At 40.0% G+C, this 137,219-nt stretch overlaps 9 protein-coding genes across 17 annotated transcripts; 4 read left to right on the top strand and 5 right to left on the bottom strand.

Annotated features, from left to right (window-relative positions):
• Nucleotides 1–16,541: 16,541 nt before the first annotated feature.
• sod1 (superoxide dismutase 1, soluble) lies at nucleotides 16,542–21,312 on the bottom strand. The gene is made up of 5 exons (XM_042499701.1): nucleotides 21,176–21,312; nucleotides 18,133–18,229; nucleotides 17,902–17,971; nucleotides 17,007–17,124; nucleotides 16,542–16,917 (listed from the first exon to the last, which is right to left on the bottom strand). Exons 1-5 carry the CDS (start codon nucleotides 21,245–21,247, stop codon nucleotides 16,810–16,812), a joined length of 465 nt encoding a protein of 154 aa, XP_042355635.1. The 5' UTR covers nucleotides 21,248–21,312; the 3' UTR covers nucleotides 16,542–16,809.
• Nucleotides 21,313–22,262: 950 nt separating this feature from the next.
• LOC121952641 (SR-related and CTD-associated factor 4-like) lies at nucleotides 22,263–35,319 on the bottom strand. Its single transcript, XM_042499438.1, has 19 exons — nucleotides 35,165–35,319; nucleotides 33,389–33,472; nucleotides 33,221–33,265; nucleotides 32,949–33,110; nucleotides 32,636–32,768; nucleotides 32,096–32,232; nucleotides 31,778–31,954; nucleotides 31,579–31,664; nucleotides 31,367–31,451; nucleotides 30,667–30,843; nucleotides 30,124–30,197; nucleotides 29,419–29,609; nucleotides 29,137–29,237; nucleotides 28,541–28,654; nucleotides 28,285–28,441; nucleotides 27,400–27,527; nucleotides 26,925–27,078; nucleotides 26,423–26,578; nucleotides 22,263–25,841 (listed from the first exon to the last, which is right to left on the bottom strand). Exons 1-19 carry the CDS (start codon nucleotides 35,192–35,194, stop codon nucleotides 24,706–24,708), a joined length of 3,327 nt encoding a protein of 1,108 aa, XP_042355372.1. The 5' UTR covers nucleotides 35,195–35,319; the 3' UTR covers nucleotides 22,263–24,705.
• A 2,650-nt stretch (nucleotides 35,320–37,969) lies between these two features.
• Nucleotides 37,970–48,943, top strand: hunk (hormonally up-regulated Neu-associated kinase). Its single transcript, XM_042499988.1, has 9 exons — nucleotides 37,970–38,595; nucleotides 41,742–42,034; nucleotides 42,773–42,828; nucleotides 43,272–43,407; nucleotides 43,523–43,650; nucleotides 45,112–45,238; nucleotides 45,350–45,518; nucleotides 45,737–45,899; nucleotides 46,702–48,943. The coding sequence occupies exons 1-9, from the start codon at nucleotides 38,359–38,361 to the stop codon at nucleotides 47,448–47,450; spliced, it is 2,058 nt and encodes a 685-aa protein (XP_042355922.1). The 5' UTR covers nucleotides 37,970–38,358; the 3' UTR covers nucleotides 47,451–48,943.
• An 8,012-nt stretch (nucleotides 48,944–56,955) lies between these two features.
• Nucleotides 56,956–64,676, bottom strand: mis18a (MIS18 kinetochore protein A). Of its 2 annotated transcripts, none has more exons than XM_042499724.1 (5): nucleotides 64,333–64,676; nucleotides 63,961–64,027; nucleotides 62,082–62,204; nucleotides 61,024–61,126; nucleotides 56,956–57,199 (listed from the first exon to the last, which is right to left on the bottom strand). In XM_042499724.1, exons 1-5 carry the CDS (start codon nucleotides 64,568–64,570, stop codon nucleotides 57,119–57,121), a joined length of 612 nt encoding a protein of 203 aa, XP_042355658.1. In that variant the 5' UTR covers nucleotides 64,571–64,676; the 3' UTR covers nucleotides 56,956–57,118. The 2 variants fall into 2 exon arrangements, with proteins under 2 accessions (XP_042355658.1, XP_042355657.1); XM_042499723.1 differs by lacking the exon at nucleotides 56,956–57,199 and adding an exon at nucleotides 57,239–57,568.
• A 514-nt stretch (nucleotides 64,677–65,190) lies between these two features.
• On the top strand, nucleotides 65,191–68,825 carry haus1 (HAUS augmin-like complex, subunit 1). The gene is made up of 9 exons (XM_042499846.1): nucleotides 65,191–65,311; nucleotides 65,403–65,577; nucleotides 66,178–66,313; nucleotides 66,626–66,760; nucleotides 66,931–67,054; nucleotides 67,854–67,919; nucleotides 68,221–68,292; nucleotides 68,498–68,545; nucleotides 68,642–68,825. Exons 1-9 carry the CDS (start codon nucleotides 65,291–65,293, stop codon nucleotides 68,684–68,686), a joined length of 822 nt encoding a protein of 273 aa, XP_042355780.1. The 5' UTR covers nucleotides 65,191–65,290; the 3' UTR covers nucleotides 68,687–68,825.
• Nucleotides 68,826–71,024: 2,199 nt separating this feature from the next.
• On the top strand, nucleotides 71,025–81,759 carry eva1c (eva-1 homolog C (C. elegans)). Of its 2 annotated transcripts, none has more exons than XM_042499810.1 (8): nucleotides 71,025–71,513; nucleotides 73,436–73,635; nucleotides 74,411–74,534; nucleotides 74,766–74,918; nucleotides 77,415–77,558; nucleotides 78,222–78,299; nucleotides 78,383–78,487; nucleotides 78,992–81,759. In XM_042499810.1, the coding sequence occupies exons 1-8, from the start codon at nucleotides 71,399–71,401 to the stop codon at nucleotides 79,363–79,365; spliced, it is 1,293 nt and encodes a 430-aa protein (XP_042355744.1). In that variant the 5' UTR covers nucleotides 71,025–71,398; the 3' UTR covers nucleotides 79,366–81,759. The 2 variants fall into 2 exon arrangements, with proteins under 2 accessions (XP_042355744.1, XP_042355743.1); XM_042499809.1 differs by having other exon boundaries at nucleotides 78,219–78,299.
• cfap298 (cilia and flagella associated protein 298) lies at nucleotides 80,167–84,660 on the bottom strand. The gene is made up of 8 exons (XM_042499812.1): nucleotides 84,546–84,660; nucleotides 84,125–84,295; nucleotides 83,344–83,511; nucleotides 82,931–82,998; nucleotides 82,688–82,846; nucleotides 82,430–82,561; nucleotides 82,231–82,326; nucleotides 80,167–82,132 (listed from the first exon to the last, which is right to left on the bottom strand). Exons 2-8 carry the CDS (start codon nucleotides 84,261–84,263, stop codon nucleotides 82,022–82,024), a joined length of 873 nt encoding a protein of 290 aa, XP_042355746.1. The 5' UTR covers nucleotides 84,264–84,295; nucleotides 84,546–84,660; the 3' UTR covers nucleotides 80,167–82,021.
• Nucleotides 84,661–85,130: 470 nt separating this feature from the next.
• synj1 (synaptojanin 1) lies at nucleotides 85,131–114,633 on the bottom strand. 7 transcript variants are annotated; one of them, XM_042499748.1, is made up of 31 exons: nucleotides 114,549–114,633; nucleotides 113,405–113,562; nucleotides 113,127–113,213; nucleotides 112,408–112,675; nucleotides 111,928–112,153; nucleotides 110,775–110,858; nucleotides 110,347–110,424; nucleotides 107,646–107,707; nucleotides 105,315–105,411; nucleotides 104,655–104,830; nucleotides 104,500–104,581; nucleotides 104,225–104,377; nucleotides 102,754–102,919; nucleotides 102,335–102,358; nucleotides 101,676–101,867; nucleotides 100,898–100,982; nucleotides 100,139–100,279; nucleotides 99,848–100,040; nucleotides 99,606–99,764; nucleotides 99,331–99,487; nucleotides 99,087–99,213; nucleotides 98,615–98,827; nucleotides 98,454–98,532; nucleotides 98,061–98,226; nucleotides 97,708–97,890; nucleotides 97,007–97,129; nucleotides 92,032–92,084; nucleotides 91,728–91,917; nucleotides 90,714–91,036; nucleotides 90,385–90,408; nucleotides 88,711–88,788 (listed from the first exon to the last, which is right to left on the bottom strand). In XM_042499748.1, exons 2-30 carry the CDS (start codon nucleotides 113,526–113,528, stop codon nucleotides 90,388–90,390), a joined length of 4,032 nt encoding a protein of 1,343 aa, XP_042355682.1. In that variant the 5' UTR covers nucleotides 113,529–113,562; nucleotides 114,549–114,633; the 3' UTR covers nucleotides 88,711–88,788; nucleotides 90,385–90,387. The 7 variants fall into 7 exon arrangements, with proteins under 7 accessions (XP_042355675.1, XP_042355676.1, XP_042355678.1 ...); XM_042499741.1 differs by lacking the exon at nucleotides 90,385–90,408 and having other exon boundaries at nucleotides 85,131–88,788; XM_042499742.1 differs by lacking the exon at nucleotides 90,385–90,408 and having other exon boundaries at nucleotides 85,131–88,788; nucleotides 102,754–102,910.
• Nucleotides 114,634–114,976: 343 nt separating this feature from the next.
• slc46a3 (solute carrier family 46 member 3) lies at nucleotides 114,977–124,996 on the top strand. Its single transcript, XM_042499762.1, has 6 exons — nucleotides 114,977–115,070; nucleotides 115,966–116,189; nucleotides 118,568–119,447; nucleotides 120,551–120,634; nucleotides 120,872–121,028; nucleotides 122,574–124,996. The coding sequence occupies exons 2-6, from the start codon at nucleotides 115,998–116,000 to the stop codon at nucleotides 122,689–122,691; spliced, it is 1,431 nt and encodes a 476-aa protein (XP_042355696.1). The 5' UTR covers nucleotides 114,977–115,070; nucleotides 115,966–115,997; the 3' UTR covers nucleotides 122,692–124,996.
• The last annotated feature ends 12,223 nt before the right edge of the window (nucleotides 124,997–137,219 follow it).

Raw genomic sequence — 137,219 nt, 5'->3', positions numbered from 1 at the left:
ACAGGCTGTACACTCCCACCCAGATGTTTTCAGTTATAGCGGCTGATTTGACCTCTGCTCCGGTTGAAGGCCAATTCACATCACTTGACTGTAGTGATAAGAATCATTGTTTCAATCATTGTTATCATTGTTCACAGATATTTCAAGAATGAACCTAGTTATTTTGGACTATTCTACATTCTGAAAACACTTACACTCATTATAAATTCAAGACAAACATACAAATACAAACACACAGCATCAATGTTAGAATCAGTATGTAAATCCCCTTTTCCCTTAGTAAATGAATGAGCTGCATTATAGTCAGCTACACTTATCCCTAAACCTGATGTATTGATGCGAACACAGCACCGTCAGTCCATACTAATAAGGCATCCACTGAGACACATAACAATGCAAACACATTAGCAACAATGATCAGCCAATAAATAATCAGAAAACACACCAAAGTTGCAGCTGGTCCCTTACACGCAACACAAACACTAGAAATTCTTTCCTTGGAAACACCCTGAACTCACAAACGGTATCTTTTTCTAGCTTATGCTGAGATCACCAGGAAGATGAATAAGCCAATAAGCAATGCCACAGTCAGCACTACTTTATTTCAGGATCAGCTGGGTTTAACATAGAGTCCAACGTGGGTTGAGATTGAGACAAAAATAAACAATAAACAATGCCCGTGTATTTCCAAAGGCAGGAAATAACACTTAAAAAATCACGCAAGAGTCAGCAGAGATGTGGATCTATCCTGTAGGGGCTTTGTGCTAAACCCTGCAGCAAGAAACAAGCCAAGGATTTTGACTAATTACTGCAAAGAAGTCGACTGTATCCACATGATAATCTCTTAAAATGTCTGTAGTTCTAGGAAGAAAATAATTACATCTTGCAAAGGTGAAGTCAAAATATGTCTTTAAAATTGCATAGGCAGGATAAACTTCGGTCAACACCCAATAATGGCAAATCAGACATGTCAGAGTAATGTATACACACAATTTTTCCAAGAGAATGGAGCATATGGGCTGAAAAAGAGTCATCAATTGGCACTAGGCATGTTTGGCAAGCGTAACCAGCATCACAGAAAATCTGATATAATCAGCAAGACAAAGTATCAGATAGAAAGACTCCATACATGTTGGTAATCTCCAGATCAGTGGAGTAAAAGTACTGCAGCATGCTCACCAATCATAATCCCCATCAATGTAAACAGGGAGCAGCATTAATTAGGGTGCTGCATTCAGAGATGATTATCTGGGATACAAGCACATGGGAGGGGTGGGAACAGCATATGTCTCTTTTGTTTTCATGCCGGTTTACCTCGGCTCTCTCACTCTTTTGACTCACAATTGTAAAGAAATTCACAAGGAATGGCAGTAAAGAGAGTGTGTGTGTGTGTGTGTGTGTGTGTGTGTGTGTGTGTGTGTGTGTGTGTGTGTGTGTGTGTGTGTGTGTTTGTGAATGGTGGACGGAATAGGATGTGAGAGAGGAAGAGCGAGAGACGGGTAAAACTCTAGCAGTGCTCAGACGGCTGCAAACACACACACACAACATCCTAAGCTCGTCGCAAACTCATGAGCGCAAACTGCACAGCCCATTTCATTACTCACACAGCCCAGTAACCCGGCCTCTCTGGAGATGCAACAGCACACGCACACACACACTCTATTCAGCTCTTTTGTTATTAAAGCATGCTCAAACCATTGCAAGGCTGCCGTCGCACACATCAGAAGATTTCCCTGCTCATCAGAGACTCTTGGACATGGGTGAAAATGGTTTCTGACACGGCATCCTGGAAAAACCGCTGGCCTTAAGCTCTGATATAATGTGTAAGAACACAAAGATACCAGGTCTTGGCTCTGCAGCAATAATGGATATTTGGTTTTTGGGGATACACAAATAAAATAGACTAGCACACACTGTGGGAGTTTCACTATTATCCCCATATTTCCAAACTAGACTTACACAATTGTGAACCTCATGGAGGCACTAGAGGAAGTCAGTGGTCATCATAGTCAGTCAAACTGCTACCATGGCTGTAGGCTCTACACTGTATTAAAAATGTTTTTGTTTTTTCTCACCATCTTAGTTCCTCTACTCCACACTCACAAACACACAGGTATTGACATGCATTTCCTGCTCATTTAAATCTTTGTATGTAGGCTGCTTCCAGGTCAAGCAGCAGAGACAGAATTAGAGCTTTTCTTATCCGCCAGTTGTGCTTGTCTCATTACATCAGTCACTGTCTGTAACACAAAGCCATCTCAAATTTATGTCATCTTACCCCATTCAGTTGCTCTCGGGTCACTACGTAAAGAATTACACACAATAACACAATAACAGATAGGATTAAGAACATACATGAATAGAAAGACTGAATTAAAAAAAAATGAGTCTTATTGGCTCATCTTATAAAGGACGTCAACTGGTTTATCTCACTTTTTAAAATATTTTTTTAATATTTAAATGTAGGATAATATTAAAAATATAAATCCTATTTCTTACTGTGTGACACCTGCTGTAATAAACAGTGGATGCTATGAAAAAAAATCTTCCTTGATCTTTTTTCATCAGTTTAACATTACCTGTGTAACACAAAGCTGACAGACTCTTCCCATAAGAATATATGACAGCAACGGTGCTGTAACATCACAGCCTTTAACACAACCGCTGCTGAATCTACTGAGTTTCAGCCACTTCAGCTGAAAGTTGACAGCGCCAGCAAAAATGGAGGGAGGGAGGGAGGGAGGGAGGGAAGGAGGAGAGAACGGGAGATGAGGTTAAGAGGTTGAGTGTGGGAAAAGGAGGGGAGGAGAGGGAAGAAGGGATTAAAGCATCAGAAGGTATAGTGTTCCTCTGAAAGATGACGGGCTGATGGCTGCTCCCACAGGACTGACTGGAGGAGTAATCCTCCCAAATGGAAGAGTTTAACAGTTGCCACCCACTGAGAGAGACGCACAGTAACAGAGACGTGATGCACATACACACGAACACACCCTCATACATACTGTACACAAACATGTTCATTTACACAAACATCCACATAAACAAAATATGAAATTTTGTCACGTATTGTTCACACCCACAAACCTTTTGCTTGGGAACTATGCTAAAATATTACCACAGATGAAAACACCTAACAGAAAATGCATGAGCTCAAAATTTTGTGCAGTAAAATTATTTACTTTCACTGAAGACTTAACCATAAAAGGCTGTTGACTGCATTGGAATACATAAAAAAAAAGTCTAAATTTACAAACAGCATGTTGTAAAATCCTTTACAATGCAGAAGTGGAAGATATTGTGCAGTAGAGTATCAGGTGAGGACACCTGACACCCCAATGAACCCTCCATTTCTGAAGCTTTCTGTGTACATCAGCAAAAACCAAGGGCCATAGTTCTCCGCTATAAAAATAAACAGGACAGAGTTGTGCTGTTCTTGCCTGTCTGTGGCAGACCTGGACTGGTGCGACTCTGCTAACACATCAGTGCTTTGATGGGTTTATGCTGAGTTAGCTGGCAAGCTCGAATAATTAGAAGCACAAACAGCCAGGAAGAGGCAGACAACAGGAGGCAGGGAAGGATTTTGGTGAGGCTGTGAGATGCTGCCAAGCTAGAGAAGGGTTTTAGTTCAGTGAACCCCATAAAGGACAACCCATACTTCAGCCATTTGACAAAAACAGAATTAATAGTGCCATATTTCGTCTTAAAGACAGCAAAAATGTCCAACACTAGCCCCTTTTACACTGCCTGTTCAAAGCAGGAATATTGTGTCATTATGCCGCCTCGCTATCTGTACAAAAAGGTACAATTGCATTTGGGTGGACCAGGTGTGATGTTTTGGTGGCGTGCTATGCATGCGAGCCACCATAGGAGATTTAAAAAAAAAAAAAAGAAATTAAAAGGAAAAAACAGCTAGCGGAGACTCAAAAAAAAGAAGAACAACATCCAAAAATCTACGCAAATTGGGAAAGCAATGAGGTCCAGGAGTTCCATGTTCTGTAATTTTATTGTTTGAAAGGGCCTGTCGACACATACTGTATGTTGTATGTCACACTAGAAGAGGATGCTGTTGTGTTAATCATCACGCCTGTCACAGCTCATTTGCTTCCATGCTGCCAGAATGCTGTCTAAAATCACATTTTGCATGGTGCCACCGTTGTTTGTGTAAAAAATGTAAAGGCAGACTAAAGAAGAGAATCTGAAGTAACTCTATGGCGTGATCTCTGTGTAAAAAGGGTTACTATCTATTTTATTAGTGGAAAAACCCTCATGCCAAATGTTACAGTGACTTCTGTAAGATTACTCACCTTGAAATAAAACACTCACCACTTAATCATTGTGTAAATCTTTACACAAAAACGGTATTAGTGTACTCATACTGTTATATGTTAATCAATTTGTTGATTTCTTTGTTAATGACATGTTTAAAGAATTGTCTCATCATGTGCTGCCATCATCATTATGGACCTACATTGTAGGTTTTCCTGAGATTAATGATTAGTATTGTTTGCATTTGTCAAATTAGCTTTTCCGCTAATTACTCTGGCATGTAAACAGTCTATCCAGTATTGAATTAGTGGATTAGCGAATTGATTTTCAATTAGTAGATTAAAAGGGAGAACACACTGGTCATATGTCTGGACTATGCACCATCATAAAAGAGGACACACGAGCACGCACACACGCACACACACACACACACACATATCCACATCTGTGGGTCATATAAGAAGAATAGACATGACCTTTAGGTGGTTGAGGGGAAGCAGAATCAAGACTTTCCCCATATCGTTAAACAAAAACTGTGTGTTCCTCTTTAGACAATGGTACTGAGTGACAAAGTGCCCTCCTGACGACCTTTTCTCTTATTCCTGTTTTCTTAGCAAATATTTCGAACACAAGTGAAGCGTGAAACTTCAGCTTGAAGCTTCATGGTCATGGTTAATGAGCGGCTATTGATCATCATAAATTAATAAATGTATCGTAGGTTTATTTAAAAACACACAGGAAACACAAAGATCTCTCAATGCAAAGGTTTTAGTTAAACCTCTACCCTAATATTTCAATCTCATCCCAAATCCTGTTAATGAAATAACTGTTTCAACTGAGGACTGAAAAAATGTCCTAGTGGCTAGCTTGGTTAGCAGTAAGCTGATTATAGCAAAAGAAAAATCTAAATTGCATATTAACACTCACATAACAGCTGCAATAAAGAAGACTAAAGAAAGATAATGCTTCAACAATATTGGAGAGTAGATACCAGATAACCACAACCTTAAAACCAGTGACAGGTGAGGTGAAAAACATTGATCATTTGTTTTTACAATTTAATGCTCTGCTGGGACACCTTAGGCCTGACATTCATGTGGCTGCCACTCATCACGCAACACCCACCCAATCACCGTTGCAGACCAAATACACCTTCTCGTGTCATCCACTGATGCCAGCACCCACCCTGTACCTATGCCTCGACAGGTCAACGCCAAGTCCGATTCATGATGCGGTCTCTGACCTGTCGAGGTATTGACACAGAGGCTATTGGAGTGTCTTGTGTTGCCTGGCGGCGGATCCATGAGTCCTGAGGGTTGGATACCGTCACGTCCTACTGATTCTCAGATTGGCCAAGTGGATGCCTTAGTCTCGTTCCTACGGCCTTCCTGAGCAGTTATTGCAGTGTGGCATGGTACATTGTCCGGCTGAGGGGGTCACTGCCATCAGGGATTGACGTTGCCATGAGGGGGTGTACTTTGTCTACATCAGTGTTTGGGTGGTGACAGTCAAGTGGCATCCACATAAATGCCAGGATCCAAGGTTTTCCAGTGGAACACCAGATGACCAATGTTATTCATCATTCATCCTGTCGGTGGTTTTCATGTTGTGTGTGATCAGCGTATATATTTGTAAGTCACAGATCTTACATGTAACACAATCAGTAAACTGTAACTGCTGCAAAGATCAGCCAGTAGGCGTTACAACCAGCAGCAACTGCAACCACCTGCTCATGGTCGATTAATCACTCTCACTTCAACCTATTCTCTGTAATTGCAGGTGTTGATGTCTCATCTCCTCCAGCAGCAGCACTAATTAAAACAGGTTAATTGCTGTCCAGGACTGACAAGACTGAGGGCACCTTGAGTAATTAATATGATAGCTTTAAACACCAGTAAGAGCACACTTTCACCCACACACACAACCAACTGTAATTAATGGTCACCAAAAATTAAAATATCAAACACAGGCTGCAACACAGAAATCTGCCAGTTTCTTGAATTAAAAGTAGCTCTTAATTGGTTGTTGTCTGAAATGTTACTCGGAAAGATCTTGTGTTCTAGGACATCATGACAGGCTTTTTAAAGAGTATTTTATAAGATTTTATAAACCAAATGATTCATTGAAAAAACAGTCTGCCAGTGCTGCCCTAGTCACTCTTCGTACAGTTCAGATTACTTCCCAAAATCTTTTCACAAGTAGATGAATAATTAAGCAAAATGTGGGGTGAAGTGTATAATTTTAGGATGGGATATTCAAAGGAATGCAAAATATGCGCATATTAGCACATTAATTTCCTCCTTCATCTCAGAGAGCATGGGGGTCAGAGCCCAGACTCTCTCCATTATCTGTAATGGACAGAAAGGAGAATAAAAGAAGAGCAGAAGAAAAAGGGGGGAAAACATCAGAAAAGTGGAGTAAAGAGTGATATAGAGAGGACAGTCTTTGAGGAAAGATTCCTGTGCGTATGGTCGAGGACAATGTAGGATTTCTATTCTCTGTGAGATGAATAAGAGTGTCTATGACCCTCTCTTCCTCTTTCATTCCCTCCCTCTCTCTGTTCTACTGTTTTCCACCCTTCCCCCCGGTCTCCCCTCTCTCTCACTGACATTCATTCTGCTGGGAACCGCAGAACACTTCACACCTGAGCTGCACATCTCACACATACATATGAAAGTCTTAAATTGAAAACTCGCAAACATACACGCATGGACATAAGTGCACTGGATCAGCTCTCAAGGAAGAAAATAATCACAAAGGCATGAAAGCCGCAGGGTGTGTCCGTACAGAGGTCACCTTGCAGACAAAAATATGTACAAACATACTTGCTGTAGTTTAGTGTGAGCAAAGACTGATGTGTCCTTCTGGTTCAAAGATTCGACCCCTGAACAGAATGTACAGTATCTATAGACCAGGACACACCCTTTCCTTCTCGCTGTCCTCCCTTACAATCAAAGCTGACAACGCTTGGCAAACAGTTTGCCTCTTTTTATCTTGTTCACGACTTCCTCTTTCTGTAACTCCCTAAATATTTGCTTTGATAACATTTGGATGGGGAACGAATTTACATAACGGAATCCAGAGTCTTTCTGCAGGGGAAAATCTGCATGAACGGACTCTGGGGAACAAAGAGGTGGAGGAGAGGAGAGAGCGGGGAATTCAAAGCACAGATCATTTCTGATCTGATCATATCTGTCAAACATCTAAAAAACATGTACATTGTAAAATGTGCAATTTATATATGAAAAATTAACACTAATATAAGCATATTTGTTTCACACATATTTCTGGACTATCAATGTCTTAAACACCACTGTATATTTTTATTTTTTTTAAGTGCATTTAGATTGTATTTTTTTAGTACTGCAACAATTATTTTCAATATCCATGTATGTGTAGATTATTTAGCATTAGGTTTCTTGGGACGACATGTTGGTCCACCACTCTGAAATATCCTAACAACTACTGTATGGATTGCTGACATTCATGGTCCCCAGAAGACAAATGCTGATGGTTTTATAGATATTCTACTAGATGGATTAGCACAGAAAAATGGCCCAAAATTGTGACCACAAAATTGCTTAACATCAGCCTGTAAGGAGAGTCATTAGGATGTTAACATGCTGAATTTAGCATTTAGCTCAAGTACAGCCACAGAGCCACTAGCTGTGGACATTTAAAGCTCAGACATACTTTCCGCACTGAAAGTCCACAGACAACATAGTCACATGGACGGGGTTCTATTCATAGTACAATGGCGGGTCTGCGTCAGCCCCCAGCAGCAAAAGGGATGGCCAGGAGGTCAGCTTACTGTCCTTCTGTCTACATCGGGTGAAAGTGAAACTGAGAGGACACTGCTGAGTCTTGAATGAGTGTCTGTTGAATATCCGACTTAAAACTAACTTCAACTCAGTGAGGCGGCTGTGACTGGCTTGACCAGTGTTTTGGACTAGACTGTGGAACAAGACACCGGAGCATGTGCAGTCGACATACTTGCCTTATCTACAGTCCCCATGGTCCCAAAAAATGAGCTGCATGCAGGTATTTACGGAGCCAACATAGGTGGATGATGACATTAAGATAGCGCTGACCCTCGCAGACCCTTGCAGACAAACAGACACAGAAACTATGAATTGGCCTTCAGTCCTGTTTTAATTAACTGATTGATCATTTCATGGATTACTATTTCTCAAAGTCCAAGGTGACAACATTTCTTGTACAACCAGCTGCCATGACTCCCTAAAACATTGTTTCTATACTTAAACAGAGAAAAGTAACAAAAATCATAAAATTTTAGGTGCTGAAAACTGCAAATATTTGGCAATTTTGCTTGATAAAAGATTCTAACGTTGTCAAATTGCTTATTTGACTAATTGTTTCAAGTGCTTGTATGACAAACTGTGTTACATGCAAAAGATACCGTAAAAGTCTGAGTCTTAGTCTTATCACAGAAATAATATTGTGTGTGTGTGTGTAAAATCTGTATAAAAATGGCCATAAAAAGACAAAATAAACAGAATACAGGCACATACCATGCAAAGCATCGTATGTACTAATATGTCACTTGTTTGTGATCAACATACTGTATGGTATTCCTGCCATTGACCATTCAGGAGCTGGACACAAAGACATTTCTGGAATGTCACACAAGGTCAGCGTCTGGCAAGCTACTCAGTTGCCAAATGTCCAATCACGTCCGTCTTCCTACCTTCCCTCTTGCAGCAATCTACTAAACAGTGTTGAAAATTCTACAGCCATTCCTCCTAGAATAATAAGCACCTTCTTGAGTAAAAGTGAGAGTTATGGACATGCTGAGTTAGCAGGTCACTGAGTTCAAAGGTCAGACCCCTAGACTGCTGTTTGACCATGGATGAGGGGGGTGTTGTGAGGTGTTAAATTGGCCTTTGGATCTCTCTGGAGTTTTCTTTGCACAGCCTGCACACAGCCTGCTGAGGCTACTGGACCATTTTTATACACATACTACAGAATCCAAACACTTTTTCTTTCCACTTTCTTGCCAAAAACATCCATATTAAAGAGGCAGTTCAACCCCAAACCAAAGATACACATCTTTTCTCTTACCTGTAGTGTTATTTATTAATCTAGATTGTTTTGGTGTGAGTCGCTGAGTGCTGAAGAAATGTGCCGTTAAAATGTCTGCCTTCTCCTGAATATAATGGAACTAGTTGGCACTGAAAAAATTAAAAACAAAAACAATACAATTGAAAAACTGAACAGCAATGTCCCTTTCCAGAAACCATGACCCCGGTTACTCAAGATAATCTACAGATCTTGCTGTGAGCAGTTTCATGTTGGAGTTGTTTTCTTTTTCTGAACAACAACCACCAACTGTATCACCATGCAGAAGGAAGGGTGAATCTACTGCTAGCTCACCTAGCACCACAAGGAGAACGCCACTAATGTTTACAAGCAATCGCTGTCAGGAGCACAAGCTTCTTGTCCATAAGTAGATGTAGCTTCCCTCTGTGTGGTGATACGGTTGGTCGATGTAGTTCGGTAGAAAGAAATACAGTTCCTATATTAAACTGCTCACAACAAAGTCTGTAAATTATCTTGAGTTATGATTTCTAGAGAGAGCAGTTGTTGAATTTTTCAGATGTTCTTTTTTTTGGGTACTCTGAGTACCATAAGCCCGAGTGCCATCTAGTTTCATTACATTGGAGAGAAGGCAGACTTCTCTATGGCCGGCATCTCCAGCACTCAGCAAGTAAAACCTAGACTGAGAAATAGCACTTAAGATCAGAGGAAAACTTTTTTTTTTTTTTATTTTGGGGTGAACTGTCTCTCTACAAGATGCAGCGCATTAAAGAATGATACTAATATAAGTGTAAACAGTGGATAAAATGAACAGTAGGAGAAAGAAATGATCTGTCTGATTTATGAGGAACAGGGTGATCAGGGCCCCCACTCTCATGATCACATGACACAGAGCTCGGGGGTCAGAGGTTAGGTCACGGGAGCCTTGTAATTAGCCTTGTCTACCAACCAACCATGTCTCACAGGACGGGCACCATTTATGGTATCTCACCCCTGACCTATGGCTCCAAGTCTCTAAAGCATCCCCACAATGTCAGCGGTAGATGATGTACCGGAAGGTGAACTCTCACCCCAGAGAACAGAGGAAGGTCACAAGGGAGTGAGCACCAAAACCTCAATAGGATCATTCAGGTTAGACTGTAGAACTGGTTCCTGTGTTGGTCTCAAAACAGCTATGTATCTCTGCACATGCAATCACCAAAATATAAAGTGTCTCTCAAGAGAGTAACAACAGTTTCCTAAATCACACAAACCTGCGCTGAGACAATGAAAGCTGGATTAGTTGATAAATCAATTATTCAATTACCAAAAATGTAATCAGCCAGCACATATTTTGATGATTGATAAATTGTTTTTAAGAGATACTCAAGCAATTTTGTATTTTATTTTCATTAAGTTGGAGGATACAATAGAAATATTTGAAAAAATAATAGGATGGTTAAAACGTATGCAACACCACCCTACATTTTCATACTGCATCGTGATAATATCTTTCACTAGACCCCCAACCAAGTTTAAACCCCATGTCTTACAACTCACACATCCCCAGTTAACGCAAGCTTTCTGTTATAAATGTGTAAAACAAGACTCCGTTGAAATAATTAATCGTTTTTCTGATGCTTTAGGGTGCTTCCTGCAGAGCCTCAGAAGAAGTATTCCTAATGATAGATAAATTAAATGTGTGGAATTGGCACAGTACCCCTTCAAGTTGTTTTAAAATCTTTGATGAAAGTAAACAGAAGAGTTTTGACTTTTCAACTGTTGGTTACATTAAAAAAATGCCTAGAGCAGGTCATTTGGGGCTTTGGAAATGATTACACTGGGATTTTTTCACATTCCAACACTATAGTCCATACGCTTAAGTGATTAATTAAGAAGATAATCTGCAGATGATTCAGTGATTAAAAAAAAAAAACCTATAAATTGCTGCAGCCCTATTTACAATCTTCCTGGCTGACACCAAGCGGCAACCTCTGTAGCTGAAAAAATGAAGCTAATGTGAAAGTGCCAACATTGCAGTTCCTTTAACGGCCATTTAAGTCCGGCTCTAAAAAGGGAGCCAATATCCATGGACCCCAATGTTAAAATGTCCAACTTTACAGCAAAAAAAACCAACTGTTTACAGCCTGGAACAAAAAGCAGACTCGATAGCTCATTTAATTTCAACACGACAACTGTATGGTGTGGTGGGAAGACTATAATAAATCAACATTATAGTCTGAAGGTGGGTGTGAGCATCATATGTATAGTGTGCGGCTGTAAAACAAGTAACAGCCTGTCCAGTGTTAGGTTGGAGTGCTGGTCCATACAGCTACTGTTGAAGCCTTCAGGGGAAGCACCTCCAGAAATGTGAACACACTGGTTCTTGTCAGCAGTGCTTCAGGGCGCAACGTTGGCTGCGTATGGAAAAAAAAGAACAGGACCATGGAAATGCTCATAGACAAGCTACAACTACTAACTGAGGCACACAGATGCAGAAATGCACACACACATTCCAGTAAAGCACACTTCTCTCCACTTATGTAACTTTGTTGAGAAGAAGAGCCTTCGCCTCTGAGTCATCTTTCAGGGAACACCAGAGGGATCACCACCACCTCCAAGTGTGATCGTGTACATGTGAGTGTTAGATATCCGTTAATAGCAGAATGCTTTCTTTTTTAATAGATAACACTCAGACACGCACTCACTGAGACTAGGTAAGCAATGAAAAGACTGGACCCTGCAAGACTGGTTCACTGCTTCTTTTGGGAGGAACAGGCACGGCCACTGTACCGTGTAAAACCCTGAAGCAATGGCTATTAAAGGGAGAATACACCTTAAGCATTACCTTCACCTTTCACCTGAAAGCTTGTTGTTGAGATGCAGTGACAGTTATGCTCCAAGCCTTACATAAGTATGGCTCGTCTGTTTTGTGTTGGCTCATTGTAGGGTTTAACTGAATCTGAAGGCTTGCTGTGAATGTAAAGGCTTTTTTTCAACATGCTCGGCAAGAAACACCACTAATAAAAAAGGTGCTAATACCAGAGCTAGCACTTCATACTGTTATTCTGTGTAATGTAAATCAAGTATAAATTTAAAATGTAATCCAACAAAGTCCAACATAAATATCCCATCTAAGACGGAAAATAAGGATATGCTGATTATTCATAAAAGTCCAATAATACACAGAATATGATCTGTCACGTGATCTTCTGTCAACAGCAGCTGGATAGATAATACTTGTTGTCTTTTTCATTCTATTCTTTTTTTCTCCATGCTTTTATACTAAGCTTTGTTGGGCTCTCCTGCTGACACGGCCTCTCTCCCTCACTGTCAGCAGCATTGGTAAGTCTCTATTATTCATCACCTCCACTCCCAGGCTATTTATACCAGCTTTTACAGTCAGTCTGTCTTTCCGCTCTGCTGGCTGCATCTGTCTACACTAATATAGCTATTTCACCTTGTACGTGCAGTTTTGGGCTGGCTATGAGTTCTTGGCCTGAAAAAGCACTACAGGTACCCAAGCACAGTGGAAAGACTTATGCATGCACTGGCTTTCTGCTACATCAAAACAAAGAAAGGCTTCACTTTTCTACGTAAAAAATGAGCCTAAATTATATTGCAACCACAGGAGAACAATAGCAGATGTTCATTTTTCTAGTGAAATAACAAGTCCCTAAAGATCCAGTATGTAGGTTTTCGTGGGATATATTGGCCAAAATGTAATAAATTATAATAAGTGTTTTCTTCAGTGTATAATAACCACAAAGATCGCCATGTTCAGTGCAATGTTTGTACAGTAGCCCAGTAAACAGCAGACGTCGAGAGATAGCTAAAAATATGTAGACGCAGAAGTCCACTGCAAATCAGTAACTTGGCGACTTGGGATGAGAATATGTCAGAGAAACACTGATTTATAATGTTGCACTGCCTTATTCAGTGTATTTGTCGGTTTAAATTACCATGTCTGCTTGTTTTGAAGAGGAAGAGACCTCTGCGGATAATGGGACTCTCAGTAAAAAAACCCTGAACAATGAACACTGAAGGAATTCTAGCCAGGAGAAGTTCATGTTGGTTGCAATCTTAAATCCTCCCTGCTAGATGCTACTAAATCCCCCTAAATCTTACACACTTTACCTTTAAGGCTCCCTGTTTTTTTTATATGGCACTGCCACTTCTGTTGCTTGCCGGCTTTCAAACTGAAACTTAACAGCAGTAGATTATCTACCCCGAGTAGAAAGCTGAGGAAGAGACACATCCCATATGCTAATAGTTTTCCCCACATCGTGCTACGTATATGATTATTCCACTGCACATTTTCAGAGCTAAACATTTCATGTATAAATTTAAACTACACACACTCTGCAGCTTGCCTCTGGATTGCTCCCTGAAGTATGAACTCCATTGAAGGCCTTCCAATATCTCATTTCCCCGGGGAGAAGAGCCCAGAGTGCCAAGTCACTTCACATGGAAGCATCCACCATTCCTGTGAAAAAGAAAGGCTTTAAGAGCATGCAATTTCTGCATGCCATGTCCTTGCTATATATAAGGGATGAGTATACTGTATGAGAGTGTGTCCATGTGTGTTACTATGTGTGTGTGTGTGTTGGCCAACGCAGGGCACAGCTGTTCAGTTTAATATCATGGATGACGACCAAGATTCCAATTTCAACCCAAAATGCCTGATGACAAACTGTTATTTATATTTTAGTAGGGTGGCTCCCAATGGGCTGTCTGACATGTTCATGAAATGTAATGTTTTATTTTTCAACTGTAATTAATATTTTAAAGGAAATATTTGTTTCCAGTGCAGAATAATAAGGCATGTGTGTGCTGTGATCATCTAAAAAAACAAAAAACAATGCTTACTGACATGGCTACCACCCCACAATGTACAAAAGATACAAAATAACATTTTTTAACTGTAACAAGGATGACAAAATGTGATCCGATACATCTGAGATGAAGTGTCATACCTGTAAGTGTAACACTTTTAGTTATGAGGAGTAGCAATGCCCTCTAGAGGATGATACGGCTTAATACACAGTCCTAATAAAAGCTGATTTTTTTTTTTTCTGTCAGGACCTCCCAAAACTCCCCTGCCTAAGAAACTAGATTCAGTGACATCTTAAAAATCACCTCTTAAACTTATTTGTTTTAAATGCTAGATTTATTATAATTATTATTATAATACATAAGGCATTTTATTATTTATTGTATTTTCTGGTAATGTCAACATCAGGTTAAACTGTCCTATAGGCCAGGGTATTCATCAGGACAGATTGTCCTGTAGATCTTGATAGGAAAGAGGTCTCCTTGAACATTTCCTGAATATAAGTTTTTCTTACCTGTAGCCTGGCATGTGGTGCAGGTGAACTGTGCAACATGACGACAGAGAGACCACCGGTGACCACACATGATATCTGCCATCGGGGGTCTGTCTGTAAAATTGTACATTTTTAACACATAATCTTTAAATGATTTGTGTACACACCACCTGTCTTTTATCCTCCACACACTCATCTGGAACATGTATGCAGTTACTAACTTGAGTTGGTTCATTAACTTGAAAATGTAAACCCCACTCACATAATTTTAAAAGCAATTTAGGTACTGGATACTAGAAGTAACTTTAAATAGGCTAAATATTTACATCACTTTGCCTTACTCAAATGCGCCCCACAAAGGTATTTGAATTAAGCAAAACAAATACGTAAAGTTATCTTAGCTTTATGAACGTTAGCATTAGAGACTAGCATGTTTAACAAGCAGTCAGCCCGCAAATGTTAGGTATTTGCGACTGTCAACGACGCCAGTGGAAGAAAAATAAACAAGATATCCGGATATAAAAGTGACAAATAAGCAGCTAAGAAAGAATAACATAAATAAACCTAGCCATGACTCACTTTAAACTCCAGCGGATGCTAGCCTCGCCTCGGGCTAACATGTCAGGTACCGGTGTTACAGCGAAATTTGTGACCTGTTCGATTTTGTGACACCTGGTGCAAATTTGCTCCACTACAGCCAGAAGAACCAGTGCGGGAGCCCCTGTAGCCTCAAACGTGCCTCCAGGTACAGGTGCACACAGCTCAGTAAGGATACACTCTGCGGCCCCTCACAAGAATGGGCCACAAGACTTAAGGTCAGGGGCGTTTCCTGAGTTTGAGGCCATTGGGGGCTTAGCCCAGACCACTGTAGGTGGATCTAGGGGGGGTCCTCCCACATTTTCCTGCACTCTGGAACCTTCATTTAAAGTGCATGTCTTAATCATTAAAATATTGAAATGTGCACCTAAATGATGCTAACTTTACAGGTTATGGATTGAGATGTTAAAAAATATTAGTAGTTAGTCATTGTATTAGTAAGCTATTGAGTAAAAACAAAGTACTTCTCAACCACTATCATTAAACATTTAATGTGAAAATGTATTTATTCAGATGACATTCGTTTTTTGGTATATTACAGTTTCTCTGACTCACTAACTTCAAGGTCCAGTCAACAGGTTTAAGTATCCTTGTGCAAGATACTGAACTTCAAATTGCTCCCAATGCTGCGTCATTGGTTTGTGTATGTTTGTGTGACATCATTTATATTTTATTATTTAAGCTAAGTAGCACCACCATGAGAAGCACCATGTATGGTAGCCTCGGTGTGTGAATGGGTGAATGTGACACGTAGCATCAAAGTGCTTTGAGTGGTTGGTAGATTAGAGAAGTGCCATACAACGGCAGTCCATTTACCACACCATTCAAACACAATCTGGTTGATGTTCATTGTGCAGTCAATTATGCAATTTCGAGTGTGCATACATTGACGTAAATAAAGTGTGTTGGGTTTTTTGAGTATCCCCTTTATGTGTTCGAGCATGTAAACACCATATTCCATTTTAGAGAAATCCAAGTATGCTCACTGTAGTACTTTAAAAGAAAGTAGGATGTATACATGGCATTTAAATAACCCAATTTCTCTTTACTGATGTAAACAATATATCCTGAAAATGATTATTACCAGGATAAACCTCATAAACACATTACTCATGTACACATAACCGCACTCAATGTTTGGTTTGTCTCAAATACTTCACTTATTAAGCTTAAATTTTATGTTTATTTCAGGAGGGTTTTCTTTGGTTTTGACTGTTGACCATCTATGTACACATACACACACACACACACATACACACACACACACACACACAAACACAAACACAAACATCACAAACTGGCAGAGTTCCCACATGTGATTCAGATGAACAATTTATTAGCTTTGTAAATTATGTACATCTGTTTAGTGCTTGTGCGTTACCAATCTTTGGGACCAAAACTAATCAGCAGACATATAAACCCAAACAAACAAATGTCATGAGGAACTGACAGGGTAAAGCATGGCTCATCTACTCTGTAAATAAAGAGTACTCAAAAAGGACAAATTGTCACATTAAGTGGCTACGTTGGTCTTATTAAGTGCTTTGGGGAAAAGTTGTTTCCAGTGCTTCGTGTTGAATGTTTACTGGGCGATGCCAATGACACCACAAGCCAGACGTCCACCAGCATTTCCAGTCTTTAGACTCTCATCATTGCCTCCTTTTCCCAGGTCGTCAGCTTTCTCATGGATCTACACACAGGAAAGACAGCGCCGTTAGAGGGGTTTTTATAATCAGCCTAGATGCTCAACTCCAGGTGCAGTAAGACTTTTCTTCTTACCACCATGGTTCTGCCAATGATGGAGTACGGGCCAGTGAGGGTGATTATCTTGTCCGTGATGTCTATCTTTGCAACATTATCTTTTCCTGCAGTCACATTCCCCAGGTCTCCAACATGCCTAAGAACATGAATTGCATTAAACCATCAAAGTTTCTGTAAAAGTGCTTTTGTTTGCAGTTGTTCCGTGATAACCAAACCTAAACATCCTGTCATGACCTGATCATTTCTAATCCCATAAATAGTGGCAATAATTATTTAAGTTCAGTGTTTCAACAGCTTCTGAAAGCTGCTTTAATATTTTGGGCTGGAACCTTTGTTCCATGTTGTACCCATTTTATCTCTCCACATGATTCCTGTCTGTCCTTAAAGAGTTGCTACCTGATAAAAAAGGGGGGGGAATAAAAAAAAAGGCCTTATTTTTATATTAATTAATACAATACCTTTTTAGGATTAAGGATCTACAGAAAACTCTGAAAGCTACTTTTTTTCCTCTTCCAACAAATATAAACGGCGTATGTGCACTAACAGGAAGTAAATTAGTGCTATTTCTGCCTCCAGTCAAATTATCTGTGAAGTTAAATTGTTTTGTTTTTTTTTAATCGGGCACATCATCAAACTGCACAAAGATTGTGCAAAACTATGCAAACATCAAACCAGAGTGAATATGACTCATCTATTCAAACAAAGAGTGATTGTAACTTCCCGTTGAAATATTTTCAGTCATAATTTATTCTCTCATTTCTAAGGTGAGGGAGCTTTGAATCTATTACTGAATCAATGGATTTTGATAAGTGTTTATCATCTGCATTAACTTTAATAATGGGCAATATAAGGCAAAAAAAGATTTTCTGAACATTGCAATGGCTCACAACTACTATCATCCGACTGGACCCACCTCTCCGCATCATTAGGACCGGCATGATTCTTGTTGTGGGGATTGAAGTGAGGGCCTGCACTGATGCACCCTGGGAAAAACAGAAAAATAGAAATTGTTTTATTATGAAACACTTCAGATTCCGTCTGAGTGTAAGTATTCTAAAACCAGAAAATGCACTAATATTTATTGGCAAGTCCAACAGTTTCATAAACCTGATGGATCAACACAAATCTATTGTCAGATGCTCACCGTTTGTATTGTCTCCAAAAGCATGGACATGGAAGCCATGCTCACCGGGGGTGAGGCCTTTGATTTCTCCAGTCAGCTTCACGGAGGTTGAACCATCCTACAGATCAGGACAACACGATTTATGAGAACACAGAGACAGAAAGAGCTGTCAGAGCCAGCCGGCTGGAAGGACATGACACTCAAATAAACAAGACAAGGATTGTTTCAATGTCATTCACATTCTCCAGGTAGTAAAACAACATAAAAATGAAAATGTAATAGGAAGTTGCACAACAAAAATCTGTCATATCTAATACAAAAGGCCACCAAAATCCTCAAATTAATATTTTGTAAGAACAATAGCTCTAAAAGATATGATTAATATTTTGACTGGATCTTCGATGGATTTCACTCATTCATCAGATGACAAAACTTAGGATAATTTAAACTTTAAAAGGCTGATTTAGTGGCAGTTTCAGCACGTATGGGAAATCCTAGGGGCTTTGGGTTACTCTATGAGCAAAACCTACTTGGTTTAACTGTCTATGCTCCTTCAACAAGGTGCAAGACAAGGGTCGGCTCATGTTTTTAGTTAGAGGAGATTTCCGCCGGAAGAAGGATAATATGGGTTGTTGTTCAGAGTCTGTGGCTCTTATATTGCATAGCAGGCTGCTGTCTGGCTCAGAGTGACAGTCTGCTTATGACATTATGCTGCTTTGCGCAAGATTTGATTAGCTGTATCCACATAAGGTATCCATAATGTAGGCAGACTTTATCAGCTACAATGTGACTGTCTGCTTTTATGGGTAATATGGGTAGTTTCATGATATTCAATCCAAAACTACATCACCATCCTTGCTAAGGGAGTGTACTTAAATTATCAGAGTAGGGAGGCAGCTGGGTGTGACTATGATGTTGTTGTTGTTTTTTTAAATACATAATAACTCTCTGTGGGGCTATCTTTATTTTTTCCTTGAGCCTCCCTGAGTGACTCAGGGAAAATGCATGACCCTCCCTCCACCATAAATAACTTTATTTCACAGTCTCTGGCTATAGTAAATGTCAATGGCTCTGAACTTTCGTTTTTACTCTGACCTTCCCTCAGATCAAAAACCTTATCAGACCGGTTTATCCCCTTTCGCCACTGTTCTTTTCAGTTGTGACATGTATTGATTCATTGCTCATTTATTGATCGCTTGTCTCTGATATTAGATCTTTTGATACTGTAGTGTTTTGTACGTTGTGTATTACATTCTTATAATTTGTATACTTTATTGCTTTTCTCTTCTTTAGGCCTTTATGCATCTCTTTTTATCTCTCTGTGAAGCAGAGCTGCATTCCATGTATGAAAGGTACTATTTAAATAAATATTATACATAAAACAAAATACAACCATTTAATGTTGAATGTCTCTCCCTAAGTCAAATGAAAATAACTCTCTCCACAGTGCTTTAAAAAAATGAAATGAAATGAAGTGCCTTCCCCATTTTGCACACCCCCCTCCCTACATAAATAATGTATTGTCCCAAAAACTGAAATATGATTGCATGCACATGCATTTCCCATCAAAATAGGATCATCACCAGGTCTAAAGCAGAGTTGAATTGACAGTAACAGGTTTTATTGTAACGCTCTGGTTTACTTTGTATAACTGAAAGAGGCCACATAGTTTGCAGAGTGGTTTAAACTTGTGACAGATACTGATGCCACTGAATAAAGCACCAGGCAAGACTAGCAACATATGGCATTTTTTAACTGGCTCACATTAGAGATGGTGGAGGATACCAGGGGATGAGAGGTTTATGTATGCATGTGTATAGTGTATGTGTACGTATGTGTATGCATGTCTTCATTTGATATATTTTTGATTGTATATCGTGGAGCTATCCAATGGAATGCAAATGTTCATTTTCTGGATTCTTGTCATTGTCAGATGTCATTGTCTGTGTCCAAAAAGAGTCTTCAAAATGATTGTTTATACTTTTCTTTTAACCTTGTACTCACACTGAGATTCGGAATTTCTAGCAACTAAATGTATTGATGTTTTGATAATTTGTACTTTTGTATAAAGTGTTAAGAGTCAGTTTAATTTAATGAATAAAAACAAAAGGACAATCAGTAACAAATTTAATTGGACATAATCTATCCCAGCGGTCAGATCATCATGAATGTTATGAGACCATCAATTACTCCGTTGTCTTCGGTTAGTCAAACTCAACTCTCATCCTCGATCACACAAAGTCTGAAACCATGAACTTATATCGGCATTAGCACGTTGCCCAGGCCCACTCTGACGTTACTCTTATCAACATAGATGTGAAGTCAGGGTAAAGACAACAAGGGCAGTGACTCAGCGGAAATTAGTGGCCTCGTGTTTGCTCTTTTTTTTTTAAATTAAATTAGCCATTTATAGTTCAGCTTTTGATTGCAACAATAATTGCAGCCAAGAGACAGCTAAAAACAGAAGTGCTTCCTGAGTGGTGCAGATAAACACATCAAACTGGCAATGGTGTTGCAAACATTGCAAATATTAGACTTATGCAACAGGCGTTTTTAATGCACGCGCTGTTGATAATTAACAAAACACAGGCCATAAATGTTCAAAGGTTATACACTTAAATGAAAGACACTGGTTTGTCCGTTATATTAAACTCAGTTTAACAAGTATAGTGTTCATATGAGCAGCCCGCATTAAATACAAAGTGTCATGTAACGTTACTGGTGAGTCTCTGCACGCGCATTTAGCATTAATTCGTGTTTTGAAACGTGCAGGCTAACATTAATTTGCATTGAATAAGCACGCACAGTTACGATGTTGTGCAAAATCGGCGGCGTTTTGTTTAATCAAACGAGGTTGGACGCCTTGTCATTCATATATAACATGTAGCTAGCAAGCCTGGTGTCTCCTGAAAACCGACCTAACCGGCTTGAAGATGGAGAAGTTAGCTAGCTTAGCATTCGCGCGCTAACGCTCCCAGGAGGATGCATGTCAAATCTCCGGGTAGTTACGTGAAAATGGCCACCCAGATATTTTTTTTCCTCTCAATATAAAAGCACGCCTTACCTCCTGCTCAAAATAAACGGTCCCGGTGGTCTCTCCAGCTCCTTTCAACACGCATACAGCTTTCAAAACCATCTTCGCAGTACTTTGAGTGGACGCCCAAGTTTTTAGTGCGTGTGCTAGAGACAACCAAGTAAGATGAAGCACTTGGTGGGCGGGCGTTTCAAATCAACTAGCCAATCGGAGTACAACACAATCATGAAGCTACATCTTGATTGGTCACTTGAAGAGCTGCCCATTAAGCAGGTGATCAAATCCCCAACCAACAAACTTTGCTCACATTGTATAAAACAGTCATCAGGCCACATGACAGCGTTTTTATCCAGTAATGTCAGAAACATTAATTTGTACTGAGGCATTATATTTTTTGTTTTTTACTAAATGTATTGCTGTCATCTCAATTTATCTCAAATGGAAATATTACATCTTTGTTTATAGGTGCCTTTCAAAGCACTGAAGGACACCTTTCAAGACAGTTAAAACAAGCAATGATGCTTCCATAGATCATAAAATCAATCATTAATATAATAATAATAACAATCATAGTAGTTAATGACCTAATATTTGCATCATCTTTTCTGTACTTTTGGGCTATGTTGTTAAAGTCATGCCATAAACTTAATTAAGAAAAAAAATCCTTCATGGCAATGTTGGATGTTCTTACACAGCCCATAATTTAGCCCACAGTCATCCATGTTGCGTTTAAAGTAACTAAGCTGCTGGACAAGGCTTTGGCTTACTGAAGTGAGGCAGTGTCACATTATCCGTCACAAAAGCATGACTAAACCATATGCTGCGAGCACAGCAGTAGCACAAAGATTAACATCTGATGGAGAGCGTGGGAGACAAAGACTGCTGTCACATCAGCTTTTTGTCATTGAAATCTAGACTTGCATAATGATAAATCTCACCTGCTTTACTCTTCATTGTCAATAGTAAAGGGTAACCTGGAAATATTAACAGCACTACTGCAAAATCACACTAAATATAAGGCCTGTAGCACTAAAAGAGACCATTATGTGTGCCAGCAGTGAGCGTGGGTTAAGCACTGAATATAATTTGAACAAGCAAAGTGATTTGGTACAAAAATAGTTTTATTAAAAACAATATCCCCTGGCTGAAATATTGAAGATTTAATGTCCATGTCTTTTGTGTTTTTAACAAATCATAGAAACATCTGTCAACTTTCAAACCATTAGGAGTTTAAAAAAAGTTAAAGCAAGAGGCCTCTGTCGTTCCTTCCAAAATCAGTTTGCTTCTCTCAGATAAACAAATCACAGATCATTAACAACAATTACCATTACACCTCTGAATCATCAGTGATACAAGCATATTTACAGCAGTGTCTCCCAAGCAACATTTCATTTTGTCACTTTAGTTTTGTCCTTGGTGCCTCTGTGTTAAATTTATTCATGAACAAGAGTTGGGCTTGCAGAATCTGGGCTTTAAATGTTAACTTAATATCAGATGCAGTTTGTCTGCAGTGAATCAGATACTGAGTTTAAAAGCTGTGTCAAAGACTAAACAGAATTCAGCTACAGGGTTACATATTGTATTTTTGTGGCCAAAATCAGCTTCTATCTGAATTTGACTGACGTACAGTACATGTGACAAATAAAAAAAAAAAAGTCTCGTCTGATCCAAGAGATTTCTGCTTTTTTCCCCACACACCGGGAAAAGGAAAGACCACAAACATAAAACTTATAGAATCTGCCCTCTAACGTGTGAATACACAATGCTCAAAAATCCACTCTGGCACCTGAATTTGTGCAGTTTTTTGTGGATTACACAACATGTGTTCAATCTACAAAAAGTTCTACTTTATCCCTTGACTGAAAAATAAAGTTACACATTTAGTCAAATTCAGACAACAGAAAAAAAAATTACTAAATATACACATCCTAGAATGGTAGTTTACTTCCACTTGGATGTAAATGTTAGTTTTGAAAAATTGACTGTCAAAAGAATTAATAGAAAACATGATGAAAATCCACTTAAGAGAAAAATCTGTTCTTTTTTTAATGAGTTCTGAGCAGCTAATCTGGGTTTAAGTTCATTTCTTTGCAAATGGATATCCCAATATCTCTGTGTAGACAACTCATACGTCTGAAACAAAGCCCACTTATATAACATCACCTTATATCTTTACCTCCTAAATATCCCAGGGGAGATATAACACAAGATTTACCTTTTCTTTTGTTCTTATTTTTTCTGCATGTTATATTGAAATGTCTTATGTGAAATGCCTCCTGGTCCATCAGTCACACTGTTAGTTAAGCAAAATGAATTTAATTATGCCACTGTTTAAGTCCTTGGTTTTGAGCTTTTTTCAATGGTTTGTTTTTCTCCAATATTTTTGTATCCAGCTACAATGATTATATGCACATATGAAAGACTTACACTATTAATGTGAAGCGTTCTTGGTTCCCTAAACATTATTATGAATTATATGAGTGTTAGTTATACTGCAAGGAATTGGGTGTGATTCCTGTTATCAGCAAAACATGAGGACCACATTTGGTTCACAGACCTTGTGAGAATTAGATCAGCTTCTATGTTTGTTAGACTAGTGCAATACATAAAAAATGAAATAAAATCATGTATTTAGAGTGGATATTTCTAAATAATGAAGACAGCGCTCCTCTTTGTTCTGTCTCAAATAAATTGTAGTTCAAAGGGTGAAAAGTGGGAACTTATCCAACAATAGACCTCAACAATACATGAGAGCAATGTATCAGGCCTAATTCTCAGTGTAATTTATCTTGACTTGTTTTCCCCAATTTGTAATTTTTTTTCTCAATTTTAAACACCTACAAGTAACTTGGATTTTAAGGCTACCACAGTCTATGGTGATCTTGCAGTGAGGAGCCAACATGACACACAAAATGAGATGAAAACAAAGAAAAATAAATGGTGCCTATATTGTGACCAGTATTTGAAATTTTGTATTTGAAATTACATTTTGGCAGATTTAAAAAAAAAAAAAATAAAAAAAAAAAAAAAGAACATATTCATCTTAATGAGGAGTGCCTGCTGACACACAGATAAGGCAATGAGGTAAAAAGAAATTTGTCATACAAGTCAGCTGATCCTCCGTTTGCACACCAATCTGAGTAAAAACATAAAAGCTAAAATCAAATTAACCTCAAATGGACATTATGTTAACATGCAAGCAGTCTGTTAATTCATATAACTTAGGGGAAAAACAGTTAACAGCCAATATTTAACTATAGCAATTTTACCAAACCGATTCTTGTGTTGTCATGTGTTTCAAAAAACGAAAGCTAAATTTGACCATAAGCTGTAATGTCAGAAAACATCCGTTTTACATGTTTGACAGCACGTGGGAGATGTTTGTTTTCAAGACGCGTGTTACTGCCCAGAAACTGTCAATTACCAACTGATAAACTGTGACGAGTTAGAATTCATATGCCAGGAGTTGAGGCTGACTCAGAGTGAAAAAACACCTTTTTTTTTTTTTTAAATCTTCAGTGGTTCACAGCAGTCTCTGACTGAAGGAGCAGTGAGCCAGTCTATGATGCTGCTTCCTGTTTTGCTTCTGTGGGCTCACTTTGAGCTGAAGGTGAGGGCTCGGAGGGCTTCGGCTCTCCTGCAGCAGCAGTTACCCCTGGGGACGGAGATAAAAGTTCAGATTCTGCCTTCTTTTCAGAAGCTTCCGCACTTGGTTCTTTACTGGTTTCCGTGGTAACCGCAGGGGTCACCCGGGGTTGCTCTGTGGTGTTAGAGGTCCGAAATATGTCCATTTTTTCCAGTTCGGCCAATCGATCGTCCCTGTCCCACCGCGTGGTCCTCTCTCGGCGTTCTCTCCTTGGCTTGTCCCCTTCTTTTCCTTCAGCTCCTCTGCCTCTGTTTTGACTCCCACCTTCTACCCTCCCTCTCCCTCCTCCCTCTCCCCTCCCTCGATCCCTCTCCCCATCATCTCCCCTCCCTCGCTCCCTGTCGCTATCCAGGCTGTTTCGCCTCTCCCTCCAGTCCCGTCTGTCTCTGTCTCGATCGCGGTCTCTATCCCGATCTCTGTCTCTCTCCCATCCTCCTCCCCGGTGATCTCCTCCTTCTTCCTGCCAGCCTCCGAGCCGGTCCCTTCCATCCATTCTATCACCACTTCCTCCCCTCCCTCCATCACCAAATGGACGCCTTCCACCTCCAAAGCCTCTGTCCCTCTCTCTGTCCCTGTCCCTGTCTCGATCCCAGTCCCTGTCCCTCTCTGGCTCTCGGTCCCTAAACCCAGGCCTGTCTCCCCTGAATGGTCTGCTGTCCATTTCTTCTGGCCCATCCAGGGCGCGTGGTCCCCCTGGTCTGATAAAAGGAGGAGGAGGACCTTGAGGAGGTGGGCCATGTGGAGGGAAAGGAGCCCTTATATTGTGGGGAGGGAGCATCCCAAAGCCCCCTTTAGGTGGAGGAGTGTCATGATGCATTATTTGAGGGTGTGGCCCTCTGGGTATCATCTGTGGGGGCATAGGAGGCAAGCTGGAGTGAGGAGGTCTTGGCCCGTGGGGTGGAGGGAAACGTATGTGTGGTGGTGGGGGACCCGGAGGACGCTGGAGCGGGATTATACCGGGCCGCGCGCCAAGCAAACCAGCAGACGGGGGTGGGATGTTTCCTGGAGGACCACTTGGGAGAGAACCTGGAGGTCCACCTACTGGGTTACCTGTTGAGGAAACAAATACAAGATACAGCATTACAGGGCTCCCACACATTGTCACTGTCAAAACTTTTCAAGGATTCAAAATATTTTTTTCTTGCCCCACTTAGCTGGCAATTTCAAACATATAAGATTAAACTCTACTGAAAAATAATTTCAGCATCCCACATGATGTATTCAAAGATGTCACAAATTTAAAAATCCAATATTTCAATTGGACAAACAAACAAACAAGCAAACAAACATTATCAAAAACCTGTAACACATCAACGTATATTAAAGCGATGTTACATCATTAGTGACAGAAAATAAATTTACTGTTATGTTACATTAATGTAACTGAATTTATTACACACAATGCATTTCCATGACTTTTCCAACACGTTCAATAACTTTTTACTAGTTCCATGACTTTTCCCTGCCTTGGAAATGTGTTTGTAAAATTAAATAAATTTTCCAGTTTTTCCATGACTGTGGGAACTCTGGCTTTAATTTTTACTTAACTTCCCAACTATCCAAAAGCAACAGAGCAGAAGGAGAAACAACAAATCACTTTGGTTAAAGTTCAGAGAGAAAGACAGACTGACCCAAAGGTCCTATCTGGTTGTTGAAAATGTTGGGACCTTCCGGGACCTCGTCATGTTTCCTGTTGCCAAGACCCACTGGATCCAGAGGCGGGTCTTCAACTCCACCTTTGGAGGGAGGTGGGGGACCCAGGGGCATCGCACCTGGGGGAGGAAAACCTGGGAGAGGAGGGGTGACAGGAGTTTGTTTGGGTCGGAGTCAAAACTGTCAACGGGTGTGGAATCCTGGTCTGGTTTGTTTGTGAAAAAGCAAAGCAGGTCGACTATATGACTCCATGATGAGATTGAAAAAGATTTAGAAACAGCAGTGTGTTGTATTTGTACAGTAGAGTTTCCTTTTAAAAAGTAACAGAAATTTAGCGACCACACACTCACTATTCCCCTTAAATATTACAACCTTTTCGTTATTACTCTTGACAATAATCTCTTGATGAGCTCTTTGTGACACCAGAGAAGAAAGATAAACACAAGAGGCGCAATGAAATGAAGCTGAAAGAGGTGCTACCTGGAGGAAGCTGCATAGGGTTGAAGCCAGGTCTGATAAAAGGAGGAGGGGGGACGCCTGGAGGGAAGGAAGGTGGAGGCAGGCCTATGGGACCAGGAAAAACAGGAGGCTGGAGAGAACCCACACCAACCATTGGCTGCTGCATTGGAGGAACCTGAGAACATTTACAAGGATTTACTGTAGATGTAAAATGAGAAAGGCATTTGTTATACTTTCCTGTGACAATCTGGAGAAACACAGATTAGTAACTACAAACTGCTACAACTGATTTTTTTTTATCTAAGCTACCTCAACTTATTTCATGCAGGTATAGACCGGGTGTTACACCAGCTAAGCCTTCTGCTTTAAAAGTTCATTACATGCATACAATTTATATAGATTGCAGAAAGAACAGCAGGCACATAATCTTAATTACAGCAAGTTTTATCTCTAATGTATCAAGTTTATGCAGGTGACACGACTGGCTGCTGGTTACCTGTGCAGGAGGAGCAGCTGCGGCAGCCACAGGTATTACTTGTGGTTCCTCAGGCTGCTGGGGCTCAGAACGGCCGTTGTGGGTGAGTTCCTCCAGGAGGCCAAGAGTCTTCCTCGCTCCACTCCACTCTGGAAATATTTTTTAAAAATTCAGACTTATAAAAAGCAGACTGGTCAGAACACTTTGATACACAATAACATCAACAATACAACTTGTTTCTAATGATATTTTAATAAAAGCATTTTTTGAGCAAAACGACTTAATTCAGTGTGTGACTAACCGATGGGACTGACATCTGCTGGTCAGTTGGTTGATTAATTGATCAATATGCTCTTAATCAACCAATTTTTTATTGGTCTGACAATCTCTCGTGTTACTCTCATAATAAAGTTGAGTGTTCACCAAGGCGTTTTTTTCTCCAGATGAAGACTCCAGGTGCTCTTCTGAAAACACCTAGCTGGGATTGCTCTGATAGCAAAGTGTTTTTTGTTTGTTTGTTTTTTGTTATTTTTAGCTAAGACACATTGGATGCATCTGGCTTCTATGAAATGGAACATCCACGAAATGTTGCAAAGCAGAGAACTTGCTAAAGCCAGTAAGGGAAGAAGACAAACCAGCCAGTCTATGTGGCCACTGACTAGCAGTATTTTTCTTTCACCGAACACTTTTCAATTCTCGTCAACTAGAGGAAAAAAAAAAAAAAGAAAAAAGCGCTGGCGCTTTATTTTCCCCCACTGATCAATCAATTGGTTGAATAGACAATTTCAGCTGACAAAAATGTTCTTAATGACTGCTCTAACTGGACTTCTAACATGAACTATGTGCGTATGCATTTCATGTCTTAATGTATTTGTATGCTATCCTAATGTGTTCATCAGTTTTTACCTGGTGATAAGGTGTCTGGATCCAATATTCCTCCTTCTTTTAGCTCCTCCAACTGGGTCTCTCTGATTTTAGACCATGGTATAAAGGTGACACCCATCTCCACATCCCAGTACTGTTTAAACTCAGACTTTATGCCTTTGTTCAAAGCCCAAGCAATCTGGAAAGAAATGAAAAAAATAAATGTTGATTAAATAAGAAAATTCTCAGTTTCCCACGGATTTGCTTTACGAAGCAGCAGTCTGTGTTGCTCGCTCACCTTGATAGTTTTCTGGTTCACTTTGTGAGATCCTCTACTAAGCTTCTGCAGAGCCCTGAAAGCATCTTGCCTATGTATCATGACGATATAGGCACAGCCCCGCGGAGGAATCATCTGAACAAGAGAAGGAGGACAAGCAGACAGGTTAGGAGAAAAAAAGAGGATGGAGAGGAGGAGGAATTTTTTTCTTATTTTTATTAGCACTATGGATTCTGGCTACAGAAAGCTCCATATTTATTACCTTAAGGTTAAGTATTAATCCACTGTAACATTATGAGGACATGTGGTGGTTGCCAGTGCAGAGCCAGCATCTATTTTGCAGAGGTTGGGTCAGCTAACATTATGCATCTATGTGATTAAGTTCGTGCTAGAATTGAGAAGTAAGATAGCAGGAGCACAATGCGCATCGACACTTAAAATTTTTGATACAGCAAGACAAAGTTGTCTCCAACAGAAGACTGCATCTCTGCATTTACGTTTCTGATTTTCTTGTTAAAAATGTAAATTGTAAAAAAGAAAACGCAAATGTCGTTGTTACAAACACAGAATGTAGCCACAGTCTGATCAATGTAACTGATTAATTCAGGTCCACTTACATTGATGGACTCTATCTGCCCAAACTCCTCCAGTAAACAGGCAACATCTTGCTGTTGTGTTCTCTTGTCCAGCTGGCCCACCCACAGAGTTGTACTGCAAACTGAAGAGACAGGAAAGGTACCACAAACAAGAACTTACTTATGCTAAAATACATACACTCCTTGGAATCAAAGGAAGAATAAAAAAATAAAAAAACTGTGTCAATCATATTATAAGACAACCTCAAAAACATGCTGTGCAGGTTTATGCCTATCTACGACCATAAATAGATTATGACTCACTGCTTAGTGTCTCGCTCTTGGGTGGTGGGAGGCCTTTCTGCCGTCGCTCTCTCTCCTTCTCTCTCTCCCTGCGCTCCTGCGAGCGCGAGCGTGGGGAATGGTGACGACGGTCTCTGGAGCGAGAGCGCGACCGCCTGTGCCTGGATCGTCGTGTACGGGAATTAGACCGTGACCTCCTCCGCTTTGGAGACCTGGAGAAAAATAAAAGATATCAAAACTCATGATTTGTTCACAATAAAAAGGCTCTGTGCTCTTTAACTACATAAACCTTAAGAAATACTCAAAGGTATACAATGCAGGATTTTCCTTAAAAAAAGGTATAGACTTGTACAAAAGTGATTCCTCTCAATCATTAATAACCCACGATAGAAGTGTGTGGTGGTGTTTTTATCTGCAGACACTATGCCAGTATTTTCTTCTAATTTTGCTATGTTCAGGATGTTGCTAGGCACAGCGCAGAGGTGAAGTCGACACTGCTCAAAAAGGGAGCAACTAAGTGCCAGATGGTAGCAGCATGCATCCAGGAGGAAGCTACAGACATCTTGACTACAGCACCAAAAAAACTCAGAAATCCGGGTTGGCTTTCACTTTTGCTGACAATACTGTTTACAAACAGTACTCGGCTATTTCTGCATGGTATACCTTTACAGACTTAAGCACAACTCTGACATGGAGCCTTCGACACGTCACATCCCTGACACTCACCTGGAGCCTGAGTTCGACCGTCGACCGTGTCTGCCATCTCTCATAGACGATCGGTCCACATCCACAGACAAATCCTATATGGCATGGAAAAAGACCTGATTATGATTTTGTGCAAACTGTTAAGCATTTAAACGATCGTAAAATTGAGCATACTTCTTAATATTCCACCTAAGTTAAGCATAATACTTTTCGCTACATTAAGCTGTTTTTTTCTGCCATCAGATTTCAATTACAATATAAATTTCAAAAATTAAGGAAAATCTACATAGCCAATTTAATTTACCCTAAAAACAGCTTGTTAGGATTTACATATACTATGTACTACTTTCTTTTTTTTAAGATGATTTTCTGGGGCTTTTTTGCCTGTATTTGATGGGACAGCTTCAGCGTGACAGGGGAAGAGAGAGGGGATGACATGCAGCACAGGGCTGAGGGTGGAATCAAACTTGCGGCCGCCGCGACAAGGACATAGCCTTTGAACTGGGAGCGCCTGCTGTACCGGGTGAGCTACCGTTGAGCACCATGTGCTGCTTTTAAGTCTACCTGTTGTTGCTGGGCGGTATTTTGGGGAGGAAATACTCCTGGGAAGCTTGGTGGGCCAGTAGAACCAGGGAGCGTCTGGCCTGGCAAAGCATGCCCCATATGAGGCATCATAACTGGGAAGCTTTGTCCTGGAGGTAAACCATAAGCCTGAGGCTGTCCATTCGGAGGCAGAGGAGCCTGAGAAAGACAACTGCATTAATACTGTGCATGTACAGTGTTTTGGTTTTTTGGGTTTTTTTTTTTTTTTTAAATAAAACTAATTTGGCAGAAAAGTTTGGTTGGTACCTAGATTATAATTTTAACATTTTAAGATGTAATCGTGGTCAGAAGTGTTACCTTCCAAACTACAGCTCATATAATGTATAGTGTACTACGTAACCACAGTTGGAAATGAACTTTTTTGTCTACCTGCCACTGTGGCTGCTGGACTCCAAAATCTACCAGCCACTCAACAGATAACTATTGGTATTTTGGCTGGTGAGTGAAGCAAATCTAGCAGCCACATGCATATTTTACCAGCGTTTGGCTGTTGGCTGTGCGTAACCCTAGTGTTACAACGCTAGCTACAATAGTTATTGAGATCGGACACTGAATTTCGATAGCATTTTAAAGTTTAAAGTAAAAATTAAGAAAAAAAATCACAGAATTTGGACTTGTCAGTAGGGATGAGTTCACTGAAACTAAAGCTTGTAGTTATTACCTGTTGTGAGAGGTCTTGAAACATGTTAAGCATCGATGGTTTAAAGTGCTCCATGTGCTGTGGGAAGGCTGGAGGCTGCTGCATACTGTGGTGATAAAAATAACCCCATTAGCTTCACAGCTTTCAGTTCATTTTTTAAAAAATCCATCAGATCTTCCCACTACTTGGCAGTCCAGAGTTACTGTATTATATGTAATAAATCAGGGGCTTACAAAGAGGCTTGTGATGACATTTCATCCTTTTTTGTTTCTTCTCCAACCTCTGGTTCATCATCATAGTCGAACCGGTCCAGCAACTTCTAAGAAAGAGAGAGACAGGTAATGAATGTAAAAAGTGCACAAATTATAATGTTTTTAACGTCATTTAACATAGCTGTTAATGGCATATGCAAGTACAAAAACACACTGCCACCTTGTCAAATGCTGTCTTCTGCTGAGCAGCTTGGGTGGGCAGAGGTGGCTGCGGGGTGACCATGCCCTGGCCAGTGGTGACATTCGGGGCCTGTGTTTGAACGGTAGGGACAGGAGGCGGAGTGTTGGTGTCAGGCTTCACTGGCTGCTGCTGAAAGTTCTGGAGCATCTGCTGAAGCTAAAAAAGGCCAGAGAGTGAAAGAAGACTTAATGATGAGGTTTTAAGAGATGTGCAAGCAAAGATAATGCAAGCAAAATAACCATGGTCAAAGCAAATGCCAGTCTGCACTGTTACACACACACACACACACACACACACCTGCTGACCCTGCGTGGACTGGAAGAGCTGCGCCACAGCAGCAAAGGCATCAGAGTTTTGCAGCTGAGCAGCCGGTGTCATGGTGGAGTTTGCCGTTACTGCAGTAACCGGCTCTTTGGCTGGAGGTGGGGAAGAACCTTAAGGAAGAGACAAGACGTGAACATGTGTGTCAGCAACACACAGAGTCAAACCCCAGAACATTTGTTGATACGTCAGCATACCAACATTAAATTGTTTTATGGAACTTTTTGGGAAGGAATCTAAAATATGCTGTGTTCAGTGGTAAAAGTGGCTGTTGGCGTTGTGTTTTGTGTGGTGTGTATTTTTTTTGTATTGTATTGTCTTAAATTATTTAGATTTCATAAAATGTAAACTAAAAAAAGCAAACTAAGCAAACAGATTATTTTTACAGGTGAACGCAACATTATTAACTTGTGCTGATGATGTTGGTATAAAGCTAATAAAAGAACCAATTTTAAAAACAATATCACTGATTTACAACAATCCCTGCTGCCTCATGGTTACAAACTCAAAAATTACCTGGGTCATCTGATCCTGTGTAGGGTGCAGCAGCACTGCTCGAGCCAGCTGCCATGTCCAGGAGCGGCTGAATAACCTCAATCTTGAACACCCCATTCTTCTGCCACAGGTTCAACACCCGCACGATCTTACTCTGTAAAGGACAATAAGAAAGCAGGGAAACAGGTGAAGAAGAAGGAAAAACAGGAAGGTGATTTGTGTGAGGATTTGTCATTAGAGTGGGAAAAAAACCTTCAACCCTTTACATGACTTTAACAATACAATTCATATTATTCATCACAGTGAATTTTTCACCAACTCATTCTCTTCTTACCCTGTCCTCTACTGGGCAAAGGCAAAGGTTCTCAAAGGTTCCTGTAATGTTTTTGGTGAACCTTGGGCCAAACACGTCCTTGTCTGATCCGAACTGGTGTCTAGACTGCCTAACAATGGAATCCACCACATACAAGCCCGCTACCTTGTACTCAGGCTTACACTGGAGACAGCAGAAAGAGAAGTCAGGTTTGGTTTTTAATCATGTTTGGTTTTATTCATGTTTGAAAGGTGAAAACGGGTGATAAGTGAATTTAGACAGGCTTGTCTCACCTTTTTGATAAATTTTTCCACAATCTGGACCACGTGTTTGTAGAGCTGAGAAAGAGAGAAGCAAGTGAGACTCAAAAAAGAGGCATATTTTGTCAAAAACACAGCGAATATTGCTCAATTAGATATATAAGTGTCTCTTAAAACAAAGGAATGAAGACATAGTCTTACTTTCATAGCTTTGATGGCTGACTTGGTGATGGAGATCATCTTAGCCCTTGAGATTGGGGGCTTGGAGTCCATCAACGAGAATAACTAGAGATAGAGTAGATAACAGGAGTGAGATATTGAGCATCGTGAGATGCGAGAAGAAAAATTAATAATACAAAGAAATACAGTACAGTTTCATTTTCCATCTGTAACAGAGCCTTTGACACACGCAGACACTAAAAACTCTTATGTGGTTTATATATATAGATAATTTTTTTTATATTTTTTAAATTTTTTTAATTTATTCTTTTTTTTATCAAATACCTCAATTACGATATTGTAGGGCTGGCTTGGGGCTTTCACAAAATATTTACTCAGTGAGATTTTTGAAAATTAATCATCACTAACATAATGGCTGAGTGGGTAAAGACTTTAATCTGTTGATTATTTTCTAGATTGATCAGTTAGCTCAAGATGACATCACCAGTTGTCTTGTTTTGTCCTCACAGAGGAGCAGCGAAACCAGAAAATATTCAAGGTGAGAAGCTGGAATCAGAGATTCTACTCAAACAAATTAATCAGTTATCAGTGTCCATTAATTAAATAATTGACAACTAATTGATTATTTGTTGCAACCCTAGTAAAGGCAAATGACAGAACAGCTAAAACAATCTTGGAATTTAAAAAAAGGGCATCGCTTTCCTGAAACGCAGCCTCTAAAACCAGGAAAAGACAACACTAACAATATTATGATATCCAGAATCTACAACAATACCTAGTCTCATATAACAATATTGATATACTATTGATATTTTGCCCTGCCCTAATTCACGACACACATTTGATGGGTGTCTACTTTTGAGGATGCCAAGACATTTTAATGTCTGAGGGTTGCATGAGGCTGTTGCTTTGCTTATTCTGAGCTGAAGAAAATGGTCTGAGAGAAACTAATTCATTCATCACTCACGTCTGTTATTTACCAGTTGTGTGAAGTATGTACATTGACATGTGTGTCATGTATACAAAGCGTACTTTCTCTGTCTCTATTGCCAGACAGAAACTGTTATTAAAAGGACAAGCCCTTTTCAAGAATTATCATAAACAATGTGGGATTATATTAATGTGGTGCAACAAACAAGTATGAGGGTTAGCTAGTTATGATAGGATTGGAGGTTTGAGTTTGCCATTCAGTCACTGTGGGCCCAGCCACGGTAACTATAACATTCAAGGGATAAAAAAGGCTACTCACGATTAAACAAAACCACCAAAGGATAACTTGACCTGTCTTTTGATTTGGCATTAACCATCAGGTCTCAGGCCTTACAGTAACTTAGCCTGAAATCCTCCACACAAACCCAGACTGTGCGTACCGCTGAAACACTTTTGTTTGTTAGCTTGCAGCGTGACAATAACAGTAGGATAGTGTGTTTGCCAGTAGCATTGTTAACCACACCAATGTTAGTAATCATGCTCCCACAAGTTAACATAAACGTAACTTTGTGCAAGGTTACTAGAGCCAGAGTGGACTGGCTATGGTTGCGTTAGCTCGCTACTTTAGTTAGCAGACAACCTTATAATTTGTTTTAACACCAGCATTACTTGCGTCGCAGGTGTAGCGACAACATACACGCTAACTCAGTTAGCCCTGAGACAGGTAAGATGTGTAAGTCCAGCTAGCTCGCCGATAAGGCCCACTGGTCAGTCCTGCTCTGCTAGCTCCAGAGCAACACAGCAACATAACCAGCGCCGCCAGACTCGGTGACTTCAGGGTCTCAGCGAGCCCTGAAGGCGGCTTACCTCGTGGTTAAAGGCGTTGACGGCGTCCATGATTGCCCAAAGCTCCGAGCGAAACCCTAAACTCCTGAATGCCCGCTTACAGCGATGTTTATTCACGGAAGGGTCGGTACAACATGTCCGCTCCCGGTAGCTAACGATAGTTAGCCTAGCATCGGTAGCGCTCAGGTCGGCGGGTAAGGCAAAGCATGATGGGAGTCAGTTTTGTTGTTCTATGTTTTGTCCACAGGGTGGTGGAGTGCTGCAGGGACTGAAACACGTGGACAGGGCATAAGACACGGTTGTCCATGGAGTGTCCGTTTATGTGTGTACTTTATTTATTAGAGGAGCCTATTATTATTAATTATTATCATCATCATCATCATCATCATCATCATCATCATCATTATTATTATTATTATATTAAATGTAGGTAATATTGGAGCCAATGCTACTAGCAAACAATGCAGGTGTTAGTTATCACCAAAACTAATAAATATCCAATTTCTTATGCAAAATGCCAACCTTCCTAAAAAATGATATGTGAAAGGATTGTCTGCAACTTTGTTTTTTCTTTTTATACCACTTTCTGGCTATGATAAATGGTGTGATTTTGCAGATTTTTAAAGAAAACATGCCTTTCAAACCCACTGGTGGGATTAGGGGTACATAAATACAAAATACTACCATTCAAAGTTGCCAATAAAGCCAATAAAAAACACAAGTCCCTCCCCAGTGCATTTTTCTTTTTAATGCCTTCCTCATATTGCAGCATCCCTTTTGACACATCACCAGCCATGGTGCCTACACAAGTTGTCTTCAGGGGCCCATCAGGTAGGCTACAGTGCACACACAGCAGACTACACATGCAACATTAGCAGATTTTACATATTCCACCTCTCAGATACCAATCTATTTTGTTAAACTGGAGTCCTACATGACTCCAGATTAAACCATAGAGCTAAATTGAGGATTGAAAGAATAAACCACCATACTCTTGTCATCACCTAATGTTGGAAAAACATGAGCTAAATATGACATCTACCTTTAACCTCTTTGAAACCTGAGCAAATTGGCTGATTTCTTTCAAAGCATGGAAAGGCACTGAGCAACTTAACAGGTAATTACCTAATAAGCAAGAAATTTCTTTAAAATGTTAGCCAAAAAATGACCTAAAAAATAGCAAATAAAGAAAGAAAGAAAGAAAGAAAAAAGGTAAAAATAAATAAATAATAATAATATTTGAAAAACATCAATTAAAGTTTTGATTTTATTTTCTGAAGCTGTCTGTGTAAGAGAATTTATGTTTGAATGAATGAATTTATTACGGGTCCTTGAAAAGTCATGAGGCCAAATTTTGTAATTTTATCCATGAAAATGTACAGAAACCCTGTAGTGGTGTGATGTTTCTCATGTTTATTAATGAATGACATGTGCAACATTTTCAAATAATATCTCAGAATCATTATGCTATCTCTGTCACAAGATCTCTGTTTCCCTCTAAATCCTTGACTACCTTCACAGATTGTAGTATTTTTATTAGTATTTTTATTAAGTATTTTTATTTTGTACCCTACTGTTAAACTCCAAGGACCAATCCACAGATGACCTGCTCATAATTTTAACTAAAGAATAAATAAAAGCAGGTACATGTCTCATGTCTTTTAGGAAGTCGACCTGAATGTATGTTCTTGTAGTACAGAGTGACTCCAGTAGATGGTGTTATACTTACATTTTTGGTTTAATGTCTGGGTGTCTGGTTTAGCGTCTAGAAAGCATGGTCCACCAGGCAAGTCTGTATGTGCAGATGTATTCTCTCTCCAGGAATCCATACAAGAGGTGAGCAGCATAGAACACACCTGTATAGGTCTATGTAAGGAAATCTAACGCAGTAATGCCACAAACTACAGCGAGTGGTAAATCAACACCTCCCTGAAAGAGCATAAAGAAATAAACATAACATAAGCATAAAATCGCGAGCTATTGGATTCAATTATATTGCCAGGTGTGTATGTTATTTGCTCACCCTTTGCAGGTTCACAGTATAAGTAAAAACACTAAAATAATCATATTAGCTCATATCAACCTGTGCAGCCACATACAGTAAGAAAAATGTGTCTAAAACTGTTGCCCCTCCCTGCAGGTGTTCTCCTCTGAGTGAAAACACCATGTTAATTAGGACAGTAAACACCTCAACGAGCGCGGAGGAAGACGCGTCTTTGTTTGCCGCACAACTTATAATTGGCAGAACTCCAAGTTCAGCAACAAACAACAACGCAATGAACACAATGGATAGCGCATCTCACATGAAACTGACTCATTTTTACATATTCGTTTATGATCATTTATACACAGCTCTATGTGTGCCGATGCTGTTGTAGGGCTGCGTGGCGCACAGCGCATGGCGTAAACATTTGGATCTTTTACGCACAAATCTACCCAAATAAACATGGCAATACAATTACAACGCTGACAGCCAGCAATCATGTTGCAAGAATTACAAAACACATCTAAATATTAACGGTGACAGTGTTGCTCTCGCTCTCTCTCTCTCTTCCGGCTACAAATGTACTCTTTGTTCATAGCTGTGTACAGTCAGAGCGCACCATGCGAAACGGTGGGGCAGCGGTACCGGGTGGAGTTGTACCCCTTGTTCTCACATGTGCTCCGCCCGCCTGCGCTGATTGGATTGAAAATTACCCCGGCTACCACCACCACAACAGTGTGAGGGTCTGTGTGTTTTTTTTTCCACCCTCACACTAAGAAACGCCCACCCATATGACCGGTAAAGTCAGTTCAAACTGAAAACACGCTGCATGCGCGCAGACTATCCAGGAGAGTGTGGAGCAGGGACGCGCTGATTAAGAGCCTACCTCTGACTGAGCTACAGATTTTTTTTTTAATTCTTCACAAGTATTAAGCCAAGTTGCGTCAGTTAATAACTTTCCATGATTGAGTGTGACATATTTTTGTGTGTCATTTAAATCTACTTGTCTCGGAACCTGCTGAGTGCGCTCACTGGATACTTTGGGCGAACAGGTGGCGCGAGCTCCGGTTCCCTTAATTTGTTATTAGGGGCAAGACGCAGGCAGAGCGGAGTTAACGCACTTCACCGGACGTTAAGCATTTAATACCCGCCTTTAAGGTGGGTGAGAGGACGAGCTGCGCATTTTTCTCCCCCTTGTTAAAAGAAGGGGACATTTGACAAGGGAGCTGTGATGCCAGTTGCAGACAGCGACATGGTAGTAGACAACAGTCACGGGTTATATGAGGGTAAAACCCCAAATAGTGCCGGCAATGACAGCATCCTCCCGGCTTCGTGCAGTCCTGCGGCTGACATCCTGAAGAACTTTTACCACACCAAGCGGGTCGGGAACTATCTGATTGGGAGGAAGCTGGGAGAAGGATCGTTTGCCAAAGTTAGAGAAGGTCTCCATGCGTTGACTGGGGAGAAGGTAAGACTGAAGGGGCAATGCAACAGGGTTTTGGTAAAATTCTGTGCAACACATTTTGTTTTTCTTTGTTTTATTTAAATGCATCTTGTGGTCCAATCTCATGAAGCCAGCATTAAAGTTAATGTAGTCGTGTATCATTTAAAATGATTTTGATTTTTTTTTTTCTTTTGACTTTTTGCAATTTTTAAATAAATTTTTTTAGGAAAACCAACTTTTTTTTCTTTTAGTAAACTTGTTCTGGCTGTAATAGCCTATCTTTTAATATTGTCCCCTTAGAAACATGGAGTTACACCATTTGTTTGTGCTGCTTTGCTTGAGATGCCTTTCAGAAGTATCTGTACCTTTGAACCCATGCAGGGCAAATTAGCAACTTGGTATGAAGTGTTCCGTCAATTGCAAGAAATTAGTAGATTTAGAAAGTAATACCAAAAAAACTAGGGATAAATGTCTAGGGAAAAAAGAAAAAGGCAAAGGAGAAACTAAAAATGATCATAATTACATATTTATTAGTAAAAAGTTAAAGAATAATTCTAAGTTTTTAACCACATTTCCAGTTCATTTTCTTGTTTTGTCTTGTACCTTTATTGTTTTTATTAATTTCGAATTAAATTTTATTAATTTTTCTTGTTATTAATTAATAAAAACAATAAAGGTTCATGACAAAACTAGTAAATGTTTTTTTTTTTTTTTTTACAAATTTCTGCCAATTTTTGAGTCATTTCTTTTATTGTTCATTGCCTTCTTCCCATGTTTTTTTTTTAAAGAAATGAAGAGAATTTGCTCAGGTTTCAAAGGGTCGAGATCATGAGTGGCATGCAGCAAAGTGATCTGGTTGAAGATTTCATTTCAGTGGACAGTGTCAGCTGTCACTTGGCTCATGCCTGCGTGTCTACTGAGAAAAAAACTCCTCACCTGTTTATAATGGCAGTTTAGCCATACATGAGGGTTTTAGTTCTGAGCTTCCTGAGAGAAAGTGATCAGCCCTGTATTTGCAATGAGAGGCTTTGTTAATGAGCTCATGCGGTACCACCAGCTGTTGGACTCAGCAGGGCTTGTTTTCTAGCCAAGCTCCACTGACAATATTTACTTTTTGTGTGTGTGGAAGAGAGAGACAGACAGAGAAAGAGCTGCTTGTTCTTAGCATGTTGTTGGAGAACTATTTGTGCGCTCTGTGAGCTTTTTCTGAACCTCTTCTTTGTCTGCTGCTGCTGGTGATCTCACCGCTATGGGCGCGCAAGCCTGTGATAGGGACAGAGAGGAAAATTGTCCGGCCTATGAGAGAGCAGAGCTGCTACTTGCATATGAAATCAAGTCGTTGATAAATGGGCTTCAGCCTCATTATGATTCTGCTAGCACAAGGGCTTTGATATGGGCCACCATTGGCCACTGGTTGCCTTTGTCTCTCCAGGCTGTTTTGAGGGGCAGCCAGTAGATTTGCATACTGGAAAACAAGAATCCCCCTTTTCCTTATGTGTCCTTACATGCTTGTTTGTGTATGGGTGCAACGGCATATGTGAAATCCATATTTAGCATATTAAGGCATATTAAATATTAGCTCATCCCCCCTCCCATTCTGTTGCTGTGAGGAGAGAAGAAAGCGCTCCTCTTCCCCTCACTCTCTTTGTTGAGGATGATGCAAACGCTGGCAATCACACAACCAAGCATGCTCTCCCTCTCTTTACACTCTCTCTCATTCAGAGTCCAACAGGCACAGGGAGGGTGCGGAGGGCAGGGAGTTTATTCAAGCAAAAGGGTAGTCAGGGGGAAAGGAAACAGAGTACAGGAGGACTCCCAGATCCTTTTTTTAGCATCACGAGAGAGTCAGTGGATGCAGGGGATGAGGGTGTGTGTGTGTGGACAGGCAGGGGGTCTGAAAGTGAGGAGAGGTGAGAGATGGTGCTGTCATGGTCAGGGGGGGCTGGGGAGGTCATATGCATGTGTTTTTGATGTCTGTAACCCACTTTCCCTCCATACCCCCATCTCCCCCCTTTTTCTGTCTGAGGGGCGCCTGATAAACAACTGAATCCCCCAGAAGCCCCCTGGCTGGGCACACCCCTCCCCCTCTATATCCCCACCCACCCCCCTCTCCACATATAGACTACTGTAAATACAGTGTCCCATCCCCCTCCCATACATACCCTGCACCCCCTCTCTTATCCACTGGCATAAACATGGGCCATCTATTACTGTATTGTGACAGCTCAACACACACACACTCACACAGCCAGGTTTAATTAGCAGTTGTAAAAAGGTTTTCAGAGGTGGATCAATTATCAGAGATGAAAGGCCGAAAGTGAAAAAAAATGAAAGACAAGCTGAAGGACAGAATAAAGAGACACACACAACCACTTCGGCCCTCACCATTTCATTAAATGGATATGGTGATTAGTTTCGCCGGTCATGCCTTTCCATGTCTGTGGGCTCTCCTTGAGATGATTTGCTGTGTATGGTAACCATGCTCTTGAACCCAGTCTAGACGGGATACAAGGAGACGCGGGCAGAGGATGAAATAAAGTAGACGGGTGCGTTATTGAATGTAATTAGCTACAGAGGGAAGTGTATGTCGTAAAGGACATGTTCTGTGGCTTTTATGAGGAGACTGCAGGTTATTTCTCCACAAGGGCAGGGGAACATAGAAAGAAGATGTTGGGATGAGTAATGGAAGGAAAAAAAACTCCTCAGTCAGAAAATGAGCACTACTTTATGCTTCCTGTCTCTTTTTTGTTGGCGCTCCTCATGTGAGCTGCAACTAAACTCTGTGGCAAATGGGGGAATATCAGCTGTCCATTTGGCCTCGGCGCCTTCTTAACAGATAGGGTAACATTTGCTTTTCCCCCAGTTTATGATGGTTCAGTAACCCCTCCAACACACACACACACACACACACGCCTCCCCCTCCAGCAGCCTCAGGGCCCTCAAGCGCCTGGGTTGCCCCACATTGGGAGCAGCTGTGAGGGAGAGGCCAGTGTCGAGTTATACCCTGCAATGGAGACCGAGAAGCTTGTCACCTGTTACACTACAACTCTCCAGAATCCTTTCTCCAAGACACGGCAGTGCACCAGTACTCTGCGTTCTATCTGTATTATTCACAACATCGTCTGGAGGCAAAACTTATCTTTTTCTCCCTCCTTTCTCAATTTCTCCAGGTGGCAGTGAAGGTGATCGACAAACGCAAGGCCAAGAAAGACTCATATGTGACCAAAAACCTGCGGAGGGAGGGCCACATCCAGCAGATGATCCGCCACCCAAACATCACACAGCTGCTGGACATCCTGGAGACAGAAAACAGCTACTACCTGGTGATGGAGCTATGTCCGGGGGGAAACCTCATGAACCGCATCTACGACAAAAAACGCCTGGACGAGCGGGAGACTCAGAAATACATCCGGCAGTTGGTGCTGGCTGTTGAGCACCTGCACAGAGCGGGTGTGGTGCACAGGTAAAAGAAAAATATCACGCTTCAAGAAATGCAGACAAATGCAGAGAGAGAAAGAAAAAACACAAAGCCACACACACACACACACACACATTGCTCACCCATTTGTATGAATGCCTCTGTAAATATTGACAGTTTGCCATCCAGGGAGCTTTGTGGCGTTTATGGGTTAAAGCTAACTCTAAGATCTCTGAGTCAGACATGATCCTCTTTCTCCGAGTGTGGGTTAAGACCGTATTGTGCACATTACGGTTAATCCACAAATAACCATATTTGCCATGCCTTAAGAGGTTTCCAAGAGAGCTGCTAAGAATTTCTTAAAAGAAAAAAAAGGATGTGTATAACTGCTGGATTTCCATGCATCCTATAAATACTGTTAAATCTAGTGATAAAATGTTTGATTAGATTTAGGGATAAAAAAAACATAAACACATAAACTGCATCTAAATCAAATTTCAGACATACATTTCTAGCTCTTCCTGGGAAAATTCAATTCTTTGTCGCCCAGAGCCTGGGAACTAAATTTCTGTCATGATGAGATGGCCTATGAAGATAACTGTATAACAGGATTTCTAAGACTGAGGAGGGATCTGGTGGCACACAATAGACAAAATCAGCCAGCGTGACCCATATTGGGGGGGTGGAGGTGGGGTGGGGGTGACCTCTCCTGCTTGTGCATTGTATGATGATTTGTGGCTCAGATAAGTAATCTAATGTCAACAATTACTCTTTGTCTTCCAGGGATCTCAAGATAGAAAACCTCTTGCTGGATGAGCAGGACAACATAAAGCTCATAGGTAACTCAAGAGTTCTTACATTTACAGCATCTGACTCAAGTTTCTTTTCCTTGTTCAGTCTGGTTTCTTTCAATGTCTTGTGAATAAAACAGAAAGAAATTCCACAAAGTCATTTATAAATACAAACATTCCCACAGCAAAGAACAAGAGTAATATTCAGAGGAAGAAGAAGGCTATTGATGGCAGCTACATTACAGTAATAAAAAGATTTTCTCAGTAGGAGTGGGACACGCAAAGCGTCACTTTGCCCCACATGTGGTGACATGCTAAGAGCAATTAAATATCCTGTTAAAACCTTTACAAGCTCTCACCAAAGTGCTAATCTGCCTCTGTTTGTGTGCGTAACACTGTGATGGGGGTGAGTTGTTTAACGAGTGAGCTGAAAAGACAGTAAAAAAAACAAAAAAAAAACAACACTCAGCCCGCCTCTTCTGTTGCTTCAGATTTTGGCCTCAGTAACTGCGCCGGCATCTTGGGATACTCAGACCCGTTCAGCACCCAGTGTGGAAGTCCCGCATACGCTGCACCAGAGCTGCTCTCCAGGAAGAAGTACGGGCCAAAGGTGGATGTCTGGTCCATGTGAGTGTATTCTCCTATTATAAAATGTAACCAGGTGTTTCAAAATGTCAGCTTATCTAAATATAGTTGTTAATTTTAAAACCCTGAGCTGAAGTGCGTATTTTTCATATCCCAGTGGTGTGAACATGTATGCAATGTTGACCGGGACTCTGCCGTTCACCGTGGAGCCCTTCAGTCTCCGAGCCCTGCACCAGAAGATGGTGGACAAGGAGATGAACCCTCTACCTCCCTCACTCTCCACAGGTAAGACCTGAATGCACCGAGACACACCTATGAGATAAATCACACATGACAAGGCCCTTGTCCTTGGAGAAGAAAAAATAAATCCATAAACCTGTCTACACTACCATGTCCATTCAGATATTACTGTATTCACCCCTCAGGATAAAATTGACAGAAGTGTTGAGTCTAAATATATATTGCATGCAAACAAGATAATTTGAGGTTATGATTTCACGTGAGAGAAAGAATGTTGAAATTCAGGTGCAAACAGACGCAAGAAAGGGCAGTGGAAATTTATACATAATAAGCTGCTCAGAATGTCAGTAGCTTTGTTTGTTTAGTTTTTTGTATTGTTATTTAGCAGGCTTTAATAAACAAGCTGAGAGTCTGAATCAGAAGCTTTTACCAAATGTCATCCACCTAAAAAAAAAAAAAACTAAATGAGACGCAAGTGGCTGAAGAATGCGGCAAAATATGACAAAAAGAAAAGCGGCAAAAATAATACTATCCAAACAAGAAATTAGAGGCTTCTTAGTGACTTAGACTCCTTGATTAACCCCTATTACTGATCGTTTAATTCTTCTTTAGAGAAGTGCAGCCTTCAGACACCGTGCTGACCTAAAAGTAAGCAAACACATTGCTTAATTTACTGAGAAATGTAACAGTTGGTCTGCCCAGTGATGCATGTCTACACATACAACAAACCGAAAGTGCTGATAGTCGATAATGACGCATTTCTCAAAAATAAACACAGCATCTTCGGAAATACAGAAATACAGTCCTATCAGTCACTGCCCTACATACGTTTGAGATGTCACGCATATGCCAAAATACAACAAAGGAAACATTGGCAGAGTGCCAGCGTACATGTGCTCTTACAAAACCTTTTTTGTGTTTGTTCAAAATTACCAACATGATTCATCTAACCTTTCCTGTTATGTCGCTAGCACTGCGTAACAAGGTCAATGCAACAGCAAGAATTATGGTATTTGCCTCAAGGTACATGTCCGGGACATAGGTGTGTAAATGTTTGGTTGGAAGTACCGTTGCTTATAAAACAGTTGCGTCGCCTTTCACATCATACCAGTAAGAGATGGCCTGACTTAGTTATGTAAGTAACCATTAATCGAGTTAATCATATACATGTGTCATCGCCTCTGTCTTATATAATAACAAAAGTGGAACGGGATGAGGAGGATAAAGGCTAAGTTTGTTGTCGGGTGCTAACTGCACTGGGACAGGACGAAGGGATTGTGAAACATGTACCTGTGTTCCAACTTAGTCATCGGAAACCGTTAAGCGATGTACTGTGTGGCAAAGAAATTAGGCAATATTGATGTTTACTCCAACAGTTAGCTACCAAAGAACAGTCACATTTCTCAAGAAAAACATGTTACAGTTTTGGAAAACTTGCATAGGCATGCGGTGAGTTGAGTGCCAGTAGCAGCTTATGAATATTTATTCTCTCTCTCTGTGTCTCAGCTGCCATCTGTCTTCTGAAGAAGCTTCTTGAGCCAGATCCCAACAAGCGTCCTAATATCCATCAGGTGATGGCTGATTCCTGGCTACAGCTGGCAAACAAGAATACCGGGGCACCATACCTGAACAGGTAGACTGACACGCATATTTTGCAGCAGTATGTTGTCTAGAAATACTCAATTTAAAGCGATCAATCACAAAGCTTTAACTTTCATCCTCTGTGCTCCTTTTTCGTGTTTAGGATCCACATTGAGGAAATAAACCACACAGTGTTGCTACACATGACGGAAAAGATGAGCTACAAGCACAGCGAGGTGCTGAGTGCCGTCCTCACCAACCGCGCCTGCCACACTCTGGCTGTCTACTTCCTCCTCAACAAGAAAATGAAGAGACTCTCTAAAGAGTACCGGGTAAGAGGAACCTTGCTGTCACACCGGTCTCATGTCATTCTCAATAATGATGTGTAAAGAATGCAAACAATGCAAACACACTTAACCTAAAACTTCAAAGTGTTCACCAGTGGCATAGACAGGGTTACAGGAGAGTAATAATTATAGGGTAATAAATCTGGTTACGCAACAACAGGTATGTCAAATTGTAAAATGTGCGATTTGCCCTGCCTCTTTAGGAGATGCAGTTTCAAGAAAAAAAGAAAGGCGAAAAGCAGAAGAGCGAATACTTCCAGACACAGTGGAGGAAGCACGTTGACAAGCTCACCATCCCACCCAAGCAGACGCCCGTCTACCTGGCTGTGGCCAAGGGGCCCAGCAAGGAGAAGAAACACAGAACAGGTGAGAGATCATATGATGTAGTGCAAAAACACATTAAAAACAGATAAGTATATTTGTTTTAAAAAGTACCATTTTATTTATTCTATTTTATTTACCTTTATTCATACAGGGTAGGTTGACTGAGCATGCATGTTCTTCGCTCATACGTAGTTACTGTCCATCCATCCACTCCTCCTTCCATCCATCCATCCATCCATCCATTGTTTGTCTGTCCATCCGTCCAACCACCCACCCATCCATCCATCTGAGAGGAAACATCCTGGACAAGTTGTCAGTCAATCGTAGGGCGATCACACCAACACTTTTTGCAATCTAGTAAAAGAGCAACATTATCTAATTCAATTCTTTCAAACTAGGATTTTTAACAGAGATATGTGGTCTGTGTCTGTCATTTCATACTCCTTTAAGAAAGCTTACAAATGACAGACAAGGACACGAGGGCAAAGCTGGGCCCTAAGCTCGGTCCCCTCTCCTCATATGCTCATAAGTATTTTGTAAAGAAAACTTATAGGCTGTCGCAGATCCAGCATGTCAGAACGGGCTGGTCCTCACAAGATCTGGAACAGTAGATTACACAATGTTCTTGTACTTTTACACCAAGTTGTCAGATAATTGTCAGTGAGAGGCACAGTATGTTCTCACTGACTTGACATATAGAATCTAGACAGGCAGGGTTCCCAGCCAAGAGTACTTAGTACTGCAGTTCTTTCACTCAGTTGCACCTGCAGCAAGTTGAGCAAAGACTAATATGTTTTTTTGGAAGTATTTCAAGACTTTAACAATGCTTTTCATTTCTCCTTAGGTCTATTGCGTGCCATTACTGGTGGCCATCGTAATTCACCTCTGGCACCACCAGGCACCGTTGCGTCCTCCTCCATGGAATACCTGGAGATCCAGCCTCTTTTTTCCAACACCCCGCAGCAACGGAGGCGCTTGGCCACCCTCCCGCAAGTCAACACGAGCCCAGAACACAACATACCCGCCCCACCGGCACCGTCACCCATCGGCATGCATTCCTTTGGCTCCCTTTCCAAAGCTGAGCAAATCGAAGACACCCCTGCCTCACCATGGTACAAGCTGACCAATGGGACTCTGTCCCCGCCCCGCCACGTCTCTGCCTTCCAACCTGATTCCTCTTACTTGAAGAAAGCCACGATCCCCAGTCCTCCCGTCCTAATCGTCAACCCGCAGCCCAAGAAGAGCATCTCGTCAGACTGGGGCGGTTCCTCTGACACTAGCGGCAGCCCCCCCAGCACTATAGGAAGCCCCCCGGGTAGCTCGGCTTTCAGCCCTCCAAAGTCCGCCTTTAGTCCCCTCAACCCCACCTCGGCGTTCAGTCCTCCCTCCAACAGTGGCAGCAATGACCCTGACAGCCCGACGCACCGCAGCAAATTCCCCTCTATGGGAATCGGTCAGATCTTAAAGAAGAAGGTCCAGCTGCAGCCGTTCTCTTTCCGACCAGAGCAGGTCGTCGAGGAAGTGGTGTCCCCACCTCCCTATCCCATGCAGACTCTCCTCTGCGCTTCAGGTGCACTCAAGACCCTCTGCTGAGGGATACACGACAAATAAAACGAAAGAGAGACAGAAAGACTGAACTCAAGGCCCCTCTCAACATTTTGTTTAAGTTGGAGAGGTCTTCCAGAGCGGCCTTTTGAACTGTGAACTGTCCCTTTATTGCGACTGAGCCACTTTTCACGACATGACATTTAAAAGAGAAAAAAAAACAAGTTTTGCAAAAGCAGGTTTGAGTGATATTGTATCTTACTGCTCTAATTATGTAATAAGAGGTGGTGACGCTTATAAGATGAGATTTGAAACGAATCCCTGAGCAATGACTAAACCTTGCCGTGGCCTAGATACAGAGTGGACATGGGACATCATGTAATACACACACACACACACACATACACACGCTAAACACTGTATTATAGACTGAGTCAAGAGATACTCTCTTATGTAATATCGCTGTAACTGGTTACTAATTGAGCCGCAGACTGATTCACACCAGCTAACAGACCCCAACTCTTACCCTTACCCTGAATACATGTATAAATGTTTTGTCTCTGTGAAAACACTCTTGAAGATACCCACTGACTTCCAGCCAGCTGGCACTGAATCCTCACTGCTGGCTGGATGAAGAAGCTCACTGCACTATTCTTAAAAACCAAAACCTGTAGTAACAACGGCGTTTACCATCTCTTACCTCACTGCATTATTCATACATTAATGTTTAGAACAGCAGTCGATTGTGACATGCTTGTGTGGATTTTGCCACGGCATTGCAGTGTCTGAGCGTTAGTGCCATTAGAATCAACGCACCGAAATAGAAGTAGGTACCAAGAGAAGAGTCACTTTTTATAGTGTCCTCATAAACTATCACTCAACGTTCATAATAATTCACAGCTATAACTTTTTATATACAAGTGTTACATCACCTCTACAACCCACAGGGAAACTGTCAAAGTCTTAGTTACGACTTTCTCACTGCCTGTTCATAGTCGGTTTTGAAGAAAAAAAAGAAAAAAAGTTAAAAAATAGAGCATCAAAAGCCTTATGAAACTTATGAACCTCGCCGAAAGTCGAGGGAATGAAGGTGGGAGGATCACGTAACATCCACGAAAATAATTCACTTCCTTTTGTCTTAATGCTGTAGTTTGTGCAATAGTCTTAAGTGTTAAACCGCAATGACGAGTATTTGCCAAGAGCTCCTTTGAGAGTGCTGTGAAAATTGTGCTTGTAAATAACAGTACGACTCCTGTGTTCCTGAGATTGTAAAATGTTTGACATTTTCACGTCTTAGTAGCTTCATGAAACTATGACAAAAAAGGCTTCCACGGGCACATGAGGCTCCCCACTGTTAAGATACTGTAGAATCTCTTCCTGTCCAAAATGAAAAAGTTGCATGCAATGTTACACGAGTCGAACTGTACTGTCACCATTTTGAAATTAATGTCTTTGTACCTTTTTTTCTGGTTGATACTGAGATTGATACAGACTCAAGGGAGAGAAAGGGGGGGGGGGGGCTTTTGTAAGATTTTGTAATGGATGGTTTTGTTTGAGTGTCAAGAGATTTCTATGCTGTATAAAGTATTTTAAATATTTATACTAAATCCATTATGTGTCTGTCTGCTCTTTCAAATGCACCTGCGTACAGTCTGGCTTTATGTGCATACATGCCAATATGTAACTTTTTAGTAAGTGAAAGATTTAATATACTTAAATTACTATAATTAAGCAAGTAATGCTGCAATAATCCACAGAATTCTACATTCTTGTTCATTTTTCTCTAATTTACACAAAGCCCGAGGCGTATATTTTATTCCTAAAGCTCTCAGCTCCGGGAGCACTACAGAACGGTCTACGCTGCTTTACAACCTCAATGTGCCACTTGTCTCACACACCATATACATTTCCCACGAGACACCTGTGGTGGGTAAAAAAAGAAAAACACCCTTAAACAGCTGAAAGATCCTTAGGACTGTGACACACACACACACACACACACACATATTACAACCCCTCCCTCTTCACACACACATACTGCAGACACTAATCTACTCAGCTGTGGCCCCCATCATAAACCTCTTTGGGTGACACTGGCCTGACGAGACAAAGAAGGGGGATCACCAGAGCTCTGAGACAAACACACACATGCCCCCGACGACACAAACAGGGCCTGTCCGATTTAAGCGGCGTGGCTAAGCTGATAAAAGCCAAGGGGCAAGAGTGGCTCAAAAATGCATTAGAGCCGGAGCCTTTTGTTTATCAAAAACAAGCGGAGTCAAAACCCCTGGGCGGTCCAGAGAGACAAACCATGTCATACTATGGCTTAACCACAGAGCTGAGGGAAAGGATAGTGTTCACCACAGGGCATTTACAGGAAATACCTGCAGTGTTCAGCACGCCTCTAATGACACCTGTAGTAGGTGTGTACAAAAACACACAAAATATTATCGACTGACAGAGCGCTCAGAAAAATATCTGTTATGATTAGTACCTGACAGGGATAGTTATGGGTAATAGATTATTTCACTATACTGTCACAGAGCAACGTTATTAAAGTTAACTAAATCAAATCAAAAGCTGGATATGAAAAAAAATAGTTGACAAAAAAAGGGACTAAAAAACGAAAACTATTGAAATTATATTGTTTACTTTGTCATTTGGTCAAATTTCTTAACACAAAAAGGTATGAGGAGGCATTAGTGCATATGTTTATTGAGCCTGAAACATCGACATTTGAGTCAATTGCCTTCAAAAAGTGTTGTGTTGATACTATAACACCTGTTCCGAACTTAAATCTTGCCCCTGACAGACACCTACCATATTAAACTAAAAATAATACTAAAACTAATAAAAACTAAACATTAATTAAACAAAAAAAACTAAACTTAAACAAGCAAAAATGACTGTGGAAACTAACAGAAACTAAACAAAATTTAAATTGAAAACAGAATAAAAGTAAAAACTAATAAAAAAATAAATAAAAGTATCAGAACTCTGCCATTTGGCAGAAAATCATCCACTAAAAATGTATTTTTTAAGCAATTTATCAGGCAAAAATGAAAAAAAAAAGAAACAAAAAAATCCAAAAACTTAAATATAAATACGAGAATTTGCCACTTATCTCTGTAAGATATAAATGTATATCTCTATATCTATATTTGGATTTTGAGGAAAACAAAGTAAAAATAATATTTGGAAAAGAGAGTCTGTAAAACTGTGATGGACATTTTCACTTTTTTTGCACATTATGTAGATTTAATTATTAATGGTAAATGCAACAGGCAGATTAACAAATAATTAAAATGAAGCTAAAGTAGGCTGCAGTAGTAGACTGCCTTTATCAGGACTCAGACCAGCTATTGTAACTAACTATATAGGTTATAATCTCAGGAAGCATTCATGGAAGAAATCCATACTGATGAGATGAAGACAAAAATATAATTGTATTTGGCAGACAGATTATTTCGACTTTAATCTGTGTATAAACAGGTCAAGTTACAATGACGAGTCTGTGATAAACAAACACCCCTCCCTCTGCCGTCCCAGCAGGGGTGGACTATAAGTTGATATTTTTCACCATGATCATATTGGGGGAATTTTAATATTGTGAATCATAATCATAAAGTTGTTTATTAAAACAATACAAAGCAGTTAGTACATCAGATTTCTCCAGGAATGATTTCAGAAATATTTGAGATGCAGGATGAAAATGTATGATGGATATTCTCCCTTTCTAAAAAAAAATATTTTGACGCAATATAAATATTAGAAGTCTTATGGTTATTATGATGTATTTTGTCCATAACCCCAAAGCCATTAATCTTGACAAATTTTAAATTAAGACTGAAACAGCAAGAGAGCAGATACATGCATGTCTGACTGTGATTAAAAAACAAACAAACAAAATGAAAAAAACAAAAAACAATAAGTTAATCGTAGTGAATTTCCATTTACTGGGATGATCGTGAATATCATGCTCAGCAGAGACGGCACGGCAACTAACACTAAAAGAGCCTCTGATAGGCGGCATACGCACCTTCCTTAAAAAATGCACTGGAACATTTAATATCAAAAGATATGATGCCATTCAAGTAGTTGAAAAGCCCATTTTTTTTAAATTGTCACTAAAAAGGATGCTTCGCAAAAACATGTTTGTCATATCTGTGATGAAATAAAAATATTAGTTTCTTCACCAACTGTATGGTAAAGTGATTCCAGTATGTTTTGTGGTATTTCATGAGTTTTACACACTTTTTTTTTAGGTTTTATCAGGTTTTTGTAGCAATACAAATAGAACAGCACATCATCAACACACAAAAAAATAAATAAAATACACAAACCAGATTAAAAAAATTAAAGTCACAATTAATTGGTTGTCTGGAAGTGTTTTAGTATTTATACTTGTTAGGAATTAATTGAGTTGGTGTCATGTCGTATAGAAATGTTTTTCCCAGTTATTCTCTCTTTGAAAAAAGTCAACTTTGACAATGCTGGACAAAGATCACTTTAAGATTTAAACATGGCACAATTAAATTTTTTGGCAGCTTTTATTACTGTGTGTGCATCTCCTGTCTTCTTCTTGCGGTAGTTTGATTTTTTTTATTCAGCACCTGTAAAGATATGCACAGTGTGCTTACATCCCACCAACTTCTCCAAAACTACAATGTCTTGGACAATTTCCGGCCGGTGTTTTTTTGTTTTTTTTTACGCATTTACATGAAGACAGTGTCTGTTAACCACTTTCTTATTTGCTGCAAATAAGACTTTAAACAAATTGATATCCTCTCTCATCACAAGACCTTTAATGCTCTGAAACCTGGAACTTTTGAACCCAGAGCAAACTGGTTCAATTTAAAACAAACAAACAAAAAAAAAACAGGAAAAAAAGCAATGAGCAACTTGGTAAGAAACGTTCACAAATTGTCAGATATATAGTAGATTGAGAAAAACAAAATAAAGAAAAATGTCAAGGGAAAAAGGGAAAATACTAGGGCAAATCATTTTAACTATAACTATTCTTAAAATGATCAGAATGACATTTTAAATAATGTTACAGAAAATTATAATTTTGAATCACTGTCATGTCCTTTTTTTGATAACAATTTTCAGGTCATTTTCTTGTACTGATTTCTTGATAATTTTGGGTCATTTCCTCTTAAATTGTTTTTCCCATGTTTTTGAAACAAATAAAGCCAATTTGCTTAGGTCACAAAGGGCTAATTTTCTTGAGCTACATAACAGGGCAGGTATTTGGGATTTCATTTTCCACAATATTTAAAAAAACTGTATGAACCTTTTCCCAGTTTAGCCTGATCTTTGCAGTTTCAGAAAATATGAAGTGGTCAGCTGTAGCCCCTACACAGCCTCAAACAGCTGCCTGCTTTTATTGTTGGTGTTGTGAAGAAGCAGGTCGGAGTCTCCCAGCAGAATTCCCTCCATACAGGTGAGTTTGTGGATGTATTCTGTCTCACGCATTTGATACCAGTCTATTATTTAAGTCTTTTAATGTTTCCAGTTTTGCCTTTAACATTAAATCCCCCCTTCTTTAAACAAAAGCTGGTTCCAACTTTTTGTCCCTAATAAAGTAATCCCTTAACTGCATGCATCTACAAACATCTTTCTTTTCAATACTTTAACTCTCAGAAGCTCATAAATTTGCCATTTTCTGTAACCGTACACATTGCTGTTTTGCCTTTTTGTCCATACCCCTGGCTTCAACTTTGAATCATATGCAAACCACTTCACTGTGCGAGTTTTAAGCATACTTCAATGATTATCTGCATAATATTGTAAATCACTTTTTGGCCAGGATAACTGTGGAAACAAACATGAAATTTCCCTATTGTCTTACATCTAGACATGCCCCAACTCGAAGAAATACAGGCTTTAATTACAAATTTAAAAAAAAACCCAAACAGCTAATCTCTTTGATTTATTCAAGAACTAATATATTAACCTGAGTGGCGGCATTCATATCTGTCTTTGGCCACACAAAAACTCAGGTTTTATTTTTAAATCATGTTTAATGAGAGGCCAAACTGACCACTTAATGTACAGCAGGACTTTGTTTCTGTCAATCTGTTCAGGCTTAGATCCTGATGACACTAATCCTGTTTTCAGGCCCCTTCTCATCTCATATAAACACACACACACTCACACCAGGGTGTCGCTGGCAACGGGACGAGCTTTTGTGTCTGAGAAAAACAGACGATTAACCTGGCTGTTGAGCAGTGACGAACACCGGGGATGTGCTGCCCAGTCCACACACACAGACAACCTGAGCATCCTGTTCTAACCTCACAGACCAGTACTGCCTCCCTCAGCACCTCGCACACACGCAGAGGACGAGGAGGAGAGAGTGAGAGACTTCCTGGCAGACAGCAGCGTACACAAAATGTGCGGGGAAATAAACAAGCAGATGTTTCTAATGAAGTAGGAGGCTCTGAGCACTTAGAGGGGATTTGGGTTACTCCGTCGGACGAGTCTCTGACTGGCTGTCCTGTTTCGATCACAGACACAGATGAAGGTGATTAATGAGACAAGAAGGCTGTGGCTTATCAGAGATTTTACGCTTTCGCCCTAGAGGTGCTGTTAGTAAAACAAGACTGGGCTATGTTCCCCAAATGCTCTCGATACTGAGATCATCTTGCATCCACAGATTCCTGAGATTAATTTGGGAAATGTAACCTCTCAGGTGAAGGATTTTACTAATTGACCTGTTGTCTACTCTGTGCAACACAAAGACAACAATGAGACCGGACTGTGCTAACGACTTTAGATCTAGAGAGATAAAGTATGTATATAAAAGTAGAGAGGATCAACCAAGCCAGGAGTTCACTTGCTCTACCACATAAAGGTTACTAAAAAACAAATAAAGTTGACAGAAAATAAACATTTTACTTGATACAATAAATAGATTTGGTTAATGTTTAGATAAAGGCACCATGTAAATGCATATATGTTAACACAAAATATGTTTTAATTAGCTGATGCTGAAATTTAACATGCACAGCAGTATATAAGACTGTGACGGACCTGAGGTTTGGGCTGCGCTGTGGAGAATCAAGAGTTAAACCAGGAAATGGACATAAACCAGTGATGAGCAACTGGTGGGGTGTGGTTCTTTTGTCAGGGGAAAAACCCAAATACTATGATGGGAAGGCAGAAAATTGCAATTAAATGACAGGAACAAGTAATGATTCAAACTGTCATTATGGAAATGAGGTTGTTTTTCAGACACATGCTCCTCAGAATAGAGGGAACAAAAAACACTTTCCTCATTGCTCACTTCATTACAGCACCAAAAACGGCACTGAATTTGGGTCTCTTCAACCCCTAAAACAGAAACATTTTCCCTCTCACAAAGTAATCCTTTTCATTTTGTGGGAAAAAACAAACATATTTTGTAAGTTGGCACACAGGTGGCACTCCTTGAGATATTTTTTCTCTGAAAAACAAGATCAGAAATTCAATCAAAGAGCAGAGCTCAGCCAATCAGATCTCAGTGTCTGTGGCAACAGCAGCATCAGATCCAGCAGCCATTGGTCTCATGTTTCACACAGGGAAGGCTGTAATTGGCTGATGGCGCGCTGAGGCTTCATTGCCTCCATGGCAACATTGCTTCCTTATTGCTTGGGGAAGGTGAAAAGGAGGGAAAGAGGGGAGGCGACTCTCACTCAGACACTACCTCTGCATTATTCATCCTTTGTCCCCGAGTGCTTGTAGAATGTGTGTAGATGTACTGGCTGATGCATGTGTGTGTTTGTGTGTGTTGGTCGTGGTTTGGGGGGTAATGATTGGTTGAGACTTAAGGGGTGAATGGGGTGAAACCGGTGCAATAATTGCACTCACTAGTGCAACGCATCCAGCAACACCATGTCTATATATAAAACAGCCAAATGAGTTCAGAGGACATTCTGTGAGCCGTTCACGGTGTCGCTGACTTCAAACACAGCCACAAGCCTGTAAGCTGTATTACTCTGAATGGAACAACAAACAAACGGGGAGATATTCTCCAAAACGCTGTTACAGGGCGTACCAGCACACATCTGGACAGTCGATTGGCAGTCCGGCTTGCATCAGCCGCTCTCTGCGCAGAATGCATGAGGCACCTCATCCTCAAGCAAGGACCGGATACAGACTACAACAACAAGCTACACCATCAGAAACAACAAAAACCACGCCGGCTTGTTTGTTGTTGTTTTGACTTTTTTCCCAGCAGTTGAGGGAGGGGAGAATTAGAGGGAGGGGAGGGAGATAGATGGGCAAAGGGTGGGGTTAGCCGAGAGAAAAACATCACACAGAGATTAGGGTGTGGGGGGGGGGGTTCATTCAGGGCTCCTCCCCCGTGTATGTGTCTGAGCATGAGCGGGGGATAACGTCTGTTGACAGGCGTGCCGGCCAGCGAGCTGGCTGGCTGTTTCTCCGGCAGTGAACAAGATGACGAGATGGCAACAGGCACTCAGCATAGCACGTGCTCTCAGTTGCCATCGCAACCTGCCCTTGGATACAGCGTGCTGGTTGGCCATTTCTAACTGTTGTTGTTCTGTGAGGCTGATGAAACCTCGTGGGTGAGGGAGGGCAAGCAGTGCAGCGTGTTGCTGCTTTCCCGCCTTAGTAAAAGTGTTGCTAGGCACATTAGAGGTCAGTTGGTAAACAAACACTCAGCCTTCAATATATAATCACAGCCCTGAACAACCCCATAAGACCTTAAACTTGCTGTTTAACTCTTAAATCCAAGAAATACTTCTAATTAGAGACAAAGCAGGATGAGCCACTGATCTCCAACAATCTCACTGCACAAAGTGAGGGGAAAAGAAACATTTGAAAAGATTATCCTGGTAGTTTAAAGTTGTCTTATTTGGTTTAATCCTTTAGGTGAAACTGACAATGTTGAAACGCATTTTTAAAATCATTTTTTGAAAGCGGTTGAATACTTTATTATACAAAAATGCTTAAAACAAAACAGGCTTATACAAACAAACAAAAATAAAACAGGCCAACAATGAATCGATGTAATAACAATAATGGATGCAAACTGCCATTCATTTCAGAACATTTTTGTTTTAACTGAAAAAGGACAGATTAGTCTTAAAATAATTCCTCCATGAAAAAATAGTCCATAATGTCCCTAACTGAGATGCAGCCAATATCAAAGTGTGTGTCTTTTTTTTTTTTTAATATAAATTCATGAAATGTTGCTCACTTCTGGTAACAACAAACTGATGAAATGCATATATACAGCTTCCCTTTAAGGCTCTGTGCTTGAGGAACAGAACAAAGAAAAAGTGTGTGTGGGCCTCGTGCGGGCCAGATCAATACGGTGTTGTGCTGAGTGTGCAGACTGCCTGATGAAATCCTGCACAAATAAAAATTCTGCTCACAGCATATATTCACTCTGCACCGAGACACGCGGAGGAGATGGTGCCATGAGCCACAGGAGCCGAGCTGACAACATGATTGATTACGTGTGGATGCAGTCTTTGTTTCACCATCGGTAATCAGGACAAAACGGAGGCTCTGTGTGTGTGTTTGTGTGTGTGTGTGTGTGTGTGTGTGTGCGCCCCAGGTGAGGCTAGTACATAAGTGATACTGAGGGAATGTGGTTAAAATGAAACTTAGAAGAGGAACCATTACTGTAAAGCTAGGGGCGAGGAATCACATTCAACACCTGGACAAGGCACCCACCCCAGACAAGCTGACGTTCATCGCTGTCATGCCACATCGCATTCATCCTGAAGGCCGGCGTCGATCTCCTCCAGCCTCTGTGCCATAGACATGACCAGCATTTTCATCTGTGAAGGATGAGTGATGGGCCGGGGAGATGGGGAAGGTTATGAGAGGTGCAGGGTTTGGGATGTGAAGGGCAAAACGCCAGAAAAATTAGTAAAAGATAGACGGGGCGGATACGAAAAAAGTAAGGCCGGGGAAGAAATGAAGGAGAAAATGGACAGGTGGGAAATGAAGGGAGCAGCAGGAAGCAGTGAGGAAGAAAGAGGGGTGGAGTAAAGATAATTGGAAAAGGGGGACAGCGACGGAGAATGACGAAACCCAGAGGGGGAAGTGGTCAGGGATGGATGGGTAAGAAGGGGAGGGGAGAGAGTGGGAGGGGTGGGGGAGAGACAGGTCAGTGAGTGTATAAGATGAAAAACCCAAACAAGTGTCTACGAGTCAGACAGAACAGACAGACAGACAGAATACATTAACCGTGGCGGCTGGGGTGATGAGCACATCAGATACAGTATAGCAAAGGACAAAGAGTGCAACGTTTGAAATTTTAATACTGGTGACGACAATACCTTGAAACAACAAAAAAGAAGACTTTTTCTCCGAATACCTTAATTTGAGAATTAGAAAGTTTTTTCTACCAAAAAAAAACAAAAACATTTTATATTTAAAATAAGTAAGGCTGATTTTTTTTTTAATCTCATCTTCTCATAACCTTAATCAATTATTTTTTTTTGATTAATTGATTTGTCTATAAAATGTTGGCAAAAAGTGAAAAGGGCCCATCATACCCAAAGGTATTCAAAGAACAATGCTTTAAATAGTTAATCTTCACACCTGAAAAGCTGGAATCAGTGACTGTTGAGCATTTTTGCCACATAAATGACTTGAACAATTACCAAACTGACATTAATCAATTAAAACTAGCTGACATTCTCAAATGTTGAATATATGTTTGTAAAACTGTGTGAACACGAGACCTAATGCAAGAACTTTGTCTAAATAAAAGAAGGTCTAAAATTGGCAAAACACTTCTGTTAACCAGAAACTGTCTGATCAACAGTATGATACTTGTTGCTATGGAAAAATTTCAGGGCGGGACCAAAAAGTTATGGGTGCGTTCATAAAAATAAAACAATTTAAAAAAATAAATAATGACACTCTACAATAAAAAAGTGATCACTGTTGCTTTAAGAAACGGAGTCTTCTATTTCGACATAAATTAACAAACGGTTAAGTTTACGATGCTTATCCAGCACGATAATATTCATGTAATATAATATTAACGTTAGGCTATAAACAAACTATACTATGGTTGCCTGACTTCTACGTCACCACAATGAGGCTGTAGAGCTGTGTTCAGCCTGATGACATTCGGTGGTCTAATTTAGACACTTTTTAGCAAACAACAGCTTTGTTAAAGACACTTAGTCTTGTGTGTAAGATTTAGGGGAATGTAGTGCCATCTAGCTGTGAGCACTGCAGATTGCAAGCAGCTGAAACTTCTCCAGGATTCCTTCAGTGTTCATTGTTCAGGGGGATTTTACCACGAGCCAAATTATCCGCAAAGGTCTCCTCCTCTTCAAAACAAATGGACCAGGTGATTTAAACCAGTAAAAACACTGAATAAAGCACTTTGAAGTTATAAATTAGTGTTTACCTGAAGCTGTTTGGCATGTTGAAGACAGCCCGCTATGCTAGCACCTGCTAAACTATGCTCACCTGTTTTCTCTGATGACTTAAGATCTGAAAAAATGTGAATGGCCTTATCTAGAGCCAAAGTTTGGTTTGTTCATTCTGGGCGACTGCAAGAACAAGAACTGCAACATGACGGAGTTTGTCGACAAGAGTCTCTCCCTATGTAAATATAAATGGCTCCTTCTAAGGAAACAAAACCACATTCTTATTTTCAGGTGATTATACCCTAAATGATAACATATTCATTATATTTTAAACCATTTCTGTCAATATATCCCCTTAAATCCTAAACACTGGACCTGGCTTTGTTTACGGACATACACAACAAATTGTCAAAATCTCTTAAGCTTGTGTTAAGCACAGACCTTATTTTAGGCATCTAACTAAAAAACTATTTGAAAGCTACAACAAACAAACAAAAAGACATTTACTTCAAGAGGCGGGAGTCAGAAGTGTAAAAAAAGGCGAACTTATTTTCGCAATCTAACATTCATGTGGCAGAGCTTGATTGCAGTTTCAATACCAACATGAGCTGTGGACGGTCAAGCTCGTACATACCACTCAGTAACATTTCTAATATATGTCTAACAGTGGAAATGTTAAATTCTGTCAAGATAATCGACTGTGTACACTGGAAAACTCAAACGCAATGCTGATTAAAAGAAATAAAAGTAGAACTCGTCAGTGAAAATTAAGCCATAACGATTTGTGCCGACAGACACGTGCTCAAAGAGAGCTCTGATTTTAATTTAAGTCAAAGGCCTTTATAATCTCGTTACAATGCGCCAATGGCTAACAACAAACGATGGCTATAAAACCACCTAACATTAATACAATCAGCTTGTAATCATAGTCAGATTAAACTTCAGCCTCCTAACACAGCAACTAAACACAGTCAATGACAAGGTGGATTTAGGTGGAAACCTACATATCACCCAAAGAGAATATGAGGTAAGCCTGTTCATTTCATTATACAGCACAGGCGCGCCCCTTTGTTTGATTGACAGATGGTGTTATTACATCAGTGACATTCGTTTGTGAGATGAGTTGATTCATTTTAAAGTGCATTTGTTTTGGAGGTTCACAGAAGGGCAACAGAAGAGAACATTTAATTATATGTGCAAAGTGTCAGTCAAGGATAAATTAATCAAATGTTAGTACTTACTTTTTTTATACGCAAACATGCTAATACATGTTTCTATAAGGAATTATGTCTTGTATTTCTGTTGCTCAGTTTTTTATTCTCGTCAAAAACCGGTACTGTCACACAGATAACATCTCATAACACTACTGATCAATCATCACCTGCAGCCAAAGTTCAGAAATCACTGCCAAGTAAAACAAAATACCATGCATACATCCCGCTTTAGTGACAAAGACACTTCATGATCAAAACATGTTTTTCCTCCAACAAAGATTCCTCAACATGCTCCCCATCACATCTATTGTCCTTGGTGCAAGCGTGTGGGAGGGCTGGCAGGTACTCCTGCACACTATCACCACCTACTGGCCAATTTGAGTACATGTGGATGTTTTCAAACAAAGGGTGATTAAGAATAACTTTGGGAACCTACACTGCTCCAGTTTATAATGCAAGTACCCTTGTCATTTTCATAATAATAGTGCAAGAAACAGAAGAGAAATTCAAAGTATAAAAATACAGATTTTTTTTAAAGGGATCAGATGTTAAGACTTAAAACTTACTGAAAATATACTTCTTTATTTTAATGCAATCTAAAATGGAATGAAGAAAAAAGAAAATCACTTTTAAATCTTTAAACCAGGAGCCAATATGGGGAGATGAGGTAATGTCTGATATAAACGTCTGCCGGTCACAGGAGAAAGGGCTTCCCAGAACTAAGCTGATGTCATCATTAGTATAACCTGTGCATTGGTAATCAATGAGAGAGAGCTGCTCTAAAGCAATGTGAGAGCACGGTCAGCAAGACAATAAAACACAGAGGACAGTGACTCATAACCAGCAATGAGCAGGTCAAACCTCTAGTTTTTCATCTTTTTACAAAACAATGTCATTTTAGAGGACTAAACTTCACTTGTGCTGGGAGAAAAAGTCGTGGTTACACACTGCAATGAGTTTTAGAGCAAACATTCTGCACAGAGGATGAAACATTTCTTTTTACAGCGATACAATATAATAGAAAACAGACAAAGAAAAGCAGCAACAGTAATTTACCTCTGTCAGCTGTTGTTCAACAATGCCTCTATACTCCAGTGTGACGGGCTGCTCTTTGGGGCCCTCTGCTGCCAACATCTGGCTTGCAGAGCCAAGCACATAGCTGAAAAACATTCACAGTATCATATAAAATTAGGGTGCTAAATAAAAGCACAGGGGGGGAAATGTTCCAGTAACACCTATACAACTAATAAAATCCCATACAACATCTCAACTATTAACACTGCCTGTGGAAAGCATACGACATTCAGCTTTTGAGGAAGCCCTATTTTAGGCTGTGGTATTGGACACCTTGTTTTAAAAATAATCTTTTTCAATTTTTAAATGCAATTCCCCAAAAAAATACTATTATTTTTACCTTGTTATTTAAACACATAGAGTTTGGCTTTTAATTCCTTGTAACTTAAGCAGTTAATGTGCATTGCAACATATACCACCAGCAGTAAATTCACTCATACCAAAACTAGTGTGAAAATCATATTTTCTACATCAAACTAGGGTTTTTATTTCTACTCATTCTATTATTCGACGTAATTGTTAGAATATGCTGAAGCTTTTAAGTTTAAATTTGTTGATACCAGTTTTTATATAAGGGTCCATGTTTTCAATTTTCAAGACAAAATAAATACTCATATAATATTGTAGTAACTCTTCCCTAGCGTATAATACCAAACTCTTTCTACTGCATCATGAGTCAAATAAACAGGGGGAAAGGGGAGCATTTTTTCCTCCCTAACTAGGAAATTTGAGATGTGCTGCCTTTTCACTTTTATTTCGGTACACGCTCACTGGATTTTGGGTCTGGCACTCCATTGTTGATGTGTAACCTTCTTTTCCAATACATACTCACACTTACATTTCAACATACAGTTAATAAGGTGTTAATTTCATCAGAGACTCTTCTCAGAAAATGTACATCTTGTGAAACAACGTCACAGGTGAACGTTTTTCACTGCACAGTCATGTTTTGATCATCACGCCTTCTTCAACAATGTATCATAAATCACATAAAACAATTTAAAGTTATGTGTCTTTTATAATCCAAGCCCTAAACTTACCTGTCGATGTCTGCTACATTGAAGCAGAATGCAAATCTCTTGTGGTCCAGGTTCTTAGGAGTGGATGTATAAACCATGCCGAGCACAGAGTGGCAGCCTCGACAGAACAGATCCACAATCAGACTGAAAGAAAGATTGGGACAGATTTAAACTAACAAGTAAAAATACATAAATTACAAAAGACATGTAGGTTGTTTGTTAATCTATTCAAACACAACATTTATGCCAATTTTCAAATCCATCTACGACCCCATAATAAAAGGTATAGGAATGTTTAGATAACTAAAACTATTTGGTTAAGAAGTATTGTGGATGGGAAAGGTAACAGTGATGGGTACTTGCCCTCCAATAAACTTTGGCAAGGGGTATACCTATAGAACATTTTAATGAAACATCCCCAGTTTTATTTAAAATTAAACTGGGGGTGACAAAATGTAGTATTTTGTTTTGGTTACCTGAAGCCCATGTGTGTGGGATGGGCCCAGTAGTAGTATATGACTATGTACGCTTATTCCAGTGCTGTACATAAATACAGTTTAGATATACTTTGTACAGCTATAGTTACTTTGCAGATTATCACTTCACATAAAAAAAAAATCATATAGGGCTGAGCAATATGGAGAAAATACATTTTGATTTCAAACAATCATCACTAATGCGGATATAATGACTAAGTGGGAAAAGGGAATAAAAAATAACTACAATCTATCAGAAAATTATAACAAAAAGAAAAAACAACAGTACAGTAATGATATTTTGAAACTCAAAACCTAAGACAATACCTTATGTCTTATCAGGACAATGATATAATATCAACATGTTGCCTAGTCCTATGTTGACAAAATATGATGCTTGAACAATGAATAAAGCATTTAAAATCAGACCTCTCTATTAGGGATGATAACAATGAATCAACAATCGGTTATTCGACTATTAAGAATTTAATAAAGCTAGAAATTGAATCGGTCAATCAAGAGGTTGTGAAATACTATCACAGTATATGCAATATGTTGCTGTGAGCTTTGATTGAGATAAAAACACATTTGATATTGTTTGAAATATGCAACGTTTTAATGTTTCTTTAAAAAGAATGATTATTCAATTGTTAATTTTACCAATAATCAATTAAAGATATAAAAGGTTGCTTACAAGACTAAGCATGAGTTAAAATAATCCAATGATATAAAAGTATAGCTTGATTCTGAAAGGGGCAATCCTGCTGCATAATTTGCACTTTAAAGGTTGATACTATTAGTACATTTAGCTGATGCTGCTATTGACCTTTTAATCAGGTAAAATGTGAATGCAAATATTTTAAATGTATTAATATAATATTTTTAATGTATGAGTATTTTAAGTTACTGTATTGGTACTTTTATTTTAATAAAAGGATCTGAATACTTCATACACAGTACTGTGCAGGATCTTCTTATTAGGGTTGACTGATATAGGTTTTTCAGGGCTGATACCAATACCAATTATTAGTAGTTAATGAGATCAGTAACCGATATTATCAACAGATATGCATTTACAATAAAAATGAAAATCTTTCTGTCAATATTTAGAATTTAGAATATGACAGACTCCAACACAAAACTTTGTTTAAATGCCTTTAGCAAATGTTTAATCAAAACTGAAACTTTCAACATTATATAAAGAAGGTTCCCTGCAACTTTTTTTATAAAGTCAAGTAAAAACTAAATGAATAAAAACAGCTCCAAAATAAAAATCCCTCCCTTGCTGACACTTTCTTTGCACTTTTTAAACAATTAATTGTATCGGCAATCATAAGAATAAAGTACTGATACAGATAATGGGCAAAATGCCAAAATCGGTCCCAATAATCGGTCAGGCCGATCAGGCCGATAATCTGTCTTACCAGGGGGATCGTTTGCTGGCTTCATGTAGGCGAGTGTCCTCTCCAACCACGACGTTGTCAGTGACCCCTGAGACCAAAACATCAAAACATGTCAGCAGCGTATTGCAGCATTGTGTTATAGTTTGTATTTATAAGGCCACGTTGATATCTGTAAATACCCAACCTTTACTGCTGCATCTGAACGCACCACTCATTTTTAAACTGCACTAGCTAGCGAGCTAACTGTCCGGTGATAAATAAAACAACAGCAGAAAGACAGAATTAAATTTTGGTGGGGACAGTTTGATATGTCGCCCAGCTGACTTCTCTACATTCGTTATATGCAAAAGCAGTCAGTTTGGGCGTGAAAATAAAAAAGTAAGCGAAACTCACGTTTCAGTCTTATTTGGTTTTGTCCATCTTCACTTCCATCCCAGGACAGTGAGTCCCCGGCAGGCAGCTTGCACTTCCCGCAGATGAAGACCACAGGTCCGTCGTCACCGTCCTCCTCCTCGTCCTCCTCTGCGTGGCCAAACAACTTTTCTTCGACGGCGGTGGAGTCTACACTGGACTCAAACGTGGTGTTTATGAGTTTCTGTCGGTGTTTTGATGCCTTTTCTCTCGACGCCATTTCTACGAAATTCTACTCAACAAGCTGTTTTGAACTTACGCGGGTGGTTGACAGAGAAGTGCAGATCCCTGAAGACATATCACGACGCAAGACAATTCATTGTGTGTACTTCCGCTTTCGTCTGTTAGAGAAAAGCCTCAAAAGATACAACCTCAATGCTTTATGTACAGCCAATGTTCAAAACGGATGGCCAAATAAAATAAGACCCATTTTTTTTTTTTACAAAAAACACTTACTATTCATCCCGTTATTATTCCATAAGCCTCTCGTTAGTCTATTTTAAGCGTTTACAGATGCGAGAGTGCCTTCTCTGAACTTTTCCGGTTTACTTGAAAAAGGTATAAAGGTATGTCTGAGGGGAAACGACGTGAACTCTCTTGATCTGTTGTTCATCTTTGTGAGCCTAAGAACGTAGACCGGAAACAGTTTGTTAATACCTTACATTTATGTTATTTATGACCTGCTTTGTTTTTATTAATTTATTAATTTAACTACAACTAGTCCTTTTTTAAATTAAATTTAAAAACATGAAGTTAATTTTACAAAAACAAATTTGCTCCGTCTTCTCGTTTGCTTGCAACCCGGAAGTTATTAGAATGATTTTAGGGGCGCGAAACCAGAGAGGAAAAAAACTTTACTGTTGTCGCCTTTTGGGACTGCTGGATCACCTAAATGTTTTAAGAAGTTAGCCGTTGTGGTGTCTGATGCTTTTTGTTCGTCATGTGTGAAAAAATCAAGAAGGTAAAGTCTTTATAACACGACCATAAGTTAATTAAGTCATAAGTTAATGCCGTTGGTTCTTGTTTACATCTTGCTTGATGTCGCTCCTCAGGTGAACAGCTGGCTCAGCTCAGTGTTTGGAGATCAGCCGGTCCCACACTTTGAGGTCAACACAAGGACAGTGGACATCCTGTACCAGCTGGCTCAGTCCAGTGAAGACCGCTGCAGTGACACAGCTGTCCTCACAGAGGACCTCAAACAGAAAGCCTCCGAGTATCAGGCTGAAGGTGGGACACTGACAGACAGGAGAGGAGCGAAGTGAACTTAACACTGTCAATTTTTATGCAAAGTGCCTGTTATTTAACCCTTTGAAACCTGGAGCAACATCACTTCTTTCTGCTGCTTTCAGCAAGTATTTAGACCTTTGAACCCTGAACAAAAAAGGGGGAAAAAAGCTATGAGCACCTTGGTTAGAAATGTTACACAAATTGCAAGAAATTAATAGGTTCAAAAATAATAAATTAAAAAAAAGTTCAGGTAAAATGCCAAAGGAAACATAAAAAGCTCGGAAAAAACTATATTTATAATTATCCTCTTACATATTTAAAATTGTGTTACAGAGTTATAATATGTTTTAAGCACTTTGCCTTTTCCCCATGTTTTTGCAAGAAATTAAACCAATTTGCTCCAGTTTCAAAGGGTTAATGAGTACGACTAAGTGATAGGCAAAAGATCCAACTTGTTACAGATCTTTAATGGTCTGATTCTGTTTTTACATGATCCACTTCACTGTACCCAGCTGTGTCAAATGTAAGACAGTCCATCAGTTCATACCACAAAGTCTTCACAGAACTTTAGCACAACGTGACTGTGTTTCCTCCGTCTAGGTGCTCACCTCCGTGATGTTCTCCTGCAAGCTGTTGGTCTGTCCTGTGCAAGCTTGTCAAAGCCTGCCTCTGACTACTTGTCTGCTTTGGTGGACACTGCCATGGTGCTTGGAGTCAGAGACACGTCACTGGGCAGGTACACCGTCGCTGCACTCTTGTGGTCTATTCTAAGATAAGATAATCCTTTTTTAGTTTGGAAATTTGCATTGCTGCAGCAGAGATGTGTGTACAATATAAGCAAGCAACAAGAGCAATATAAATAGTGAAAGAACAAGGTGAAAACTCAACAGTTAAAAAATATTTTCATCAATGGCACATGGAAGATAGTTACACTTGTGAGAAATTGCACTTTAAGTTTGTTGTTTTTCTATTGTTTCTCATCAGTATTGTTCTTGATGGAAAGTTAGCATTAAAGGATTTCACATTAACAGCTTTATGTCTCGCCTAGCTTCATGCCAGCGGTGAACAACCTCACCAACGAACTCCTGGAGGCAGAAAAGTCAAACAGGAGACTTGAGAGGGAACTGCGGGCCGTCAGAAAGAGACTCGGTGCCACTCTGGTGCTGCGGAGCAACTTACAAGAGTAAGAACATGGATGTCGAGGATGACTTTAGCATGTTGACCGTGGCCTTGCTTTGTAGCAAGTAAAAACTAAAAACTACTTCTTCATGTAGGCACATGCTAAAATCCAGTCACAGCAGACATACAGCATTTGTTGCCACATACTTTACTATATCTGTAACTTGTCTTTAGGGATATCAACAAAACAGTCAAAACTCAAGCAGTGGAGAGCGCTAAAGCAGAAGAGCGACTGCTCAACATGGATTTTGTGACTGCAAAGGCTAAAGAGCTCAGCAGCAGACGGGAGAGGGCAGAGGTACGTCACGGCATTAGACCTGTTTATGTGTAATAACTGTATAATGCAAGTTATGTTGTGCATTGCAACATTAAATTTATGCCGCTGTTAAAAATGATAATGCCCAGATATTTAGAGTGCTTCTTCTACACTTCAGCCTGTTTTGTTTCACGTAATCATATCCGAGTGGGAGGTTTTGCTCTGGATGAGAAAATTAAGAAAAATTGTACTAATGACAACTTGTTATGCAGCCCAAAGAGGCATTGATTATTGGTGTCTTCAGCCACCAGGATGAGAAAATTGCAATCAACACATGCCAAAAAAAAAAAAAAAAAAATCAAATAGCCAACGGCATAAAAATACTCAATTAGAAGGGTGAACGATGGAGAGGGTAGTCTTAAGAGAGTCTACTAGAAAACACTCTAGCAATAGGAAAGAAGACAAACTTAAGGGTTTGATGATGAACATGCTATGCAGATTTATCGTTCATTGCTCAATGATGTTGCCACAGAAAAAAATGCCAAAGGTGCAGAAATTGCTCTCTGAAAAACAGCAAATAATCTCCTGGTGAGCCGTGGTTCTTTCCTCTGTGGGGTTACACATTTTATTTTGTTAAAAAAGACAGAGTGTAGTTTGACCCGGATATAATTTGGGCATCAAGTTACTAGAGCAACAAGATGATGCTGCAGACAGTCCAACAGTTATTGCCACTGGTATCATTGTCAGGAGAGAGCAGATACACTAATATCACCGTCAGCAGCCGCGACACAGCTTCATGGGACTCGGCTGAATGTTTAATTCTCTTCTGTCAATCCTGCAGGCTCAACTTGTATCCAGGAACATGGACAAGTCCATCACACACCAAGCTGTTGTGCAGCTTTCTGAGGTAATTTTAGCTGTTACAGGTACAAGTTAAGCAGCATGAAAATGCAAACTTCATTTAATATCCCTGTAAATAATCTTTTTTAATAATTTAGTAACAAATTTGACCTTTTATATTCTACTCTAATTGTACACCGGCATCCTTGATTATGTTTTTGTATTGTATTGCTCTGTAAAGCACTTTGAATTGCCCTGTTGTATGAAATGTGCTGTACAGTTAAAGCTGCCCTGCCTGCCGAATGAAAATACAACGCTTTGGTTCACTTTTAGGGTTAAAATGTGTCGTCTTATCTTTCTCTCTGTAGGAAACCACAGCGCTGAAACAAGAAATAATCCCCCTGAAAAAGAAACTGGAGCCTTACATGGATTTAAGCCCAGTGAGTTTGTTTTCAGTTTAACCACTAACAGTCCAACATCCAACAGCACTTTCACATCATGCTATATATTTTTATCATGGCATTTTTGGGGGAGAAAATCTATATTTAGACCTAATTATACCAACTTGACAGATATTTCAAAACAGCTTTATGTTTGTGTATTCGACTTCATGAAATGTTTTTTTTTCCTTCTAAACCACAACAGAGCCCTTCTCTCGCTCAAGTGAAAATAGAAGAAGCAAAAAGAGAATTGGTGAGTATCGTAATACTTGGTTAGGTGATGGTTGATATGTGGTTGCTTACTTGTTTTTCTTTTATTTTTAATGTCATTGTGTTTCCTCAATTCCAGGCTGCACTTGATTCACAGTTTGAGATGAATATGGATTTCAAGTGAAGATGTTTATAAAGTTAAAATCTGTCCCATTTTGAGCTGTAAATTCTTTGTGTTTGGAAAAATAAACTAATTGTTTCTCTGTCTTTGGGAATCTTTGTATTGTGTTGCGACAGCCAACTCCTTATTTCAAAATAACTGTCTCCCTCTGTTGAATGTTGTAAAGTAAATAAAGCAACCTCCTGAGACTAGAATTGTGTGTTCCTCCGCAGCTGATTTCTTTGAAAGATTTGTGCTTTCAAAGAAAACTGAAAATATTTTGATATGCGAGTGATCCAAGCCATCCTTGAGGAAAAAATGTAAATCTTTCCTTTGGATGGACCTGTTTGGTTTATCTCCCCGTCTTCCTGTTTGTTACAAAACATCATTAACACTAATCAAATGTTTTGTCTTGATTTTGGAGTCACTCCTATCTAATCGAGTAGTTGTGTTCCCAATTTGAACAAGTTTCAACAGCATGTCGTGAGAAATTTTCTTTGATCAAAGTCTCTCTGATAATGGCATATTGATTATCCATTATCTGTCTGCCCAAACACAACGAGGTTTAGGGTTTTTTTGTTTTTTCGAGTGGCCTTAGTTGTCAGCAGTAATTATTTATTTAGTTAACACAATATGTTTTTGCTTGTCTTTATGGCAACTCTTTTTTTTTTTTTCAAAAAGCAACAAAATAAACACTAATAGTTGTATTGTGTTACATATTTTATCCTTATGTAATCTCTACCATATTGTAAAGAAGTTTATGTCATCAACAAGAATTGCTGACATGAGTCAGCATCATGATGGGACAAAAATTATGTTTTTCTATTTCTCCTTTCTATAGGTTTACATATTTCATTTTTTTTTCACCATAGCTTAAGGCATTAATGGAATCATGTTATGGGCGCTGCATTTACTGTATATTTGTTATCCCCTTGTCTTAAAAAACTTAAAGTGCAAGAAACTTCTTAGGCTTTAGAAGGATAACAGCACATGAAAGGGGGCTTGCAGCCACTCCCTTGGTGCCTAAAGCTAATGTACAGAGAATGGAACCACTCCTATGCAACTTTGTATGCAAAATATCACCTCTCAGTTCCTCCCCCTGCCAGTCTTCCCCCCGTGGAGCCGAGCGTGGAGACCCCAACGTCTCTGTCAGTCTGACTGTTGTAGTTCTACGCTGCAGTCTGACATGTAGATTGACTGGTTACCATGGAGTGGGTCATGGATGTGGGCTGGGGAGCCATTTACCCAGTAGGCCCCCTGCTTTATTCAAAGGCACCACGGTTAGGGCATCGACAGTTTATGAAAAGAAACAGAATCAAAATATCATTCACTGAAGTCAGCTTGGGACACACAGACCCACAGAGAGCATCATTAATGCTGTAATGTCTATTTTTGTTCACTACCACTATCTTGGCCTCTATTTCTGGAGTTGCTTTCTTGAATAAAAGATTTGCCAAAAATGCTGTGCCAGTGCTTTCTTTGTCTTCTGAGTATATGTTGAGTATCTCTTCCACTCTACACTAATACAAATGTGTGGCAGATACTATGCAGTGTGACAGACAGATATAGACAGATGTAGATACGTAGAAAGATATAGCAGAAATAGATGCATATAAAGAGATACACAGATAGATAAAGAGAGAGACATGGATACATTAAGATATATAGATACATATACACATACATAGAGATAAACAAGTATATTAATAGCTGTAGATATTTATAATTATATATATAGAGAGAGAGACCGATATAGACAGATTGCTATGATATTAATAAATTCCATTATGTTAGAGATATATATATATACACACACACACATATATAATATATATATATATATATATATATATATATATATATATATATATATAAAGAGAGACAGATAAACACAGATTGCTATAGATATTTATATGTTATAGAAAGATATAGATATTTATAATCATATAGATAGATAGATAGATAGATGGATAGCACATATTAAAAACAAACCCATAACATAAAAATAATAATGAAAATAGATGTCCACAGAGGGGAAAACGCACCTAAGGACTTATTGATGACATCTAACTAAATAATAGAAAGAAATCCAAATCGTTAAAAGTGTGTAGAGGTTAAGACATAAAAACTACATAACATACAAAGTTGTAGTTTCTAGTGGAGAAGACACGCACAGGAGAAACCTCACAGAATGGAAGCGTTTTGCCATAATCCAAAAAGTAAACATGTGCCTCATGGCGGAGAAAAAAATAAAAGGTGGTGCCAGTGCGTCATACCATTGAGTGTGTCGCCCCTCTTCCCTTTTAAAATAGTTTTATCTGCCACGCCCACTCCATAATTCCCACTCAGCTGTTACTGTAAGTCGATTTCAGTTTCCACATGCATCTATTCACAAATCTGCGGCGTTGAACGGCAGCAAAGTCACCACGCGGCGGATTGATCACCTCGTCTGTCAGTTTGGAGCAACTTGTTGCGCAGCTGCTATTTCTAAGCTCCTCTGTGGTCCAGTGCTGCGGGGGGACAGGAGCTGCTCTTACTCAGCAGCACACAGGCGCACAGGCGCTGCTCTGTTTTGAGCTTCATCGGTGATTTTTCCTGTGAGGAAAGAGGAATGGATAAAGCGGTGGCTTTAAGAACAAGGCTATAAGAAGATGAAGCTTTGGTGTGGATTTTCATAAAGTCCTGTAGCCTGCAGTGAATTTTCCAGTCTCTTTAATATGATCTCAGAGACAGGTGATGCGAGTCATGAGCTGGACGCGTCCTTGCCACGGACTAGACTGGAGCCACAGCTTCCTCTACCTGACTTTACTCCTGTGGAGCAGGCGTGTGAGTGGACTGGCTGACTTCTCAAGTAAGATGGTGATGATGATGATGATGATGATGATGTGGTGGTGCATTGGGAGAAGGAGAGGGGTAAATCATTATGGTTGAATATCAGAGAAAGTGTTGCTACTTATATATATTTCATATGGGGTCTTTTCTAAATGGTGTGATAATCATGGGCGGATAATGAGACAAGGGGCCCCTGGGCTCAGATATGCAAAAGGCCCCACCACCTCTCATACATAGGAGGAAGACACACAGACTTTGTGGTGCCTCTTTTACTTTATTGTATTTTGTTTTATTTTAATTTTTTTTGCATTAGTAGTGTTTATTCCATCTTACATGACCCTCAATCAAAAAATATAAAATGCAAGTCTCCTTCAAAAGTGATGCAAGACACACTGTAAGGTTTGTGCAAGAATTGAAATGCCTTTGTTGTACATGGCGTTAAAGATTAAAATGACCAGCGCGTTGTGACTCACAGGTCTCCATCAGGGTCAGTTTCTGCAGCAGACATGCAATGAGCCCCTCACAAGATGGAATAAAATACATGTCCTATTTTGTGTTTTGTCTCTGTAGTTATAGTCCAAACTGTCCATCTAATTTATTTCAATCACTTCTTAGTCTTGCAAGGAAGAATAGATTACTGAACTGGCCTACCTGGCATAGTCCCAAGGGCCCAAAGTGTCAGGGGGGCCCCTGGCCCTCTCATGCAAAATGTGACTTAAATTAACACACACTGACTACATAATGACTACAAGGAAAAGTAAAAAGACCACAAAGATGTTTAAAGGAGCTGCAAAGACATGCAACACAACCACAGAATCGGCGAAACAACGACAAATTGGCACAAAAACAACCAAAAAAACACAAAATAACCTCAAAGAGATATAAGTGGCCTCTGCGAAGACACACAAAACCACAAAAAAGAAAGCTAATGATGACAAAGACAATCAAAAAAAAAAAAACAAAACAAAAGAAGTCTGTGTGTCTTGCTAATGTGGGAGGTGGGACTTTTGCGCATCTCTTACCTGGGGCAAATGCTTGTACGGCTCCCTATAAATAAGACAAATAATGTAAACACCCCAAGACTGAATCAGAAGTAACTTAATCGCATCTACTTGACACCACGCAACAAAGGTGGGTCGTATTGGGTTGAAAGCCAGTTGGCGGAGTTTGGCACCAAGGAAAGAGATCTGGCAGTCAGTAGTTTGAGGGGTGAGTTTTCAAAGCAACATGAGACAACCAAGGGAGCTCCAAAGAGGCCAAAAAAAAAAAAGAAAGATCCGAAACCACAGATTAAAAAAAAATATTAACAAACAAAACAGTTTTTCAGTGGTATTAAGTTGCCTCAAAGTTAAAATCCATTTTCAATCAAGTTTATTAGTTGTTGTGTCTATCTCCACCACTGTAACGAATAGTGGATTTAGTGGTGCCCCTGGGGGCACTCCCTCCCTTTATAAGGTTCTTGTGGTTGTCTGTCCTTAAAATGATTAAGTGGATTTAAAGGAATACTCCAGCGATTTTGAATTGCACTTCTGAAAAATTTCGGGGCTCACAAGAGACAGAGTAAACACTAAGAATGGTGAAAATGGACAAACTTTACGCTCTGTGGGCCAAGCTCCAAACATATAACATCCTACATTTCCTATAACTCAATACCATATTTTAAACCCCAAATCTCCAGTCTGTCATGCAGGCTTTCCATTAAAATTTTAAATTCTAACACTCAATCTAAGTTAACCCTGATGGCATCATAGAGTTATTTTCCCCTAATTTTTAAAATGCTCCCTCCAGAGCCACAGAGTGCATTAAACCATTATGTCTACAGGTTAAGCATACTCCCCATGACCAGTAAACTGAGCTTCATGTGTAAACATTTGTGTCCCTTTAATGCATCTTGATGTTTCCATGTGTAGTGCAGCCTAACCACTTCCTTCTGTGTGACAGACTACCTGTCCAGGATCATCACCAGCCACTCTGCTCAGGCATGTGACGGACAGCCTCTGCGTCTCCACTGTCCACGTCACTCCACCATCTCCATCCAGTCTGCCTTCTACGGGAGTGGTGATGCACGTCTGTGCAGCGCAGACCTAGACCCTTCGCTCAGAGCCGGCAACCACAGCTGTTCAGCTTTTACTGCTCTACAGGTGCATTTTATGTGTGAGATATGCAGCACTTTTCAGTCTTATTGGGCCACTTGTGTAAAGGAGAGTTTTAGGTGATTTATTGGAGATGCTTTCTCTCCATGTGTTTTTTTTTTTTTTTTTTTTTTGCTGATGACTGCTGTTTTTATTTATTTTATTTTATTTTTATTGTTAGCCAGAAGATTTACAAAAACACAAAAACTTTACTTGTTTACTTCTATTATTAGTACTATTGTCTCTGTTTACTGCTAATATTCTTTGAATTGTATTTACTCTTATTGAAAGGGTTGTTTTTGTTTGTAATTGGTTCTCTCTTGATTATTTCTACTTATTTTGTCTGGCCTTAGTTTGCATTATTGTTAGGCTCTTATAACTATGTTGCCTCTGCAAGAAACCCTTCTTGCTTCTGCTTTGTCTTGTTTGTCTGCACTTTCTAAACTCTGTTTTTAAAGGTGCTATATAAATAAAGTTATTATTATTATTATTATTATTATTATAAATCATTTTAATAAATCACAAAATGCTTAAAAGGTAATACATAAATCAAATCTACCTATGGGTACAAATAAAGTCACCTGACCTAACCTAAATAAACAAGCCAAGAAACTAGTTTGCAGGTAAATAAGTGAAAGCATACTAGAATAAATAAATTAAAATATGAAGTGACTGCTGTTTAATTGTTATATTTATAAAGGTTTAACCTCTGTGCTCCATTTGTCAGCCAGTTAGTGCGTCACTCTGCTGTAAATGCTGACTGTCGGTGATGTTTGCTGTGCAGAAGCTGCTGTCAGAGTGTCAGAGCCACAGAGACTGCCAGCTGCCTGTCAACCACCTGCTGTTTGGGAAGGACCCCTGCCCTGGCACTACCAAATACCTCCACGTGGACTACAAGTGTAAACCAAGTGAGTCCAGCAGCTCTATTCCCATTTGTCTCTACCTTTTTTTTATTTTCCCACTCAATTCATCGTCCTGGTTTCAGCATCGGTTTCTCACACACATTTACAGGTGGAATACCCTGAAAAAGCTTCACAGCTACACACAAAAATCTCCTCCCCTTTTCCCCAGTCCTAACCCCTCAGTTTCCCATTGCAATCACCTCTTCATCCTTATTGTTTTTTTTTCGCCTCGCTCAGCTGAACACAAAAGACATGTGGTGTGTGAGGGGGAGATGATGACCCTGCGCTGTAAGCCCCCCAAGCTTCTGAACATCTATGCAGCTGTCTATGGGAGAAGTCTGGGCCAGACCGACATCTGCCCCTCACACCTGACGAGACCACCCCCATTTGGTAAGTCAACTGGATATTCAGTCTCAGTCTTAGTCTAATATTCCTCTGATAAGGCAAGGAGTAAAACCAAAAATATAATGTCTTGCAAAATGCCCAACAGGTTATCAACTGTAAGTCACAGGTTTCACTAGTCTGACAGACAATATATAGCATTTTAATTGACTTTAATATTTTTTTTTATTATTTTTGAAACCTTAGAATTATTACTGTAAACAAACAACACCATGGCTTTTTAATTAGCAGCACTATTTGGTGACTTTTTTTGCAGTGCTGATGATGTTTCATTAAATCAGATTATGCAGGAAATGTGTTTACGTGGTTATAAACAAAGTGGCTTTTTTCACTGTAACACCGTATTTACTTATATTTACTTATAAAATGCACTATAATAATGTTATTAGAGTGTTGGAATTTTCTGAGTGTGTTAATGTATCCACTAAGTAGTGTCTACTAAAATAAGTATTGTATACGGCTCATTTAGACCTCATAGAACGAAAAATCACAGGTGTTAACAATGACTCTGTAATATCCAAGTTTCCCAGTTAAAGATAAGTTGTGTAAAAGATAAGATGGTTCTAGTCTTTTTCCCACATTGCCAGTGGTCCTAAAAGTGTACAAAGTGTCAGGGCCCCCCTGGCCTCCTCATGCAAAATGTCACTTAAATTAACATGCACTGGCAACATAATGACCACAAAGAGGCACCACAAAGATTTTTAAAGGAACTGCGAAGAGACACAACACAACCACAAAATGGGCAAAACAAGCACAAAGAGACACAAAACGGCCAAAAAAGACAGAGATAATGACGACAAAAACATGCAAAACAACATTAAACCATTGTTGACATATTATGCAGAAACTTGGCAGACAAAAGTAAATGTTTGGATGATGGTAAACATATTATTAGTATATTTTAATACGTATTTAGGTTATCACCATTGCTGTCCACATAAAGGTGACCCAGATGAGTTAAAAAAGCTATTTATTAGTATAAGTCAGGTAAAGCAATGCTTTATTATATTTAAGGGATGTACTGGTGCAGCAAGAAGGCTGGACAAAATCACTTTGTAATATAAAGCTTCAACAATAAAATGCAATATATTTTCTTTGTAACGTCCATGTTATTTCCACATTACAAATTAAAGCTCAAAAACTCACCAAAGTCGAAGGAACAGCCTCTAAACTCAGGATGGGACCATCTAAGAGGCATGTGAATGCAGCGTTAGACTTCATGGCAGGAAAATCCCAGGTGTTACCAATCACATTAACGACGGCTCTGTCAAGTGTCCCAGTGTGACTGTGAGCCAGCATGCACCAGGACTCTGAAACCAAAGCAGAGAAATGGAATTTAGTCATCATTACTTTTATTAACTGCATCTGTACTTTTCCTACCTTGACATGCCAAGTTGTCTTCTGTGAAAGAGGCAGATGGTGACACGAATAACTGTCCTATGGAACAGTTGTTAACAAAACTCAGAAATTAGCTTTACAAAACAAAGAAAAGGTTATTTATGTGAAATGTGGCCTACATTAAGAGGAAACACAGGCAAAAATATACAGTGGGCTACTTTCCACAGCATATTTTGATATCATATAGTAGGAAATCTCACAGATCTCACTAATAACATCAGTAATGGTTGCATTTCATTTGGGTTTTCCCCCAACCATTGTTAACATTATTGTGTACACCTGTGCTTTTTCTGATAAATCAATGTCAGTTTTTAAAAAGGTCTTTAGGAAGGGTATCAGATACAGACTGGATTCTACTGTCATTTGTTAATTCTACCAAATTACACAAATTTGACAATAACTTGACATACAGTAATGCTTTCAAGTGCCTTCTTTATCATCGAATGCTTTAGAATATGCAAAAATGAGTTAAGCATTTGCTTACATGGCTGCCAAAATAAGTGCTTTCATTGTAGTTAACCCTTTGAAACCTGAGCAAATTGACTTGATTTCTTTTTAAAAAATGGGGGAAAAAAAGTGTGACAAGCAACTAAACAAGAATTGGCCCAAAAATTAGTATGAAATTTGTAAAAAGTCACAAGAAAATTACTTAAAAATAAGCAAAAAGAAAGAAAGAAAGAAAGAAAGAAAGAAAGAAAGAAAGAAAGAAAAAGGAATTTTCCTTTAAAAATATTTTCTCTTTTTTAAATTCTAATTAATTACAATTGGAAATATAGTTTTCTGGACATTTCTTGCCAAGTTGTCTTACTTTTTTTTCTGTGTCTCTGACAGAAATCAAACCAATTTTCCCAGGCAGAGGTTTAAATGCTAGTTTAAGTCGTCTGATACAGCACAAGAAAACTCTTGTCAGGTTAAACTACATCCAAACGCCTGTAAAACATTAAATCAGTGGTTATTGCAACTGAAGTACATGTCAGTGAGCTTTTTCCTGAAGTTCAGTGAGCATTACACACACACAAACTTCTTATCATCTTCAGTCTTATTCAAAGCCTTGCTCTCTGGGTTTCTCTTTGCTGTTCCGTACAGATTGTCTGAACCACGAGGCCGTACACTTGGTGTCCAAATCCTGCTACAGCAAACAGAAGTGTGCTGTTGCTGTCAGCAACCAGACCTTTAGGGACCCCTGCTTTCCAGGAACCAGGAAGTACCTCAGTGTGGTCTATTCTTGTGGTAAGACTCTCTCTGCTTCCTCGTTCACAAGATACAATTACTAGCCTGTTGATAAATGAGAGGTTTTAAAATAGAAACAAGCTCACGTGATAATATTCTATACATAGCTCGCGTCATGTCTGGCTTTGTTTTTGCCTTATTCATTATGTGAATTTGTGAGTGAACATGTAGTTTCTTATTGCGGATTCTTATCTGCTTATCAGCTGTTCTCGTGATATCACACCCAACAACACGGTAGCAGGAAATAATAGACTGTAAACTGTAGATTTGTGGGTTGAGGCAGGCATCCTGGTAAACTTCCTGCGATTGGCACAAATGCCAGTGAGGTCATGCAGCAACATTGTTCATGCATCAAAGTTTGGAAGTTTGACTTCAGCCTGATGTTGAAAGATTTCTTCTGACTGACTCTGTTGGCTTCAGAAAGCACAAAACAATGTGTGTTAACCTTGCAGACCAGTTATCAGCACAGTTGGACAGAATAATGTATTATATTCATAATTTGAGAGTCTCACTCTATTGTGGGCCCAGTTTATGCAGACGTTTGGGTGTTGGAAAGTGTTGTGATGAGGAATGGTCTGCTTCAGAATCACCAATACACAGTCACCAATTCTGTATTAATTTGTCAACAGCAATATAAAGACTCCTCTGTGTTTCTTCTAGTAGTACCGAAAACTTTATTAAGAGAGGCAGACCCTTCCATGTTCACCTCCACCTCATCTCCTGCTGTGGATACAGAAAAAGGTAACTGCATCATGCCATCTGTTACACATCCAGGTTTTCTTTGCCATTTAAGCTGACATCATAATTATGATTATTTACAACAGCTCCTCCTGCAGATCTGGAGCAGCCTTTCCCCAAAGGGTCAAGAAGACCAGACAACTCAGGAGCGATGATGAGCAACTCTCTCCTGACTTACGCCTACATTAAAGGTACTTATTATTTTGCCGCTGTCAGGCTCGGATTGTTATTATAAGTGTCTGAAAACATTATGGAAAGGATCTCCACAGAAACATTATGGTTAAAGAGTAAGATCCTTTTGTTTAACCAGAAAAAAGCTAAAAAATCTCACCAGACTCCATTCCTCAGGACTGTCCCCATCCCTTAAATAGTGCATTTCAGCTTCTTCATTCTGGCTGGAGTGGGTGTGTGTATGTGAAGGCACTTTGTCATGACATTTATAGGAGTGCCTCTTATGCTGTTGTTATATTTTGATACTTAATTGCTAGATGATACTTGTTTTTATATATTTTGTTTTAATGTCTTTTGAATTTGTATTGTTGTCTTGTTTTTGATTACTAAATTTCCTGTCTAACTTTATTTAGTAAAGGGTTAATGAAGGGTGTATTTCAACCAAACTGGAGTTGATTAATGTCAGCAGTGGAAAGAATCTAATCCATGTTTTAGAAATTCTTTTTCCTTTATTTCCCTCACAGAGCATCCAGAAATGGCAGCGCTGCTGTTCACCTCCAGCGTGTGTATTGGCCTGCTGCTCACACTGCTGGCTGTGTCAGTCCGGGTGACCTGCAGAGGGCACGGGCTCAAAGATCACAGACTCACACCCAAGTCTCGAAGCCAGGCTGTTAACCTGGAGGAGGATGATGACGACGATGATGAGGAAGAAGAAGATGATGAGGAACAGGGAACATACAGCTCTCTAATCTCAGCCGCAGACAGGAAGGCGATACATGACTGGGAGGAAGTGACTTATGTGAGCGAGGCAGCTGAGCGGGCGGAGAGGATCGAGCGCAGGGATATGATCATACAGGAGATACGGATGAATGCCTATCTGAACGGCAGCTCATGTTAACTACACTCTGACTTAATGGATGCTTTTCACACCTTTTTTCAGGATCCTCTGCAGCAGCTCCCAGCCTTTGATTATTAACAAGAGACTTTTTTTTACATTGTAAAGCAGTTTGTTGTGTGTTTTGCCATTTTCTGCAGGTCAGTTTGTGAAGAATGTAATGTCTGGGTGAAACTCCAACAGCAGTTAAAGGGTTAACAGGGTTTAATGATTTAAAATGGGTGGTCACATAAATTCTGTATTTGTTTAAATGTTGTATTTTTTCACATCCACCACCGAATGAAGCTCGGACTTTGGGTTGAAATACAGTACCACAAAAAGGGTAAAATCACTGGTCTTGAAGGAAGTCACACAGCTGCCGTTTTAAATTTAAGTTAACTCAGTTTTATTTCTATATCACAAATCTGCCTTTACAATGTGTACAGTATATGGGAAAACTCCCCAAAATACCTCTTCAATGGGGAGAAAAAAACAAAAGAAGTTGTTATTTAGAGAACTTGTATCAAGATGTGGTTCATTATGTAAAGGTTCAACCACAGTATCCAGGCGAAAAACAGGGGCTAATGCAGTTTTTAACAGTGCCTGCTGCTACAGTGAGTTGCTGTTAAAGTTGACCAACCAATGCAGTCAGTGGTGTATATATTTGCCCCAACATCACAAGGACAGGCTGGTGTTGCTTTAAATTTAGTAAGAAAGTGATCTGACATTGCATAATAGAGACAGTAAGAGGATAAAGGTGGTCTGTGGAGTACCACAAGATGGAATAATAGGAGTGTGTTGATCTGGAACCAGCAATTCATAGATGATGGAAAAGGTTTTAATGTAAAATTAACTGAATTCAGTATCAAGCTTTAAGGTCAAATTGACAATAGACTAACAGATTAAGGCAACAGCCCTACCTTAGTTAGTAATTTGAGCAACACATCCATTGGTGTAGTCATATGGGGAAGCTTTGTGCAATGGTTTAAACCACCTTGTAAGACTTTTTAATTCATGGGCCACATACAGCTGTTACACCCCAAAGTGGCCCTATGGGGCGAACAACACTCCATCTCTGACCCAAAATAACCACACAAGACACCTTATAAAAGATTAAATCCATGCAAACAAGACAATAATAATTCCAGGCAGAGAGGCATCAACATCTCCTCTGCTGCAGGAACAGGAGCTTTTAAGCAGCTTCTTCCCAGGCCAGGTGCACCTCACTGAGCAATGCACTTCGTTTGGTGATGCAGCACACCTGGGCAGAGCTGCAGGAGAAAAAAAAGGGACAACACCACACAACACACATACAGCAGTGACAACAGCGCAAATTGATCTCAGGTGATCCGGACCAGTAAAATCATTGCATAACAACCTATAAATAACAGCACCTTCAATCTTTTCCCTTTCTGTTGAGCAGCAATTAGATTACACTGATTAGAAGAAGACGCTTTATAATATTTGTAGAAAATGTTAGAGGTCTGCAGAAGCAACTATGTGGAGGTACAATTGTGGTTACCTTAAATATTTTAGTTTCAACATTTAAGGTAATCTAAGGCACTGTTTTGTATGGACTAATCCTTTAGGGGACAAATAGCAGCTTTATCAGTGACACTGACAATATTACTACAAAGCAAAGAACATTTCAGGGACAGTGATCTGCCATAATACCTTCAGTTTTTCTAGAGGGATCACAATACACAGTTGTTCCCAACTCCCTCTGGGTTTTAACTCAAGAATGAAGCCTTTTCATCACGGTCATATCTGAGGCTTAATAAGAGTCAAGTGTTGCTTTCCCTAACAAAAATAGCTGCAGTAAAGTGTTTTCCTAACCATATTACTTCATTAGTGGTTGTTGTAGTTACCATCTGTTCACACTGTAGATCCAGAATATTTCTTTCCAATTTGAATGCACTGCTCCTTGAAATGCTCCTCTCTGAATCACTGCATCAGCTGTCAGCACGTACAAACAGTTCAACCTTTCAGTGAACGAAACACTCTGAACTCTACAGCTTCCTTGTCCGTGCTTGGACAAGAGCTGGAACGATCATCTAGTATGTGGCAACTTCCTGCCTCAGAGCAGCTCCGACTCGCAGAGGTGTGTGTGTGTGTGCGTGTGTGTGTGTCAGTGACGGGAGACAAAGAGAGGAAAGGTGTTGCATCCTTGTCCCTGCAATCCAAGGGTTGTAAAACTTTTCCAGTTGATTCACTACCTCTTAATATTGTTGAATGTCAACCCACAAAAACCGCTCTATTTGATTTTTTTCCCCACACAATAACGACAGAAAGTACATTTACATTGAGCTTTAATTTTTTTCACAGCATCAATTTAATTATAACTTTACAACAGGGTGAAAACAACTGGTAAATGAACACAGGCATCAGATTTAACTTCAAATAAACAGGTTTATCTAACATCAGCCTCCACGTGACATCATTTCTTGTTCTGTCTTACAATTTCTCCATCTGTCTTCTTCATGTTTCAGTCCAGTGACTACTTCGAGGCATATGAACTTATCTGTTGTGTACAATTCTTGCTGGAAGAACTCAAATAACACAGCAAATAAACTGGTTTCAGTATTGTGATATTAAGGCATCTCGGTCAGTTGCATATAGAGCTGTAAAGGAGCAGGTGAGGGCAGCAGCTCCAAGGTGGGAATTTAAGCAGCAGTGGTCTTTACCGCGGTCCCCATTTGATGTTGGTGAGGCCTTGAAACTGTTTTTTCAGGGCCTGTCTGTCTGACCACTCCGAGTCCAGGTAGCTATCATCGTCTGCCTCCTCCAGTTTCTGCAAATGTTGACAAAGGTTAGAAAGGCACATAATGGGAACATGATTTCTAATGTAGACGCCTATTTGAAAGTTCCCGAGTGTTTTGTCTCCCTCACCTTGAGCTCCTCCTGCCTCCTGTAGTGATGCAGCATCATCTGTTTCTGCTGCTCATCTGTGATCAGAGGCTCTCTCGCTGGCGCCCCCTCTCCTCTCTAAAGGGAACAGCAACAAATGGATTCCAGTAGTTGTCAAAAACAAACACAAAACATAAAAGAACAAATACACTCTCTTCAGAGTGGCTGAAATGGCTCTCACTTTTTGGATCTTGACTACCAGCTTCGTCTTGTCATTTTTGCCGATGTAGTCCTGCAGTTTTTTCCCCCTCTGCATCTCTTTGGCAGCCCACCATAGCTGGCACTCGTCCTCTGTGATCACCTGCAGAGATGCCTGAGGTACAGACAGATGGAGAGGGCAGATGCAGAGGAATGAAGGAGTGTATGCCCTTGTTGTTGACTAAAACTAATTTCATAGCTGCCAAAAAAACTGATTACCAACACAGGTTTAGCTGTTTACCTGTGTCCCTGATAGGTCTTCCCGGTCCTCAAACTCCATCCTGATAGGGTCATGAGGAGGAAGCCCCATGGGGTACACTATCATGACTGCACCCCTTAGCGGATCCAGGGCTTCCTTTATCATCTCCATGGTAACACAAACATTAGCTTGAACTTGTTTCTGAAAGATAATGAGAGAGACAGATTACATTGAAAGCTCTGACCCTAAGTGAACAAGATAAAGATTTCTTTTGTTGATACTCACTTTGGAGATCAGTGCCTTTGCCTCCTCCACTGTTTTCATCAACACCTCTTTCATTTTATCATTTGGAGCTGGTAGAAGGCAAAGAGGTGGATTGTAAGATTACCAAAAATCATTCCCCTGGACATTAAAATGAACCTCTTTAAAAAACTGTTACAGCGGTATATGTCTATGTGATCAACAGTAGGGATGCACAATCAACTCGGGCAAGGAAATAAACTACTTACAATGATTAACATTGTTTAATTTTTGCAATCACACAAGGGATTCAATATCAGGGATATAGTAAGGGCTAATCTCTGTCCAGGTGTTTCACAGTTTGCAGATCAAAGCAACAAACATATGAAAGGGACCTGTGCCACGCGTTTAGAATCATTTTCTTGTTTAATTACACAGCCTACAGTCAAGAGTCTCACCGTGTCCGTTCCTCCTTCCAATTTCATCCTTTCTAAACACTGGCCCTCCGCTGGGTACGCATTTGTCTTCCCATTCATCCTTCAGTTTCAGCTCCACAATTTGCTCCTCTGTCAGCCCCTGCATGTTGGGTGGCAGCGTGATGCCATGGTCTGCCAGCTCTGGGATTTCTGAGGGCATATAAATAAACAAGCAAATCAATGAATCCTACTAGACTGACAGATCCTAGGGACTTGTTTATTTATCAGAGTAGGGTGGTGGCTGGGGTGTAACTTTGTTTGTTTCTTTTTTTTTTTTTTTTGTATATCATTACCCTCCCCGGAGCTACAAATATTATTTCTTGAGCCTCCCTGAGTGACTGGGGGAAAAATATATAATAAATACAATATAATATATATACAAATATATAACAAATTACATAAATACAGATTATGACTATTTAAATGTGAATAATAATAATATTCACGATAATCGGCAAAATGCCAAATATTGGCCCTGATAATTGGCTTGGCCTACAGTACAATAATACCATAATAATAACAATAATTAATACAATAATAACACATTCTTGTTACACCCTAATAAACGTGGATAATTACTTCTTTGTCTGTGCTTCATCAGTTAAACTAGGTTAGTGGTATGTTTCCAGCAATAAGTTTTCTCTGTTTAAATAGTAATAAAAGATGTGTGAGTGTGCACACTGACAGAATAATTCACAGGTGAAACAATCAACCACACAACAGACTAAGCAAACTAAAAACACGATAAATATGTCATTTTCACCTGAACATATTCTGTCCACTTTGAGTCTTGCGTTGTAAATGGCTGTGATCTGCTGGATCACCGCGTCCAGAGGCGCGTCCACAGCGGTGCTGAAGAGAAACTGGCTCTCGTCTCCACGCTTCACATGCAGCTGCACCATCCTCACAAATTAGCTCACCGAAGCTTTACCCGCTGAAAGACACGTTTTTGGGATTAGAGTGTAATGCGACTCTGCAGCTGAATAACAAATAGACGAAGATTTGTGCTCGTAAAAGCAATGCCGGGGTCTTTAGGGCAACAGTGTAACCATGGCAACTGTAGTGTGCGGACACTTCCTGAAAGCAGAAAGCTAAATACTTAGCTAACGTTGCTGTTTTACACCCAATGGCTCACCCTTTTCACGGGTAATTTCTCCACAGAGACTGGGAATGGTCACACTTACCTATGGAGTGAAACGACAGGCACAAGATAATGAGATTCAGCTCACACTTTGTTTACAACCGGTGACATTACGAGCTAACGTTAGCATCATGGATGTATCGTAGTAGTTAGCATGGACTCTAATCGAGAAGGTTCAGATTCTTCTTCGTGTGAACAATTAATGGCAGGTTAGAACAATGTAAGCAGTATTGCCGCCCTCTAATGGTATATAAAGGTATCACTGTGGCCAATAGGGAGCAAACATATGCGTGCAACTAGTCGGTACACTCCATAGTAACATTGGTGTAGATTTCAGTATTTAGAATATGTGCATTTGTTACCCCCAATGATTAAAAATAAAAGTAGGACAGGATTTTTATTTACATCATAAATTATTGCAGAAAAAGCACAAAGTGGTGTGTAAAAATTCACCAAATGTTTATGCTCAAAATATTTCTTACCACCCCATTTCATGTGTTCCCCCCAGTGTTGAGAGGAAACCTACACCCTTTCTTCATAGAAATGTTTGCACCCTGCTGAAAGGCATCATAGCAGGGCATGATGTACAATAAAGTTACAGCCTTCACTCAGAGAAGACAAACAAACATTCAGGGTAAACTTACATTTATTTTTGCATACATACATACAACATAAACTGCTTCATACATAAATGTGCAATCAGCTGTGCACTTAAAATATGGAACGTTGGATATTAACACGAATCGCAGCTTCATGTTTTCTCTTTAATACATACAGAATATGTTCAACAACACAGACCGGTTATTTACTATGGATTATAGCCATAAAAAGGGGACACCGACCTCACAAAAGGAGCAATTTGTTTCCTATAAAATCTCATCTTGACCATGACATGACACAAAGCGCTGGCTAGTCACCTACTGTTAATGCCGATACAGTATCTACTGCACACATTTGGATAACACAATAAATGCATTTTAGAGATGACATCGACATGTAAGCAAAGGCAACCGGATACACTTGCTTACATTGATAGCTACTGCTTTTAGTGCAGAGAACACATTTTTTCTTCTTATTTTACATTGTGTTTAAGCGCAGAAGCATTATTTAGCTGGTACTTGGGTCAGATGTTTTATCCTCCATGAACCATTAAACCCTTTAAAGACATTTCAGCCTGTACATCATTTCTGGAAGTTGGCGGGAGAAACAACATCTGATTACATCACAACAGCCGGCATGTGTCGTGTTTGGGAGGATTGTACTCTCACTGATCCTTTTTGCAAAACTATTGCTCGTCATCATTGCCGACACTGACGCTGACCGTTACAACTCAACAGCAGTAAAGAGTAAGGTAGTACAGGGGGAAAATACTGACACAGCATCTCTGAAAACACCACACACCTCATGAATGTTACGAAATCAGCGAGGCTCAGTAACAGTTACTCTCAACTGGAGGAGACAGCTATGGGTTAGATATCACAGTTGGACGGCAAACACTCAGAAGAGTTTGACACCCAAATCACGCTACTGTCTGGAATGCGGGCCACACTGTGCCTGGGATGGACACAACAAATACTCAACTGGAAATGATAATCTGTCGATGCATCTGAGCGTAAAGTGAGTCTGTGTATTCAATCAAGGTGTCGGACAATGTTATATTAGTGTTGCTACGGGGGAACTCTCAGTTGGTTTGTGGAAAAAACTTCTTATATTGTCAACATTTTTGCAATAAAGTGATGCCACTCCACAGCCCTTGGCAGGCTGTAAAGTGGAAATAGAGTTACAGCCGTAAATACAGTGGCTGTTAGTTCAGAATCTGTGTGCACTAAAAAGAGAAGACTTTCTTGCAGGAAAAGCTCCGATATTCCACTCTTAACTCTGTACACACACTCACATCCAAACACAAATACTGTCAAACACGACAACGGACGATATGCACCTCAAACACAACACATCACTTCTCACCACAGTATCAACAATAGATTATTTAGAGTAAGTGTTCTTGGAAATTAAAAGCTTTTGCAATAAACAAAAGTTAAAGTAAAAAAAAAAAAAGTACCCACTTATTATTACGCATCCTTGCTGCCGTGTCAACAGACCAGAATCACACGTGCCACATTCTCTGAGTTTACAATAGTGTGGTTAAATGCTGTGGATAAATTAAGAAGGATCAAAACACTATGGAGGTGGGAGAGGATGTCTGTTCAATCCGCAGGCTCTCATCTCTGTCACGTCGCCATCAGCAAGAATACAACCGTGAGACCACGTACAGCCTTTCAGTGCATATCGGTTACATTGTGCAAACCACCGATACGGTCATCACAAATACACGTACGCACATTTAGCGAGTAGTTCCCATGTTGAAAACATACATGTATACATAATAACTATGTATAGGTTTTGATATAGAGCTACAAAATATATTCAGCTAAGCGTAACAGCCCATAGACGGAGAACGATGGCTGAATAGAGAGTAAAATGTTTTCCTATCAAGTGGATGAGACGACATCACAGAGCTTCAGTCCTGCGGCAGCGAACACTTTGATTGTGACACTGACTCGTGCTGTTGCCGGTCACGCTGCGTTGTCAGCAAGGAAGCGAAGACAAAACCCAGTGCAACATAAAGTACATTCATCATAAAAGCGAGCACACAATATGACTTTTCAATGTGCACCCTGCAGACACAAAAGAACGGAACAACAACTACTTTGGGAGCAAATGTACAACCTGCAGTGCATAGCCTTCTACTGCACAGAGCTGAGAAAGTAGAAGATTACCCCTACTCTGAGAATGCCACTCTGATGTGCAGGTCAGTCAAAGTGTTTGATATGAAACACGGTGCGTCAGTGAATGCAGCCAGCCAACACTGAACCTTGCAGGCGAATGCAGTGTGCTGCACGACTACACAGAAATGTCTTGATATTGCACAGGTGGTTAAACACGATTTGTGCGTAAAGATGTACTTTATGTAACTCTATACTGTAGACACAGGCACATGTTTGCTGCCATGAATAAAAAATAAACATCAGAAGGATTCATATTAAAATAAATGTTAATATCAGGGCACAGGCAAACATCTCTGTGGTAAAGTTAGAACATAGATTTAAGCTCTTTTCGTGTTACTGATCGAGATATAAATCCTTTCCTGTGATTCAGAAGGGGGGTTGGTCTATACTTCTTAAATACTGTCTCTTTTGTACATACACACACACATATACACATTTATCATAGATCTATACATATCTGGATATGCCCTTTACATATTATGAGTGATCCTATCTTTCTGTGGACTCCCTTGGGAAGACGCAGTTATCGCTGGTTCCCTCTGGGACAGCTGGGTTACTGGGAACAGTTCTAGTTGGGATGGGGGGAGGGAGAGTTGGGAATGCTGAAGGGGCCGAGGATAACCAGTCGGGCTCTGAGTCAAACACAGAGCGGGAGGGCAGAGTCTTACTTTGGGACACTAAAGAACTGGAGGGGAAGATGGGGGCCTGTGGTGTTTTGTTTGGAAGTTTGAAATCCAAATCGTCATCAAACGTGACCCACTGCTGAGTTGGTTTCCCTCCTGGGGGAGGCGGCTGGCGACGAGGCGCGAGGGAAGGTGGAAGGGATGAGGGTGGTGCCAGAGGCAGGGCGGGGACAGGAGATGGGGCGAGGGGGGCCAGAGGAGCAGGTGTAGGAGTCAAAGTGGACGATGGTCCAAACGGGGACGTGGTCCTTTGGAGCTGGGAGGTGGGTGCAGCAGATGCTGGAGCAGGGGTGGGGATGAGCGGCTGAGTAAGAGCAGACATGGTCCTGTGAATGTTTGGCGTCGGGGCGGGGCAGTGGATGCTGAAGTCTGGGGTGAGTGCGCGGCGCTGCTGATGCTGCTGCGCCAGTGGTCCTGTGAAGGGATTGGTGCTGCTGGGTCGGGCAGGAAGCGGGTCAATCGGGACGGGGCCGGGGGAGGCACGCAGCGTCTCATGTGAGCGGCTACGAGAGGGCACTGGAGGAGGCGGGAGCAGGGCAGATGCAAGCGGTGACGGGGTGGAAAGTGAGGAAGAGGATGACGATTCAAGTGCCTGCAGGTCTGACAGAGCGGAGGACTGGAAAGAGAGGGATGAAGGGAGAGTGCTGGACGTCTTCGACACAGGAACTGAGGGGGGAGTACGCAGCGAGGAGCCTCTGGTCAAGGACTGGGTGGTTTGCCAGGAGGATGAGGAGGACGAGAGGAACTCAGAAGCGAGTGTGTCGAAGGGGTCGGGCTTCCATTGTGCTTCTCTTTGGATTCCATTCAGTCCATTAGTCTGAAGAGGAAAACACACTCAGCTGTCACAACAAATGCTGTAGGAAACTATGAATCATGAGCTAATGTGTTTTTATAACTAATGGTCCATAAGTTAATTTATTATAATCGTCTTTCTTAAAATCACAGGAAAATTTAAAGATACCCACTGGAGCTTTCTTGCAAAGACACAGTTGTATATTTACATCCGGCGCTTCCTATGTCACCCCGACACCAAACGACTATCCAAGCGTGGAGGACAAACTTGCAATGTTGGACTACAATCATGAGTGTTGGTGCACACAGTGGTCATAAAACTCAGTCCAAGCGGTCTTACGCCAGTCTTATTGTCATCTTTATCAGGACAAAACATATTTATTATTATGGTATGGTTCGAGTCTGAGCCCATGCAAATATTGAAATACAATGGCGTGAACAACTGGGTAGATAGCAAACATATCGGAGACTCTGGGAAGGCTCGAGAACATGAACCTGTCTTTGTTCTCTTGGACTGTGGAAAAGAAGAAACTGGTGGAGTTGTGGAGTGAACAAGAGTTTCTGTTGAATTCTGTGTGTTTCTGATCCACCAACCAGTTTTTATTTTAATGAGAAATCTTCATTTTAGAAACCGTTCGCGTCTTGATCCAAAGGTCTCCTCGAACTAAAGAAGTGCGACTAACATCAGAGGCTGGTAGAGGCGAAAAAATTCAAAAATTAAAGTTTGTATGCAAATTCAGTTCATTTTTATAAATTAGATTGTTACAGAATTGACAAGAATACTGTCGAGTTATGACGCTTTTAATCTTGTGTTTCTAGAGCTACATATTTATACGGACACGCAAAGAATTGTTTTTGTCATTTTTCTTTAAAGGAGTCCGGTGCAATATTTTCCACCAAGAGCAGGATGGGAAATAATGAAAAGGAATCTAGTTGTAGCCTTGCAGATCGGCAGTCTTTTCAAAATCTTGTGTGACCGAAAACTCACATTGTCCTTAAAGGCGAGATAATTTCGGGGTTTTTTTTGGACACATTTTCAAAGTCGTTTGGTGTATGACAGGCATTAATTAATCCATACTTGGTCAAAAACTCCACAGGGTACCTTTAATCTAGCCGACTTAAACACACTGACTTCTGCAGATGTATATATCACAGTCCATATGCAAACACTAACTCTAACACAGACAAACGAAATTATACAAATTCAACAAAATGCCAAATCAAATTATGATGTCATTGCATATGTGCTCACTCTTAACACATGAACCACTTTGAGCAGATATGAAAGGACGAGTGAGGGAGGAGAAAATGGCCAACAACAAAACATTTTGTTGTCAGTCTTTTTTTTCTCCACATCATTTATGGTTTGATATGTTGACGGACAAAAAGAAGACAAAGAATGCTCCATTTTGTGAGCCGAACACAGAACGATGCATTGCCTTGCAGTGGATTAAAAACATCCAGGTTAAATTAATTTAGGAGGAGATGTAAAAGGAAGGAAAATCTACGAGATGAGAGACGAGGAGGTTACTGGGTGTCATGTATGACAGGTAATAGCATCAGAGCAGAGGACTGTTGTGCTATGGAGGATGAGACAAAGAGGTGGTTTAATATAAAGTACCTGTCACCCTGAGGGCTTCTCCAGCTTGTGAGAGAGAGACAAATGTATCAGAGAGACAAAAGCAGGAAGAATGACACAGACAACTAAGCTCATCTGATGTGAGACAAAGGAGCAGAAAGAAGTTGTTGTCGCAGTTGCCACCACCAATACTCGCCATAATTTAGCAGAAAATATCTTGTCTAACCAGCAGAATTTGAACAAGAATCTGTAATGCATTATTTAATTACATGCAAGCAGAAAATCTCAGTATACTCAAAAGATAATAATGTTAGTTTTTTGTGCAGTTGCTGAAATTCCAGTAATTGAATTAAAAGGAAGTTGGCACCAACCTGTGCAGCTGGGGATGTCTCAGACTTGGCAGCATCCGGTGGCAGAGCGTGAGAGGAGCGGGAACGTGGCGGGGGTTTAGGAGAGGCTAGACCCTGTGGAGGCCCAGCAGGGGCTGCAGCAGCCGTGGCGGCGGGAGGCGGCCCGGCTTTAGGAGCCTGCTGTGGCTGGAGTGGAGCCGGAAGTGTCGGCTGCATCGGTGCTGGGAGTTGGGCCTGAGCTGCAGGGGCAGCTGGTTGGGGCTGCATGGGTGGCTGCATGGGTGATGGGACCTGGGGTCTCCCTGCAGGGTGCTCTGGAGGAGGAGGACCTGAGGGAGACGGACCTGAGTGAGAAAAAAGGAAAGTTAAGGCTTAAAATCACTGTATTACATTTACAGCAGTAGTACAGTGATTTTTATAAGAGGGGGGCCTCCCTGTGGGCCACAGCTAATTGTTAATTATTAATATTATTATCAATATTATGTGTCCTAAAATGTATTATTATTACGTTAGTAAAAGTAGGAAAATATATTCAGAATATATATATATTTTTTACACCTTTGCTGTGTGCATTGCAATTTCTACGACATCTTACAAAAGGGGTGCCAGGGCATAAATTAATGCTATTAATGCAACATGAAATTGTCTTTTTTTGTTTGTTTGTTTTTCTTAGCCCTTTGTTGCTGTGCAGGGCGGTTGAAATTATGACAGAGGAAAAAAATGCAATTATGAAATAGCAGGCAGAATTTTAAATATAAAAATGGGATCCGAAATGTTTCTACTGTCATTATTGATCTTTATTTATCATTATATATGAGTTTTTATTCTAATGTACCACTGGGTGACACACCTATTCACATAATTTTTCATTTAAAAAAGAAATGTCATCAATACATGATAATATATGATGACAATAAAAAATTAAAAGTAAAATACAAAGAAATTCTCATTTTTATGTATTTATAGATGCAGTATATTCACATAGGAATGTTTGGGAACCCTTGATCTGCCCCCTGAGAAAAGAAATTCTCTTACCCAGAGGTAAGTCAGTCGGTTTAGCTTGGGCACTGGGTATAGGACGTGGGGCTCCGGGATGGGTGTCCGGGATGGGCCGAGGGGCCCCAGGATGCACCTCTGGGATGGGTCTGGGTGCTCCAGGGTGAGAGGGTGGTGGTGGGCGAGACTGAGGAGGCATACCGATTACCCCAGCTCGAGGAGGGATATTCTGGATGTCAAAGAGGGAATAGAGAGTAAGGAGACATTAACAAATTTGGGTGAAAAAATCTTTCAAATATGGTTTAGACTTTTTTGTGAAGAATATTCAGGGTAGTAAACTCACTGGTCTAGGGACACCGGCAGGTCCGGGAGCTCCAACTGCTACCTGGCCTCGACCTGAAAGAGTTAAGACAAAAAAAAGTGGACGTTAGCAACAAAAAAGAATCTGACTACTGTATATGTTATGTTGGCCCCCCAGGGAGAGATTTAAGGAATAGCAGGGGCGTTAAAAAATATGGGAGGCTCTAGCGACTGACTGCACTGCAAACCCACCCCTTCTGATGACAGAAGAAATTGCCCGTAGCTGACTTCATTATAAATGATGACTCAGTCATTCCTGAGCTGCAGGAGGTCTGCAGGAGAGGCAGGCCTTGTTCTATGAGCCAAATGCTTACTACACAGCTTGAGAGCACACACCTCTTCTTTCACTACTCTGTTGCCGAACCCCTCTCAGCGCCTGTGAACATGTTCCCACGCGACTTAGATGTCTGATGTCTGCGTCAGTGTAATGCTTCACTGCGCAGTCACCGAATGAAAGTCAACACTGCTAATCACACACACCTTTACTGTGACAGAGGGATTCAGCTAACCACACACACACACACACACACACACACACACACACACACACACACACACACACACACACACACACACACTACACAAATGGATCAGGTGAAGACAGGCCAAGTCACAGATAGGCTAAGCAACCAAACCCTATCCTCCAACATGGGATACTTAATTTGTGTCAAGGTATAAACACACAACACAGGATTATAGCCAACAGACAGTGAGAATCTCCACCCCATATTACTCTAAGCAGGTAAAGGAAAAGGCAACATAAAGATGGGTTTTCATGGGACAAATGCAATCCTACAATACTACCCAACAATCCTTTGTCTTCATTGCTATACTTTTGCTAAGTGAGGCTACGTCATGCTTTGTGGCACTCACCTTCTGGCCGAGGAAGAGCAGGACTTTTTGGTCCTTTGCAGCACAAAGGAAACCAAATCACATTACTGTTATACACAATGTGGCATACTTGTCACAGGAAGCAGGTGTTCCCAGTAAAAACAAGATGCACTAATAATAGCATACGGTGGTAATGCATGAGCAGAATAATGCGGAACTAGAAACTGAATTTGAGTAATTTATATCAGAGTTTTTGGACATTTCAGTGCATAAGCAGATCAGGCGTGACTCTTTCGTGTTGCCAACTTTAGTTATTGTTTATTGTAAGATAATGGCTAACATAGTTAGATTTTGTTAGTTAACCTAATGGTGCATTTACATAACATTAATGGCTGTTATTGTCGTTCATTTGCCTACAGAGTTCATCTCCTCTTATTAGATTTATTACACAGTTAACAACATGTACTTGCAAACATAAGTTACATGTGATCCACATTACATCGACTACATTACATGGCTAACTTTAGCTTTTATCTGGCACCATTATCCTTCTGTGAATTCAGTCATTACACGCATTATTTATTAGGCAGTGCATTACTAAACGGTGATAAGATCAACTGCATAAATGTGGATGATAGCAGTAAAAAGAAAGTAATACTGAAAGAAGCTGATTACTTCACCTTTTTCCTGTTTAATAGTTGACATGTACATGCATGGGAGACTTTGATGAGCTATCAAACCAGCTTGCTACAAAGAATCCACAAAACAAGACATTTTTGCAATGGTTCGCAGTGCAAAGGGTGCTGGAATAGATATGAAATGGAATGGAATCATGAACATCAGGTGGATATAACAGCAGACCTATATACAGTTTACAGAAATGCTTTTGTATTGATAACAAGGATTTTAATATGATAGTATGCAAGTATTCTCAGAAAAATATACTTAAAATGTACTTTTGATCATTAGTATTGATAGTGCGGTAAATATTCCCTGCCAGTGTTTTATATCTAATGTTTCTGAAATAAAATGAATGCTGCATTGATGTGTATGTTGCATTGTATTGCTGTGGGTGTTCTGTGAATCTGCACTTGATTGCTCTTCCTACAGGCAAAGCCCTGGATGTGTGGCACAACTGAATCTGAATTTAAGAATTAAATTTGAAAAGTGAGAACTGAATGTCAAAGTGAATTTTCATTGAGGATCAAATACAGTTTCAGAGCAAATCATTTCAGTTTCAAACTAATAAATTCAATTTCATATTATTCAGATTCTGTTTTTAATGCAAATATTCAAGTTAAACAGCACAAATGGAAATTATGTGATTCAATTTCAGTATTTTTCCTGTAAGTACTCAAGTTAAGCAATTTAAATATAAATTATTCAAATTCAGTTTCGAATGGCACATATTTCTACCCATAGTAATGCAGCAGCAGAGCAGTGGAGCCTGAGATGCTGTGAGTCTGAATATCTACCTGCCTGATGAGGATTTTCCCTCTTATCATAGTGGATTAGTGTAGCAGAGCTGACTTTAAGACCATTTTCTGTTCGGACCAAAGGACTCATTATCTCCTCAGTTATGAAAAGACTATGATCGCCAAATCAATACTTGTTTAGTCCACAATGACAGAATGCCAAATAGTGAGGTATCAACTTCCCAACTATGTGCAACTATTTCAGTCAGATGGTCTCCTGCAATGACTCCTGATTATAATGTGATTAAAGTAGCCTTGTTGTCCCTGATGTCCCAAATGTAGGGCCTGAAGTGGAGAGAGGGTACAGCTTCATTCTACCAAATCCATAACTTTATGGGTGAAATTACTGAACCGTCTTGGCATGGGAAAGAAGAATTCTTTTCCTCCTATATAAATACCAAATTTAAGACTGATTTTCGGAAAAATTATTTTTTGCTCATAAAATCATTGTGTGTAAGTATAATGGTAAGTGGTAAATATGTAGTCCCATGCAGAGGAAGACTTTATGGAGATTAGAGTGAGTAAGGTTAATCCAAATTTTGCCAACAAGTAAGCGCAAGTATACAGTAAAAAGACAGTCTTGGGTTCAGGTGTAGTTTTAAAGATTTAAAAAATGTCAGAAATGTGGACTTTCATGCTAAAAAGCATAACTCATTTTGAGAAGATGAAATAAAAAGATGGAAAAATTAAATTAGATAAAGTTTTTATTGCATTTAAGACCTCACAAATTCAAATGTAAGACTATTGAATGACTTTTAAGGCATGACATTTACAAAAAAAAAATTTAAGACCTTTTACTGGTGCACAGACACCCTGCTCCTGAGTGGAAAAGTCTGATTTTTACTCCAGTGGCACAGTAAAAGTAAGAGTATATTTAGTATATCTGCGAGCTCATCTGTAGTTTTTTTCATTCCCTGTATATTTTGCAATTGAATAAGTCAAATATTTCGGGCTACAGTTGCAGGCTACCAAACACATCTCTCTCTCTCAAACACAAGACTAAGACAGCCCACAATGATGAAAAATCTGTGAACCATCAATGTAAAAAAGCATTGATGACTGGGTGTAAAACTATAGGGATCAGAAAACGACACACCGCCTGGCCAGTTACCTTCACTGCCTCTCCTACCAAGCAGTGGGCTGGGACATTCGCCACAGTCTTAAAATCAAAAAGGGGAAACTGTATTTCATTATGAGAAAAAATTATATCATTACGTACCAGCTACTCCCCCCCAACACAAATTCAAATAAGGGCAACAATACTCAGGACAATGTCTAGGCTTGTTAACAACAACACTACTACAGTACAGATAAACCACAGAGGACGAATATTAATGCAAAGCTAGCTATATTTTCTCCATAAAAATTCACAAAATCACATATTATGGAGAGTGATTGGATGATGCACAAAGAGCACTGTATTTTGAACTTGATGGAAGTCGTCATTGAACACTTCTCAACCCACAAAGCACTAAACTAGGAGTTTTTCATCTAAAATCAAGCATGACTCGGCAACCTCGTCGTCTGTATCCACTTCAATATTCTGAGATTCATTTGGGTGAATTGTTTTGGCAACATCAAGCTGAAAAGCTGAAGTGAAAGCAATATCATGCTGATGCTTCAGTGAATAAATACACTTTTTTTTTAACAGAGCATCATACAGTCATCTGCGAACTAACTCTGTCCTGTGCTAAACTAAAATGAGCATCAATGACAGCTTACTAAATCAACACTTAAGCAATGTGCTTTTCTGTTTGTAGCATCAGATGGAAAATAGCAGCCGCTACCTCAAATGCTTCAGCAATTTAAGCACATGAACACACAGTTACACACTAATCATTTTACCTCCAGATTCCTTTCTAACAGGCAGAGGGCTCATGCCTCCTTCAGGAATGAGGCGAAGCAGTGGGATAAAGGTGAAAATGTTAACACCTACATAAAGTATCTTGGACTGTACCATGCTGAACAATTACATTTCCTCACTTCTATTGTATACAGTTGCTCTGACTTAGGCTGTATTACCCTACAAAGCCAAAAATACATTAATTGCATGGATCAATGCTGAGTTAGAAACCACAACACCTAAAACAGAAAAAAATACAAAAACTAAATACATGCTAGCTAGCTAATGGTAGCTGGTGAGAACTAACTTATCCACTTTTATCTTTTTCTTATCCAAAATCTTAACAATTAGGTGCATTATGGCCAATAAATAACACAGAAAAATAAATCTGACCAAAAAAGAGAAAAAAGCTTAAGCTAGTAAAGCTAGTCCTGCTAAAAGCTAACTTGCCTAGCTTAGCAGCGTGGCAGTAACTGTTGTCTCAGCCTCAGCAGCTACATGTTCATGTTTTGGTTTGGTTACGCTACCTTTAAATCATATGTATATAAATTAGAGTATTAATCACAGATACTTAGGTAAGTTCATCAGTGAGAATGGTCAAGAAAGCTAAAGGGAAGTTTCACTGCATATCTTTTTTTCAGTTCCTCTGCTTGACCAAGTAGCCTAAACTTCAAACTACGAGCTTTTTTTTATTCAGTTATTGTAGTTACAGCTCTCTCTTTTGTAAAGCAGTATATATTTGTGATTCAAATGACAGAAATAAAGGCTTTAACTGACTGTATAAAAGAAGGTTTAGGATGACACTTTACCTGAAGGTGGAGGTGGTCGTTGAGGGGGAGCTGGTCTGGCTGGGGGGGCTTGGGGACGAGGGGGAGGCGGGCGTTTGGGCTCTTGAGATGTGGGGGCACCAGGCTGAAAGTCAACAGGAGGTCCTGGTAGAAAGAAAAGAGGTGTAAATGAAAAGGGAGTGGTTTAACTAAGGAACCTGATGGTTTCCAGAAAAGCTGAGACTGCCCAGCACTATTACACCAAACAGAATAACACTATGAAATGGTATTTTGCCTGAATACCTAATATTTAAGCAAAATTCTTTGGAAAAGAGCAACGATTTATGCCTTACATTTAACTGTATCATATAAACAAGTTCTTTTATTTGGCAAATCACACTGGTTAAACATTGTAAGCCATGTGCCCTGTTTTGACAGTCTAACAGATAAACATCTCTTGACACTGTGCCATCATACAATTTGTTCATGTTTCACAAAGAAGCTTTCCTGGAAAACAGACTGCAAGCCCTCTCACACCAATCAAAGATTAACTCATCACACATTACATGTTACCTGGTATTTCTTTCCTCACTGATGATGGGCTTAAACTTGCTTCAGTGTGTAAGAAACAGAACAGAATTACAGTTTATATTCCAGCAGGCAGAGACTGAAGCCAGAGCTGATGATTGTACTTCTATTGACTTGATTCTAGGTGTGTGTCATGCTCAACATGTTATATTCACCATGTGATGGTCGGATGGGTTGTGCTCCACGACTAGGCCTGCTGGGGGCAGTTGGTTCTCCGTGGGTGGGAGAGGGACAGGGACTACTGCGGGGGGAGGGGAGAGGGGAGGATCCAGGGCCACAACCTGCTCCAGGCTGAAGGTGCTGGGGGAGGATCTCCTCAACCTCCTCGTCCACATCACCTGGTAAATGAGACATGAGGGCAGGATTTAATGTAATGGACAGCCAGACAGCCTACCTCACCTCAGTAGAGGTAAAATAAATAAATAACTAACTAAATAAGTAAATTGGCATTCATAAAATCTACATTTTTGAGGGTAAGAATTGGGATGTCTCGGCTGTCACTCCTCACCTTCCATATCGTAATCATCATCGCCCATGTCTGTGTCCTCAGCAAGCAGAGTGGAGCTGGCTGAGGTGGGGATGCTTCCACAGATCCTCTCCACGCTCATCTCCTCCTCCAGGCTCTTGATCCAGCCTGGACTCTTCAGACGGACGTCTATCACTTTGCCAAGGACCTACAGTGTAACCGAGACACAGAGAAAGCAGGAAGGATTGGTTACTCGATATACAATTGATGAAAAAAGTGTCACAGAAAAGCAATTTCTTTGTGTGTTCGAGACAAATGAATGAAGAACAAGGATGATTAAAATGATGCAACTTTGAGTTTAAATAATACAAACTTTATATCACCAATGTTAAGGCTCTAGCTTAGAAGTGTTTATTATAATCGGTGGTGACTTACAGTCGAAGCACTGAGAGAGAGAGCAGCAAGTGCAGAGTAACCTTCCAAGAAAGTCACCCACATCTTCTCCTCAACGAACCTGCATAAACAAGGACATTAGAAATCAAGTCCAGCTCTCTGAAGGTGATATATGTCTGTCTGCGCTCAGATGTCGGGCTCACCTGATGAGGATGACTTCTCCAAAATTAGCAAACTTGTCCAGCAACTCGTCTATGAGTGCATCGTCAAAGTAGTCGTCAGGGCCGGAGGAGCAAAGTGACACCAGGATAGTGCCGTCTGGAGGTCCCTGCAGGGCTATGACGTCTTTGTAGACCTGGTGACGTGCCTCTGGGTCGACCTCCAGGATGTCCACGTCTATTATAGACACTACGGGCCTAAAGAAAGACAGGAGATCCTTGAGAACAGCAAGAAGAGAAACTGTTTACCTGTTCTCCTTCCTGTGCGTGACGTCACATGGACTCACCAAAACAACCCACACACACGCAAAAGCTGACAGAGAGTCAGACTCATGTGCTGAAGCGGTATGTTAACTGGCAGTGGGAATACAGTATTTAGCATGTTTACCCGTGTTTGAAAAACCTGCGTACATGGACGAAATTTTGGTGGGAAAGAGGTATAATAGACATGAATTACCTGTGGTCCGAGGTCTTAAGCTCAGCTCTACCATAGTACTTCAGAGTCCCAGGGTTCCAGAGGCTGTTTGGATCTCCCTCATTCTCCCCAGACGTGGAAGCTGCCCCTACTACATTCATCTCCTCAGCTGCAAAACATGCCCAAATGCATATAAATGACTGTTTTGACAGTATATGTAATGTTTTCTTCAGTCACAAGGTCTGACTAGTTGCCTACAATTATCCACAACAGCTCTGCATCTTACCTGTTTTGTTAAAGTTCCACTTCCTCCTCTTCCAAAGGATGCGGTCAGTCCAGGCTGGTGTGCGGCACTTCTCACTGGTGTCGTAATCTTCTGAGAAGAGGTCATACTTATAGGTGGGGGCAAAATCTAACTTCCCCTCAATAAAACCTCGGAACACCTGTTAAAGACATTTCCGCATTAGTACGGACTATAAAAGGCTCAGTGTTATGGTTCGCAGTACTCTGTTGAGCGGAAGTAAAAGTAATCATGCTCTATATGTGTACTGATGGTCATACCAAACCAGCGTTCTTCTGGTCCAACAACTGGTCCCCTGCTGTCAACGCATCCCAGTTCTGTTGTCTGATGAGCTCTTTCACTTCCTCGTTGGGCAGGCTGATTCGATAGTTAAAGTCTCCGCACCAGAAGACGTAGTCATGGGAGTATAGCAGACGACCCTGGCAAGGACAAGAAAGATGCAATTATGCTTAAGACACACAACAGTGTTGGTGAAATCACATGTTGATGTCATGGGTGTTACCATGGGGAAGCTGAGTCTGCGGGTGATCTCACTGTAGTCGTCGTTCCGCTCCTTGACCTGTGACTGGCCAGCAGCAAAGTGGGAGCAGACGAAGCAGATGCTGGTGGTGTGGAAGAGCAGGCGGATGGCCACACCTCCTTTATTGCCTGTAGCCCCGCCCATCCCAGTTTTTACAGTATCCACGGCAACATCCCTGGAAATCATATTGAATGACAAGATGACATTTGTTACTAAAACTATAATTAAAGTATAACTAGACAAGCGTCTTGTGAGAATGTGAACAGCTCATACCTGATGAAGGGTGCGTGCTGTGGGCGGATGAAAACAAACAGACACACGCCCACCAGCTGCTCTGAAGCAAGCAGCACATACTTGTGGTCCCGCGATATGTTTTTTTGTAGCTCTGCTGCCCATAGTTTCTGGTTTGTAGTGCTGAAACAAAAACAGAAAGATATGTCATAGTACAGAAAAAGAAAAAAATAAAAATGCCAAGATAAGCCAAAAACATACAGTGAGTCAGAAGGACCGTGAACTTTTAATTATGTTAAATCTTAAGATGCTACATGCTACAGGCTACAACAATGCTAAAATCATGACATCGGTGATCAAAACAACTTGGCATATTAGGGCTTCAGGACCCTTTGATTACTTTGGACAAGCAATATGGAGACATCTTGTGGTTTTATTACATATTTTTTTAACGTTTGAATTCTGTTCACCATTTGCTTTAATTGTTTGGGAGATGATTGCAACGCCTTTTCCCCATGAAACTCCGGCACTGTGTTGTGGACAATAAAACTTCACCCAACTTTCCATCGGCATGAGGGTGAGTGGAAAATGACTGAATTTTCATATTTTTGGGTGAACTATCCCTTTGATTTGTGAAAGAGAAAACAATATAACTGTTCTTTTGATACGAGATTAGGAGGAGGCTGGAAGGAGCACAGTGAAGGACCTCATATTTGATAGGCCATAGGTAAAAACAACAACAACAACATCAACAACAAAAAGACGTGTCAGTTATGTAAGGCTTTAAACATGCATGCATACCTTGCACTAACAATATTCCCAGCATTCAGTTCAACCATTTCCTCAAAACCGATGGCAAAGATATCAATGGGGTTGGCTTTGCTGTCTGTAAAGACAAAAAAATTACACAATGTTTAACATAAGTGTCTGATAAAAGAGACAAAACATTATTTTACATTAATATAATAAGTTTTTCCCTTAAGCTCCTTGGACCTCTGCTACTAAGGTTGTCAAAAGCATAAATACTTTTACTTCACCATGTGAGCTTGTTTTCTTTTTCTTGTGGTGTCTAATATTGTTTTTTTATGCAAGTATTGTATCAAAGTTTAAAATTCTGGTATTGTGACAACCTTATCAGCTTCACTAAGTAAACATACTCTGTTGATATTGATATATCTATATCTGTCACTTTCTTAAGTCTTGTCATTACTGTAAGGCAACTGGCCGAGACAAAGTTACTGCGCTCAGCCAAGTATTAGTCTGGCACATAACCCCACTTTTAACCAGAGATTAAACAAATGAGATAGTGATAGTGAGCTTCAGAGGTGCTGATAACTGAACTTTGATACTCTCTGACAGAGCCAGGCTTGCTGTTTCCACTTAACAAGAGGCAGTTTTGTATTTAGTGTACAGACATGAGTGGCATCTTTCTTGTCATCTAATTTTCTGCAAGAAAGCGACCAACTGCATTTTCAAAAACTTCAAACTACTCTTTTTAACCTGATAAATAAGAGCACTCTGATGAAAAATAATGTCCAGACATGATATTAACCACCAGTGAGTACAGATAAATACATACCCTGGAACTCAGGATGCCCTGCCTTCTTCGGGGCATCTAACAGCCAGTCGTTAAGTGTCTGGTTGCGGAAAGCAATGCTGCGAAACTGTTTACCACCGTTGACATTCCAGGTGCCGACACACACTCGGATCTGCTTTGGCCTCGTATATTTATGGTGGTTCTGACACATTCCCAGCAATACTCTTGGGGAGGCTGTACGGGGGAGGAGAGTAAGATTAGAGAGTAAAAATGTTGAGTATGTGTGTGTCTGCAGGAAGGGTTTCACACAGGGAAACAAAACTGGGCAAAAAAACTAATAAAAAACAAATGGGAGAACATCTAAATACAAGAGAGGGAGACTGAAACAATGTTCTAAAACATGCATGGGAGAAGGATACAAAATATCTCTAGCATTCAAATAATCAACCTTAGTAATGGTTCATTTCTGTCTGTAAATTTCCACTGAAAGTGATGTTAAATTTCATTGCAAAATTCACCATCCTCTTTCTTCTAACCACTCTTGCATCAGCCTGATGTCAAGCAACAGACAGGCTTAAACCGCTACCAACATTGGATTACAAATGAATGGACAGTAATGAGAATCAAACACAAATGGCAGGACAAATATGTGATGGGATAAAAAGATCCATCCAATGGGGGCAGTCCGTCAGTTACTATACCTGATTGTAAGACGGGCTCAGTGACTAAGATTGTGGGCACGGGGAGAGAAGGGAGAGAGGGGCGGGTTAAACAGTGCTTTGACAGATAATTCGAGCAGAGCAGTGGGTCAGCTTTAATCTAACTGAGACAGAGAGCTGACACATGGAGATTACACTTAACGTGGCGCAGATGAACCCTTCTGTTGTGAAGAGGAGCTTCTGGCTAACAAGAGCTGCAACTGATACAGGTCAAAACTTGTCAAAATATTCAAATAATTCCTCCCTGAGGGAGCAAAAATGAAGATTTCCAAACCATAAAGGCTGCAACATTTAACAAAAAAAAAGACATGCATTTGTACTACTATTCATGAGTACATTTTAGAAAAAAATGTGATATGGTGACTCCATAAAACAATACATCATATGTTGTAAAGACTTACTGTAAAGACTGGAGGTGGTGAGCAAGGCCCGAGCTTTGTCTGCCAAGTCACTGTTGAGTGTGGAGCCCAGCCTCAGGATGTCTATAGCCTCCTGCTTGGAACTGTCAAAGAAGTTGTTCTGGATGGTCCTTGTCACAGAACGAGCGCCATCTTTCAGCTTTCCCGCCTACAAACGGACAAAAAAATTTAAAAACCACCTTAAATATTAGCTCGCTTGGTGTCAAGAAAGTCTGTACTTCCCACTCCAACCACAGAAGAGAAGAAAAGGAGGAACAATCAGAAATATCCAAGTAATATAGATTTAAGAACTGACCGTGAAGGATCAAACCTTTAAAAGTTCACTGATTGATGTGCAACATGGTTTGATTTAATGCTACATGGTGACCATTTAAATTGAGTTCTCAGAGTTCATCCAATCAAGAGAGTAGATGTTGCCAGCTGATGTCTGCAACAATTGGAAATGACACTGTAGCTAAACAATCACTCAACAAGTGAGGGCAATGGCTAGTTTTCTGTAGATCAGTAGAGATCTTGGGGGAGCTGTCAAGAGTTGCCAGGTCAAGACAGTATGCATCACATGGATACCTCAAGGGAAATAAAATCAGGTTGTATTTTTTTTAATAAAGAGGCTACCACCTATCCTATCCTCCATCATCATCATTTAACCCACAGACACTATAATCAATGCACCAGAAAACAGACCCACAGCTCAAAGACAACATCGACTGGCTCGTTAACTTACCACATAGGTAGAGAGGTCCAGAGGACAGCGGAAAGAAACGGCACACAAGAGTTAAGAAACTGAAGCACACAGGTATACACACAAAGAGGATCCACCCTGTCACTGCATGCACAACACACAACTTGATATTATTTTTTTTAAAGTTTTGTTTATGGTTTAAGATCAAAGCCTAATGGTAATAATTACGGCTCTCAGTTCTGTTATTTCACAACTTCACTGCACAGTGCAAGCATTTGTGCTACTTCTTCAAGTAGGTTGAGAAGAGCAATAGTGAGCATTTGTGATCCCTTCTAAAGCTAACAAAAAGGACTAAATTTGCAAGACATTTTGTTTCAGTGGGGCAAAATTTAATCTTCTTCAGAAAGCATGCCTTAGCAAAAGTGTTTTTTTTCTCTCTTTAGTTAGAATAATCTTTATCAACATATCAAGTTTTTATCAAGATTGTCTATTCCAGAGTAGCTAATAAAATGTGCACCTCTTAAAACAACAAGGATCAAACAATATTAAAAGATTAACACATTAAATATGGATGCTAAATTTGCTTCAATTAAATGCTGTCATTTACTGTTGGCTGAGCTAAAATTGATCGAATCTGACAAAATCATTGAAATCCTACGTATCAAATGCAGCTCTGAGCCTGCTCTGCATTCACATTTGGCCTCAGAGGTTAACTATAACCTAATGGGAACTTGCATGTTTGCGTGTATTCAGTGCGTCCATGTTATGTACCTTGGCCTTGCCATCCAGGGCGCCAGTGCCTGCGTAGATCTTACTGATGTAGTCTCCATTGGCAGACCACATGGTCCTAAACACCTCCTGGAACCTGGCCACCAGCTGGGGTTTCTCCGTCAGACTCATTTCCTCCAGCTGCTTCGGCAGCATCTGGTGAGGTGAGGAACACAGGGTTATGACTGTAAGCATCGACATTAACGATGATGGACTTTGACGTAAGACATGCTGTTTATTTACAAAACAAGAACATACAGTAAGTGTCAGAAACCTACCTCAAGAGCGAAAAAAGCTTGAACACTATTGGTTCTATCAAGACAGTCCAGGCAGTTGGTCCTAATGGTCCCACCCTGAGTCCTAAAAAGATATGTTATAATGTTAAGAAGCAATAACAAAAATTACTTTAATTTAATTTGTATCAATTTCTTACTTTGTGATGCCTGTCTCTCCAGAGTAGTAGAAGAACCCACACTCTTCTAGGAACTTGCTGAGGTAGGGTTTTAGGACACTGTGGAGTTTGTCTGCCTTGCCCCCTTTCACGTTTTGATGGTAGTCAAAGTTCACCATTTTCACTGCTGCAGCATGCTCTGATGCTTTGAGATGACTCTGAGAGTAAAACAGAGGAAGAGGAATGCAAAAATGTTGTGCATGCAAGCTGTGTGGCATGAACCTACAATGCAACATTATTTTGCAAATATTTAATGCAAAACCAGCGTCTTAAACTCTAAGGAAATCTTTAATTGTAAGCCGTAAATGTTATAGGAACTAATTAAAGTTTTAGGAACTATGGCTCCAGATAGAAAGGATTAACATCTGAGGAACTATAACTCCATTCAAGCGACAGCTAACCACGAAATGCCTTCAATATTAACCAGTGTAATGCAGGTTTATAGTTTTTATACAGTAAGATTCCGCTTTTATTTTTTGGAAGCTGTAAGGCCATAGAAGAAAATGTGAACTGACAGTTAAAGGTGCAGTAAATGGGATGGGATGTATTTGAATACACATCATTAAGTTGTTTTTGCGAGAAGCACCAGATAAATGTCTTACTGTACATGTCAGTGTTAAGGGACAGAGAATTGTTCCTCACCTGAAACGCTTTGCTGAGCATGTGTTCCCCTTCCTTACTCCCAAGCAGATTGATGATCACCTGTTTACCATACAACCTCCGCAGTGCAGTGAAGTGTCTGGATGGCACATATACAAGCACATAATGAGCATTGTTAAGGTCTAAAATAATGATGACCCTAATCCAGCATTTGTCATAGCCTATTACAGTCTTAATGCACAAATGATTAGGCTTGGTAAATACACACAAGATCTCTCAGATTAATAAATCAGGGCTGCAGCAGCACAGCAACACCACATCTCAACACTTGCTGGGCCCACATCTCTCTGAAGGGGACATGGCACACCAACAATGGCATGTAAATTGAGGATTTAAGCTTAGCTTTTAGAGTCAATGCTGAAATATTAACATGAAACTAATTCAAAACGTCTTAATGTTTATTTGTATTTCAATGCATCTTTCTTCAGTCGTGACACTTGTTCCCTAAGATGAGGGAATACAGTGACGTATATGAAGGGGAATAATGCTAGGGTGCATTTATCAAGATAGTTATGACATGTGTTTTTGCAAAGTTGTAGAAACTGGGAGGACAAAAGAAGGGATAGTACCGAGAACAGACACTTCAATAACCCCAGGCGTCTGTATAAATTGCTCTAATAAATTGCAAGTAATGGATGAAGCGGCGGCAGCATCCAGCAAAGAGAACAGCAGGCCTCAGCTACATTCTGCTAATGTTACTGTGTTTATAAAAAGATGTTCTGGTAGGCCTTGTACTATTTAAGGAATTTCAACACGGACATATTAGACTGCAAAAAACTGCCTAGATATAACAGAGAATGAGTCACAAATCCCGATCTGGACAGATATTGACAAAGACTAGCTGCACTGCCAACCACATTGTGTGAGGAATGAGTAAGTTGCTACAAGTGGTGTACCATCTGACATGCTTATCTTGATATGTTGAAGATATATTTTCTTGACAGAAATACTGAATTCAGTTCAGATGTCTAGAAATAAAAGAACCACTGGTGGTCGTCCTAGCTTTCGGGCATCATGTTCTCCTCTAACTAGCATGGCTGCTCTGAGACTGATAAGGAAAGTTGATAAGGATGGAGCCAGGGATGGTGCTATCAAGGTGCACCACAGTGATTAGGGTGATGATCTCTGAATTTAGGCTCAGAGACAAGCCATCTGGCTTAAGAGTCCTTAAAGTGGAAGGTATTCAGTAGGGAGTTGTTCGTGTTTATCAATATTTTGGATTGTCTTAAACCATTGGAACAACATTTATGAATTTTGAAAATGGACGTAATTCCCCTTAAGCAAACGTGCAGCTCTAATGGGTGCTGCTCTGTTGCTAACCCTGTGTTGGTAGACATGGTAAGCGAAAAACAGATGTGTCCTTCAAGGCTGCAAAATAAGGATTTAAGTGAAATTGTCCTTGAATTTAACATTCAAGTCAAGTTAAAAACCCACAGGCTTCATGCTTATGATACCAAAAAATGGTTTGTGTGTGTGTGCATATATATATATATATATATATATATATATATAGATAGATATAGATAATATATATATATATATATATATATATAGGTATCAGGCTGACAGCTTTGTAAGCGTTTACACTAAAATATATGTCCTCATATTTGCAAACATGAGCTACTTTCTGTAAAGTAACTAGACAATATTGTTGTCTGTTTTAGATAAAATGTGGATGATTCCAGTGTAGGATGCACATATTTCTTACCACCCACCTGGTCTCCACAATTCACTGCCATTTAACACAAGATGAGTAATCAAAAGTCAAAGCGATTGTTGCAGAATAGCTTTTTTTTAACTGTCAGAGTAGAATTAAGAAAGATACTACTGAGAAGCCATAATTGGAATACAATGAGAGCAGTCTCTGGATCTGAATACCATGGAAATAACATCTGTGCTTCAAGTTGTTTAATGGCGATTCATAAAATGCTTCAATGCGTGCGTGCGTGCGTGCGTGCATGCGTGCGTGCGTGCGTGCGCACACACACGAAACTGTCTGTATTAATATTAAACACATGGTTTTCAGGTCAAAAGCTGATCAAGGGCTACTAATGTGTCCTTTCTGTTCCCTGCAATAAACCAGCCTCTGAGGACATGCTTCAATTAACATCTTGTCCTTCAAGAGTGTGGAGAGCTTGTCTCTACTGAGGCTCAGGCAGAGACTGCAGGAGACATAGTATTATTGTGTCTCCTCTGCTCCTCAGAGGCATTGTAATCTGTTGGAGGCTAGATAAAGCGTCTGAAAACTGCTACACACACACACACACACACACACACACACACACACACACACAGAGAGAACATTTTAATTACCTCTCAAATGCTGGCGCGTTTGCCTCAAATCCCCTTGAGAGTTTGACACGATGAGATCCGACCTGAAGGTCAGAGACAGCCAGAAAAGACAAAAAGACACAAGTCACACTGTCCTTATTAACTTTAAATGGAATCCTTTGAAGGAAAGTGGGGCAAACACATGTTGCAGATGATCAGAAAACCTGATGGTTCATTTGGGGTAGAAATTTTTGATTTAAATGGAGGAAACAAGACCATTATGATGGAAAAGAAGAATGACACAGAACAACAGCAACACATGGGCAGCATAGAGAGATTTGTTCATACAAAGACAAAGAAACAGAAGAGAAATCTTGTCTGTCATCTCTCCAACATATATTGCAACTTTAGTAATTACACCGGTATAGACTGAATCACAAGAAACACCACTGAGCGTTACAGACGAGTGAAAGCAGACATGACCACACCTTGACAGGCTGAGCGGGAACCTTGCACAGTAGCTGTTCCATGAAAATTTACTCACCCTGCACTGCAGGTCCTCACTCCCTAGCTGTTCCCTAGCAGTCTCGTCTTTATTTGTCTTCTCTTTCACTTTTAAAATACTCTATCTTCCTGTCTCTATGGCCTTGTCATCAAATTAAAAGAAGAAAATGAAATTACATCATACATCCAACACCATTTACTTTTTGTCTTTTCTTTCCCATACTGGTTACTCAATTCATACCACAAACAACATAAATGCATTCTGGGTCTAAACCAGTATAACCACTCCAGTGTCTCTGGGTACAATATCTGCTTGAATATCACTTTGCATGTGCCCAATTTGGCATGGCCTGTGTCTGGCAGAGTTAGACATTTTGCTCCATGCTGCTGCCATTTTGTCACTCCTTCCTCCCTCTACTGTCCTGCAGCTCTATGCTATGCATATTTAATAACTTCCTGAGATAGCATCTGAAGGGACTCAGGTTACAGCTGAACACCTTAGACCAGGACCTCTTCACATCTTACTCCAACTCAACAGATAACAGATGACACCTGGAGTGTAATTGGTCAAATCAAGTTTTTAACTCACAGTATATTTCTAGGTTACATACTGTGGGTCATCATGCCACTTACAAGGTTTGTCTTTGACTTTTAGTTGACTATTAATCCTGGTGGAGTTTTTTTCAGTCCTTAGATATCTGAATGTGTAACTGATTGATTAGATGTTCGAATGTAGTCGTTTGGAAGAATTTCTTGAAACCTACTGCTTCCTGAAGTACAAAGCATATTCATGAATATTATTGTGATGACACGTGATCATTTCCCACTAATGACTGAATTCGCACATAGCTCTTTTCCCAAAACAACCATTAAAATGATAAGTAAGATTTTGAACTCTTAAGATTTAATTGAATGAGGGCTCATTTATGCTCAATGTTGGATATGTAATCAGAACCAGTAGATCATTTTGTCTGGACTATGCATTAATTTTATCTGTATTTGTGAAATGAGGCAGCACTACCGGAGATTGTGGGGACAGCATAGCTTAGTTCAAGGCAAGATTCGACCACAGGAGAAGACAGACGTTTAAAAAATGGCAGAATAAAATGAATCAATAGTGACTAGCATTCTCTATCTACGTGTCGCAATGTATTGTATAGCGTCACAGACCACCGCCGTCCACAGCGTGGCCTCCGTTAAACGGTACATTGTTACAACCTCCTCCACGCTCAACTTGTTTGTTGCTGTGTGAAACTTTTGACTCCGCCCTCTATTGCCATCTTTTAGCTGTATCTATGTCAACATAAAGGACACGTGGAAGTACGAGACAGTGACGTTTACGACATTAGAAATGGGCAAATCTATTTTCTCATGAAAAGGGAGTATAAATGAGCCCCGAGAGAGGGCAGACCTACCACTTCCCTAAATAACATCTTTCCCATCAGGGTTTTATGACACTACACTACAAGTATGCTTCCTAGACTAATTTACAGCTACTTCTAATGGAAACTAAGTGCAGAAAGATAAATAACTCTTCTTCTGGATAAAACTGAAACTATCCCTCCTGGTCAAGGAATGAATTACAGAGTATGGGGAGGAGACAGTAAGCCTATAAAGCTACAATCGGTAGAGGGGACTAAGCTGTCACAGTGCTTTAGAAGCAGGAGGACTGCAGTTCTGTCTGAAAACAACCCCGAGCCCACTACCCTGTGTTTTGACCAAACCATAGACCTGGTGGACTGAATAGGTGACTAATATGGTCTTGGCTTCTCGTTGGCCTCTAAGAGATCTTGCAGCTCATTCTTCCATATTATCAGTCAACACCTATCCAGCTGCCTGGGGAATATCAGCAGACTAAAGGGAAGTGGTTTGGGGATGTTTTCAGACCAGACTCTCACCTGACCAAAGAAGTCTGGGAGCTGAGGAAAACAGAAAAACGCCCTTTACCAACCACTATATCTGTCATTAACCTCCCCCACACCTGATCTAATCCACCAGTCTGTGCAATGTCAGGACAAGGGCGGGAGAATGCCAGTGCTGTTATTTATGGTTTGCATTTAATTGGTGATCCTAGTTCCTGCTTTAGATCTCCAAAATGGCACTTCTCAGACAGGTAGGGGAGGTATGAGACTGCCTTTGTTCTCACGTCTAGTCTTTGGCATTGCACAGAAAAAGCCCTATCTGCAGTATGAAAGTGCCAGCACCAGCAAGAGCCAAAAAACACAAAAACAAGTTATACCAGGTGGGGGTTCTCATCCATCCCATTAGGGTGCCGATTCTCATTCAGGTGCAATAAAACACCCTTAATGGACTTTTTCTGAACACAGCATGGACAAAATGTGTTAAAAATAGGATAGAGATACAAGTTGATGTTTCATTCCCCACAAATGCTGAATACAATGTATATTAATGGGTGGTTTTTCTTATTTTGCAAGAGCTCCACAAAGGCCTCATCAGAGTTCACTGTTTATACTTAGCACTGAGTAATTAACAGAGACGGGGTGAGCCTTATCTACATCTACAGCATGTATAAAATGGGCACAACTTTAACACAAACAAGAAGGCTGCTATATGACTTTCATATGATGTAAATATAGGATATATGAAAACCTCACTATGACAATTCTAGGCTGGCTTGACTAAAGGAAAGGATTAAGTTTCCATTACCTGGATTCCTGGCTGTTCCCAGAAAAGAGGAATGGACCCACGGATCTGTATGAAGGATGATACTTTGTCATCCAGGAAAATGACCTGTTGAGAACAAGAGGAAAGTTTGGCTAAGTTCATTTGAAAGGTGACAAAACACAGATCAAGAAAATAAAAACACATTTTAAAAACCTATGGGAAGATGAGAAGAAGCAAAAATTAACATGAACTAAATCAATATAGTCTACATGAAATGTAAAAAACACTTTGAACTTCTTCCTTGACTGTATGACGCAGAGAGGGAAGTGACACTATATACACTATATATACTATAGACAATATCTGCACATGTGTCTGTGGCTGCTTTGTCAGGACACAAAGGAAATATGAAGGATTACCCTTGTCATATGATCTGTGATATAGGACTAGCTGTTATATCCCTCCCTGCCGAGACAGCATATACGTATATGTTTTATATGTCTTGTTTCACGCTCGGCATCATTGAAAATGAGGGTCTCCCTCAATGATTTCCCAAGTTTTATATAAAGGTTTGAATGAATATGGGTGGGGTTGTACTCCATAATAATCATAGTTGTTGCAATTGTTCTGTCCAAACTATAGCCCATTGCCTCAAACAGGAACTAAAAAAGAAAAAAGCAATTTGACTCTTTAGCAACAATGAAAAGCTGACAAATAAGCTCATGTATTCAAATATTCATGTGCCAGGAGCTGACTCAGCAATAAAAGCAAAACACTGACAGCCTGACTCATTGAGGAAGTTAAACTGCTAAGAAAGTAAAAGGCTTCAGACTGGAGCTTGACCAATAAAACCTGTATGCTGATATATTTTCATCATCGCCCAATTCTGCTGGCTATCGTGCTACATTTTTAAATCTATAATTATTAATGCTGAACAATGCTGCAGTGACAGCATAGAATGCTTAAACAACACTGATTCACTACCAGGCTGCACCAGGTTTGCTCTTCAACAGTCAATAGATAACCAGTGTTTACACAGACTGGATTAACCAAGGTCATGTGACCATGCACAGAGCATATGTAAACCGATACAAGTACGGTGAGCTATGAAACGGATTTCTGGTCAGCCGTTTTTAATCATACCACTTCTCAAACAAGAGGAGTGATGCAATAAATCCATCAGCATCTGAGTCACCTGTTCAGTCTCCACAAAGTTGGCCACCTGCCCATCGTCATTTGTTCCTCTGACGTTGAATCGCGTGCCGGCTCGCTCTGAGCTGAGGCGCGAGAAGATGCAGGCCTTGGCCTGTTTGTGTCCTGCATAGATGGTCCTGATCTCCACACCACCACACATCAGCCTCAACAGCCAGTCATCACAGTTCACTCCGTAGTGTTTCAGATGCAGGTGCAGAGATTGGTTCCTATTTATTAATTAAGATGGACACAACAGCAAACACACAAACACATTCAGTGTGAACAATTCATTTTCACACTTTTGTTGCAAATCACACACCCCCATATCACACACTCAGAAGAAACTATGCCACCAGAAAGACTGTGCAGGCAGAGAAACATTCCCTTAGTTCATATTTACTACTTCAGAGACTGTTAAAACCAAATACCTGCCTACTAGTCTCCTTGTAACCATGTAATAGAAATAATTTTGTGTGCTTACCAGAAGAAGCGGTTATCTGTGGTGTCTTCTAGGATCCTGCGATGTGCATTGAGACTTAAGTCCATGCTGACTCCAGTGGCAGACCACGCAAAGTAGAAGTGTCCTGAGTTCAGGACCTTTCGCACCTCAGAGATGCGCTCCTCATCTCCTGGGTCATTCTTCAGCGATATAAAGTCTGTCTGTGTGACCCTGAAAACCTCAGAATCTTGCACCTTCCCTACAGAGCTGCATCCTGTCACAACCACCAGACTGTGGAGCATGGAGTCGCCTGCAAAAGCAAGTAGGATATGATAAAAAGAAAGGGATATGAGCATTAATACATTCAATATGGTTGACTGTAAAGAAAAAAAAGAGTGGAAGCAAGCATTGTGTTGATGCAATGCATTTAGAACAATACAATAAAATATTAAGCACTAAGAGACTGGACAAGAAATGGTTAATAAAACTTTGGTACCAAAACTTTGGAGGAAACACCAGCAAGTAAAATCTCAGCCATCTATAAGACTGATCTTTTACGCTGTGTTTTCCCTTGTTGTGATAACAAGAGCCTTCAAGGTCATGTAGAGGGCAGGAGAAAGCAGCTTATGAGTAAGCAGCAAAAGGACTACAAAGTGAGGGCCTTCAGAGCCGCACTGGAATCTAGGGTCAGAGTATGGACTGGATCCAGGAAATTTCTGCAACAAGGAGCAATGCATAGTGAAGATGTGTCTGCAGCTTACCTAGGTTTAGGCGGAGGACTCCCAGGATGCCATAGGCATCAACAATCCTGGAATATGAGTTTTTAATGGCATCCTTCTCTGCCGCCGCTAGAAAACAAACAAAAGCAACACAATTAAAGGAAAATATTGGTAGTGCTTATGATTTAAATATAGTACAGAATCATGTCTATTACTTGATATTCTTATAGATATATTTCCAATGTAGCATTCTGTTTTGGGGCAAAAATTTAGAACATTTAAGTCATCTCATTACAGTATTATTAAAAAAGATGTCTTACACAGGACAGCAACAGCCCCTGATTCAAACATGAGGCATTCTTCTCTGGTCCTAGTTTCCACTATGACACTATAGGGGGGTGGATCCAGCTTGTGGTAAATACGATATCCCTTGCTGAAGGCCATTGTTGATCCAAGGTGAAAAAACCTAAGTTGTTACCTAGAAGCAAAAAAACATGAACGACAGCAGACCAGATTAGAGACACTCCCAATCATAGACAAAATCTGTAATTTGATGGCTAGTAGATTGTATGAAGGTCTGTTCATTTTTGATGTCGCCGTAACCTATGATAAGACTATACATCACTTGCTGTTAGGGAAGTCTGAGTAAAAACTGTAGTAAAAAATTTTGAGTAGCTAATGTTGGGAGTCTGAACTGTATTAGGTATTACGACGTGTCTAAACAAAATATGAGAACTGTACACCACTCTGACTTTGTGTGATACATTTAGGGGATATACTTTTTTGATATTCAAATGAAATACCCTACACATTATGGAAATATATGTTACTATGAGGCAACACTGAGAATTGCGTTATCCAGAAAACTTTCATTGCGAAATCAGACGCAAAAATCAGTTAAGGACATTTGGTAAAGGCTCAAACGTATGACAAAGTAATCTTTCAAACTGAATATCGCAGGTGGCTGGAGATTATGAGCAGCACTGCATGACTGGTAGCACTGTGAACGATAACGTTAGGCCGGGAGACTGAAATATCCATCCTCTCACGGACAGTCACGACTTCCTAATGCAACTGCAGCGGGCGAAGCTAACGCTAACGTTTACCCGCAGGCTAGCTTTAACGCTGGATTTTGTGATGTGAGAAACCAACAAAGAAAACGAGAGACAAAAAAAAAACGATGAGGCGTAAACAGATTGTTGTCCTTCACCTGTCTAATGCTAGCTGGTGGCGTTAGCTGAGTTAGCTAAATTAATCACAGGGGTAGCTATGATTCGCTAGCTGACGATATTTTGATTGTGGTACTACCTGTACGTCCGGGATGACAAGCTGACTTGTACATACATTTAAACGACTCAGTTTGGGGAAAACATACACGCCTTGGCATGCATTTGAATTTTATCTCTAGTTTACAATTTATTTGATTTAAATTACACAGAGGAAGGGCTGGGGATATCGCCTTACCGTCTGCCCCCGCCGGGTTGTTACTCCGCTGTCACAACAAAATCCTTCCCGGTGTGTTGGCAGAATGGTACATTCCGACGCAAAGCACGTCTACCTCACGTTACCGTAATACCTAGTGTAATTGTCCCGTGCGCTTTTGTATAACGACGACTGTAGCATTTAGAGTCCGTAAATACATTTTTTTTCTAGCTAAATCAAATTACTCCTCAGTGGAGGTATTTTAAACTCATGTTGACTTTTAATAACGACCTTTTTGCAGGAAGTCACAAAATGTTCTCGCCCGATTTTACTCATGAGTGACAGTACCAGTTATCCAATAAAAACACCCTTGAGAGACAACTATCCAATCATATGTGACAAGGGGCGGGACATCTGCATTTGATAATAACGCCGTATTAAAACCGGTCCTGCGCTGCACATTAAATAAGATCTCTGACCGACCTCGTAAACTCAGTTTCTCGCAGGGGTTAATTGGTTGGTCAATTGGCTGATTAAAACATGCTCAAAGCGACTATCTAAACGGTAAGTGTTATGCTGCATGTGCTTGTCCTTGTCCACATTTTATTAGAAAACAAGCTAATGGCTAAGCTGCTGTTTACTTCCATTGTTTACTATCTAAACATAGACCGCGAAGCTCATCCTGCAGTATTCACGGAGAAAAACAAGCAAACGGTTCATTACAGAAATATTATCGCATGTTTCACTTTATTTTTTAAACATTTAGATAATGCTGGATCTATAATATAGTGCGAACTCTCTCGTCGACAATCCCCAAAAGGCAAAAACAATAGATTATTATCTAATCTTTACAACTCCTAGCTGTATGCAGCCAGAACATAATCTTTCTTGAGCTGTTCAGTATAAGTATATTTTTCAACTGTAGTAAAGAAAAATAGGTAGTCTCATAAACACTGTCACGTGTTTTAAAGATCCACCAAACATCTGCTCAGACATGCAAAGTTAACCAGTTATTTCACTCTTTTTTTGTGTTCATGTTCATCTCAAAATGTATTCTCTCAAATATCACATCCATAAATCAGCAGTGCTTTAGATTCCCCCAAATATCTGTTTGTTTTGTGTTGCGCTACAGTGTCACTGAGATTCTGTATCTAGGATAACACTAAACAAGACAGCTATTAGGCCTAAGACTTCTCAAATTAATGGGAAAATTGTATCCAAAAAAAAAAAAAAACAAATAAGGTGTATTATGTCTCGGTTTGAATCTCCCTCATACAATTTGGTGTTGACTGAATCTGTTTTTGATTTATGTTCATTTTCTTTTTGCTTTTGGTGTTGTGTTAAACATTACGTTAAAATGATCATTTTCAATGTTTTAAAATTAAATGTACATCCGTTCAATGCACTGTTAAATTTGAAATATGATCAATAATGATAAAAAAATGTACTCTCTCTTCAGATCTTTTCAAGGGAACATCGCAGCCCCTCAAAATGAAGGGACTTTTCCTTGTGGAGCCAGTGGTTGCACTGTACGCTTTCTCCAGTTTTCTCATCTACCCTCTTGTACAGCAGTATGTGTACCGGAGGCTCTGGCAGCAGCTGACAAACACCACTTATCCCATCTCTGGTGACACCTCCAGATGTGCAGGAAACAGCAGCAGCAACCAGTCCAGCTACCATGAGGTTAGTCATTAGTCACATGATGTATTCTCAATGAATAGTTGGAACAAGTTGTTCTGTTTCTCTTAAACGTAAAGCAGGCTATGCCCAATGAATGCACAGATTAACTTCTCCACTTTCCACTTGCGTGACATTTTCAGTATACTGAAACTGTATGGCATGAATGGAATGTAATGACATCGAAACTGTACGTATAATTTGGGGGGTGGGGGGTTGCTGCTGGTTTGCTTTGTGTTTTCTGCCTCCTGCATTGTTATGCATTTGATGCTGACTCAGTCATTGTGTGGGGGGTTGTGTGGCGACGACAAAGTAAGGCATGCTGAAGTAACCTGGAGCTCAATGACTGGCACAGTCTATATTTACACAGTTTGTATTTGTGTCTGTGTTTAACTTTTACTATCATGACACAGCATACATTTTCCAATAATCCTTACAGATCTTGCAACACAACTCAGGTGAAAAGAACTGATTCAGCTGCTGTGCTATAGGTGATAAGCAAGAGAGACCCGTGACAAGAGTTGACTCTTCTGAACTTGTTTAGATAATGACTGACATGCCGCATAAGCAACACTTTTACTAACCAGTGATTTTCTGATTGAATCACCTTTTTTTCAGACCACATACAGACTTCTTCACAGTGGTGGATGAAGTACCTGAAAGCCACACTTGGATAAAAGCACAGATATCAGACCAGAAAATGACTCTGAAATTTAAGTCGCCTATGAGAATATTACTTGAGTAAAGTCTTAAAGTATCTGGTATTTACTGCACTCAAGTATCATTTTATGATGTTAAATGTGCTTAAGTATTGAAAGTAAAAGTACACATAAATGCCTGTAATATAAAAGTATGGCGTTTACTTCTTCTTCGTAACATACACCACGTTAAAAAATGGAGCCTATAATACACTTGACTTTGATTTACAACTTAAAGAACAAAATCCAGTTTTTCCCTTACTACCATTCCTTTATTCATCTGTCTGTCCCTTCCTCCCTTTCTTTCCTGTTTTGCAGTATGTAACTAAAAGGCTTAGGGGAAATGTAGTGGAGTTAAAGTGGCATATAGTTGACAGAAATATAAAAACTCGACTTAAAGTACAGATGCTCCCAAAAAGTACTTATTTACTGTAAAGTAAGCCTAAAAGCAAGTATTATAACTTACATTGCATTACACTGCTGCTTATTAACTTACAGCAATAAGTCTGCAGTACAAAATATAATATATGACATTGTAAGAAAGATTAAGAGGAAATATTCCTCTGTAGAAATTAACAGTAACAGTATATTTGCAGAGGGAGATTGGCACACAGCAGAGAAGCGAGAACAAACAGACTGATCAGGAAGAGCCTGTTACTGTCTGGAAACAGCTCCTCAGGCACCTGTCGCACTGTAGAAAGCTTTGTTCCTTGTGGCCCTGAATTTAAAACACTCACATGACACAAATGTGCTTTCAGCCTGGTTTTGTGACGTTGTCATTGTCACTATCTCAGTTTAACTTGTATAATTTATTAGATAGTTGCCAGCTTCCCTGTCATAAGAAACTATTTGTTTTAACTTAAAAAAGTTAGTGTCCAGACTGCCGTCAGTTTTAAGTTCACTGAATTTGAGAAGATGAGTTGAGTCATTACAAATTTACCTTAACTTGTCTTCTTACATTGAATTGTCTTCTTACAACAGGCTCCCCACAGTCATGAAATTTCTGGAAAAGTTATGAAGTTAGAAAAACTGTTTTCCAGGCCAGAAAATGGTTTGGAATGAACAGAATATTTTGGAAAAGTTTTGAATATATATTATTTTGTGTGCTTTTTAAAATATGTACTTAAAAAACACCAAACATGTCTGTGCCAAATACGTTCCTTGTATTACTAATTAAAAATCAAGTGCTGCACTGCTTGAGCAAACAGTTATCAGACGTGTTCAATAAACCTTTGTTTAACAAGAATTTAATGCATATAAACTTGTCAAAATTATAATCCCAACACATCAAACTGCACTGACACCCACAGGATCCTCCGGTCTGGTCTGTTGGCACATGCAGCTAGTTGGTGGCGGGAATGCCTACTGAGGGAGTAAAGTTTGAAAGCACTAACAGTTTACTCTCTGCAAATGCCTGGGAGGCCCCTGCCTAACGATGCATGGTGTTGTTACTATATAGGCTGACCTTTTTTTATACTACTTCAATAATGTTAGGGAAATGAGATGAAATATTATGGAAAAGTGATGGAAAATTTTTGAGATTGACTTAAGAAATATGTGTGGTAACTTTGAGTCAACTGAGAACTTTAAGGCAGTCCAGACACTAGTCTTTTTTTAAAGTTAGATCAATTCGTTTTTATTTTTACAGTGTTGACTTAACCATGCTCTCTCTTTCTGTATTTTCAGGAGGTCCAGAGGCAGGCATCTCTCTTCTCCCTTTACTCAGACCTCCTGTCCACAATCCCCTCTTTGATTGTCACTCTACTGCTCGTGGCCTACAGTGACCGGGGAGGACGCAAGATCACAATCATCATGCCGTTGATCGGCTCATTGATCTACTCCTTGTCCTTCCTGACTGTGTCTTACTTCGAGCTCAATGTTTACTTGCTCGTCGGCTCCTCGCTTCTCAGTTCTTTGTTTGGCGGCTTGGGGACATTCCTTGGCGGCTGTTACGCTTACATAGCAGACTTGTGTGAGGACGGTCACCAGAAGACGCTGCGTATGGCCGGAGTGGACATGATGATTGGCCTGTTGTCTGGGGTGGCAGCAGTATCAACAGGCTACTTTTTGAGAGCTTTAGGCTTCAACTGGCCTTTCCTAACCGCTGCACTGTGTCAGTGTGTGATCCTGCTCTATGCAATTTTCATCCTGGAAGAGACTGTGAAAAAGGCTCCCGCTGATGCCGTTATTCTTAACGGGCCTCCTCAGAACTCAGCCACAAAACACATGATCTATGGGGTCTACAACATGTTTGCAAGGGCCAGCCCAAAGTGCAGAACGGTCTTGGTCCTCCTCATACTCACCTTCATCAGCTTCTCTTTTGCCTGGGGGGGGACCTCCTTGTTTACGCTATATGAGCTGAACAAGCCGCTGTGCTGGACTGAGATTCTGATCGGCTACGGCGCGGCACTGTCCACCACTGTGTTCCTGGCCAGCTTTATGGGAGTGTCAGCGCTGACGTACTGTGGTGTGCCACAGCTGCTCATTGTCATGATGGGGATCCTGTCCGTCATATCAGGCATGGTCATGCTGCCATTTGTGAAGACCACTTTACTGATGTTTTTAGGTGAGAAAACCCTCCGCAATAACAGTGCAGATGAAACCAATAACATAAAATAATACCCCTTTTTTGCACCTGGCTTGTTTTTGATTGCCCTATTTTCAGAGAAGTTCAGTAATGTTGAGTAGTTTGATGAGGACAGTGGAGCATCATTGATCTAATCACTATTTACTACTTGATTAAATCAACACAGAAATGGGCACAAATACATCAAACGATATCTTGTGAACAAATGACAAATACTTGCTCATCAAATGTATCAAAATAAAATACAAAACACTGGTATGAGAAAAAGTTTTTAATCTAAATACAAGAAAATTCAAACTTAAAAAAATACAAAAATGCATCTGATACAAACTGCCATCACATTTTGTATTTGAAGTATTTCAGGTGCACAAATAAAAGCTCTTAAAGTATTTTGTTACAAATTACATCTTATCTTCCTATTCAGCAAAATACAAATTACAAAATACCCAAAAGCAATTCAATACATATTTTAAATATATGTAACTAAAATATTGCCCATCTCTGCTTCTACTGAATGGCAGATATTGGACATTGTGCTGTGAAATGATGCACAGGAATTAGGTTAATAAGTACCTGCTAACTGCCATATGTATAAGAAAAGGTTAATATCTCTGTTTGTGAAGCCTATTATCCAAAATGCTATGTGCTTAACTTAAAATAAATTTGGTTTTAAAGGACAGGGCATGTTAAGACACATTTTAGCTAGAGGAAAAATGGCACACTGAAGAGTAATATAAAACAGGAAATTACATGAATAATCATAAAAGGTGTGCTCCACAGGTTAAAGATTGACAGAGCTGCCTCTTTTATATCATTTACAAGCTGCAGAAATGTCTCTAGGGTTGTTGTATCTTATGTGTTTAATTAGATTATTGCATTGTAAGCTGATAAAACCATATAATTATGATACTTTATCGCTGCAGTGTTTACTTAAATTGTCTTTTTTTTTTACAAACATACCCTAAAACCACTGGGAAACATGAATTTAATTAAGATGTGTGTATTTTAGAGTTTGATTTGGTTTTTATAGTCCCTGCTTTGTGATTTATAACACATTGTCTGCCTTCTGTTATTTGCCACAGTGAGGGTGCCAATGCTGCTGTCTATCATGCCTTTCCCTGTTCTACGCTCCATGATGTCAAAGATCGTCTCAAAGTCTGAGCAGGGTGAGTGGGTTTAAGGTTCTGCAGGAGCCACAGAACCGTGTCTGTGTGTTTGTAGAGTCACAGTCCGTTGAGGATTTGCCTGTCCCAGCAATATGTGATGCACTTGAAACTGAAGCACTTCTAGTTTCTGTTCCTTAGAGCAAAGGGTAAACTTAACTGAGGCATATCCTGTGGTTTCTGATCTTATCAATTCCAAAAAAAAAGTGTTTTTCTTCCCTTTTGGGTGTGTTTTGGCAGGCGCCCTGTTTGCCTGTCTTTCCTTCCTGGATAGTTTAACTGCCAATGTAGCGAGCGCCGTCTTCAACAGCATCTACGCTGCTACGGTGGCATGGTACCCTGGCTTCGCCTTCCTGGTGTCTGCAGGAGTCTGTGCCATCCCTTTGTTTGTCCTAGGGTAAGTTCATCATGCTGCCGAATGTAGGCAACACAACATTAAAGGACCATACCAGCGTTTTGCATGTTTTTTCTACATTATAAAAGCATGCAATCATACATTTCCAAACTTCACGGGTGTTTTGAAATCATTCTACCCAAAGTTATTAGTTCATTCTACAATAAAAACCAAAGTTGGATTCCAACCTGCAGACCTTTTGCTCTACTTTTATCTGAAACTGCTCTATCAAATAAAGGCAAAAAGCCCCCCTTAAAAAAACCCAGATAGGACCAAGTCTTTTTTTTTGCATGTCACAAGTAAATCGCAAATCTTTGTACTCGAGTAGTAGTACTCAATTTTCAATTTCTTTTTTACCCCCCTGTGTAATTATTGTATGTGAACAAAATCATCTTTGGAACCATTTTTTTCCTAACTGGCACTTCATAACGTAACATTAATTCTTCACAGATCTCTCCTGTAACTTGACTAGATGCTGTCGGACTGGTTCAAAGTGGATCTAGGGGATTGAGCATCAACTTAACACTAGTGTATTCAGGAAATGAAGGGCACTGAATTTATTCATGACACACTTTTTAAATAACTTAATCTCCAGACATTTCCAAGTCACAAGGCTGAAGTGAAGTCATGAGTCACTGGTGTTAAAGTTCAAGTCAAGTGGCAAGTTTTTCTGATTCTGTCGACTGTAAAGTCATCAAATTTTCGACTCGAGTCTGACTCTTATTATTTCATTCAAGCCCACACCTTTGATAAAAACGAAGCTTTTGAGCAGTTTATGCTGTATAGATATGCTTCAGGTGCAGAGCTGTACTCTGTGGGTTGCATTACAAACACCCTTTGTTTCTGCTGAGTCACTGTTTGCCAGTTTTGCTTGACTAGAAAAACAGAAATGTTTTTCTTAATGTAGGCCCTCAGTAAAACAAAAAAACTCACTTCCTCATTCCTGAGCATCACATCCAACTTCCCTCACACAACCATTTCTTTCTTCACATAGTAGCATGAATCTCTTACATGTACATTATTTCTTCTCCTGTGCTTTTTGTCTAACACACCGCCAAAATGAACGCTGCTGTATGTAGAAATGGAGGAGATGCCCTAAAGGGGCGCTTGTCTGTGGTACACTGTGTTCTTACATTTGTTTGTAATACTGCTGAGTCAGTCTGCTAGGTGTAGCGTGAAACCTAAAACTCCTTGAGTGAATTCATCTCCGTTACATGCACTGCTTCTTCTGTTACATGAAGCGTACTCATAGAATAACAACACCACTGGTTCAGCAAACTCTGTCCTACAGCCAAGGACAATATGGGCTCTACATGAAAAAAATCCTTTCTTTTCAGTGGGTGGTGTTCAGATGTCAAGCCTGACTACTAGTACACTAATTGGGGTTTATGTCTCGTATAAGGAAAAATAAACAACTTTGAAAACTTGTGGTGCAGGTGCAGAGAGAAGCTTTGTTGAGAAGACAGTTGCTCAGTTTAGTTTGAACTGGTTAATGTATCCCATGTATTTTTTCTGCTCCTCTTATGCCTTTTTTCCCCCATATTTTAGGGTGGTGGGTCTGATCGGAGTCGATGTTGGCGAAGAGGACAAAAATCAAGAGCGTGTCTACACTGTGGAGGAGGATTTTGCTGAAAATCAGAATGACAGCAGCCCTATTCTTGCATGAGCCATGTGGACGGCAAAAAAATCACCAACATCTTGTTGGTTTCGCTAGTGATTTATATTAAGACACTTTTCCCGTAAGTACCTCAGTAAATCTTCTTCCCAGTCTCAAGCTAGTACTGCAGTTTGCAGATATATCTCTAGGGTTTTATTGCTTTGGTTTTTACTATTGAACTTGAATATTATGACGATACAACAGGGAATTGTAGGTAAAACATTTTTTTTAATTTTTGCTTTTTACAGGCACATTGTTAGTATAGATACATGTCAAGATTGTAGCATAAACAGGATATGAAGCAGGAATGGGATGTTTACATGCATCCAATCTTACAGGACTTCCATAAAGAATGGAATCATCATACAATATATGTACCTCTAAATGGGCTGACTTTGACATTACTAACACATTCAAATTTTTTTTGAATAAGCATAAAAGGCAATAACTGTCCAGATTACTTAGAATAGAAGCCCATGGATTGGCTGACAGACTGAAAAGCATTTGAGGCACTTTGAGGAATTTTAAATGAAAATGGCAGAAAGTGCCATTAATAAAGCATTAATATTGCCCACCCAAAGAAACCACATGCAAGACATGACTGAAAATAATAGAAAAAATGTAAACATGTACTGTTGCACACTGACAAATATATTGGCAGAAAAGAAAAAAGAAAAAAAATCAAGGTCAACCTGACAGTAACCGTGGAAAAAAAGTGCTAAGATGCTGTTACAGCCTCACACATGTAATGATAGAAATGAAATATACAATAACAAATAAGTAAATTAAGGACTACTTGACATAAAATGATACAATAGTGTGGACAGACAGGAACTTCATAGAGCCCAAATTGTGAAACTACTCATAATGGATAACCCTCAGTAATTCTTGCACAAAGACACAACATAATATGAAATACTTAAAGGACGGTATAATGATGGTATACAGGTCAAAACTGCAGGTCAGAACTGTATCATGTAACATCATAGTATAGCATAGCAGCAAAGTGTTCCTCAGGAAACTGCAGAAAAACTACATGAATGCTCAGTCACATAATTAACATCGCAGGAAGGGAGAAAGTCAAAAAGATTTTATGTGTTTTGATACAATTTTACAGTGTGATTGATTTGCAGTTCATTTGTTTATAGAGTTTCGATTATGCAAACTGATTTAGATCTTTCCACCTTTTGTCGCTTTTTTAAGTGCAATGTTAGTGAATGCCTTTATGAAGAGCTTTAGTTAGTTATATCTGAGATAAAATGTCATGTAACGCGCCAAATATTGCAATGTAAGACAAATCTACTTTACTATATTAAGTTGCTAATATCTTTTAAACAAATCCACAATTAAGATATATTTTATTCACTACAACCCCCATTTAGTAATGTAAAAGTAAACAAATACTCTAATATAAATTTGGTACTGTGCAATCCCCAGAGGGAAGAGGCTTTAACAGCTTTAAAATGGTTGTCTCCCAAACTTAATGTGTGGTGATCTCAGGGATGATAAGGAAGACCCAACAATTAAAAATTTATTAGTGGGTTCTCTGAGCCAGAATGAAGGTTGGAGTTAAATATACAATAAAAAAATATTTTGGTTTATCAGCCACGTTGTGCCACAATGACTGAGTTAAAATAGGATGACATTTTAGGTTTGGTTTTTGGATGGACCACCCTGGTATGACTGGAAAGACAGAGATTATTGGTAGTTAGTAGTTAGTAATTAATAGTTTGTGTTCTTCTCTTTTTGCCTTAAAAAATGTTATTTTGCAAGTGCCAATAATTAAGCAAAACAATTTTTTTTACTTGTGGTATCTATGTGTGTGATCCTTTTCTTTTTTGTGTGTATTTTTATGGATGTATGTTATATGTAGGTACAATAGAAAAATAAAATGGTTTTCTACGAATACTGCAGAAGACCATCAGCAAGACTAAATTTTATTGTTGTCACTTTAAGTCTTCCTCTTGGGAAAATCACCACTAATGGATATTTATGTTCTGTGTCTAATATAGCAATAACATGCTCAAATATTGTCAAAGAACATTTCCTTGTGAAAAATAGGTGTTTTTACAGGAAGCTCTTTATCTTGAGTGAAAGTCCTCAGTAATCAGATGTCTAGCAAGTAAAAAATATGAAGACTTTATTATTGTGTCTAATGTTGGATTTGGGATGTAAAAATTAAGAAAAAGGATAACATCAGGAAATAAAATTAAACCTTGAATATTAAACATCAACATGAATGTTAAATGGTGAAGTAAATCCTGCTTTGCTGGCAAAGATCTGTCACAATAAAGCTTTTGTTTTCATCTTGCTACCCATTTGTGCTCATTTTCCGATGTCTTCTGTAAAGTTGGGAGTGTGGACTTGAGTCTCACTACCGACATGTTTTACCGAGTCTGTGTCTAAGGGAAAAATTAAAAACTGATTCAACTGTTGATGCAGGTTTTTGTGTATTGACCACTAGGTGTCACTCTTGAACCAGGTTTACAGGCACTGCCATGCATCTACAATATCATCAGCCAGCAACCTAGAAATATGAAGCCCCAATGAAACACAGCTGTAGACATGGAAATAAAGAAAATATATGTTTTTATCCTTTATGTTGTGTTATAATAAATAAAACTGTTAAAGAATCCATAGCTGTAAATCTCCCATTAGTATATTCTCCTTTTCGTCGTGTATGCTAAAGTGCACTGTGCTCTAGATTCCCTGTTTTTTCAAAGGCTACAAAGGGATTATTGATGACAGGTGTAACCATAACAAACTTGATTATGATCTCAGCGCAGCCACGGTGTAATTTAATGGTCTGATCACTAGTTATGGGCTTTCTTCCACTGTCATTGCCCCCAATACAAAGAAAAGTGCCATTTTGGGGTATACCTGTAAGTTGCCAGAACTCAAAAATAAGTTGGCATTGTCTGATGCTCATTGTTTCACTCCAATTTAATCACAATTGAAACCATGGCTAAAACAAACCCGTCCATGTGACCAGTAACCACAAAGTACTAAACACAGAGTATTCTGTTTCTCTTTTTGTATGATGTAATGTTCTTAAATGGAAAGGGCTTTTAGTTTTGTATGATGCAATGTTTATTTTCTGTGCTCCTGTCTGATTTATAAAATCAAAAGCCACGGTTTTTTTGTGGATTTGCCTGCTGAGGGAGTGCTGATGAAATTTAGCTATCTACCTAACTTTGGGACACTCAATCACTGTCCATTGCCCCTGTTTTATGAACAAATAGAATAAAAACAGAAAAAGTGCAATTTATATACCAGAAACTGTGCTGGTGGCCAATTGCTGTTGATTAGAGAATGGATAATAAAAATGACAGAACATAGAGTCAGCCCTTTTTTCCACCAATTTATGCTCCCAACACTTGAGTTTTTAACTTAATACTTTTCCTCATGCGTCTCACACCTCTAAGTTATTGTATTTGATTTTCCTGCACTGACTTTTCCAAAGTTCCCACCTCCTGTTTTTGTCCTCTACAGAGAAGGGTCGTCATTGTGCCTACATGTATATGTGTAAAACCTATTTTTCTTAGACTCGGGGAGAGACGTGAGATTCAAGGAAAAGCACGTAAGCATGCAAACGGTGTGTGTCTTATGGATGATGAACGGAAATCAGAACTCCTGGCAGGGATCCCATCAGATTGCATGCTTGGTTACTGCACCATTGGGTTAGAGTGGAAACAGAGAAGCAGGTTAATAATATCTGCGACCACAAAAGATGAATGAGATGGCGGCGAAGGAATATAGTACTCTCATGTGAATCTGCAAGCATTATGTCACATATGATCAGATTAGACATACCCATGGTGCATCACAAATAACAGCTCAGTCACAAATTGGGTTTGTCGTAAGGACATTTTGTCCTGCACATAGATTCCATCTAAACTGAACTGAAAGATGTGATTAACAAAGGAAGATGGGAAACCTCTTGAGAATGGAAAGGACAAACACTTGCTGTGAAAAAGGTTTTAAAAAATAACTTTGATATGCCTGTTTAACACGAGGACCAAGTTGGTTCAGTGTGAAAACAGAATCCTGTTGCATTTGAACCTTGTTGGAGTAGAAACACGCCACTGAAAATGTGTTTCCTTTTTTTAAATTCATAATTGCCACGTCAGTTTGAATTGGCTTCATCCACGGAAACCCAAATGACGTCTGATCATAATGTGCAGTTATTTGATTTCCATGCTCAAGTCTTTAGAACCGTGACTGCAGCTTGATTGTAAGGTAAAGTTGACACTGAGTTTGAATTAAGCTCTCGGCGCTGGAGGTTACATGAGGGATCATCTGAGGCAGGGCTCGCTTGGCACCACACATGAGGTTTCTGGTTAAATTAGAGATGGAGGTGTGGTGAAGAGTGACGATAGTTTGCAGACAAGGAGACAGTTTTCCCAGGAGTAAGGAGCCTGTAGGGGGGAGACAGTCGTGGTGGTGGCTTGCATGTGTCTGGCATGGATAGGGTCGCTGAGGATAAAAGGGAACCATGGTTGAAGATGGAGGCAGGGGGATCGAGGGTCTTTGGTTTCTGGTTTCCAAACTGGCTGATTCAGCAGCATGATCATCTGCACCACACCACATCACATCACCAATAGCTCGATCTCTGATGTTGATCCAGAAAGTTTCCAACAGACCCTTTCTTTATCGCAACCTTCTGCTCTCCGGGAGGAGATAATTCACTATAATATAAAAACCCATTTGAGGTGGTTGGCGTGACTTGAAGCTAAGGGGGCAGTATGTGGGTTTCCCAAGCTGGAGTGATTTGATCATTTGAGGATGATATGATCACACCAGGACCCACTGCATATCTATTTTCAAAATGCAAACAGGCTCAGTAGCACAGGGAATTAAGTACACTATAAGACTGACAGTTAATATAAATGTTGGATCATTCTGATGGCCACAAAAGCTGTTTCTGGCTGTTTTTCAACATAAGTTGCTTTTCAAGTCAGCTGCTTCACTGGAGCAGATGTAGCTTAAAGAGGACCTATTATGCTCATTTTCAGGTTCATACTTGTATTTGGGGTTTCTACTAGAACATGTTCTCATATTTTGATGTTCAAAAAACACTTATTTTTTCTCATACTGTCTGTTCTCAAACACCTGTATTCCCCCCCTCTCTCTAAGATGCTTCATATTAGCACTTGTTTCTTTAAGGCCCCCTGCCGAAAAAGTCCAGTCTGCTCTTATTGGCCATGGTCTCCAGGTCTTCTGTATCAACACACTGTGTCTCTTCATTGTCATTGCAGCCTTGAAAAACCACAAATTACAGCCTCTAAACCAAAATCTTCACAACTGAACACATTCAACCAGAAATGGGATCCAGAAATTAACAACATGGGCAACCACGATTACATGTAGCCACCAAGTGGCAATGTCAAAGGCTGAAAAATAAAGCCAAAACGATGTGCCAAAAACTGCAGTTCTTCTAATGGCCACTTGAGGCTGGCTCCATAGACCTTTATATTAAAATGTCCAACTTTACAACAGAAATAAACATGTTCAGTGGCTCTATAGCTTAATTCAACATCCATGACATTTCTACAGGGATTTTTTTTCACCCATTAGCTTTTTGTTAAGACTCAAATTTAGGTTTATTTAAGGGCGGGGCCACTGGAGTGACAGGCTGTGTCACTACAGTCTGTGAATCAGATCTTCCCCTTGCTCCTTCACAGCATATGTGGTCACTTCTGGCTTCAAAAAAACCAAGATGGTGACAGCATAATGGCAGTCCACAAACCAATAGGTGATGTCACGGTAGCTGCATCCATTATTTATACAGTCTTTGGTGGCTACATGTGGCAGTGTAGGCTACGTTGTCACAGGCTGCTGTGTGCTGATTTTTTCAGACTTTTGAGAAGACTGAGAGTGTCTGTTTAAGACTCAGTTAGCTTACCTTCATTAGTTAGTCTGTCTTGGTTTTCACTTGGTTGGCTTATTATTAGGAAGATTGTATTGTCTTGGTTTTTGGGTTTCAGTTTACTGTGTTTTTCCCCTCTTGTGTTTCCATTTACCCATCTACACACCTGCCCTGCATTAGCCTTGTTAGTCCCTCAGTGCTCTTCAGTTTCACAGCCAGCTACACACCTGTGCTGTATTGGCCTTATAAGTCCTTCCCCGCTCCACAGTTTCTTCCAGCCAATCAGCTCCTTGTCTGTTCCTCTGCTTAATCACCTTTTTCTCCACCTGCACTTCATCACCACGTCAGTCTAGTTTGTATTTAGGTCCTGGTTGTCAGTTCAGTCTTTTTTGGTTCCTTGATTTGATTGTGTGATGTTCAGTTAATGTTTCCCTGAAATAAAAAGGGGTCTTTTGAGTTCCTTTTACCTGCCGTCTATTGCATTTGGGTCCACCTTCTCCTTATCTTATGACATGCGTAATGAGAACGTTAGCAGTAACGTGCCTGGAGCAGATGACCATATACAGAAATCTGTCACAAGCCTGAAAGTACAAAAAACATTGGAAAGAGAATTCAGACCAGTCTGAGGCCTAAGGCTTTTGCTCATAGGACTTCACTTTTACATATGTTTACCTCATTATTTGAGACTTTGGCCTCATTTAGCGTGAACATCTGACACTATCTCAAACCTTATAATTCTACAGTGGTGAGATATGTTTACAGTTTTAATGGAGGAACAGTGTTTTAATTGGCATGTACAGTTACAGAGCTGGCAGTAGAAATGTAGTCAGTTCCACTGTTGTCATCTAAAGCATCAGCTGGAGGTCAGTCATCCTTCATTTCTCTTCTGACCCTTTTTCCCTCTGCAAAGGTCACGGAGCTGCTGTATTGGTTTTCCCCTGCTGGCAGGCCTGCCATGCACTGCAACAGATGATATATGTTGGTTAAGTGATGGTCTGATCATCCCATGCTCCCCACATGCTTTCTGCGAGTGTGTTGTAGGTCATGTGTGTGCGCTTAGCTGATGTTTGTCAGAGGAGCTCTGTCCCTGACCCGTAATTACTGCCATACCCTGCTGTCTTTTTTCAATGAAGGGTTATAATCAGTTGTCATCTTAACATGGATTTTCAGCTTCCTCCTTATTCCTCATTGCATTGCCGTCTTTTGTTCTCCTTTAATTCGTGTCCTCATATCACTGAGATCAACACATTTGCATACCTGTTTCTATCCCATCTGGATCCCATGGCTTCATGTGGTTACCCACTCCCTCCACAGATGTCTTTTCCCTGTCTTAACCGCCAATAATGTCAATTCCCCTGTCGGTCCTTCTACAGCCCTCCTCCACATCCTCTTTATTTTCTCTCTCCTTCTTCACTAAAGAGTATTGCCTGGCTTTTTATGATCTGTTTCAAATATAGATCTGCCATTATTGGCACACGCCTCAACCGCAGACCCCTCTTCTCTTCTTTGCCATCTACAATCATCCTACCAAGCATGCCCCAGGCCCTAGAAGTGGTTTTACAGTCGAATCTTCACCTCCCCCACCCTACTGTATTTGTCTCCTGCCCCTTTTACAGACACACAAACACAGGCTCAGCCAAATGCCAGTATCTATATACTAATTTCCATGACCATAGGCGGTCACAGCAAATTATGTTGGTTATTATCCCACTATTTAGGAGCTAAAATCTGTTGTACGGTCATACCACCCTGCCGAAACCTCAATGATTACAATTTAGTGTGTGAAAGCTATGAATGTCATTTGTGCAGAGCAGCGACTTTAGACACGTCAGCTGGTGGTGAGCCAGTCTTAAAGAATGAAAACCCCCACATCTCCAGAACAGTGGCAAATGAAAGGTCACTGTGACGATCAATACACTGCCTCTCTCCGTTTGCCTGGTTCTGCTTCAGTGCGTCAGACTAATCAGCCTGCTGCCCAGATTGGAGGAGACATCAGGACCTGATAATCAGAGAGGCATGGAAAGAAGAGGGCTTAACTAAGAGGAATACATAGGCCACATTCAGTGTCTAAGGGATAACTGACCCGTTAAGTAACTGACACTAGAATTGTTATCATTATCCTTGTTATGACATCTTTGCAGTCATCCTCAGAATTGAGGAGTCTAGATTCTTCCTTCTTTTGTTCTCTTTTCTCTGGTCTCAGTTTTCCCTGTGATGGTTTTATTGTCTCTCTGGGTATATTAACAGCAACATGTGTCTTAAGTGGTTTCACACTAATTGCATTTGGTCGGGGCGTGCTCTAAACACACACAGACACAAGCACACAAACTGACAGAGAGGGGTATCGCTGGTCAAATCAGAAGCTCTCCAGTTTCACTCCGACATTACAGGAACCACAGAGCTGGTAAACCTTCTGTTTACCCACACAGGCAAACAGTAAGCCGACATGCTGTGGAGTGATGTGTGAGTGCACAGTCACATCTGTATTTATCAGATTTTCTCCGACCCAACCCATGCCTCTGTTCTTTGCAATGAGCTCATTTTTACGGCCTGCACTTAGCTACGTCTGGTTTTAACTGCTTCTATTAATAGGCATTTTCATTTCAGTTTGCATTAGCGGGGTTTCCGTGGTGTTCACAAGCATCAGGTTTCTAATTATTGGTCTTGGAGTGGAAATTGCCCACAAAAAAGTTCAAAATCAGGATAAGCAGCAAATGATATGTCAAGCTATTATCTTACAGACATGCTGCCAGAGATTTTGGATCCCATAAAAGAATATAATATTGGGTCCCTATAGATGTAGGCTACATTACTATAACACACCATACCTGCAAAACCCATTTGATGACCTCAATTTACAGATATCCATAAACGCAATTACTTAGTGCATTTAAAGTTGATGCTGTGCACGTGTCACCAAAATGTTTTTTTTTTCTTTTTAATTTGCCTGTGTTGTCTTGATTTGTAGTGTGCTGAGCTGTCAGGGCCACTGTAGAACACATATGAAATGAATAAAATAAAAACTGGTGGGCCAGACATTGAATGATATGACTGATGTTTGTCCATATTTTTGTTATTGTTGACAAATCCAATGAAAAGGCCAACAATGTGTTTATCATTATTTTCTAACTTCACTGTGCTATCAGTGATTCTCAGTATTCCTGCTGACAATGTTAGACTTTAAAAAGTCAAAGCAAATGTTACTCAGATAGGAGTAAAGAGTGCATTTTCAGAAGTGGATTAATATACATTTGATCCTCCAGTGAGTATTTCTTGCAGCAGAATAGTATATACAGGAATGACTCAAAATAAACTTAAATAGTTGTTTTCGGTAATGAAGGAACATTTCACATTAGATAGCTCACATTTCAACATAACTTTCATCAATATTTTTTTAACATAAGATGATGGCTACACAGAAAATATATTGTTAAGGTTCAATTCAGTTTTTTTTTCATCCGATTTGTTGATAGTAAGAAAACCTATCTGTTAACAAACAATTCAAGCCCCCCTGCAATTCATAAAAAGAATGTGAAGAGTATTTTTACGAGTGCTGGATCCATCACAGAAGCTCAGATTTGCGTCAAAAGTTCCACAATCAACAATCTTTGGCTGAAACCCCTCCTGTCACTGACCCTTTAAATATTATTGTTTTGTTTTCATTTGTACGAATTAGCAAATCCCTCGATGTTCAACAGTGGAGTCAAATGATACATCTGGACCATGTTTTAATGAAGGGAGTAATCTGAGTTTGATTGTATTTTGTCAAGCCAGTGCCATGAACCCAAACATGAGAGAGGAAGTCTCCGTCACATTTGGTACAGTAGTAGTAGATGGGAGCGGTTGGAGTGAGTGGGGTATTATGGTGATTTTATAGTCAATGCATTCCCAAGGGCTTCCTCCCTCTCCTGCTCTTCCTCTCCAATAATGAGATATTTTTTTGGAGGGAAAACTCACAGCAAGAGTTAGACTAACTGCAATGTCCTTGAGCTTTTCTTTGTTCTGACTGTTGTCTCCAGTAGTGAAGGACTGAGACAGACTCCTCCTGGAGTGCAACAGAGCCCTTTGCAGAAGCAGCAGGGAAAGTCTGAAGACACAAATAATATCCTGAGGGCTGTTTTGCCCTTATCCTCTACCCAGAGGTCTCCTCTTCCAGCTGTTGAGACTTATTTGTGTCTACTAGAACACTGCTAACATCTGTCCCATGTCTGCCAGTGATTGATGTCAGCCGCGTGAGTGATATCAGCAATATCACAAACACATATGAACATGAGCTTCATGCATCTGCAGTACAGAAACCCATATACATGACAACCAGACATGTGCTCATGATAGCTTTATTGCCTGTCACCTCCACTGTTCAAGATCTTACTTTGGCATATTGACAATCCTTGCAGCCGGTATTCACAACGTGATGACTGAAATGCATTTTCTGTGCTTCAAAAGTGAGTAAAAATGTTCTGTCGTCACGAAGAGAGACAAGACATAAGGTTTTTGTCTAATACTGTATAAGCCTGGTGACACGGGAATATATCATATGTCTGATCATTTTTGATAGTGTTTTTTCCTCATTTAATCCAAAATAAAAGCCAAAGCTCTCAAATTTCTCATTATTTCCAATTATTTTTATTGTTTTACCTACCCAAACAAAACTGTAACCGTAACTCTAACCTTAAACAGAGTTGTTCAAGTTGCCTAATCAGAATCTGTGTCAAAGTTATTTTACTTGCTGAGATGTAATCATAAGCTAACCCTTCACAACCCTTCACACACCACTGTAGTATACTGACTCTCGGTCTTTAATGCCCTGTGGGATGTGCTCATTTCATGAAAATCTATGACATCATGTTAGAGGTTTGATAATCATAAATTATGCTGACATTCAAAGAGCGATTTAAAATGACTGTTAAAAACCCAAGTCTTTTATTTATTTATTTATTTTTAGTGTTTTACAAACCATGGGTGTAGCTTTCAGGGGGGACACCAGGGACAATCCCCACAGATAGATTATTGAATGGGCCAACCAGGTACAGGCCCTGGGGCCCAATCTGTCAGGGCCCCCCCTGGTCTTACAAAATTTCAAATGTACACATAGCGTCCAGGAAGACACTCAAAATGACAACAAACCCACAAAAAGATGCATAGTGACAACAAAGAGACATAAAACCACCACAAAGTCTGTGTGTCATGCTTCAGTGTAGGTGGTGGTGGTGGGGCCCTTGCATGTCCTCCTTTAATTTTCATACACTTAGAAAATGTGTGACTTTTACTTTCACAAATTGAAGACATTTACAGCAAAACTCCATGCAGAAAAGGTACAAATTGGTGTAGAAAACCCAACCAACCAAAAAAAAAAAAAAAACAACAAAAAAACCCCAGCAGATAACAGAAAATTAAATGTTTAATACTCAAAATGTTCTGCTGGAAAACCCCCAAATCTCCATTTCATGTGCCCATCGCAATGTTGAAATGAAGCATTTGCCCTTGATAACAACTAATTAAATAAGGCCATGTAAGTGTGGCAATCTTTTCAGTCATTGAAAACCATCCTTATCCCTGGACTTTGAGTCCTTTCAGAGGTATGAAAGTGCCAAGTGCAAGTTTATCCTTTACTGTTTAATGCTGTATTTCAAGACAATATCTATATCTTTCTTTTCTGTCCTTATGAGAGAGAAAAAAATGGAGTTGAGGGTGCTTTAACTTCCCTGCACCTGGAAACGTACAAACTCTGCCAAGATGTTTCCTGGATTTCAGCTGTTACATGCTAACTGCCACACTAGGGGGGTGAAACCAGATGCTTTAAACAGGGCCATTTTATCCCTTTCTTCCACTGTACTTACTGATAAAATGCAAATGACCACTCCGGATGACGCCAAGAGACCTTAATCATAAACTAAACCTTTAAAAATTCTTAATACATGCATGGCATCTAACCACTTTTCGACTGTCTTTGTCTGAAAAAATCTTTTAGTGTTTCCTCCAATTATAGTGAAACATTTTTTTCCCAAAAAAGAAGCTGGCTACTCGTCAGTTTCACTTATTACATGTGTTGCCATTTTAAAAAGTGAACTTATGTGACCCAAATTATCTGGCGGTGGAATCATACTAGTACCAGATGTAGTTTTTGTGATACAGCTTGCATAGTGCTGACTGTGATTTTTAGCAGTGATGCAGAGAGAGGTGGTTAACCCTCATTTGACCTTATTGATTATCCCTTCATCAGCTTACTGCTTTGTAGTAAAACAGGAAACTGAGATGAGCTGAGAAAAACTGACATTTCAGCAAATCATACGCATTTAAGATGGGAGAAACTTTGAAAAAAAAAAACTGCTCTGCTCTATCACGCTCCATGTGAAACACTAACCAGCACTCTTCATCACTGGATCTCTTTATCGTGCCAAACTCATTATAAGAGAAGGGAAGGTCAGTTAATCTGGGATAGAAAAGAAAAGCATTTTATGCCATTGGTTTTTCCAGTCCCGCTGCTTCACAATGGTTACAGTTTCCTAAAATCAACATTTCCAATCTTGATACAAAAAAAGCCATGAAATCGTTGGAGCCAAGTACCTTCTCGCTCCACGCCAGATCCACAGTCAGACTGCAATGCTATTGTTCTCTGAGATTTATGAACAATATGTCATCGACAGCCATGCTGAAATATTTCCTTTCACATTAGAGACTGTGTCTGGGTGACCTCTGTTACTGGGCTCAACAAACCTCAACTAATCAATGCTAAACGTCTGTCGTAAGGCACTATTTTAATAAAATGTATGTTTTATTCAATAACCCTATTTAAACTATAGTTTTTCATTAAATGAATTCTTCCAGTTTGGGAAAATATGATTTTTTTCCTTTCTTGCTCAAGTTAGATGGGAAGTAGCCAACCATATCCATAAGCTATTTGTCCTTAAGAGAGGAAACAGCTTAGCTTAACATTAGTGATATAGAGAAACAGCTAGCTTAAGATATTCCAATCAGCAGCTCTAAAGCTCAGTAATAAATATTTTATGTCTTGTATGTTTGTCAGGCTAGCTTCTTCATCTTGTTTCCTTTATGCTAAGCTAACCTTACTGCTAGGTTTATGTTGAATGGTGAAATCAAATAAACACAGCAGATGATGAACTTCCTGTAACAGCAGAGGAAGTTCAGCCTGCCAAAGACAATGATGGTACACTTCTACACAGCCATCACTGAGTTCATCCTCATCTCCTCCATCACCATCTGGTATGCTGCTGCCACTGCCAAAGACAAGCAGGCAGACTCCAGCGTTCCCTCTGCTGAGGAGGTGACTGCCTCCAATTTTCTGTCCCTTGAGGACCTGCACGCCTCCAGGACCCTAAAGCGGGCCAGAGAGATTGAGGCTGATCCCTCCCACCCTGGACACAAACTTGAAAAGAAACACTAATCTACGGCAAGAAGCCATCAGGACCAAAACCTCAGGCCACAAAAACAATTTCTTTCACAGCTGGCCTCATCAACAAGGCCTGGTACCCCCAGTGACACGGACTCTACCACCCAAACATCCCACCTCCAGACATGACACATTACATTAACGTCTTCAAATCATTACACGACACATTAACACACATCTTGTACAATGATGTACATTGTCCATTCTTTTTATACTTAAATTTCTTCTTTGTGCTGTGAACTTCTGCTCATTCTTTGGACAGTTTTGCACATATCTGCATAAACTACCAGGAGGGTAGGGTTATTGAATCCAACCCGGCTCCAGAACCCAAGAGTGACCCCTGACAGGATAAGCTGTTATGGAAAATGATTAGGTGAATGTACTTTTTTTTTTTTTGTGTTGTGTGTGTCTGTGTGTGTATTTTGTTATATTTAATAACTTTCTTCTATTCTATATTCATTTCTTTATTTTTGAATACTTGGTTTTATTTTATTTTCTCTTACTATGTTTATGTTATGCACCTATACACATACATGAAAACATACATGTCAATAAACCGGATTCTGATTCTGATATGATCGTGGTATCAATATAGAATATTAGCAGTAAACACAGAAATAGTAGTAATAATAGAATTCAACATGATTGAGACAGAATAAAACAATAAATTAATTGATCAATTAAAAGACAAACAAAAATAGATTAATTAAAATAGAAACATGCCTTGACCAATAACCTTTCTACAGTCTTAAGCTAAATTTTCCCTTGTACAATGGTTCAATCCGTGTGTATGGATCACTGTGTATGTGTGTGTTTATGGAGGAGGTTTCGTGAGTGGACATGACCTCTGAAATACTCCATGGAGTAGGTTTAGCAGGCAGCAGGAGTTTTAAACAGTAGTCGAGCTTTGATGAGGTCTGCTACTGCCCTCTGTATTTTAAGAAAAAAAGAAAAAAAAAGCCTGTACCAAGCACCCAACCAGCCCATGCGCTGCACCAGCTCCAAGCACACATCCTTAACACAGATTTAGTAAATTACAGCCTGTGCTTAGAGCTCTTTAAAAAGCTAACACTTTCTCTGATGCAGTTTAATGGAAAGCAGACCACATGCCAGCACACATACACATACATACAGTGTACATGTGCTGTGGACTGAGGTCTACTGAGGTCACCAGCGCTGGTATAGGATATCCTCTTGATGTCACTCCAAGGATGAGGATGGTGTTAAAGGAGGGAAGACACAGCTGGAGTCGCTAAG

This window comes from Plectropomus leopardus, chromosome 13, assembly GCF_008729295.1.
Source record: "Plectropomus leopardus isolate mb chromosome 13, YSFRI_Pleo_2.0, whole genome shotgun sequence".
Taxonomy (NCBI): domain Eukaryota; kingdom Metazoa; phylum Chordata; class Actinopteri; order Perciformes; family Serranidae; genus Plectropomus; species Plectropomus leopardus.
The sequence above is the reverse complement of the archived record's forward strand: the minus strand, read 5'-3'. Positions and strand labels throughout refer to the sequence as shown.

Coding starts and splice junctions, on each gene's coding strand:
- hunk (XM_042499988.1), top strand. CDS start 38,359: ATGCCAGTTGCAGACAGCGACATGGTAGTAGACAACAGTCACGGGTTA. Junction 43,651..45,111: donor ACCTCCCTCACTCTCCACAG/GTAAGACCTGAA, acceptor TCTGTGTCTCAG/CTGCCATCTGTCTTCTGAAG. Junction 45,239..45,349: donor GGGGCACCATACCTGAACAG/GTAGACTGACAC, acceptor TTTCGTGTTTAG/GATCCACATTGAGGAAATAA.
- LOC121952641 (XM_042499438.1), bottom strand. CDS start 35,194: ATGGACGCCGTCAACGCCTTTAACCACGAG. Junction 30,844..31,366: donor TTCAAGACCTCTCACAACAG/GTAATAACTACA, acceptor TGTCTTTCTCAG/GCTCCTCTGCCTCCGAATGG. Junction 28,655..29,136: donor GGCAGATAGAGTCCATCAAT/GTAAGTGGACCT, acceptor TCTCTTGTTCAG/ATGATTCCTCCGCGGGGCTG.
- synj1 (XM_042499741.1), bottom strand. CDS start 113,528: ATGGCCTTCAGCAAGGGATATCGTATTTACCACAAGCTGGATCCACCC. Junction 107,708..110,346: donor TGGATGAGAACCCCCACCTG/GTATAACTTGTT, acceptor TCTGACCTTCAG/GTCGGATCTCATCGTGTCAA. Junction 99,765..99,847: donor GCAGACTCAGCTTCCCCATG/GTAACACCCATG, acceptor TGTCCTTGCCAG/GGTCGTCTGCTATACTCCCA.
- slc46a3 (XM_042499762.1), top strand. CDS start 115,998: ATGAAGGGACTTTTCCTTGTGGAGCCAGTGGTTGCACTGTACGCTTTC. Junction 116,190..118,567: donor ACCAGTCCAGCTACCATGAG/GTTAGTCATTAG, acceptor CTGTATTTTCAG/GAGGTCCAGAGGCAGGCATC. Junction 119,448..120,550: donor CACTTTACTGATGTTTTTAG/GTGAGAAAACCC, acceptor TATTTGCCACAG/TGAGGGTGCCAATGCTGCTG.
- sod1 (XM_042499701.1), bottom strand. CDS start 21,247: ATGGTTTTGAAAGCTGTATGCGTGTTGAAAGGAGCTGGAGAGACCACC. Junction 18,230..21,175: donor CCGTTTATTTTGAGCAGGAG/GTAAGGCGTGCT, acceptor CCTGATCTGTAG/GATGGTTCAACCTCCGTGAA. Junction 17,972..18,132: donor TTTTGGAGACAATACAAACG/GTGAGCATCTGA, acceptor TGTTTTTCCCAG/GGTGCATCAGTGCAGGCCCT.
- mis18a (XM_042499723.1), bottom strand. CDS start 64,570: ATGGCGTCGAGAGAAAAGGCATCAAAACACCGACAGAAACTCATAAAC. Junction 64,028..64,332: donor AAACCAAATAAGACTGAAAC/GTGAGTTTCGCT, acceptor TTTTGGTCTCAG/GGGTCACTGACAACGTCGTG. Junction 61,127..62,081: donor AATGTAGCAGACATCGACAG/GTAAGTTTAGGG, acceptor AATGTTTTTCAG/CTATGTGCTTGGCTCTGCAA.
- haus1 (XM_042499846.1), top strand. CDS start 65,291: ATGTGTGAAAAAATCAAGAAG. Junction 68,293..68,497: donor CTTACATGGATTTAAGCCCA/GTGAGTTTGTTT, acceptor AAACCACAACAG/AGCCCTTCTCTCGCTCAAGT. Junction 68,546..68,641: donor AAGAAGCAAAAAGAGAATTG/GTGAGTATCGTA, acceptor CCTCAATTCCAG/GCTGCACTTGATTCACAGTT.
- eva1c (XM_042499809.1), top strand. CDS start 71,399: ATGCGAGTCATGAGCTGGACGCGTCCTTGCCACGGACTAGACTGGAGC. Junction 71,514..73,435: donor TGGACTGGCTGACTTCTCAA/GTAAGATGGTGA, acceptor TCTGTGTGACAG/ACTACCTGTCCAGGATCATC. Junction 74,535..74,765: donor GGACTACAAGTGTAAACCAA/GTGAGTCCAGCA, acceptor CGCCTCGCTCAG/CTGAACACAAAAGACATGTG.
- cfap298 (XM_042499812.1), bottom strand. CDS start 84,263: ATGGTGCAGCTGCATGTGAAGCGTGGAGACGAGAGCCAGTTTCTCTTC. Junction 82,999..83,343: donor TGGAAGGAGGAACGGACACG/GTGAGACTCTTG, acceptor GCCTTCTACCAG/CTCCAAATGATAAAATGAAA. Junction 82,327..82,429: donor TGGTAGTCAAGATCCAAAAA/GTGAGAGCCATT, acceptor TGTTCCCTTTAG/AGAGGAGAGGGGGCGCCAGC.